The 138,810-nt window shown below is 40.1% G+C and overlaps 2 protein-coding genes across 4 annotated transcripts; one reads left to right on the top strand and one right to left on the bottom strand.

Moving 5' to 3' along the window:
* The first annotated feature begins 31,071 nt into the window (after positions 1-31,071).
* LOC131253574 (uncharacterized) lies at positions 31,072-59,453 on the top strand. 2 transcript variants are annotated; one of them, XM_058254620.1, is made up of 9 exons: positions 31,075-31,652; positions 44,480-44,665; positions 48,633-48,725; positions 49,349-49,531; positions 49,970-50,072; positions 51,692-51,877; positions 52,003-53,267; positions 53,797-54,242; positions 59,211-59,453. In XM_058254620.1, the coding sequence occupies exons 1-9, from the start codon at positions 31,404-31,406 to the stop codon at positions 59,263-59,265; spliced, it is 2,766 nt and encodes a 921-aa protein (XP_058110603.1). In that variant the 5' UTR covers positions 31,075-31,403; the 3' UTR covers positions 59,266-59,453. The 2 variants fall into 2 exon arrangements, with proteins under 2 accessions (XP_058110604.1, XP_058110603.1); XM_058254621.1 differs by lacking the exons at positions 53,797-54,242; positions 59,211-59,453 and adding an exon at positions 53,638-53,790 and having other exon boundaries at positions 31,072-31,652.
* A 2,306-nt stretch (positions 59,454-61,759) lies between these two features.
* On the bottom strand, positions 61,760-95,363 carry LOC131253576 (alpha-galactosidase 3). 2 transcript variants are annotated; one of them, XM_058254622.1, is made up of 15 exons: positions 95,122-95,363; positions 93,914-93,972; positions 79,479-79,535; positions 79,356-79,390; positions 71,111-71,214; positions 70,122-70,194; positions 69,464-69,522; positions 69,277-69,342; positions 69,097-69,180; positions 68,423-68,487; positions 68,257-68,339; positions 64,873-64,963; positions 63,671-63,729; positions 62,680-62,820; positions 61,760-62,013 (listed from the first exon to the last, which is right to left on the bottom strand). In XM_058254622.1, the coding sequence occupies exons 1-15, from the start codon at positions 95,313-95,315 to the stop codon at positions 61,903-61,905; spliced, it is 1,281 nt and encodes a 426-aa protein (XP_058110605.1). In that variant the 5' UTR covers positions 95,316-95,363; the 3' UTR covers positions 61,760-61,902. The 2 variants fall into 2 exon arrangements, with proteins under 2 accessions (XP_058110605.1, XP_058110606.1); XM_058254623.1 differs by lacking the exon at positions 93,914-93,972 and having other exon boundaries at positions 95,122-95,309.
* Between the last annotated feature and the right edge of the window lie 43,447 nt (positions 95,364-138,810).

The raw sequence follows: 138,810 nt of genomic DNA, 5'->3' as shown, positions 1-138,810 counted from the left end.
AGATAAGATAGGATTAAAAGATCAACAATGTTCTGTGAATCCTACCCTCCATTGTCTTTCGGGTTGGTGAGAGAGGTGTTGAGATAAGATAGTATAAAAAGGTTACAATATCAGTAACATCCAAATAACAACTCACATGTTTAATCGGATTTTGGCTCATAAAAGTGTGATATGTTATTGAATTCTATTCAACGAAGGAAAAAAAAAAGAGGAAAAGAGATAGATATCTGGTAATATTTTTCAAAGTAAATATTTTTATTTTATACAAAATATAATATTAATTTGTTATATTTATTATTGTATGACATGACTATTTATTTGTTTGTGATTGAACAGTGTAAAACTACTCAATCAAGATGAGATATTGGAGAAAATTGAACATGCAAGGTAACTCGGGAGGGTTCAACGGACCGCATTGAAGAAATCATAATTCGCATTTAGTTTTGTTTAAGAAAAATTTTACAGCTTCACGCTTTGTTGACAATGAGTTTATTAATGATGTCTTAGATACTTATCTTCACTTTGGTTATGCAGATAGAGTTATGCATAATGCTCTTCAAGTGCTGCGGCCATAGATCTTTGATATTATGGTGTCTTAGTGGTATCTTAGCACAATGGTTTTGCATGATGAGGAATTATCGGAGCTTATGGGCATACTCTTGTTAGATGAACGGCTGAGTGAAACAATGCAAGACACGTTTTAGTCTATATTTCCGAACGATAATCCGAAAAACACTCAGTATCCATCACAGAGAGCTTGTGTGGAAGTTCTAGTGCGTCATCAACTTTAGTTAGCTCTAATTCTAAGTCAGGATTGGAGCAAGAGTCTGGTTCTGATGAAATTGAGAAGAAAGGGAGACATCACAAGAGGAAGAAATCCAATTAAGGTCCTTGGCAGAAATAGGTGGACGGGATTTCAGCATGGTTTTGTGATTTCTTGTTACATTGAATATATTTTTATGTTGTATGAATGCTCACATACAACTAGTTGGGCTGTCCATTAAATGATAAAAATGTATTGCCCATTCATCAAATTAGACCCATTAATTAGATATTATTTACTAAAATTTATTTAAATATACTAGTTCTTTAAGTCACATATGAAAGTTAAATTTAAATTAATGTAATGCATTTCTAATCACTCCAAATTTCTCCTAAAAAAGTTGTACTATTAAGAGGAGTATTTTTTGGTCCATCTTATTCTTACAAGGTAACCTACTTGATTATCTCTGACACATGTGGTGCTTCGTGCAAATGCATCACATGTGTAAAACTCCTAAAATATATCCGATGACATTTAAAAACAAGCCTCCACCCTCGCTCTCTCGCCCTTCATTTGTTACTTTCTCTAATCATTTAAAACTCTCCACTCATTTACAAGGAAACAAAAGTTTAAAAAATTATCTCCAAACCGCACCGAGGAGACGAAGTGGGGGCTTGGCATGCCACCGTGATATGCATGTGAAAACTACTCCAACCATTATGTGAATGGTAGAAATTTTACTTCAAGTAGGCCAAACTAAGTGAAACAATGGAAGAATTGGATGCCAACCCTTGATTTTTGTGAGGCCCATAGTGATGTTTATGGACAATCCACTACATCAATCAATTTAGTCAGATATAGTCCTATCTAGATCCAAAAAATCAAGTTGTCATGCAATTTAGGTATGCCACAAGAAAATTAAACAACTTTGATAGGATCATTAAAATTTTTTTTTTACTAGGCTTATCATAATGTTTATGTGAAATCCACTCCAACCATTAGCTTCCTCACGACAAGTTACCAAATATTAGACTCATATGTATGTGTGCTATAGCTAGTAAAATAGTTTGGATGGTGACCGTCTCCCCACATACTATTTTCACCCATGCAGCCTACCTGGACCATGAATGTGGCTGATTTTTTTACCTCATGGTGAGAGATTTCATGCACATATCAAAGAGAGACGCCATTTGCTAGAGACCATATCCTTATTTGCTTGACATGGAGACTAGTGGCTGGATAGCCTGGATTCGTGTCTCAGATTGCATGCCCATTGCAGAGGCCCCAGGCCAGGCATGTGAATAAGAAGGGGTAGGCTAGGGTGGGCCCACAATGACTTGTATGTAAAATCATATGGTGTGATGGAGATTTACCAATAAAAATAAAAACTCAGCCACATTCATGATTCATGTGGCCCACATGAGTGGAAACATTGTGTATGGGGATGCCCACCATTCAAACTATTTAACTTGGTATGGATCATATAAATCATGTACAGGCCTAATTGATTTTGCCGAAAAGCATAAAATTTCATGATAAAGATAATGGTTGGAATAGATTTCATATAAACATAACAATGGACAGATAAAAATCAATGATAGAAGTCCATCACAATGGTTAGTGTGGCCCTACCTAAATAGTGTGTCAGCATAATTTTTAGGCCCTCAACATAACGATGGATGATGTAAGGGATGACTTGCATATATTTTACATAAACATTATAAACATTACGGAGTGCCTTATAAAAATCATGGATTAGAGCCCCTTTACAATTGTTTCTCATGGTTTGGCTCAACTAATTAATCCATGAAATACGCCTGGCTTTTAGTATCATGGCTAAATTTCTATCACATACATAAGGACTGGATTGGATTTTAAGTACACATCATGGTGGGACCCTCCTAGAGTCCACCTGTCATGTTCCCATCAAAAGTTCTCCGCATGGCACTGTTATTATGGGAGAGAATCTCCTTGAGATCAATAAATGAAAAAGGAGAGAGAGGCTAACTTTCTAATAAGAGAGATTATAGTTCGGAGTTGTACAAGTATGATGTATTCATATAATGGATCAAATACGTAAGGGATCCAGTCCATTGATCAAATATAGTACCTTGCAATCATGTTGTGTACCAAAAAAAATATAGTTTCTAATTAGTAGTTAAAATAGCTTTAGGAGAAATTTGGACCGTTTAAAATGCATTACAACAGTCCAGATTTTACTTGCATCCATAGCTAAAGTAATAAGTATATTTTGATAATTCTTTTATAATAATATCCAATAAGCAGAACCCATTTGATAAACGGTCTGTAGCTTTAACATGCATGCATACCCATCTTTATTAAATAAGACATGGTATTCATAATTTCTCAAAGAGATCGTTACAAATTCACAACAAGAATATTTTAACCAATTTAATGACTTAAAAGGTCCAACAATATATATATATATATATATATATATATAGAGAGAGAGAGAGAGAGAGAGAGAGAGAGAGAGAGAGAGAGAGAGAGAGAGATTTTGTCTGCAATTCAGTGAGTGGTAGGGCGGTCAACAGGGCAGGCCGGGGGTTGGCTTCACACGCATGCTGCATATAGCAGTTGTTAGTGGTTGTACATGTAGCGTGCATGTAAATAAACTAAACTGTTGAAACCTGGGGTGTAGTGTAGATAGACCATGACATGGTAATTAAATCGGTTTAAGTCACACTATCTTATGTTGGCATGTCTCCACATGCATGTGCACGCACGTGCATATAGCCCTTTTAGCCTTTGATTTTGAAAAACTCAAAATTATAGTTTTTAAGCTTGGCCTGTTTGATAAAACTTACTTTCAGTATTTATTGCAGAATTTTAATATTTTTAGTTTTTTATTTAGGCATTTGATAAATTTATATAATTAAGTGCTTAATTTTAATTTTTCCTGAAAATTGAGATTTTTTTTTTTTTTTCCTTATCACTTAACATATAATGTGATAAGTGATTTTGCTCGGAATTAATAATTTCAAATAATAATAATACCCTTTATCTTCTTAAAAGATGACAATACTTTTGGACCAACCTTATGAAGTCCGTTCATAAATATAAGCCGTTATTTTTGAAGTACTTGTCAAACCCTTCTGAAATGAGTGGTTATTCGCCTAAAACGACAATCAAAGTGTGGAGACCTTAGACGTTGAAATTGGTGTGTTGTTGCACATTAAGGTTTAGGTGTAGTAATATCAATTTTACATTATAGTATATTTTTCAATGTGTTTTTAGGCTCCTTTTACAAAGTGGTTAGCACATCTTTTAATACTCATTGATAGTTACAAAATAAGTAGTCCTACATTGTAAATGGAGATTAGAGCTCTCGGATCTTTTATGTCAAAGTCAGTGTGTCGTTGCACATCTGAGTCACATGTGAGCAATAACGATTTGACTTTGTGGCTCAATTTTGAAGGTATTTCTAAATTTATTTTGCTGAGTAGACTGCATGTCTTGTAGTATTCATGAATAACTTTGAAATAAGTAAACGTATATCTCTATGGAGATTGGAGTGCACAGCTTTTGTAGATTGAAATTGGTGTTGCTACACATTGGGCCATATGTGATGATAATGTTTGACTTTATGACCCAGTTTCTAAGTTGTTTCTAGTATTTTTTTTCAAGATTTGGACTACACATCTTTTAATACTTACTTATAATTTAAAAAAAGTATTCACATGTTTTAAACAAAGATCTCAGTGTTAAGATCTTGAACGTACAAAATTGTGTGTCATCACATATGTTGGGAAAAAAAAAAAATGAAATTCAAGTTCAGTTGTTTGTGTTCAATTTTTGACATTTTTTTTTTCCTTCGGGAGATTTGAACATTCCATGATGTCCAATGCTTCGAGCTCTATGAAATCAAGAGCTTGCTTGTCCAAATTGGAGCATGGATGGCGACATAAATGGATGTTTACGATGGCCGATTCCTTAAGTGGACCACATCTCCTCATTCATTAATTGGATTTGAATAAAGTTTTATCTAAGTGGGTTTCTTGATGTGTTCTTCGAGATGGTATCGTTGGATTAGACCATTCCCAACTAGATCTATCCAAATGAGATCGTATCCATTCGATCTTGCTTTTGATGGATCTGATTCAATTCAAGTTAGATTGGACCAAAAATCATTTCCTAGTTTAACATATACCCATTGAACACATCTAACATTTAAAAAATGAACGGGTGTGATTCAATTAAGAAAACATTGGCTGCGAACTTGTAGACTTGTATGATGAGATCCAATGATGACCTATAACAATCGACCCATATATAGGCCAAATATTCGAGGAATCTTTTTTTTCTTTTTTTTTTTTACACACACACACGCACCCGCAACACACCCACGCACACCGTAGTGGGATTTCACCACCTATGGGTTTCGAACCCAAGACCTCGTGTTGAAACTCCTCAGGGTCTATCATTCAGGCAAGGACTGGAACCCAAATATTCGAGGAATCTTAATTAGTATGGAACACTTACTGGACATCTGAACCATTAATTAGATATTTGACGCAGATCTTGCATTGTGTGTTAATTGACTTTCAATTTCTCCTTACTTTCATTTTAATATTAAACTTTCTTAAGTAATAAGGATTAAAACTTATAAATTGAGTGACATTCTCTTAATGGAATGCACAAGACGAAGGTATTAAAATTTTATTAGATTGGGCATGTGTGTGACAAATTTAATAGCACGGCAACAACAAGTTTTGTCTCATACTCTACAAAAGTTAGAAATTGAAATGATATGAGCAATTATGATAAATTAACAATTTTAAGACATTTATGGTTTTTGTTTACCAAACAAGTTATTGTGAAAAAAGTGTGTATTTTCAGAGATCAGTTCTTTTTTTAGACATTATCAAACAAAATTTTCAATACTTATAAGTACTAAAATTCATCACTTTAAATTTTTAATAGTGAAGTTAAAATTTCAGACTTTATTTTTTAGTTTGCCAAGTGACACCCTAGTCATAAATGAAAATTTCGCACTAGGTTAAGCTAATATGTGCAAAGAGAGAAATTTCATATATTAATTGATTTCTATGATGGAAAAAGGGTTCAAGCTTTTAAATAAAAAAGACTATTTTGTTGGGGGCCTTGCACAAAACCTTAGGATCTAGCCTCCCGAAACAAACCAGAATTATGAAATAATAATGCAATGAACTAAATTAAAACATAAACCACACCACGCCAGAAAATTTTACGTGGAAAACCCTCAAAGAGGTAAAAACTATGGGACCTCATCCATATCAACAATCCACTATAAAGCAGAACGTTACAACCGATCACAAGCACACACCGCTTGGATCAAACCTTCTTCACTCACGCAGGAGTGGATAAACAATAAGAGAAACAAAGAAGACGGAGAGATTCACTGATTACGAGGACGTGGAAGCGTTGAGATATGGTAGATCACCTCTACGAGTATAGCCTTCCTTCCACAAGCTTCCTCTCTCTCTTTCTCTCTCTCTCTCTCTCTCACACCTTTGATAACCCTAAGCCCTTTAGCAAATCCTTACAAAGCTTTACGAAACCCTAGAATACCCTGAAATATACCACAATCCCACATACACTCCTTTATATAAGAATAGAAAGAGGTGGAATCAAAATAGGAAACAAAATCTGCAAAATCTACGTTTTCGTAATCGCATCTGCGGAACTCTTCGATGATATCGATGGTCTTTCGATGACAGCCTTCGATATCATTGACGGTCCTTCGATGATATCGAAACAGGACCAAAAATTGTCCAGCGACCAGGGGTGAAAAATCAACAATTATCGATGTCATCGAAAGTCTCTCAATGACAGCCTTCGATATCATCTAAAGTCCATAGATGATATCGACAGGACAAAAAAACTATCCAGCGACCAGCGGTGAAAAATTCGACAATTATCGATGATATCGAAACTGGTTCGATTTCATCGAACCCAGCAATAAGGAGAAAATTCTCATCAAATCTCTCCCTTTTCGACTCAGGAGGAATCCACCTTCTTCAAGCCAGCCCGATTTCTACAAACCTTAAACTTGCCATTAAGCAAAGCCTTGGTCATCATATCTGACCCATTATCGTCCATATGGACCTTCTCAAGTTGTAACAGTTTTTGTTCCAAAGTATCCCTGATCCAGTGATACCGAATCTCTATGTGCGACTTGGAGTGCTGACTTGGATTTTTGCTCAAGTGTATAGTACTTTGACTATCGCAATAGACCATGTGCTACTCCTACTTCAGGCTAAGTTCTTGTAGGAACCTCTTCATCCAAAGTATCTCTTTACATGCCTCTGCGACTGCAATGTACTCGGCCTCTGTCGTCGACAATGCTACGGCATTTTGTACCTTACTCTGCCAAGAAACCGCTCCCCCTGCAAATGTGAACATGAACCCTGATGTAGACTTCCTGGAGTCTATGCCACCTGCCATATCTACATCTGTGTAGCCCTCTAACACAGGTTTTCCGTCACCATAGTATAGGCTCAACTTAGATGAGCCTCTTAGATACCGCAGTATCCACTTCACCGCTGCCCAATGCTCTTTGCCAGGATTGAAAAGATACCAGCTAACAACATCAACCGCATATGCTATGTATGGGCGTGTACATACTATAACATATATTAAACTTCTTACAGCTGACGCGTAGGGTATCTTCTGCATCTCTTCCACCTCTGCCTTCGTTTTAGGACACTATCTGTCGCTCAATCTAAAGTGACCATCCAGTGAGTACTGACCGGCTTCGCTACATTCATATTAAACCGCTCTAGGACTTTTTCAATATACTGCTCTTGTGACAGCCAAAGCTTCCTACTGCTTCTGTCACGGGTTATCTCTATTCCTAAGATCTGTTTAGCCGGGCCCAAGTCTTTCATTGTAAACGACTTGCCCAACTCCTGTTTCAGCTTGTCGATCTTCTTGATGTCTTTTCCCATAATGAGCATGTCATCAACGTATAATAGCAGAACTAAGAAATCACAATCTGAGAACTTGCGTGTGAACACACAATGGTCTGACTTCATTTTGTCATACCCATACTCCAACATAAACAAGTCAAACTTCTTGTACCATTGTCGTGGAGCTTGTTTCAACCCATATAAGCTCTTTCTCAGCCTACACACCATATGCTCCTTACCTTTGACTTCGAACCCCTCTGGTTGGTGCATGTAGATCTCTTCTTCTAGGTCACCATGGAGAAAGGCAGTTTTAACATCTAACTTGTCACGCCCCAAACTCGAAAAACGGGCTCACAAAATTTTCGATCGCCGAATCCGGCGCCGACAGCCTCCGTAGTACCCCATTCTCGGATTCCGACACTTACATGCCAGATTCCGATCCTGGGATCCTACAAGGAGGATTTTCAGTATGAATTTTTTTTTGTAATGGAGCATAACCACAAGCATAACCAAGTCACAAAACAACATCACCACATATCCACTATATCAAAAACTTTTAAGTACAATGGGGAAAGGAAAATACAAGGTGATAAAAAAATCCAAAATGATCAGATGCGCGCTCCTGCCTCAACGCTGCTATTGTCTAACGACACCTGCACGCAACGGTCGTGCATAAGCTTACAAAAGCTTAGAGGGTGGTGTAAGTGTGTGCGCAAGGCAAGCGCCAAGTGTGCAATATCAGAGTAATGAAAAAAATATGCGGTAAGTCCATGAATGCTATCAGCTGTACCAAAGCTATGTAATGCAAGGCATGAATGCTATCGACCATACTAAGGCCATGCGATGCGAGGCCTATGTAGCCAAATGTCATATGCGAGATGCAAAGCAAGCGTGCCAGTACTCATCAAGTACACATATCAGTACAGTTCCTCTCTGGATATCACCGGGGTCTAATACACCTCACACTGACTGCCTCCTCCCTAGCTGAACAGTCAAGCAAGTGGAAGAGACCACACTATCCGTCTGACCAGCAGTCTGCCAATACCTACCTGGCTCCTCGATAACGGACTCATTTGCGAGCTGGTCAAACTCAGCCTAGCTTATAGCCCCCTCACTCGGGTGGATAAGGCCACACCCCCTTCCAACTGACCATGATACAGTAGGAGACGCGACCTACTTGTATTTGACACTCGGGCGCTCGTGTATCCACTCGGTCTAGACGTTGGAGCATCTCCTGGTACCAAAAGGTTCTGAGATTTTCACCCAAGGACATCCTAAGTGTCCATAATGCTAAAGCCAATATTTTTGGTATCCGATACGACCATCCACGATGTGCCTATAAAGGCTATGGCCCTGATGTCGCTAGGGCGTGCAGTGAATCACGACACACAATGCGAAATGCATGAGTCACTTCGTCAGTCATGCAGCAATCTCGCGCGTACCACGCACTCATGTGGTGCACTCCATCTCATAAGGAGTCCCGTAAATGTCTCAGCCCAACGGCTTGTGCAATGATCAAACATTCCTCATATCAAGCATACATATGATGCGTATGGGCATGAATCATGGAGATATACTAAGCATGTTACAAAGTGATGAACCATCAACAAGTATGGGCCCACCAATGGATCCTAGGGAGAGTTATAATGCGGATATTTAACCAACATTATTCTTACAACGTGGATGTCAAACCAACATTGCTCCCAAGGCATGACCCACCATAAAATATCATTACCCAAACTATAAGGAATCACACATTGCAATGGACCTATATACATCTTATTGGGCCTCGACCCATATGCCTTAGATACATCAAATGGGCCGCCTCATATGGGCCTTATATAAATCAAGTGGGCTGCATCAATGGGCCTTGTGCACATTGCAATGGGCCATAACTCATGGGCCTTGAATACAACACAATGGGCCTTATAACATAGGCCTTATATTCATATCAATGTGGGCCTCAACAACGGTCACAAATACATTGAATGAGCCTAATCACATGGGCCTTATGTACATCAGATGGGCCACACCAATTGGGCCCCAACAACGCGCCATAATACATCAAGATGGGCCTAATCCTATGGCCTTATATTTATACCAAACTGGGGTCCACTTGGATTATAGATCTGTCTTATTTTTAGTCTCAAGCCTTTAAAAAGAGCTTTCAAAATGGTTGGACAGTTGCATGCGACACAAGCATCATGGTGAGGGGTCCACATGAAGGCCCACCATCATATATATATTATGTATAATATAATATATAATTTATATAAAGTATATATGTACAATATTATATATAATATAATTATATATATATATATGGATATATATATATATACATACATACACACACGCACACACACACACACCGTCCCCTGGATAGAACACATAAGGGGGGGGTCCACCGTCAGTGGATGGTGAGAATGAAACATGTACATCACTGTGGGTCCCACGTGGGGCCCACCACCATGTCTATATGCCATCTAATCCGTTAATAAGGTCACACGTACCTGACTGAAAGGTAAAAACAAATTTCATCTTGATCCAAAACTTCTGTGGACCCAAAAATGAGTTTCAATGGTAAACAGTTCAACCCCATTGTTTCCTCTGATGTGGGCCACCTGAGTCTTGGATGTGGCTGAAATTTGGAGGGGGCCCACTGATGGAGGTGGCCCACCATATGAACGGGTTGGATGGTAAATATACATCAGGGTGGGGCCCACGGCTAGGGCCGTGGGTCTGCTCTCGTCCGCCCGCTCGCCAGCAGCAGGCGCTGCCTGCGTCTCTGACAGCAGCAGCGTCTGCTGCATGTAATTTTTTTTTTTTTGAAACCGAGTTTTTCTGCGATTTTTCGTGTATGGGACCAGCATCAACTGAATCCAGCCCGTCCATTGCTCTCTATGGCTCAAGACCGTTCCAATGGGTCCAATATCCAATGTTTTTCGGTGCATAAAAAACGACAGGGTGACTTTCAACGGTAGAAACCACTATTTTACATGCTATGGCCCACCCAAAGATTGGATGGATTTCATTTTTCGGCTCAACGCCTAAAATGAGTTGGTAAATAAGATGGATGGCATGGATTGAACTCATACATCAATGTGGAGCCTACACAAGTGGACCACCCCAAAATCTTGTGAACCAAGCTAATATTTGTGTTTTTCCCAAACCACGTCGGTTGGACGGAACACATACATTCGAGATGGGCCCAGCTTAGGTGGGCCACCACATGGAGGATGGTGTGGGTGCAATACATATAAGGTGGGCCCCACTTATAAATGGCTTGGGTAAAACTCATGCCTCATGGTGGGGTCCATCCGGGTGGGACACACATGTGATGGAGGGACCCCGACACTATGGGCTACATCAAGTGGGTCCTAATACATGTGGGGCCTACTAAAACAAAAATCAATGGTGGAGATCCTTTCTCCACCAAATGTAAGGTCTAGATGACCTCTTTTCATGTAAGGAAAATAAACATCATGATGGGGTCCATGGAGAATGGCCCCATCATGGAATGATCATGAGCATCAAGGTGGGCCATCGACCACACCTAGGGTTTAAAGTGAGATTCATACCATCAATCGGTAGGCCTCACTTGGCCCATCATCAAAAACATAAAAAAATCTACCTAACAAGCACCCACCGTCGATCTTCTTGGTCCGTTGGAAAGCCGATCTCCTTGTGCTTCACTTTGATGGAGGGAGATGAGAAGTGGATGGCTTAGATGAAGGATTTTTGGGATGGAAAGTGGGCCACCAAATCACATTTTTCTCTCCATGGGAAGGCTTGGATGTGGGATTTTTCTTGCTTGGGAAAAGTGATGAGAAATGGGAGAGAGAGAGAGAGAGGGGGGGTTGTAAGGAGAGAGGGAGTAGCTTAGGTAGGCCATGAGTACTTATAAGGGAGGGTGGCTAGCAATAAATGTTTGTAAGAAGGCTAGGGGGTAGGGTGGCTATAGCTAGGGTAGAGTGGCTATAGCTAAGGTAGAGTGGCTATAGCTAAGGTAGGGTGGCTATAGCTAGGGTGATGTCATCCATCACCCTCATGATTACCTAGATATTAGTGTCACATGGGATGGGTGGGTCCTGCAATATGCGGTTCACGGCTATTATAATGCACGGTTCACATCTTATGATCTAAGCGTCAGGTTGGCGCACGAGACGCGGCGTTGGAACAGCGGTGATGGTGCGGTCGCAATGGTACATGACTCGGATTAAGCTGACTCAAATCTGCAGGATATGGCTTGGGATCATGCGCAAACGTCAATTATAGGTCGCAGGTTGCCGGAATTCGATGGGAAGGATCGCGGCAGTTGACGGAACAGTACGGACTAGGATACGGGTCTTACATAACTGTTCTATCTACAGATCCATGCTAGCCGTCAATCCAATCAACACCCGTATGGATGTCATCTTCACTACTTGTGAGAATATCTCTTCGAAGTCTATACCTTTCCTCTGACCAAAACCTTTCACCACAAGTCTGGCCTTGAACCTTGTCTGTGAATTCTTCTGCTCAATCTTCTTTCTGAACACCCATTTGTTGCTCAAAGTTTTCTTGCCCTTAAGCAATTTCACTATATCATAAGTGTGGTTCTTATGTAAGGATTACATCTCCTCTTACATAGTTTTCAACCACTCTCCCTTATGCTCGTCGGCTAGGGCCTCAGAATAATCTTCTGGTTCTCCCCCATCAGTGAGCATAATGTATCATGCGGTGAGTACCTCTTGGACGGCTGTCTATCCCTAGATGACCTCCTCACCCATAGCTCAACAGGTGGATCAAGTGGGGGCTGCTCCCCTGCTCCATCTTCTGAAGGAACTCCCTCGTCCTCTGTACAGGAGGAAAAATCGGATTCATGTCCTCTAGTTCACCTGAATTAGACTGGTTCTTCTCTGGCTTACCAATGTCTTCTATATATTGATCTTCAAAGAAAACCACATCTCTGCTCCTAACGAGCTTCTTCTCGGTCAGATCCCACAATCTATAATCGAACTTTTCATCACCGTACCCCAAGAACACACACTGCCTGATCTTCATATCGAGCTTGGACCTCTCGTCCTTCGGTACGTGAACGGATGCCCTACATCCAAACACCCTGAGATGACTGTATAATGGATCATGTCCAGTCCACACCTTCTCAGGTACTTCTCCATTCAATGGGGCTGATGGAGACCTGTTTATCAAATACACGGCCGTGTGTATTGCTTCTCTCCAGAACGTCTTGGGCAACTTCGCATGGGATAACATGCATCTGATTCTTTCAATAATGGTGCGATTCATTCGCTCAGCTACATCATTATGCTGGGAGGTCTTAGGAACTGCCTGTTCATGCTGTATATCGAGGGACTTGCAGTAATCATGAAAGTCGTCAATGTATTCACCACCATTGTCAATGCGGATGCACTTCAATGATCTACTTGTCTCTCTCTCGACCATAACATGAAACAATTTAAACACAACAAAGACCTCGTCCTTAGATTTTAAAGCATAAATTCAAATCCTCTTAGATGCATCATCTATAAAAGTGGCAAAATACAATGCCCCACCCAAGGTTTTTGTCATCATAGGACCACGAACATCAGAATAAACTAAATCTAATGCATGCACTTTATTAACATGAGAGACAGATTTAATAAATGAAACTCTATGATGTTTCCCTGATAAACAATCAATACAGGTTTTAAGAGGTGTACCTGTTACATCTGGAAGAAGCCGCTTCTTTGTTAGTACCTGAAGTCATTTTCCACTCATATGGCCTAAACGCCTGTGCCACATGTCAATAGCTGAATCTTCCGCTGCGTTCAACCCACCCTTGCACATACTGACACTTGCTTTGTAAATGATGCAACACTTCTTTCCTCTGGTTGCGATCTACAAACCCTTGATGAGCTTCCAGTGCCCACCAGCAAACTAGCTTTCATAGCCATCATCATCTAGCCTTCCCGTCGACATCAAGTTGAGGCAAAGGTCTGGATGTACCTCACATCCCTGAGAACCAATGTGCAGCCCACATTGGTCTTCACACAAATATCACCGACCCTTACGATCTTCGATACGCCAGAATTTTCTATCTTCACGGTCCCAGAGTCACCTGACTTGTATATTGTGAAGAAGTTCCTATGTGGAGTCACATGAAAAGAGGTTCCCGAGTCAATCACCAAGTCGGTGTCCTGACTCGTAGCCGTGAGACAAATATCGTGATCTGCTAAAAGAATAATAACAACGTCGCCCTCTGTAGTGACCACAGTGGAATCTGATTCATCTTTCTTCTCCTTTCCTTTTCCTTTTTTATCGTGCTTCTTACCACGACATTTATGCTTGTAATAGCCCTTCTTGCCATAATTCCAGCAATTAACATCATTCCTGGTACTCAACTTGCCTCTTGATTTATCTCGGGCCTTCCCGCCCTTCCTCTTCTTCTCTCTCCCCCAATCCTATATCACAAGGGCCTCTTGCTGAGTAGACCCCTGAGACTTCCTCCTTGTCTCCTCATTGAAGAGACAACTGGTTACCTGTTCCATGGATATCTTTCTGTATGGAGAAGAGTTACTTAGAGACACCACCAATGTCTCCCAATTGTCAGGCAATGAACTAAGCAATCGCAAAGCTTGCAATTCATCATCCAGGACCATCTTTATAGAGGAGAGTTGGTTCACTATATTGCTGACCTCATTCATGTGCTCGACTACAAAACCACCATCTTTGAACTTGAGATTCACAAGTCGCCTTATCAGGAAGATTTTATTACCGGCTGTCTTCCTCTCATATAGCCCTTCTAATTTCAGCCATAGGCTAGCGACTGAGGTTTCCGTATACACATGGTGGAATACGGAATCGTCCAATCATTGTCTAATAAACTCCACCGTCTTTCGGTCCATCTTCTTACAATCATCATCAGGCATATCCTTGAATTTTGCTAATATGCCTAAAATTGGAGAATATAGGTCCTTACAATAAAACAAGTCCTCCATCTTAGTATTCCATATGGTCCAGTTAGAACCATTGAGGCTAATCATCCTTGATGAGCCACCTTCCATAATTTAAAATTGATCCTACCCGTTCAATGAACTTAGCTCTAATACCACTTTGTTGGGGGCCTTATACAAAACCTTAGGATCTAGCCTCCCGAAACAAACCAGAATTATGGAATAATAATACAATGAACTAAATCAAAACATAAACCACACACACCAGCGAATTTTACGTGGAAAACCCTCAAAGAGGTAAAAACCACAGGACCTCGTCCAGATCAACAATCTGCTATAAAGCAGAACGTTATAACCGATCATAAGCACACACCGCTTGGATCAAACCTTCTTCACTCGCGCAGGAGTGGATAAACAATAAGAGAAACAAAGAAGAGAGAGAGATCTCACCGATTAGGAGGACGTAGAAGCGCTGAGATATGGTAGATCACCTCTACGAGCATAGCCTCCTTTCCACAAGCTTCCTCTCTTTCTTTCTTTCTCTCTCTCACACCTTTGATAACCCTAAACCCTTTAGCAAACTCTTGGAAAGCTTTAGAAAATCCTAGAATACCCTGAAATACACCCCAATCCCGCATACACCCCTTTATATAAGAATAGAAATAGGTAGAATTAAAATAGGAAACAAAATCTGCAAAATCTGTGTTTCCGCAATCGCATCCGCGGAACTCTTCGATGATATCGACGGTCTTTCGGTGACAGCCTTTGATATCATCGACTGTCCTTGGATGATATTGAAACAGGACCAAAAACTGTCCAACAACTAGGGGTGAAAAATTCAACAATTATCGATGTCATCGAAGGTCTCTCGATAACAGCCTTCGATATCATCTAAAGTCCATCGATGATATCGATAGGACCAAAAAACTGTCTAGCGACCAGCGATGAAAAATTCAGCAATTATCAATGATATCGAAACTGGTTTGATTTCATCGAACCCAGCAATGAGGAGAAAATCCTCATCATTTTTCTCTCTACCCAAGTTCTAAACGTGTGGGGTTACTCGTCTCTAAGCACATGCACATTTTACAAAATTAAGAAGGTGAGCTGTCATTCAGGGATGTGTGGAGCCTTAATATTAGTTATTTATCATCAAGATCGATTGACAAGAGGAGTGTCGTCGAGCCTTGTATAGGCAACTCTGAAGGTATATATAGCCATTAATCTCACTTGTATTTCATAGTTTTCTAGTTAATATTATTGCTTATGTATAAGTTTCACAATCAAAGTTCATAATTGTTCATCTGATCCATGAAAAATGAAAATCTTAACTTTAATTGATGGGGATCTTTTTATTCAATTTAGAAATTGTTTCTCATTCTAATAATTTATTGGATGTCCACCAATCAGTCGTTTGAGATATCTTTCAATCAGAATTTTGGTTTAGGGCCCATCTAATAAGAGACCCACTTATCATATCTCTGTTAAATTTGCAATTTATGAGTTCATGTATATGAACCATGACACTTGACATAGTCAAGTTTCAATTTTTCTTTGGAGGAGTTATTTGATATTTTAGTGTAGTGCAGTGTTATACTTATGTTTATACCTATCTTGGCGCATTCCATGTAACCCAGTGAGTTGCCACGGTGTGTTGGTACTATGTATGAATGACGGACGAAAGTCACTCGCATCCCAAGAAAATCTCCTAATCATCTTCTTTAGGTATTACATTGGTTGGGATCTTGTAGTCCCTGTACCTGGGCTGACCGAGTTTGGGTCTTGCCGGGTCTGGGTATAGTTCTTGAGGAACCAACCTCAATCCCATCTGACTCAGGTGCCATTGGGTTTAGGTTTTGAGTTTAGTTTGGGACAGATAAGAATATTCATATGGTTGGGCCCACCTGATGGATGGATTATATTGCACACGCATGGATTACTTTGATATGTGCATGGCGTGTAAGCAGGCTCTCTTAAATCTATGTCAGTTAGTAAACCTCATTTTGTTGTTAGAATTGTCTATATATCAATATATTGTAAATATATAAAATTGTAGTGATGAAGCTATTTGGACTCAACCTGACTTTGACCCAACCCAACTCTACCCGACTTTAACTGGTTCGATTACATCGGTCTGACCTGAACCCAATTAGACCCAATATTAACTGGGTCCAAAAAGGTGAGGCCTGAACCTGACCCAATGGGATCTGGACCTGTTCAAATTGGGTTGGGTCCATTGGGTACCCACCACCCTGGGTACACATTGACAGCCCTAGCCACATTTTGTCATTATTTCTTAGAGGGTGTTGTGAATTTAACTTTGTATGATTTGTAATGGGCAGGAATTATCGAAGCATCTGGGCATTCGGTTGTTAAATGAACGGATGAATGATCCGACAATGCATGACTCGTCTGAGTCTATATTTCCTAAGGATAATCCGAAAAAAACACAGTTCTCTATCAATTTCTTTACATCCATTGGGCTCGAGGGCATCATAGAGAGCTTGTGTGAGTACTTGAAAAATATGTCCCGGCTTATAATGCAACAACAAAAGAGTCTTAGTCTGGTTCTGATGAAAGTGAGAAGGGAGATGTCATAAGAGGAGGAAGAGAGGGTAATGACAATCCAAGGTCCCTTGGCAGAAACAGGTGCACTGGGGATTTCGACATTTCCCCTTTTATCTGATGATTTCAGTTTTGTGATTTCATGGCCTTGTTATATTGAATATGTTTTTATGTTGTAAAAATGCTCACACACAATTAGTTGGACTGTCAATTAAATGATAAAAATGTCTTGACCGTTCATCGAATAGTACCCATTAATTAGATATTATTTACTATAATTTATTTAAATATACTAGATATTTAAGCCCACATGGATGATAAATTTAAAATGTAATGCATTTCTAATCACTACAAATTTCTCCTTTAAAAATTGTACCATTGATTAGAATTGAAATTTTTTTTGTTTCTTCTTATTCTTACAAGGTGCCTCAATTGACTAATAGATCAGGTCTCTTAAACATGTTGTGCTTCGTCCAAATGCATCATGTACAACTCCTAAAATATAGTAAAAAACGTTTAAAAACAAGACTACTCTCTCTCTCTCTCTCTCTCTCTCTCTCTATCTCTCTCTCTCTCTCTTTTCATTTGTTAGTTTCTTTAATCATTTAAAACTCTACTCTTTTTTCTCATTTTAAAGGAAACCAAAGTTTAAAAAATTCTCTCCAAACCACACCGAGTAGACGGAGGAGCTTGGCGTAAAGTTGTCATGCAATTTAGGTAGGCCACAATAAAATAAAATAACTTTGATAGGATCATTAATTTTTTTACCAGGCCAAACATAATGTTTATGTGAAATCCACTCCAAATTAGCTTTTTTATGACAAGTTATATGTTTGGACTAAATATTAAGCTCATTAGTGATTTATGTGTGCTATAGCTAGTAAAAAAGTTTGGATGGTGACCCTCTTCTTGCATACTATTTTCACTCATATAGCCAACTTGAATCATGAATGTGGCTGATTTTTTTACCTTAACCATAAAGGTTAAGGTTCCATGGCACACCTAACCGTGAGAGTGGACACATCAAAGAGAGACCATTTGCCTGAGACCACATCCGGTCCTTTTTAGCTTGACATGGAGACTAGCGGTTGGATTTGCATCTCAGTTTGCATGCCCATTGTGGAGGCCGCACGTGAGCCATGTGAATAAGAAGGGTGGGCCCACATTGACTTGTATGTAAAATCCACTCTGATCACATGGTGTGATGGAGATTTACTAATAAAAACAAAAACTCAGCACATTCATGATTCATGTGGCCCACGTGAGTAGAAACATTGTGTATGAGGATGCCCACCATTCAAACTATTTAACTTGGTATGGATCATATAAATCATGCATGGGGCCTAACTTTTTGCCAAAAAGAATAAATTTTCATGAGTAAGATAATGGCTGGAATAGATTTCTTATAAAGATAACAATTTTTTTTGGAAAAAAAAAAAAAAAAACAATGATAGATGTCCCTCACAATTGTTGCCTTAAATGAGCCCTACATAAATAAGTGTAGCATAATTTTTGGGTCCTCAACGTAATAAATGGATGATGTAAGGAATAATTTAAGTAGATTTTACATAAACATCAAGGTGTGCCTAATAAACATCAAGGGTTAGAACTCCTCTACAATTGTTTCTCATGATTTGGGTCAAGTGATTCATGAAATACACCTTGTTTTTAGTATCATGGCTAAATTTCTATCACATAAATAATTACCGGATTGGATTTTAAGTACACATTATGGTGGGACTCACCTAGAGTCCGCCTGTTATGTTCCCATCAGAAGTTCTCCGCATGGCACTGTTTTTACGGGAGAATAGCTTTAGTAGAAATTTGGACAGCTAAAAATGCATTACAACCGTTCAGATTTTATTTGCATCCACGGCTAAAGTAATAAATATATTTTGATAAGTCTTTTATAGATAATATACGGTTAGCAGAACCCATTTGATTAAACGGTAGGTAGCTTTAACATGCGTACCTAAAGATATGGTATTCATAATTTCTCAAAGGGTTCACGCATTTAATGCTTTGAAAGGTCCGATTATATACATATATATATTTTCAGACCTCATGGGAACTTCCCATTAGTTGAGTTGTGTGGGCCCTACCGTGATGTGTGTTAAACATCAACACCATGCATTTGATGGGTCCCACTTAGGTTATGTAAAATCCCAAAAACCATTGGTATACGGAACTCAGGTGGGCCATACCATCTAAACCATGTGAAGAGATTCCTAAAACAAATAAAAGTACCTGGTGGGGCCCACCTGAGTTTTGGATGCAGTTGAAACTTGGTATAACCCCTCATTCAAGTGGGACACACACAATGGATGGGCTGGATTTGTGAACCATATCTTGTTGGGCCCAATAAATAATTATAAATGTTTTAATGGGATGGTAACCCCTCTCAACTGTTGTATGTGGTGTGGCTCACCAAAGTCATGGATTGTCTTGATTTTTAAGCCCATCTCCCATCATGAAATGGTGCATCTGACTGATGAGGTGGATATTCGACACACATTATAGTGGGGCCCACACAGCTCGACCTCATGGGAAGTTCCCATGAGGTCGACCTCCTATACCATTGCCCTCAAATGAGCTGGAAGATTGGATGGATGGCGTAGATAAAACACACGTTGATTGATGTCTTCCCCAAACAATGCATGCATTATGGTGGGTCACACAGAGCCTTGACAGCAGCTAGCTATCGTGATGTTGGGGTCACCAGCCAAATCACGTCCCCAAAAACCTATATATTATCTTGTTTTGGCCCACCTAAACTTTTGAATGGCTTGAGCTTTCGTCCTTACTTCATCCCAGTGATTTTCCACTGGATGAATGGTTTAGATTGTTATATTTTGTTTTAAAATAGTATTAAAATTTGAATTTTCAAATTTTCGGTAATTTCCCTCCATTTTTAAAAAGTTGTAGTACTTTTGAGTTGTGGGTTTTATCCCACATTGGATTTGACATAGTAAACTATCTTGTATATAAGATAGTCTTTTTGCCTAGGGCTTGAGCCCCTTTCAGGGGGCATGTAAATTTGGTCCTGTGGGGGGGGGGGGGGGTATGCCAAAAGCTCTAATTTATGCCATTGACCACACGCGCGCGCGCGGGGAGCCGAGTCCGAGTCCGAGTCCAAGTGTGCGGGTGCGGTGTGTGTGTACTCGCGTGTGTGAGTGTATAAGTACTCGCAGGATTGTATGTGCGAGAGTGTACTCGCACTTGTGCTTTTTCGTTTTAAATCAGAGAGATACATCCCTTCTGGTTGGTCGCCCCTGTTGGGTTTAAATCCAACGGACCTAACCTTTTGTAAAGGGTGCTTATGCACCAGTTCGGAGTCTATATAAAGACTACCGATTTCAGTTTTAAACATACGAAAGTATTATCTCTCTTATAAAACTCTCTCTAATACAATTTTAAGAATTTTACTGAGTTCATTGCTGAGTCAACTCAGCACTTTCGGATTAAACTGCAAGTGGTTCGAGCCTGTGTACAGTGAGTGCACCGCTGGGACCGGGTCATAATCGTTGTATCCTAGAGGTCGATTGCTCTGGAAACCTGTTGCACTTGGGACGCTGTCCAAGGGGAGCAAATTCGATTTCAAGCCGAGTGACTCAGTCACGCCTCGACTCAATTCAATAAGTTCTTCTTTCTCAAAATTTATTTTCCTTTTTTGGTTCTTAATTTTTAATAATCTATTTAATTCAACCAAATATTCCAACAATCTTAAAATTGAATTGTTGAATTACATAGACTATGGCTACAGTAACAGTAAATGCTTCTGCTGAGTTAGCCAAAATCGAACCGTTCGCTGGACAATCATTGAAACGGTGGAAACAGAAACTGATGTTCGCTCTGACCACCCTGAAAGTTTCATACATTTTATCTGAATCATTTACTATAGATCCAACAAATCAAACTGAAGTAACAGATGAAAATAATTGTAAAAATTATATTCTAAACTTTTTATCCAACAAACTATATGACGTGTATACTTCTTACATGTCTGTTAAAGACATATGGACTGCTTTGGAAAAGAAATACATATTAGAAGATGCAGACGCTAAGAAACATGCAATTGCTAATTTCCTTCATTATGAAATGACATACGATATACTTGTCACAAATAAGATTCATGATTTTCAAAGTCTAGTTCACGAACTATCGACAGAAGGAATTAAGTTGGATGAAGTGTTTCTGTCAAGATCACTAGTAGAAAAGTTACCGCCCTCCTGGAAAGAATATAAGAATAGAATGAAACATAAAAAGAACAGTGTTTCTTTGGAAACCACTATCGTACACGTACGAATAGAGGAGGCCAATAAAATCAGGGACTAAAAAGAAAATAAAAATAAGATAGATTCAAAGGCGAATCTTGTGGAATCAAGTCGGGTAAATAATAAGAAAAAATGCAACTGTCATAACTGTGACAAACCTGGACATTATGCAAATGAATGAAGGCTCAAAAAGAAGAATGCAAACAGTCAATTCAAGAAAAAAGGAAACTGCTACAACTGTGGAAAGCCTGGGCATCATGTCAAAACCTGTTGGTTTAAGAAAAACAAAGATAAGCCGCAAGCTAATCTTACAGAAATAGGCAATGAGTCTGACATGATAGTAGCTGTGGTGTCAGAAGTCTTCATCGTAAACAACTTGGAGTGGGTGCTAGACACTGGTGCAACTAGACACATGTGCAAGGATCGTAGCATGTTTACCTCCTACCAAGTATCAGGAGATGATGAACAGGTGTTCATGGGTAATGCTAGAACGTCTCCAGTTGTAGGGAAAGGAAAAATACTTCTGAAACTCACTTCTGGAAAGACTCTAATGTTGAATGATGTCTTACATGTGCCTGACATTAGAAGAAACTTGGTCTCTGGTTCACTCCTCAATAAGGCTGGTGATAAGTTAGTATTTGATTCAGATAAGCTTGTAATGACTAAGAATGGAACCTTTGTTGATAATGGGTACTGTAGCGATAGTTTATTCATTATAAATGTATCCAATGATAATAATAAGAAGACATTAAGTTCTGTTTATATCGTTGAACCTTTTTATCTATAGCATAGTAGATTACGTCATGTGAATATAGCATCTTTGAAGAAAATAAAAAGATTAGGTTTATTACCTAATATATCTAATGAAGAATTTGACAAATGTGAAGAATCAAAATTCATTAGAAAACCCTTTAAACAAATAGAAAGATCATCTATTCTATTAGAGTTAATACACAGTGACTTAGGTGATTTTAGAAATCACATGTCTAGAGGTGGAAAAAGATATTACATAACTTTTGTAAATGATTACTCTAGGTTCACTAGAGTCTATCCGTTAAGGAACAAAGATGAAGCTTTAGATGCTTTTTCTAAATACAAAATTGAAGTTGAAAATCAGTTAAATATAAAAATTAAAAGACTTAGAACAGATAGAGGAAGTGAATATGAATCGTCTCAATTTAGAGAATTATGTGAAAAAAATGGAATAGTTCACGAAACTACAGCTCCTTATACACTAGAACAAAATGGAATAGCAGAACGTAAGAATAGAACTCTAAAAGAGATGATGAATGCTATGTTAAATAGTTCAGGCTTACCCTCAAATATGTGGGGAGAAGCAATTTTATCTGCTTGTTATATTCTAAATAGGATTCCTTCTAAATCTTCTGAACAAACACCATATGAACTTTGGAAGAATCATGTTCCTAGTTACAAATATATTAAAGTGTGGGGGTGTCTTGCTAAAGTAGGATTGCCTGAAACTAAGAAAAGAAAGTTAGGTCCTAAAACGACCGACTGTGTATTTATAGGTTACGCACAAAACAATGTGGCCTATAAGTTTTTAGTTTTAAAAACTAAGAATAATATTCTAGATCCTAATATAATTATAGAAGTTAGGGATGCAGAGTTCTTTGAGAACGTATTCCCTATGAAATCTAAATCTATAGGAATAGATGAAGTCAATGAATCAGATTTTGCGTCTACTAGTAAAAATGCTTACGAGAAAGTAGTAGAAGAGATACAACTAAGAAAAAATACTAGGGTTAAAAGAGAAACTAACCTAGGAGATGGTTTTTTCACTTTCTTAGTAGAAAATGATCCTACAACCTATATAGAAGCAATTAAATCTCTAAATGCAACCTTTTGGAGGGAAGCAATAAATAATGAGTTAGAATCTATTATATCTAATAACACTTGAAAAATTGTAAACCTACCACCTGGAAATAAACCAATAGGTTGTAAATGGGTGTTTAGAAAGAAACTAAAATCAGATGGGACTATTGATAAGTTTAAGGCTAGGTTGGTAGCGAAAGACTTTAGACAAAAAGAAGGAATAGATTACTTTAATACATACTCTCCTGTAACTAGAATTATAACTATTGGGGTCTTAATAGCGATAGCCTCCATATATAAACTGGTGGTACACCAGATGTACGTTAAGACAGCTTTCCTAAATGGAGACTTAGAAGAAGAAATATATATGGAACAACCTGAGGGTTATAAGATATCAGAAAAAGAAAATAAAGTATGTAGACTAATTAAATCATTATATGGTTTAAAATAGGCTCCTAAACAATGACATGAAAAATTTGATGATGTTTTAAAATCAAATGGTTATCATATAAATGATGTAGATAGATGTGTATATAGTAAAATTTCTGGAAATGAATATGTTATTATATGCCTTTATGTTGATGACATGCTTATTTTTGTAACTAATATTAAATTAGTTAATACAACTAAGAAATTCTTGTCATCTAAGTTTGACATGAAAGACTTATGAGAGGCTAGTGTAATCTTGGGTATTGAAGTAACCAGAAAAAATGGTATTATTATATTATCTCAATCTCATTACATTGAGAAGATATTGAGAAAGTTTAACCATTTTGATTGTTTACCTGTCAGTACTCTTTATGATTATAGTGTGACTCTCATGAAGAATACAGAAAATAGTGTGTCTCAATTGGAGTATTCCAGAATAATTGGTAGCCTTATGTATCTAACAAATTGCACTAAACCAGACATAACTTTTACAGTAGGAAGGCTAAGTAGATATACACATAACCCTGGAAAAGAGCATTGGAATGCTTTGTCTAGGATTTTGAGATACCTAAAAGGCAGTATAACCTATGGTTTACATTATAATGGTTTTCCTGCTGTATTAGAAGGATACAGTGATGCTAACTGGATTAGTGATTCAGATGAGACAAAATCCACGAGTGGATATGTCTTCACTTTAGGTGGAGAAGCAGTCTCTTGGAAGTCTACCAAGCAGACATATATCGCTCGGTCTTGTAACACCCTGAAAATCGGAGGTCGTGCATACGCTCGACTCCCGAGTTCCCGGGGTCACTTGTAATCGGTTTTCATTAATATGCGATTAATCTATGTTTAAATGCGCAGCCTGGAGTTCCTGGAACATGAAGTACAAATGCACCTGCCAACTGAAATGAAAGAGAACTAGCATACATATACATATATATATATACACACACACATATACATGACCAAGAAAAATATAAAGGGTCACACATGGTGTCACCCAATAAAATCACAAAAGAATAATATGTCAAAAAAGAATAAATCTGAGCCCTCTGGGCAGCGATCCAACGACCCATCTACTGATCCGACGGGGTCCTACTCATCAACTGGAAGTAAGGGAACTTGTCCTCCTCCTCGAGGTTCGCATCGCCAGGCTCCATGAAATCTGTATTACCTGCATCTATGAATGGGTCTGGTTGGTGTTTTAAAACACCGTCCCAGAGTGGGAGTGAGTGATCAACTCAGTGGGTACTATTAGCCTTAAGTTGCAACAAGCATCAATTATAATAAGAATTTAATGAAAAGTAAGCAATTATAAACATCTATCTAGTCTTGTTAATGTGCATGCATGCAGGATGATATGATGTATGCCCTCACCACAACACTCCCTCGTGCGACAACATCTAACGATCGCCAATGCCAACACTCCCTCAGTGCGACCTCGACTGCCGAGTCGCCAACCTAGCTAATGCCATGCAATGATGATGTTAACCGGGTTCTTAGTTAAGTCCATTCATCCAGCAGATTTGGGAATCTGATACACCCCACGTATCAAATGCCCTGAACTAGTTGCGAGGCCAAGACCCCCCAATGTGTGAGGCCGAGACCTCGCGATCCTTGACCTCGTCGGGTTTCCCCCATCCCCGACTTCGAGCACATGGGGGGTGCTGAATGTGGGGTCGCTCGCGGTCACTAAGGAGAGGTGCGTCACCCCAGCGTAGGCCGACAGCTCGGACATAGTGTCCCATTCCACCATGCCCGGCTCACGAGACTGTGGATCAATATTCCATCAGGTAACGATGGGCTACAACGGTGGTGGGGTGTTCCAGTTTCCATACATATGTGAGCAAAGAAGGTTAACAAACCAGATGGGTCAGCCAGTAGACTAAACCGCACGAGCCCAGGCAAGTATGTGGCGGAACGACATCGGGTACAAGCGACCCATATAGTCTAACTACTGCCGCCCACACGCACTTGCCCAAACCCATGAGTTTAGCCTCAAGGTGGTCCTACCAACGGAACCACCTTCGCTCTCCTCATGTTCCTGACCAACCCAATGGTAGGAATAATGACTCGTAGCATGCCAACTACCAATGTAACATCAAATATATTTAACACCATATTCTCATGTTACTCAACATACAACTCAAATTTCTCTAGCAAGCAACTATTAATATCATGAATAAAGTGTAGGTGTGTGGTGTGGGTTAGTGAGGAAGTTAACACTTCCTCCATGTTGAGAAATCATATGTACAAGAGCAATAAATCATACACAAGATGAAGCAACACATATGAGAGGAAGAAATCAACCATACATGAGCATGTAACCATCCATACACTAGATTATGAGAGAGGCAAGATTAACATCAAAGAGAAATAAACATGCAATTCATACAATTCCAACAATATGTCATTCCTAGGTTTTTCTAGATTCTTCCATACAACACACCAAGCAAACAAAATCATTAAACTCCAACTATAATTGGTGCTAGGCCACCTAAGGATAATAGTCCGCACCTATGGATCGTTGGAGACTTGGAAAACGACCTACGAATGAGGCTTTTGGGGTCGGACGGCCGGATTTCCTAAAACAACCATTTGCATGTTAGAAATCCATAAAATCCCTTCTCATCACAAGGGTTTCAAAAAAAATGATGAATGATCCTACCTAGACAATCATGGAATGAATGGTGTGGTTGTGGTGGAGAGTTTTTCCTTGAAGGAGAGGTAAGGAGTTGTAAGGTTGAGCTTCCTTGGGCCCCACCATCAACAACATCCTCCTTCACTCTCTTCTTCCTCTTTCTTTCTCCTCCTTTCTCCTCTTTCTCTTCTCCTTTTTCTCTCTTCTCTCTTTCCTTTGTTCCTTAGGGCAAATTCGTATGAGGGAGTGGGTGCCCCAAATAAGGCCTTTTATAATGCCAAATTTGGTGACAATGGCCTCAAGTGTTGGGTTTTTACTATACTAGACCTATGAGAGGGTCTTTCTAAGCTCTAGGGCCCACTATGGGGTGTACAAGTCAATATACATCGTAGGATAGCTGGCCCTAATGATGATCTACGTATGGATATGATCGGGCCGCCATTTGGATGCGCCGATCGACAGATATGATAAGAAGTCTTTTCAACGGTCACCGATAGTCGATCAGGGCCGCGGCTATACGGATATGAGCAGAGAAATATCCTTAATCCATGGGTAAAGTTTGGTCGTAAACCGACGGTCCGAAATCCTCAACTTTGCATAAGAGTGGACGACTCAATTCACTTAAGTTTCAACTCATTCCTTTAGGGTATTTGCACTTCTCATGCACTCATCCTTCAGCTCAAGTTGACCGGTTCTGGACCGTTCCCAGGTTCGATTCCCGTGATGGACGTCAAGCCCAATGAGACGGATATTATTCTATAGTTCTGGAACTAGTGGTCCACCAACGAGCGGTCTAGAGCTTGTTTGGATAACCGGGGCAGTTTCAGTGGCCCTCTGACCATGAAACTTATAGGATAGGTGCTCCATGGCCCGATGAAGGGTCATGCAAAATTTGGGGATGATCAGATATGGGGTTTGGTCGCACGGGTCTGATTCGCGATCAACGGTCACCGTGTCACGATCGGGACCCAGATTTTGTGGGCGGGTGTAAAAAAATACATTACACCCTCATCGTAAATTATGAAGAAATCTGACGGCTGAAATGTCTTACATTTTAGTTTTATTTACACGTGCCAGATTCCAATTTTGGCATTGGTGGGGCGCATCTGGCAAGTGCCAGATTACACTTCTGGGTGTCCACTGGGTCCGTGGTCCGTGATGGTCCCCAAGCCCAGTGAGATCTATACTCCCTTGAATTTTTATAATTTTCTGACCTTCCCATGTCGCGGTATAGCCCGCACGGACTGTCGCTAAGTGTAAACGGCCATCTGGCTTGGAGGCCCGCACCAGGTTTTATCAGGACCCGCCTGGTCTATTCAATTGAGTTAATATTGGTCTAATTTATTTGTGATACCTCACTATGAGTGGCTTAAATGAACGATCCTGTGGCAAATCCTACGAGGACGCCTCAGTACACTGTTCTGGTTGGACAGGACGTTACATGATTAACCGGACTTGTGCGGTTCTTCACTGGTACACCCTATATAAACTGACATTGAGTGCTAATAGTCATTAAGTAATATTTAGGTTAATTAAATAAAATAAAAATAAAAATAAAAATTGATGGATTTTTGGAAATCCAAAACAGTGAAAATCAAGGATGTTACAGGTCTACTATGGAATCCTAGTTTATTGCCTTAGAAAAGGGTGGATCAGAAGCCGAGTGGCTTAGAAATCTCTTAGCTGATATACCATTGTGGCCAAAGCCTGTATCGGCCATATCTATTCATTGTGACTGTCAAGCAGCTATAGCGAAAGTAAAGAGTAAAATATATAATGGAAAGAGCAGACATATTAGACTCAGACACAACATAGTGAAACATATGTTGTGTGATGGAGTCATATCTATTGGCTTTGTGAGGTCAGAAAAGAATTTAACAGATCCTGTAACTAAAGGACTATTTAAAAGGTCAGTCAATGATACATCGAAGGAAATGGGGCTGAGCCTAATATATGAGCTGCCAGTGTCGGTAACCCAACCTATACAAGTGGAGATCCCAGATAGGTTCAATAAGTAAACAACAAGACACGAGGTAGACGATTGCACTGAGTTGTATGAGCCCCTTCTATGGTGTACAGTGCAAGAAACAACACAGAAGGATGAGTTGTTAGAACTCTTAATGAATCCATAGTCATATATTTGGTGGTGTATACAGTTGCTGCATACACTTGATGGAATTCACCTATATAGGTGTGGAGGTGGAGGCCGCTTCCTATGAGAATATAGGCGAAATCTCTAGAGCACTCATGAAATTCAGGTAATGGTGTATGGCCGAAACGCACCGAACCGTAGAATCACTTGCAGAGGAAGAGTTGTGTGAGTGGCATGTACTTGTAATCTACATTAAAAGGATTCAGGTTCAAGACTATGGTGTCACCTGATTCCTGTAGACCTGTCTTGCTTACTCTAATGTCGGTTCAAGTCTATAGTGACACCGGTACTATTGCACAACTATTACGCTTTAATCCGAAAGGGTTTTATTTTAAAACATGTGGAGGATTGTTATATTTTGTTTTAAAATAGTATTAAAATTTGAATTTTCAAATTTTCGGTAATTTTCCTCTATTTTTGAAAAGTTGTAGTACTTTTAAGTTGTTGGTTTTATCCCACATCGGATTTGACATAGTAAACTATCTTGTATATAAGATAGTCTTTTTGCCTAGAGCTTGAGCCCCTTTCAGGGGGCATGTGAATTTGGTCCTATGGGGGGGCTATGCCAATAGCTCTAATCTATACCATTGACTACACGCGCGCGCGCGCGTCGAGCCGAGTTGTGCCGTGCCGTGTCGTGCCGAGCCGAGCCGAGCCGAGTCCGAGTCCGTGTGCGTGTGCGTGTGCGGGTGTGGGTGCGGGTGCGGATGCGACGGGACGGGACGGGCTGGGCTGGGCTGGGCGTGGGAGCGGGTGCGGTGTGTGTGTACTCGCATGGGTGTGTGTATAAGTACTCGCAGGACTGTATGTGCGAGAGTGTACTCGCACTTGCGCTTTTTCGTTTTAAATCAGAGAGATGCATCCATTCCGGTTGGTCGCCCTTGTTGGGTTTAAACCCAATGGACTTAACTTTTTGTAAAGGGTGCTTATGCACCACTTCAGAGTCTATATAAAGACTACCGATTCCAGTTTTAAACATACGAAATTATTATCTCTCTTATAAAACTCTCTCTAATACAATTTTAAGAATTTTTCTGAGTTCATCGCTGAGTCAACTCAGCACTTTCGGATTAAACTGCAAGTGGTTCGAGCCCGTGTACAGTGAGTGCACCGCTGGGACCGGGTCATAATCGTTGTATCCTAGAGGTCGATTGCTCTGGAAACCTATTGCACTTGGGACGCTGTCCAAGGGGAGCAAATTCGATTTCAAGCCGAGTGACTCAGTCACGCCTCGACTCAATTCAATAAGTTCTTCTTTCTCAAAATTTATTTTCCTTTTTTGGTTCTCGATTTTTAATAGTCTATTTAATTCAACCAAATATTTGAACAAAGATGATATGTAAAAACGAAAAATATGGTAGATGCCACGGTTCCTTTATGGTGCCCCGTGTGGCCCACCAAAATCATGGATCTAAGATGGATTTTGAATTTAGCCAAAAAATTGGTGGCACACCTAATAGACGGACTCGATGGCACTCACACTAACTGTGGGCCCATACAGCTCGAACGTATCATATTACCTTGCGTCTGAACGCATGTGATCATTCCCACGCTCATAAAGTGTTCCACCCACCTAGTCCAGTACATTCATATGGTGGCCCCCACCTTCTGCGATGTGGATACTCTCTGAGGTCCACCGTGCCGCATGTGTTTTATTCATCTGTTTTCGAGCTTATTTTAGGAGGTGTTTGGTCGGCATTGGAAAAGATTTGTTGGGATGAATTTAAAAAACGTAATTATTACACGTGGCAGGTATTGTCCCCGTTAGCATACGATAAGCTTAATTTCATGTTATATTTGTAAAATGGTGGCACATTGAATGGATATACCTACCATCATTTGAAGCTATTGAAAATAAAACATGTGTTATATCTAAACCGTTTATCTATTTTGTAACCTCATTTTATGGTATGAACCTAAAAATAAGGCAGATCCAAAACTTACGTAGCCCCAAAGAAGTTTTTAATGATAGGTAATCAATTCCCACTGCTTTCATGGTGGGTCCACTTGAGCTTTAGATCTATCTGATTTTTTGCCCATGCCCTAAAATGATCTCAAAAAATTGGGTGGACAGTGTGGATTAGCCCACACATCATGGTGGGACCTACACAACTTACTAATATTGAGTAGAGTTGTCATGGACCTATGCAATTCCATCCCATCTAATTTCAAGCTTTTCCATTTCCATCGCACCTGTTCCATTTCCATCCCACCTAATCTCATCTAATACCAATCACCAGACGCCCTGTCAAATTGATCTCATCCCTTCTAATTCCGTCCAATTAAGCCCGGGGCATGTTTGGACGGACAGATTGAAAGGGATGGGAAATTAAAATCCCAAGATATACCAAACATGCCAAATACACCGGTGAACTTGTCTCGAGATACAGCAAACCCAAGGATCTTAATCCAATCCACTGACATCATCATCATTACCTTAAAATTGACGGCATGGATAAAACAAATACATGACGGTGGTCCCCACAGAGTATCCACACCAAAGCTCTCCCTCACTACACAATCCGCACGACTTTTTAAACGGTTTCGATCTGATCACACATGTTTCATATAGCACGTGTCAAGCGAGGCTTCTTCGAGAGGGTTTTCTCCGCAAAGGCGCTGCATTTTCATTTTCCAAACCCTTTTTTACTAGTTTTATTTTCATCAAAATCCTTCCTCAACGGCCCACCAGGATCCAAAACCCTCTCAAAATCTCAACCGTCCGATCATTTATTCCCGCCATCATCCAACGGATGATCCCCACCCACCCTCATGATCCATCTCTCTGAACCGTCCGATTCCGCAACCCCCCCGATGGCTCCCGCTCAGGCGTCTCACGTCGCCATCCCCTGGCTTCCCGGTCCCTGAGAATTCCCGAATGTCATCCAGCCGTTGATTGCATGGGCGATCTCCAATCTTGGCCGCCACAGCGGAACGGCGCCTGGATCGAAGAAAGCACATCACCATTGCCATCATCGTCACCGTCGAATCCCAATCCGTCGTCAATTAGGGGCGATAGCTGGCGGAGAGCCGAGGAGACTGCCCACGAGATAATATGCCGGATCCAGCCGACGGTCGTGTCTGAGCAGAGAAGGAAGGCTGTCATTGATTACGTGCAGAGGTTGATTAGAGGATGTGTCGGCAGTGAGGCGAGTCCCCTTTTGATTCCATTTCTCGATTTTTTTTTGCTGGAATTATGAATTATTTGAATTTTTATTAATATTTCTGTCATTTATTAATTCTGGTCCGGTAATTATCTGGGCATGCTTCTATTTTCCAATATGGGGTTTTTATGATGGTTTTCAGACGCATTTTGAAATGGGTCTGGATTTGATAAGAACCACATCAGTAGAAGAAATAAAAAAACAAGAAACCAGTTGATTCCCTTGCCCGGTGGGGAGACCTCTCTACAATTATATACCTAAAGAAGTTGCTACTTTATCCTCTTCTCCCCTCTGGATTACAATCCTTTTTATTATTTTCTAGTACACTATCAAATCCCTTAAGACTTGGCTACAAGATCGCCATCACGTAACAACACTAACTTAAATAAAGCAGTAAAATAAGGCTGTGTTTAGGGGTGTGCATCGAGTCGAACCGAGTCGAGCTGGCCTCTGCTCGACTCGGCTCAGCCAGTAGCTGACCTCAGCTCCAACTCGGCTTGGCTCGGTTTGGTCAGCGGCTTGGGCCAAGTTTGAGCCAAGATCGAGCCGAGTTCGCCATTGAGGCATTTTCACAAACACCCGGGCTGCAACTTCAAAATCCCACCATATGTAAAACAGAAGCAATGGTTTTACAGGTATTTTATCAAACACCTTCTAAGCAACATAAAAACCAAGAGAAAAAGGGTATTTGTTTCATGTACATACCTTCCTTGCCACCAGCCACATTTTGTTGAGTCATTTCATCAAACACTTGGTGAGCAACATCAATAGCAAAGTAACCGAGTCACCAAATTGGTTTGATCCGAGTTAGATTCAAGCTGGATTCGATCCGAGTCGAGTCGAGCTGGGGCCAGCTCAAACTCGGCTCGAACTCATTTTCGAGTTCAAAAAATTAGCTCAACTTGGCTCGAACTCATTTTCGAGCTCAAAAAATCAGCTCAACTCGGCTCGAACTCAGCTTCGAACCAAGCTGAATCAAGCTTTTTCGAGTCGAGTCAAGCGTGCCAACCGAGCTAGCTTGGTTCGTGTACACTCCTAGCTGTGTTTGGATGCCTGTAAGGTTTTTAAGTTTTAAGGAAGTTACAGATAATCATGTTTGGATGTAAGTTGTAACTTAGTTTTTGTTTTTGGGTAACACGTAACTTAGTTATAAGTAGGAAGCTGTATATTCACACCAACTAGATCTTCGAGTAAGAAATCATTTAAAAATCAAATTGACACATAAAAAAACTTAAATAAAAATATGTCATCTTATGAAGTCCATCTAAATAAATAATTGGGCAAATTTTTAGGCTAAACTAATCATCAGTTGGGCCATAAAAGTGGGATTATATCACCATCTTATTGAGCCCCCAGAAAGTTTTTATTGGTAAGCATTATATCACCACTGTTTCCAATGGTATAGTCCACTTGAGAGTTGAATCTTGCTCATTTTGGGATGATACCCTAAAATAATAATATGAAATAGATGGAGCTGGATGAGAGAGGAGGGAGGGAGAAGCCCATCTACCGGCTTCAATACTGGTAAACCTACCGACCGCCTCAACTTTCAAGAGCCTTCAATGGCCGCAATGCACCTGCGATTCTCCTAAGAAATTTCAAATTCAAAAATTCAAAGAGTTAGGACTATCAGTCCGTCCCAATATTACTCGAAAGGAAGTCCTATTGGACCCCTTCGGGAATTCATTCTTCTTGGTGGCTATTCGCAGTCGTTTGGGACCAGGGATACTACTGAAAAAAGGCAAAGAATTTCTATATAAATAAATATACGAGCTATTCATCCCTTCGGCCACCACATTGTTTTGACCAATCTTGGCCTAGGTCTTCTTTTTTGGATCGCCTCACGAAATCTATACCAAAAAGTGAGGAATGGAATGTGCTGATATCTTTAATGAATCCCCCCCTTTTTTTTGGGGGGGGGGGGGGAGGGCAAGTGAGCAAGCATTGTAAGAAAGTTACAAGTAACTTGAAAAACAACTTTTCTCCCTATGAGATTTTTGGATCCTTTTCCTGTAAGAAAGTTACAGGTTGAGAAAAAGTTACCTATAACTTTTCTCCCCCAAACACCATCTATAACTAGAGGTGTACACAAACCGAGCTAGCTCGGTTAGCTCACTTGACTCGAAAAAGCTCGATTCGACTCGCTTCGAAGCTGAGTTCAAGCCGAGTCAAGCTGATTTTTTGAGCTCGAAAATGAGTTCGAGCCGAGTTCGAGCTGGCCCCAGCTCGACTCGACTCGGATCGAACCAGTTCGGTGACTCGGTTACTTTGATATTGATGTTGCTCACCAAGTGTTTGATGAAATGACTCAAAAAAGTGTGGCTGGTGGCAAGGAAGGTATGTATATGAAACCAACACCCTTTTTTTCTTGATTTTTATGTTTCTTAGAAGGTGTTTGATAAAATACCTGTAAAACCATTGCTGTTGTCTCAAATATAGTGAGATGTTGAAGGTGCAGTCCAGGTGTTTGTGAAAATGCTGCAATGGCGAACTCGACTCGATCTTGGCTCGAACACCGAGCTGAGCTAGCCAGTTAGGCTCGAGGACCGAGCCGAGCTGAGGTCAGATAGTGGCCGAGCCAAGTTGAGCTGAGGCCAGCTCGACTCGGTTCGACTCGATGTACACCCCTATCTGTAACTTACTTACCTGTAACTTTGTTACATTTTACAGAAGTTACAGGCATCCAAATGGCCCCTAAGGAAATGAAATAAATACAACAACTAAATCCTATAATCTTGGCTACATGATGGCATTATTCTACTTACCAAATTAGGCACCTAGCATTGTTGCCCACTTGAGAATAACCTTGTCCTCAAGGTTGGAAGTGCAAAAACCTCTCTTTCAATGACTGCCACACCTCCCATATCAAATGAGTCAGATCCATATTTGACCATTGCACTACGACTTCAGTGACCATGAAATTCTTTTGTTTAACCATTCCACAATTTTCAAAATAGCTAGGGGTTCTAGCTTGATTGTGCCTTCATGTTCAACTTCTAGCGAAGCTCCTTGTAGTATGACATGCTCACCAAGTTTCTTCTCAAGCAAGAAATGTAGAACATGGGTGCATGCGAGACCCTGGCAGTAGCTAAAATTTATTAGCTACCTTGCCAATTCGCTAAATAACATGACTATGACATCGGGGATTTTTTTTATTTTTTTTAAAAGATGATATTTTTATTGAAATAATATTAGGGAAATAATTTCATGGCATGGTTGACAACAACGGTAGTCTATCTGTAAGAAGATGAAATATTGGCGAAAGAAGGAAGACAAGAACCCTGAGGGAGCAGGGCATCATAACTCTACAATAACGACTCAGAACGATGTTGCGAAAGATCAGACACGTTATGCTGATAAAGGTAAAGGTGTATTAGAAGAAGATAATGTAGAAGGATGGATATTAGTCTGTCGAAAGAAGTTGAAGGCGGGGAAGAAGAGGTACGCATTTCCCCCTAATCTCACAGAACTGCTGACCTTGTATGTGGCCAATTTCCTTGCTGGATGGCTCCCAATAAATTTCAAAAGAGTTTTTGGTAGAGCTGGGAGAGTTATGGAAGTCGTCATCCCTCGAGATTGTTTCTCCGAATATTGTGGTTTTGTGTTTATTTGAATGAGCTGGGAGGATGAGATTGAGAGGGTGATATAAATATTGAATGGAGAAAGTTTGAGGGAAAGAAATTGCTTGTGCGGTAAGCCCAATTTGGTCCGAAGATGAAAAATAGGGAAGCAGGTAGAATCAAAGATTGTGTACTTGAGACATATCATAACAAAGTAGCACACCTGACAGAGAAGGAATATTTTGTTCAAAACCTAATCCGGACTTGGATGCTAATGCCCAATCTTTCAGAGGCATGCTGGTGGGACCTCCTTGTGGCGATAGGAAGACAAATACTCACAACACAAATTCATCCGGCTCACCTCAGCTCCTGGAGGAGAAGGGGTTTTTGAATATCGAAACAATGGAAGGCTTGGAGATAAGAATCTCTCAGAATATGGTAGATTTTTTGCTGCAGAAGCTTCAATTCAGTTTTGCGGTGGTAGTTCAAGCCAAAACTTCAATGGAAGAATTTGTACAGTGGATGAAGCAAAGCTGCAACCTAGAAGAGTAATATATCCTAAAAAGGTTAAGGGATGATTTGTGGTGGGTATCAATTGACTCCAAAGAAGCGGCGAATAGTTTTTTTTTTTTTTTTAATGTCAAGTAATCTATTTTGGGGCAAAAAGGTTAGGGAAATAAGATGATGGGAGTCATGGTCCATGTTCGGTTGGGAAGATGTTTGGATAGAAATCGGGGAGTTTCCGCTTGAAATATAGATAGATGATGTCTTCAAAGAAATCAATTCCTGCTTCAAAGAAGTTCTGGAGGTAGATCAAGCGACGACAAACTGCGAAAATGTTTTGTTTGCCAGAATTTGTTTAAGGAAGAAGAAGCTCCGATTGATACCAGATTTCTTTCGAATCAGGATTGGTTGTGATTCCTTTATGGTTAGGCTGGTGCAAGAGGTTCAGTCACCTGTATCTGGATCAAAGGATACTTCCCTTGCTTACCCGCAGCTGAAGAAGACGGTCGGAGAAACCTCACAGGGGCCTCCCATGGTGGTTCCGAGTTCGGTTGATGGAACATGCAATCAAAACTCCTGCGAACTATTGAATCAAGATACAAGGTGTTGTTCACTTCCCATTGGCTGCCAAAAAGGTTGTATGTTCTGTCTTAAGGAGGACATGACGTGTGGTAAATTTAAGAGAGAAAAGGATGACCATCCGTCTCTTTTTCTAGGCGCGCGTCTGTCGAGGCTCATAAGGCAAGCTCCTCTTGTCTCGAGTATGCAACACGCCAATAGGCAGCAACTGTAACAATTAATGCTGACATTAGAAAATACGTCAGCTGTCCCAATGACGTCATGCAATAAGGACAACTTAATATTGACGTCTCGAACAGGCTATTCTCTCCACGTGTGGTAGGCGAGTCACTTGTGGTTTTGTTCACACAGGCGGGAGTTACGCACGTGACATACTTTTGCACAAGTGGGGGATGTTTAAGTCATGGCACATGTGTGGACTTGGTTTACAACAACTCCTTGGTCTGTCTATTCCTCTCTTTTTTCAACTTCGACCAGTTGCGAGAAGTGGATCTGACAGAAGTACGCTTGAAGGAAACTATTTCGAAGTTGGAAGAAGACCAGTTAGACTTTGAAAATGGGGTTGGAGGAGTAGCAAGGCATTTGCACTCAGGACTTATTAGAATACTTTACTGATCTGTAATGGGAAAGATCCGAAGAATCCAACATCACGATTTCAAGGGGGAATTGAGGTAGCAGCGGAGGGCACCTCGACAAAGGGAAACTCTGTACAACATTATGACCTGACAGGGATAATGCAACATCCAGAGGAAATACTGGAATGGGAAGGGGTAACGATACCATCACGTGGCGAGGCTTTGGCAGAGTCTGATGCTTTAAACCCTGATGTAGGTTCAATGTCCATGGCGCAAGGAACGAAGAAGGTAAATCGGAAGGGATGGATTGCACGAATGGTGGGAGTCACTTTTGGGGATAGACCTGAAGATCATGTCGAGTTATTTGAATTTAAGGAGGGGAGAGGCAAATTATCTTTAGAAGATCTACGCCCAAATGAGGGCAGGGAATTGTGAGTGACCTTTTCAGCCCAGTCCTCTGAGGTAAGAAAAGATAATGAGAATTCAAATAAGGGAATAACATGTAATTCAGTTCTATTATGAAGATAATAAGCTGGAATGTTCGTGGCTTGGGATGTCCTCAAAAAATGGTTCAAATTAAGGAATTGTGCAACGGGTACAAGGCACATATGGTATCTTTTCAAGAGTCAAAATTAGAGTCGTGATCAGAGGGTGGTAGATTCACTTTGGAAAGGTAAAATAAAAGACCGGGCATCATTCAATGCAGTTGGTTCAGCAGGTGGCAGGTGGCATATTAATAATTTGGAACTCTAAGGTGTGGTCAAAAGAGGATACTTTCAAGGGGCAGTTTTCTCTTTCGCTGTTGTTGAAAGAAGTCAATGCAAAATTCAGATGGGTGCTTACTTCAATGTATGGGCCGAATAGACCATCTCTTCATCAGTCATTGTGGGTTGATTTGGATGCATACAGAAATAAATGGCAATTACTGTGGGAGGTGATTTTAATGTCGTTAGATTCCCATTTGAAAAATCTGGTTCAGGCCAGACTTCGAGAAGCATGCCTAACTTCTCCAATTGGATAGACAAGAATGAGTTGGTGGATCTTCCCATGGGTGGGGTGAAGTTCACATGGTCAAACGGTTTAGTTAGTGCCGCCCAATCCAAGCTTGACGAATTCTTGTTGTCAGCAGAGTGGATAGATAAAATATCCATTTGTGTTCCAAAGAGGCTTGCCTAAGCCAGTATCTGATCACTATCTGATCAGTCTTAAAGTGGAAGAGGAAGATTAGGGGCCTCGCCCTTTCAGGTTCGAGTTGGCTTGGCTACAAGTGGAAGGTTTCACTGACAAGATCAAAGAATGGTGGTCCTCCTTTTCAATTCAAGGTGGGGTCAGCTTCTCCCTCTTTCAAAAGTTGAAATTACTAAAAGGAAATATAACATTTGGAAAAAAAAGAAAAAGAAGTGTTGAGGAAACATGATGAGGAATACTCGGCGATCTTACAAGAGATTCAGAGGCTAGATGTAAAAAAGCGGTACTTCATTGTGTTTTTATTAATAACTTGACCGTCCATACGCATACGCAATTTCCATCTTTTTCGGGGGTAAGGAGGGTTGATACAACACATGGGTATAGGCTCTCTCAGATTTATCCCCTTTTTTAGTAACTCATTAACTTGATCCTTCAACTCGGCGTGCTCAGAGGGAGTCATTTGGTATGATGGTAAATTAGGTAAGGATGTTTCGGGAACTAAATCTATAGCGTGCTGAATATCTCGCAGCAGAAGCAACTCCTCAGACAAATCATCGGAAACTAAATCTTGGAAGTCATGCAACATGGATTTGACTTCATCTGGAATAGGCTCATTTTCATCAGTAACGGGCTCTTATACCTATTTTGTGACTAGAGCAAACATTATGCCTTTCTTCTTGCTCTCTTCCTTGAACTTTCACATGGTGAGTCACAAGAGTTAGGGAGAGCAGCCGATGTCGATGATGGGGGCGTAGATGAAGGAGGCGACGTAGGCTGCATTGAGCAAAAGTGGGTCCGATGGCTTCACCATATGAATGTATGCATGTTGGCCTCATCGTCGCTTTGTACCTTCTAATAAAAAAGCCAAGGTCAACCAAGAAGGATGTGGGTGACAATCATTGGAATTATATCACACCAAATATTGTCTCCATATATGTCGATTTTAAAGGAAACCAAACACCTTCAAGTCATGGAGATGGCAATGTCGTCGACCTATTTAACCTTATATGATTTTGAATGCCTTTTAGTTGGCAACTTGAACTTATCAATTACTCCATGAGAGGCAATGTTCATCGTACTACCACCATCGATGATGTTATTACATAACCTACCATGGCATTTTACCTGCATACGGAAAACAATGGTTCGTCACTAGTCTTTCTCTTCCTCCTCGATGGTGGTAAGGAGGCGATGTATAGCAGGAGTGGGGCTTTGAACCTCATCTTCGACTGCAGTCTTAGGGGGTTCTCTACTATGATGCAAGTTCTACATAGGGTTATTCCATATTGATGTGCTCATCGTAATACTCATGGCTAGAGCTCGGCATGAGACGACTCAACTCGACTCGCCCAACTTGACTCATCCGACTCGTTCAAACCCGACTCGACCCGAACCGAATGGGTGAGTCGGTCTGAACCGAGTAGGCTTTGCCTGATCTGAACTCAAACCGAGTCAAGTTCGAGTTACCCAGTAACTCGACCTGAAACTTGATCCGGTTAGACTCGACTCGATTCGAAACCTGACTTGACTGGGATTCGGGTATATATAAAATAAAAAACCCTAATTTCTAACTATCTCTAACCCTACCCGCCGCACCCGACCCCGACCCTATCCCAAACTCTCTCCATCCCTCCCTCATCTTCCTCTTCCAAGATCGGCAGCCACCCACTACCCTCCTCCTCTCTCTCTTCTCTCTACTCCCTCCCTCCCTCCTCTTCCAAGCCCGACAACCACCCACCCTCTCTCTCCTCTCCACTCCCTCCCTCCCTCATCTCTATACGACTTAGTGCCAACTCGACTCGACTTGATACTTTTGACCGGGTCGAACTTGGTCCGGATTAGTCCAGGCCAGATCTGGACTCGGATCGGGTTAGGCATGCTGTACTCGGTACCGAGTCGGGTCGAGTTTGGGTTAGGCCTATCGAGTCGGACTCGGGTCAGTCCTAACGCGGTCCGACTCGATTCAATGCCCAACTCTACTCATGGCCATCCGGGTAGTAGGGTTCCTCATTACCACAGTGATGGAGATTTCTAGCTTGCAGACACTCATTAAAAAAGTGCCCTATTTGTTCGTAACGGTAACAGTCAACACCCAATCGTTCTCTCATAAGGGGATAATTAGGATTAGGACCTTGCCTCCTGGTGTCATGTCTCTTCGACGCTAGTTACCTTTGATATGAGTTTTGCAGCACTACAAAGGTTGTGATGGCCTCACAAGCGGAGTTTGCATCTGTGGGCATGACTGAAAAGGGTAGGGAGGTGGTCAGTAGCCCTACAGTGGAATTTGGTTAAGATGTGGATCCAGACCTTTTCTCACAGAAGGTTCTTCGACCAGAGAGCTAAAATGCTGGAGAGTGTGCTACTAGCTACTGATCTACTATTCAACTTGTCGAGCCTTTCGATGAATATCATCAACCAACTCGAAATCATACATAACTATCTCATGCTGGATCTCTCGGCGTAACCCTATCTAATAGCGGTTAGTTGTTACATGGTCTATCTTTACAAGCTAAAAACAGCCAAAAGCTCATTGAACTTCTCTTAGTGTAGTCATCCACCAATAAAGTTCCATGTTTGAACGTAATGAGCTACTGGAGAAAGAGTATCTGTGTAGTCGGAAGGCAAATACTTTCCATCTTTTCTTTCATGTTAGCTCACTTGGTGATTGCAGGACGACCCATGATGAGATTGTTGTCATCAATGCTTCGCTATGAGATTCTTGCCGAGCTCTTCAACTTGATCTTGACAAAGGCCACTTACTGGACATTATCCATGTAGTACCATGTAAAATAATCTTCAAGCTTTGTAATGAAATTGACAAAAAGCCTTTGAATCAAGACAACTCGTGAAGTCCGGAACTTCAACTTGTGCTTTCTTGGTGATATCGTCTTTCTTGGGCATCTGTATCGAGACATCATGGGCTCTCTGTGCAAAGAGTTGTTGCATGAAGTCATAAACAAACTCCCAAGGACCTATACTATTTCGATTCACCAAAGGTTCTAGTTGGAACTCTTGTTGCAGATTTGGGTCACCATAAGGATCTCTGATGGGATCGGGTTGCTCTCCATGCGATTCTCCACATAGTTGGTCAATAATAGTTTCCAAGCTAGCTACCATTGTGAATAGCTCAATGATGCAATTGTCTTGTTGTTGATTGGTAAGCTTTCCTCAATAGATGTGACCACTATGGGTCTACATCGCACCAAGGGTGACGCCAGGAAAGTAATGGATAGAATATAGGGTAGTTTCTGATTTGGAACAAAAGATTGTTAATGGACTGAGATTCCATGCTTTAATGGGTCAAAACAAGGCTGGATATGGACTGGAATATGGCTGATGTGTGAAGAATTGCAATATAACGGGATGGAACACTGCCAAATTGTTATTATAGATGGGTAGGAGGCTAGTCATTCTATAGGGTCTTTGAGTTTCTTGGAGTCGTAGATGGGAAGCATGTTTATGTTTGGTTAGAAACACGGGCCATGTTGTAAGTTTCCAATTGCCACTTGTCTCTTTTCAAACCAATGGTGGATTCTAGCTGAGGGAGTAGATTGCTGTGAGACATGGTGCTAAGCTAAGGATCTTTGATTTGGAGTAGAGGTTGGGAGTGGTGTTTGATTTGGTTAGATTCATGGCTTGTGAACTACCCCTTTCCAATTACTTACATCGTTTTAGCTTGTGATTGGCCCTCGATCTCAACAATCGATTACTGTGAAAGGTGAGGGTGGTGTTTCTTCAACACCGGAAGGTTGCTTTGCCAGCTTCTGGGGAGTTTCAAGTTAAGGTGGACAATTTGGTCCATTGAACGATGGGGTCTTGTTGACATTTTTCTTTTTCATGCATTTTAGGTGAAGCTCCAGGGCCAAGGTTCTAAACTACTATTAGGAGATCAAAACCTAAAGTTCCTGATGTGTAGAAATCTTAAAAATGCTTTCTTGGATATGACTTGAGCTAAAATAACATTGAACACTTGTGTCAAAATAATTGTCCTTGGAATGGTTCAAGCAAAGTCAACACAATATCAAGTTTATATATATATATATATATATATATATATATATATATATATATATATATATATATATATATATATATATATATATATATATATATATATATATATACACTAAACGCTCACCTACGAACCGGTTCGTACGTACTACGTACGAACTTTTTGAGAACCCATCCTACGTGATGTGGATCCAAAATATGAACCGTTCATGTGAAGCGACACCTCGTGAAACCCCCACCAAGTTTTAATTTGATCTAAAACTTTGATGGCCCATGAAAAATGAAAACATTTTTCTCCCTCGATTTGCATTTCTCTATGCTAGGGCCCACCAGAATTTTAGATCAGGGGGCACATTTGTCCCTGGGGGTTTCATGGGATTCCGCAGCACAAGGACCATTCGGATTAGACACCCATGACACGTGTGCCAAGGTGCGCACGTGCGCGGGTGAGCATGACTCTCTCTCTAACCAGTGTTTTCAGTAGCGCCCATAGCGTAGCGTAGCGATTTCGCTACGTAGCGTTACAAATAGCGTTTTTCCCCTGTAGCGGTCGTAGCGTATGCTACGGATACATAGCGTGTAGCGCAGGTAGCGTGCGCTACCTGTTTGGTTTTTTTTTTTTTTTTTTTTCAGTGCAGGAAACAGTGGTGAACTCACACCACAAGCCAAACTAAAGTTAAAAAAGCAAAAACCTAATTCGAAAGGGCTTCCACCCCAAACCGAAGCAGCCGACGCAGTTGCTGTCCCCATCCTTCCATTTGGAGACTAAAAATCCTCTCACAGGGCCAATCCGACGCTGCCGACGCTGCTCCTCTCCCCACCCTTCAATGTTGAGGTCGAAAATCTGCTGTCAGGCGCAAACTGACGCTGCTGACATTGCTCCTCTCCCCACTTTTCAATCTTGAGTTTGAAAAACTGCTTCCAGAGGCCAACATTTGCAGTTTTCACTGATTCAATCTCATCTTGAGACAAAAATAGGTACGCTCCTTCCTTTTTCTTTTTTTCTTTTTTCTTCTTCTCCTCTTCCTTCTTCTCCTTCTTCTTCTTCCTCTTCTTCTTCTTCTCGAACTGCTGCGGTTGCGGCCGCAGCTGCGGATTCTTCTTCTTCTTCTTCTCTCTCTCTCTCTCTCTCTCTCTCTCTCTCTCTCTCTCTTCTTTCCCTCTTTTCTTTCGGTTTCCCCCTCTCTCTTCTTTTTCATTTCCGGAATAGACTGCGTGGCTGTTTCACAGCCACGCACTTATTATTATTATTATTATTTTGTGTTCTGCGGTGCACGTTGAACAGTGCACTTGCACTATTTTGTTACACGGTCCGCTGTAATGTTTATTTTCCATCTAACCTGTTAATTGGGTCACACTGACATGGATGAAGGGAAAACACACATGTCAGCTTGATCTAAAACTTTTGTAGCCCCCAATAAATTTTTAATGGTGGACGTTTAATTATTACTGTTTCTTATGGTGCGGTCCACCCGAGATTTGGATTTGCCTCATTTTTGGGCTCATGCCCTAAAATTATTTGGCAAAATGGATGGACGGTGTGGATATAACACATTCATCACGGTGGGGCCCAAAAAACTTTGACACTTGTGTGCTACACTTCACAATCCGAGTCCCGCCTAATTCGGGCCCTTAAAAAATTGTACACGAGACATGTATTAACTTAAAAATAATAAGACCCTATCCATCAACTTCTTACTATTTAATATTTATCATATAATATATATATATATATATATATATATATAAATTAAAAATAAAAGTATTGTGTAGCTTACGCTACACGCTACAGAGGGTTGAACGCTACGCAACACGCTACCGCTATTTAAAACACTGATATATATATATATAAAGCAAAATCCCAAGATAGAATTAATCTTTGTTATGCACATTAATGTCAAAGTGGACAAACCTCTACAGTAATTGCATCATATAAATGTTCAACCTGCTTCTGATGGAACAAAGGTTTTGAAACTAGGTATTGGAGTGCAACTCACTGGGTATGAAACCATGAGGGTTCATTTTGTTTCAGTTGAAACCAATGCATTGCACAATGACCAGAGAAACTCTGATTTTGGTTTGAAGTGGAGAAGATGCCCCAGGGACACCTCTCCAAAGAGGGGGGTAAAAAAGAAAAAAGAAAGAAAAAAAGAATAAGAATAAGCCCTAAGGACCAGAAAGACTTTTGACTTACTCCGCATAGCACTCCAGCAGAAATTCCATTTAGGAATTTTTTTGTTTTGGTAGTGATTTTGATGAAGGTAACACATTTTTTATTGTAGTTACGCTTCTAAGTTTTCAGAAAGCAGCAAGCTATCTTGTCTTGATTTAATGTTCATTTTGAAGGGAAGTATTCGTGGACTGACATTTCATTTGTCCACACAAACTTTTACAGGTGTTCCCATTTGGATCAGTGCCACTGAGGACCTATCTCCCTGATGGAGATATTGATCTGACTGCACTTAGCTATCAAACTGCTGATGATGATTTGGCCAGTGATGTTTTTTCTGTACTTGAAGGAGAAGAGCAGAATACGGCTGCGGAGTTCGAAGTAAAGGATGTCCGATACATTCATGCAGAGGTTTTCAATTCTAATTCCTTTTCTTCTTCTTGTTCTTCTTCTTTTATTTAGTCAGAGTAAAGAAAGTTTCTAATTATTTTGAACGTCTAGATTGTGGGTTTGCATTGCGATTTGCAAGTTATTCTATGTTTTTCCTTTTAGCTTTCTTCTCCTATCCTTCTGTTAAGGGCGATCGGTGATTAGTTGGGAAAAACTACTGTTTTTGGTTATGCTGATGAAGCAACAAAAGAGAGCAATGAAACATAGTGCCTAATCCTGACTTAGTGTTAATGCTATTGTGAAGCCAGTGGAAGTGTAGTCCACTTCATATGCTTCAGAAACATATCTGGTGATTGGACAATTAATCTGGTTGGCCATGACATACTAAAATCTCAGGTACATGGCAATCCCAACCATCTGATCTTGTTGGATTTTGTAAGAGACAAACTAGCAATCCAGGCAGCCAATGATGACTGAGTGCGTGTGTTTTGTTTTATTTTGTGTGTGTGTGGGGCAAGAAGTCATGGTGGTTTTTGTTGGGTTTTCCTAGACAAAGTAACAATCTAAGCAGCCAATGATGTCAACAGACTCAACACGCACGTCCACACCTACATCCACTCGCATGTGCACACTCCATTGTGACTTCTGAACACACAAGCTTTGCCATTTATACGGTCTGATGCGGGTACAAATAAAACACTACAAAATCACAGGCACATGGCAATCCCAACCATCTGATCTTGTTGGATTTTGTAAGAGACAAACTAGCAATCTAGGCAGCCAATGATGACCGAGTGCGTGTGTTTTGTTTTATTTTGTGTGTGTGTGGGGCAAGAAGTCACGGTGGTTTTTGTTGGGTTTTCCTAGACAAAGTAACAATCTAAGCAGCCAATGATGTCAACAGATTCAACACGCACATGCACACCTACACCCACTCGCATGTGCACACTCCATTGTGACTTCTGAACACACAAGCTCTGCCATTTATACGGTCTGATGCGGGTACAAATAAAACACTACAATAATGATGCACAGTACATTCTCTTGGTAAAAATGTCACACAAGTGATATGTATGCCTGTTTGAATGTATGTATGTATCAAGGTATTCAATAATGGTAACAGTGGCCGTAACAGCCAGCCTTATGGCCGTCATGATACGGATGGTTATGGTCAGTGTTCGCATTGTCGACGAAATGTCGATAATATCACCGATAATATCGGTGTCGCTAGACTAGCGAAACCGAAACCCCCCCTTTTTCGTTTCTCTCTGGATTATCGCCAAAATATCGGCGATATCGTCGATAATTTTGGATTTTTTGCGACAAAATAGGTAAAAAGTGAAAAAAAAAAATCGAGAAAAAAAAAAACCTTTGATTTCGGTAATACCTGGTTGATGGTTGATCGGAACTCGGAAGAAAAGAATCTAGGCAGCAATCGACAGCTCTCGTCTTCAACGGAGGTAAAGAAATCTGAAATTTTCCCTTTTCTTTGTTCGGTTGGAAGATTCATGCCACAAATACATGATTTCGGCGAAAAATCAGGGATTTTGGGAGATTGAGATGGGATTTTGAAACCCTTAGTCGAAAATCCCCCCTCTCCGCCGAAAACCCAACCCCTCTTTTTTTTTTTTTTTTTATGCTTCAGAACTACAGAAGCAGACCGCGCGCATGGTGTGCTTCAGCGTACTGAGTAAACTCTCTGGGCCCACCATGAATGTATGTGATTTATCCACGCCGTCCATTCATTTTTCTAGTTCATTTTAGGGGTAAATCCCAAAATTAAAGCATATCCACATCTCCAGTGGACCACACCACAAGAAACAATGAGAATAATGATTTTCACCGTTGAAACCTTCTTAGGCCCCACAATGATGTTTATTTGTATCAAACCTTTCTATAAATATAAAAAGGCATGGATGAAGGGTTAAAATAAATATCAGCTTGATTCAAAATTTCTATGGCCACCAGGAAGTTTTTAATGATATGCGTTCAATTCACACAGTTTCCTGTGGTGTGGTCCATTGAAGATTTGAATCTGGTTCATTTTTCGGATCACGCACTAAAATAAGCCGTCATATATGATGGACGGTGCAGATGTAAGGTACATACTTCATAATGGGTCCCACAGTTAGGGATCCACGGGAAGCGGATTGGCTGGTGTACCTCACACCAGCTATATAGCTGCTGTAGGTACGTGTCGTGCGAAGACGAGCACTGACGCTCCTCGAGCTCCGAGTTGTACGAACGATTCAAAGGAGATCAAAGTTACATTGGCCCCACAGTGATGTATTTATTATATCTACACCGTTCATCTGTTTTTAGAGTTCTTTTTAGAGCATTATCCAAAAAATGAACCATATCCAAAGATTATATGGACCACACCATAGATAGCAGCGGAGATAATGATTTTCACCGTTAAACAATTTGCAGGGCCCACCATAACGTTTATTTTGCATCCAATCTGTTCATAAAAACACAAATATCTGAATGAAGAGGAAAAACAATTTTCATATTGATCCAAAACTTCTGACCCCAAAAAGGGTTTAAGGGTTTCAATGGTAGACGTTCAATCCCCCACTGGTTTTTGCAGTGTGGTCCACTTGATAGTTATATCTGTCTTATTTTTCGTCTAAAACCTTAAGACGAGCTCTTAAAATGGATGAACGATTTGGATATAAGACATACCTCATGATCAAACCCACAGAACTTGTTGACATAAATAGTTGGTGTGAGGTACACCAGCCATTTCGCTTCCCAATTGACCTACCTAGGTAAATTTTGGGATTAATAAAAACTGCGCTAGAATGGAAGTGGATTGCATACTGAGTAAACTCCGTGGGCCCATCGTAATTTACGTATTTGATCCACTCTGTCCATCCATTTTATTAAATGATTTTAAGGCAGAAGACAAAAAATGAAGCATATCCAAAGCTTAGGTGGACCACATCACATGAAACTATGTGAATTGAATATTTACCATTGAAAAATTCTCGGGGGCGACAAAAGTTTTGTATCAACCTGATATTTCTGTTTTTTATTCATCCATGTCCCTGTTCATACCTGTGATCTTATGAACAGTTTGGATGACAAATAAACATCACTGGGCCCTATGAAGATTTCAATGGTGGAAATCATTATTCCCACTGTTTCATATGGTGTGGTCCACTTGGAACTTAGATAAATTTATTTTGGTTATTATTAGAGTAATTTTTTATGGAAACATATGCTTTTTTGGCCCCATTAAATGAAAACTTATTATTTAATGTATTTTTTTTTACAAATTTTTAATTTCTAAATATACAAATATATGTATTTAGGCATGTCCTGAAATTTCATTAAAAAATTTCACCGTTATCTCCATGTTTTCGCATTTTTCTCCGCATTTCCGGTTATCGGCGATAACGATATTATATCTTTATCTCTGGCCAGCGAAATTTGTAGCGATACCGACAACTCGTACACTGGTTATGGTAAAAAAATTTCTTAAAGAAAGAAAATGGATTGGCCCCATATCAGTCCGTTAGGGGCCCATGCTTGTTCTGAAGAAAAAAAAAAGGCCTGCAACAAGCCCATTTTTTTCTGAACAGGCATTACAGTCATGTATTGCATGACAGGTCCCACGATTACCGTTACATAACGGCCATTATGTAACTGTTTTTTGAACACCAAGGTATGTATGTATGTATCCATCTCACAAATGGTATATGCACCAAATTATTGGTCATGTTTCTAGGATTCCACATCATAGAGAATATACATGTTTTATATATTGACATTTTTATATGCTTCTTTCTGAAATTAGCAGTTTTTAGAACTTATTTAAGCTGCATCCTATGCTCGTAAGTTTCTCAGGAATGACTCTGTGTCTTATTAACAGAAAGGGAAAAAAGTTCCAGGTGTTTAACATACATGAATATTTAGTACTTTACCGCTCCAGATTTGATAGAATCACACGACTGTTTTTAGATGTCTTGATTTCTGATGGCAGGTCAAGCTTGTCAAATGCCTTGTTCAGAATATTGTAGTAGACATCTCCTTCAATCAGTTGGGAGGACTCTGCACTCTATGCTTCCTTGAACAGGTATTTTGTCAACATTTCTAATGATTCAAAATTTAGTGCAATTTCCATTTCTGTCAAAATCCTCATTAACTAATGTGTTGCAGAGAGACAAGCTTTTGTACATGCAGCCCTTTCTATGATCTTAACCGCAAAAATCCTCATTAACTAATGTGTTGCAGAGACTCATGATTCCATACTTGTGGACCTTACTGTGATCTGTACTGCCATTCTGACCGGTGCCACCATGGATGGGGGATGCCTGGCCTAACAATAGAGATGCCAAGGGGGAGTTACAGAAACAGTCCACAACACAAAACATCCCAAGGATCAAAGGGTTGGGCTTTTTCGATCTGGATGTTTTTGAGGTATCCTCCACACACAATGGCCCATCAGATCAACTTCCATACCATGGGCCCCATACTTATGGGATCCTTTGCCTCAGCAAGCTGTTATTCCGTGAGCTTGCTGAGGCTCAGTAGGCTATAATTTCTCGCAACACTTTCTCTTAGCATGTGAAAGTAATACACTGGTTTTCCTCTCAAACGCATTATTCATTTGTCTCTCAGACAAATTATTCATTTGTCTCTAAATAACGGTCTGGGGATCTCGAATGTAACTGTAAATCTGTCGTGGCATTTTCACAGGTTGATCGTCTTATTGGCAAAGATCATCTCTTTAAGCGCAGCATTATACTGATTAAAGCTTGGTGTTATTATGAGAGCCGCATCCTTGGTGCCCATCACAGTCTGATTTCAACATATGCATTGGAGACATTGGTCCTGTACATCTTCCATATTTTCCATTCATCTCTACATGGCCCTCTGGGGGTGAGTGCTGATGGATAATAAGCATCATAATGTAATGCAGAACTTTGCTAAGCCCACAGACCACCTCAGCTGTCCACATACAACCACCTGGCATATGTGGGGACATATGATCTGTGCATCAGGTGGGCCCACCATGTAAATGTATGACCCAAAAATCAGACTAGTTGACTCATCAGGTGGGCCACATGGATGAAAGCAATTGAAATCTTTTTTAAAAAATAAGGTCCAAATCCTAGTACATGTGGCTTTCCTGATTAGTGGACCAGCCTGCTTTTGCAGCCAGGCTAGCTATATTGCGGGGACAGCCGATGCCCAGGTTGGCACATCTGGCTGGGTTGATAGGTGCATGTGGGCATAGCAATATTCATGCCATGATTATTCAAATTTATTCTCTTTGGCGTTGCAAGGACTTAACTAAGAGAAACTGCTGTTCTCTAGGTCCTGTATAGGTTTTTGGACTATTTCAGCAAATTCGACTGGGAGAACTACTGTGTCAGTTTAAATGGTCCAGTCGCTGTATCTTCTCTGCCAGAAGTAGTGGGTGAGCAGCATCCCTTTTGATCAGCTTTGATTATTCAAACAAGAAATGAAAAAGGCTACTCACTGAAGTAGGAGTTTGAATGAGAAGTGAGAAACCAAATCTCCCTGAATGTGCCAGTATGAAACATACGTGCCTAAGGTATTCAATAACGGTGACAGTGGCCGTAATGCTAGCCTTAGTGGCCATTAAGGTATGGGTAGTAACAGCCATTGCGGCCCCTATAAACGGCTGTTACAATCTTGTAACCATATTTGCCAACTAGGATCCAGCTTTGGACTCGGACCAGGTATGTCCTGGTCGACCCAGGACTCAGTGGGTTGACGAGGTGGATCAAAAAATGATTTTTTTTTTCTATTTTATTATAATATTAATATATTAATGAAAATATAAGAAATATACAAAATAATAAAAATAACTAAAAATAGAGAGAATTTTGAAAAAAATTGAAAGAAAAAAGATATTGTAATGGTAAATCCCTCTTCTTCTTCTTCTTCTTCTTCTTCTTCTTCTTTTATTAATGTCGTCGCTGTCGTTGTTGTTAATAATAATATTATTATTATTATGATGAGAAACATACAAAGAATAATAAAAAAATAACTTAAAAAAAGAATCCTACTTCCTCTTTCTCTTCGTATTGAACCTGTATCTGTCTGTTACAGACCTGTATTGATCTGTTACGGCCTCATATCTGCTGACATTTTTTTTTTTTTCAAATCGAGTGCTATATATATTCCTGAAAGATGTAAGGTTACCATTTTTTTAATACCATGTATGTGCTACACATGGGCCTTTCATTAGGAGGGCCCCATGGGCTGTGGTCTAAACATTAGGACAATCTAATCATCAGGTGGACAATACATGCACATGAAAATGGACGGTTTAAAAGGAATCGACAAATGCATATTCAACATTACATATCACTGCCTAAATCACAGGGCCAGCTTGATTTTGGGCCAAGGCACATGCACGATATAGTGACAAAACTCATTCTCAACAATTTCTTGGCATGGGATTTACTCAGGACACTTACAGATTTTGAAGTTTTTCTCGCGATAATATCAGGGAAATATTGCTGAAAATAAAAAATTTAAAAATATTTATGATAAATTAAAAAATCATCATCATCGTCAACATTATCTAAAGCCTTATCCCAACGAATTGGGGTCAGGCACATGAATCCTTTTCCACCTTTCTTAAAAATAATTTAAAATTTTTAAAGCATCGGTAAAAATGAATTATTTTAAAGTGTTAAGTTTTTGTATCACTAAAATCGTGAAGTTTCATGATAAAATGTGAGAACTTCAAAGCTGCCGAGATTTTGAAAATATTGCTATATTATTGCGATAAATATTGTTTGGTGAATTTCCTGTGAAAATGTCTTGAGATTTTTAAATTTTCAGCGATATTTGTCGCAAGGATGCAAGATGGCATCCACCTGATGTACAGCCAGGTCCTTGGAAACGCACTTCACATGGCAGTTGTGGTGAGAGTAGGATTCATGATCCTGCTCTTTCATGTGGCCTTATCAGGGCGCTGTTCAATTACTGTCTGTGCGGTTGAGATGGATTTTATTTAATTTTCTGTTTGTCGGGGGTACTGATTTGTTTGTAATTTCACAGTTGAGACACCAGAGATCAATGGGGGTGATTTGTTGCTTACTGAGGAGTTCCTTAGAAAATGTCTAGACATGTTCTCAGTTCCGTTAAGAGGGCTCGAGAAAAACACTCATTCATTTCCTCGAAAGCATCTTAACATAGTTGATCCTCTGAAAGAAAACAATAATCTCGGACGCAGTGTTAGCAAAGGTATGAAGCTGGTTTTTTCAAGTGAGGAAATTCTGATTGTCAACTTGATGACCTCTGTGTTCCTTTCCATGCATCTGTTTATTCAGCCTCTCACTTACCGGCATCATGCTTGTTCTCTCCTATAGGTAATTTCTATCGGATACGTAGTGCATTCACTTATGGAGCCCGCAAGCTTGGGCAGATCCTTCTGTTACCAGGAGAGAGTATTTTGGAAGAAGTCAATAAGTTCTTCATGAACACATTGGATAGGCATGGAAGTGGACAGAGGCCAGATGTGCAAGATTCTCCCCCTTGTTCTCAAGATAATATGCTGTCTGGTGTTAGTGGATCTGGTTTTGCATCATTGCTGCACAATGTTCAGAAATCAATGGAGGATAAGATGATTTCAGGATCCTCATTCATTGGTTCTCGTGTCCCAATTGGGGAGACAGCTGATGATTGTAACAGAATATTATACAGGGAGTTTGATAACATCAGGATGTCAGGGTCTGCAAGGATAAATGGGATTGGAACACGATTGGAAAAGCAGCCCCCCTGCAGAAATGAACCACAAACGCCAACAGGAGATGCAACAGATCTTGCAACTGCCCAAAATTCAGGTTCAAGAATCCCGAATGGACATTGTAAGCCCTCGTCCTCAAGTAGTGAGCTGTGTACTTCACCATTCATAGGAGCACACCATGCACCACATCTCCATTTCTCTCGCCCGTTCAACTGGAAGTTCGGGAATGGAACCCATTACCATCCAAAATTGACAAACTCCACAAATGGCGAAGTTGTTTCCTGGCCAGACTGGGATGAAAGTAAGCGCGCAAGCAATAGTACCTTCCAATCTTGTAGTAATTATGAGAATCCTGCTACTGCTAGATCAACTGATGGTTTCCCATTTTCAACTTCGAATGCATGTCTGTCAGAAGATTCGAATCTTGGAAATCCATCTTTGACCGCGGGCAACTCTTCGAACTGCTTGGAATCTAATGGTCGGGGAATCTCCAATGTTGGTTTCAGGGAAGAGGACTTGAAGGGCGTTTCTGGAAGTCCTGAATCTTCCAACCACTTGTCAGACCTCAGCGGTGACTACGACAATCACCTTAGTAGTCTGCTATATGGTCAGCAGTGCCACAGTTACATCTTGTGCGATCCAGTTGTCTCTGTTCCTCCACCATTGCCTTCTCAGCTTCATAGTAAACCATCACGGAAGTCACTCCATCAATCAGCACGCTTGAAACCAAACATGTTACAGCACATGAATGGCAATGGGGCTGGCCCTGGACAGCCATTTCCTTCTGCTTCTGGATATTATTTGGGGAACCTGCCCTTGACATCTGGTGCTTTTGGTGTGGAAGAAATGCCAAAGCCACGAGGAACGGGCATGTACTTTCCCATCACGGTATGCTAATTTCAAGCTCTTGATATTTTGAGTGAATGGAATTTCTGCTTCGCTGTTAGGTAGTGATTACATGGTTCTCCTAGCATATGGGTCTTCTTGGAATTAGAGTTTTGTGTCCAAGTATACCATTGGCGAGGCACCCTTCGGTTTTCAGTTTGTACAAGTGGGATCACATGGTTTAGGGACCCAGAAGTCCATTGGATTTGTGGGTCCTCACACTAGAAGGATCATTCCCTGAGAATCCCATGCTGGAAGAATCCTGTCCATCCAATCTTTTGGCATTTTGGGTTGCATGTTGGCTGTTGCTTTCATGCATTTCTTAACCATATACAGGCCATAGATCAAATGGTTAGAATTGACCCATCTACAGTTTCTGCATGGTCCATCCACAGTGGTATCCATGACATCAAATCAATTGCCTGGATCACTGAACTGTGGCATCACTCTTATGAATTGAAACCCAAGGATACCATGCACATCCTGTGGTCTCCATTATCTCAAATGTCCTTTTACGCTTGGGAGTTTGCAGAACCATTCTTCATACAGGCCAGGGAAAGGAAGGAATGCAGTGCCACCAACCCACAGTCAGTTGCCAAGAGCCCATTGTAATGGCCAGGCAATTACACCGCTGGACACGTCAAAGTTGCCAGATAGAGGCGCTCATGAGCCTTTGCATTCTCGGGCTGTGCAAACCTCGAACTTTGGTGGGAATGGCCAGGGGAAGCCTCCTGGTCGATCAGAGTTCATCCATCCCAGCCGCCCAAGCACGAGAAGGTTCCCCCACGACAATGGCTTTGCACTGTCACCAGTGGAGAGACTCGAGTTTGGATCTTTTGGGCCTTTACATTTGGGTGCTGCCACGCCGGAAGGATGCAAGCAGACAGATTCAGGTGCTGGACAACTTTCTCAGGACTCTGGATCAATGCTCCGAACGCTGGTGATGCCAAGACCGGGGTTGATTATGAACCCAGAAAGGTATGGAATTTCTATCTGGCTGGAGTACAGTGTGCATCTACCACTGGCTGCTACTCATCCACTCCTCACATGGCTGTATGGGAATCCATTTTGTCTAAATGTTGACCTGTTGTGGATGGAGCTTAGCCAGAAATCATGCTGACATGATTCTTAACATTTTCCTGTGAAATTGGGCCCCTAAACATTTCATTTCAGAGATGCTGACCTGTGGCTTCATTTCTGAAAACTGGGAGCCCCATGCTTCAGTAATCTAGACCATAATAGGAAAACTCTGTGGCTTTGCTCAATAACTAGGCCAGTGAACTCAAATTGATGAGATTTCGAGCCAATTTTCCATGAGACTTGGTTGTGATCCTGACTCAGCAGGACTCGTCAAGTCAACTCGGTGACTTGATTTACTCGAGTCACCTTGACACGAAGCAAGTGACTCGTTTGGGGGACATTTTTTTTTATAAAAAAGTAAGGAAAGTGATTTGAATGCAAGGCCTCTGGTGAAGGAAGCAGAGTCTCTAACCAACACGAAACGTTGCACATTCGCGTTTCTTCCACTATTTTTATATTTTGCGTATATATATGACTATAGGTATTTATAAATAATATTAATTTAATTATTAAATACCAAGTCAAGTGCAGACTTGTCCGAGTGTTCAAGTCAACCCTGCTCAACCGGATTTCAAGTCGAGTCGAGTTTTTGAACTATGATCCAGACCTCTGGTCTGTTCTGTCCTACTGTGGATAGACAATTCCTTTAAAAAAAATCTTCTCTGGGTCCTAGCATAACCTTTCAATTTGCAGCCTACAACTGGAATCTTCCAATCAGAGAGATTTTTGGGGCTTGGTCCATCTGCAGTGGCATGGAACAGAACAACGGCGTCTTGATTATGGGTTCTACTTGTCAGAAATGGAAAACCTTTGCATAGCTTTGGAACCTGATAATGAGGTTTGCTCGAATGCATCCCGACATCTTACAGAAGATACAACAGGACTCTAGCCGTTGGATTTGGATATTTTTTAATGACCCAAACCATTGGTTTGATAGGGCTTCCACTGAATGGGGCATGCCTGAGAAGAACTCTCAGATTGAGTATTCGAACCCTTTGATTATACAAAGGTTATGGTCACCATTCATTTTCAAAGCAAAAGAGCCAAATTATCTAAGGGTTAAATAATCTAATTGAGAGCTTTTATTTGTTGTCTTTTCACCGTATGTAGTGAGACTTGTCATATACAGTTTGGATCATTGGAAAATAACCCAGATTCAAAGGCTAAAGTATTCGATCAGACCTCCCGGATAATTCCTCTTTATTTCAACAGTTGATGATGTGATCATTGTTATGTTATTTTATGCTCCATCCACAATGGGCCTCATGATTTGGAGATATTGATTGGCATGCACGGATGCCAGGTGGATGAGTGTCTTTTGTTTTTGTTCCCCCTCTCCCCTGTTCTTGTTATGGATGACTATCAAAGATTTATTAGGGCCTTTTGGATTCATGTAAAGGAAACTTAGTTTCACATGAAACTAACTTTCCACTGTTTGGCAAGCCTTTCTTTGTGGAATTTGTGGGAAACATCTTTTCCAACTTTGTATCTTTGTTGGAAAATAAACAAATTTATTTTCCTGCCTCCATCTGTAATAAAGGCATTTCCTATGATGGAAGGAAAATGGGTTTCTCAACAGTTAAACCCAAATGTGCACCTATCCATCTTCAATCTCTTCATGTGCCAAATGAGCCATTGTCCATCTTTCAGCGTACACGTGCCACTATGCCATATGCACCACCATCCATCTTCTCTTGCACCCCACTTGTGCTAATGCCCCACATGTGCAACCATCCATCTTCTCTTGTGCACAACATGTGGTAATGTGCCACATGTATCACCATTCATCTTCTCTAGCGCCCCACATGCACCAATGTACATATGATATGCTAGATTTCAGGCTTAGATCACACCAATTTAGAAACAATCACACAAATTCCACATCCCACATGAAAATCCAAACATTCAATTAAAGGGGAATCTATGCGGGTCCAAGCCGACACAGGCTAGGACTGGACTAATAAAAATTATAAACCAAACGATGTCAAAGGGAAATAAAATCAACTACTCATGCATAAAAATTAGTCCCTAATCCAAGGGATTCCCTAATTTCAATTCAAGGAACCCTAAGGTGATAAAAAGAGGCAAATCAATTAGGGATCATGTAATCTAGGGTTAGGATTCATGAAAAATGGCTATGAGAGGATAAAAGAGGATAAAAACCTGAGCCAAAAGATGATCCCGCGTGTGGACAGCAACAATGGACCAGACGGACGTGCGTGTGATCCCGGCCGCATGTGTGTGGGGCCCACTATTCAGAAAAAGGCCACCTTAGCCCTGGTCGGCCAGGGATGGACTCCAAAACTCCCAAATCTCAGCTCGATCCGATGTACGGTTTGTGAAGTTTCAGCTCGCCTGCGGGCCGAAATCTGGAAACTTGCTGTAATGAAGAAATCTGATGCAACAAAAGGACAAATTCGAAGTACGGATGGTGAGGGAAGATGGAAAAAAAGGTGATGGAAGATGGGGATGAATGGGGATCGATGTAGCTTCGCACCACGGTAGTTAGCCCTTCGAAAAGAGAGGGCTTCGCACCCACTTTTGAATTCTTCCACAACTCACGAAGAGAGCAGAAAAATAAAGCGGAATTTTTTATTAACTTCTATGAATGATAAGAACTACAAGGGGTGCTTCTTTATAGGAAAAACCTTATACACAAAAACTCACACTATGTGCGACTCCTATTACTTAGCGATTAAGTAAACTAAAATAAAAATTAAATGAGTAAATCTAAATCGTTCAAGATGTTCTAAATAATAACAATAATCAAACCCTAAAATATAAAACCAATCTGCTGAGTGGGCCACGATCATGAGATCCCATGGTGGGCTTTTCTTGACTATCGGGCCACTTTTACGAACCAAAACTTGTCTTCTAGTTAGGAGGCCCTCTGCTAATGCCCCACATGTGCAACCATCCATCTTCTCTTGCGCACAACATGTGGTAATGTGCCACATGTATCACCATTCATCTTCTCTAGCGCCCCACATGCACCAATGTACCATGTGCCATCATCCATCTTCAATCACTCCAAATATGCCACATATGCCAATGGTGCCAATCTGCGCAAGTTCTGCCATCTTGCTTCAAGTGCTCAAATGTGTCAAATGTGCCAATGCACTCCTTGTGCCTCATGTGCAACTGTACCACTTCAAGAACCTCACATGTGCCATGTGTGCCACAATTCAGCTTCAAGCACCCACTTGTCTGGCATATATCACATGCTCATTGTCAATCTTCAAGCGTCCTACATGCAGTGTTTTAAATATCGACGATAGTGGCCGATATATCCCACAATATATCTTGTATCCCACCTGTGTGATACAAAATGCACAGATAGTGCCGATATATCCCAACTATTTGATCCGGTGAACATTTTTGATCCATTTTTTTAACTATAAATCACATTAATTCAGTGTTAAACGGTTACAAATTTATGATTCTTCATGTTTTCCATGAAAAATCATAGATTTGGAGCTTCATTTTTGAGATTTGGGAGAGATAGGGCAAGTTGCAGAAAATTGAGAAAAATTGAAATTTCTCAATTTCTCGCAAAGCAGTTGCAATCTTTTTATCCAAACACAAAATCAAACATGTATGTAACTTGATCTAATGATTCTTCTTTTGCTTTTGAATGTATTGCTTTTGTTTCCATACATGTCTTCTTATGTTTATAAATTATATGAATAGACTTTAAATATACTTGAATCAGTTCAGTTGGACAATGCATGTATTAGGACCCATACAAAGGAAACCCCTAGTATGTGCACTTTTTTTTTTCTATAAATGTTTTGATTTCTAAGTTTGTATTGATGTCTTTTTGAACAATCCTTGAAGTTTCCATGAAAAATTCGATCAATTTACCAATGTTCCCATGTTTCCCAACAACAACAATACATTACGTGATACAACCTATATATCCCATGCGATAACCAATATGTATCTATATCCCAAGGGTGCGATACACTACGCGATAACGATATTTAAAACATTGCCTACATGTGCCACGTATGCTAATCTAGAACATGCTAGTGACTATCTAGACATTTTCCCCAAAAAATTTTGTTTTGCCAAACAAAAAAATTGAAAATAGATCCCAAATTCTTAAGAAAATCTCGTTGAAAAACAAACAAAGAAAACAAGTTACCTTTCCCGCAAATTCCTGGAAATAAGATTTCCTGATAAACATTATTGCCTTTCCAATGCTTACCATGAATCCAAACAGTCCCTTAGCAGAAAATGAGAAATCACATCACATTTCCAAGTAGGAAGATTTACAACTGCAGGCTTACGGTGGTACTGGGAAGACATGGCACCCAAGTGATGTATACAAAACATCCAAACCGTCCTTCAGATGTGTGATCACATTTTAGAAAAAGAAATTGAGCCCAATCCAAAACTCATGTGGGCTACAGAACAGGGGACGAGATGAGAGGAAATGCTTACTCTTAACTTGAACCGGCACCCATCTGAGTTGAAAAGGCCTTATTATGGGCCATTTCCTTCATCCAGGTTCCCCCTCGAAATAAATAAATAAATGGTAATGGTAGGTGCCCACTTTCAACTCTTTCCCTGTGGTGTGGCCCACCTGAGCTTTGTGTACCGGGTGTACCTTGAGATCAAGCTTCTGATGTACAGGTTTAATGTCATGAATACATCACTTGGAACATCCTTCTGTTGGGTGCGACCGTAGTCTATGGTGGTAGCAGTACCACTGAAGCACGCCCCGTAAAAAGAAAATGGCAGAAATGCACGCCATGGTCCAGCCTATGAGAATTTCTTCGTTGTTGTTTGCTCGGAATTACTCTGTGCTATTTAAGTTTTTTTTTGAGTTTTTTTAAAATTTTTTTTAATTTGAATATGCAGGGCTCCAGAATCATTTCATCTGAAGGATGAAGACTTCCCTCCTTTATCTCTCTGAGTGGAGTGGAAAGGGTGGTCAAAATGTATAGAGATAAAATGGATGAGTAAACAAGAGAACAGTAACAATGCTAACAAGGTCCTACCTTTGAATCGAATGGCCTCGATTTGAAGCTGTAAAGGGCCTTTCTTTGGTTGTGGTGCTCAAGTTTTCTTTACATTTTCCTGATTCCTTTTTTTTTTTCTTTTCTAATCATCAGCCCCTTTTGATCAAGTGGACCACATACAGTATTCATTGCAAATATTTTGTGTCTTTTTTTTTGCCCCAGCTCAGCTTTACCCCCATTTGGGTGATAATTGACAAAAACTAGCCTTTACCCCCATTTGGGTGATAATTGACAAAAAACTAGCCTTTACCCCCATTTGGGTGATAATTGACAAAATACTAGCCTTGGTTTTAGTTGATATTACATGTTCTTTTGTTGTTTCATGTTATTTTTCTTTAAGAACTGCTCCAGTGCTCTCTGCACCCAATTCCATTGGGACACTTAGACATCCCAAACCATGGCTCTAGACTGTTCATCAGGTCCAATGCACATTTCATGGGTTACCATGCAAATATCACACTGATCTGACAAAACATTCACCATTCCATCAATGCTTTTTAGGATGAATTATTGAAACCATTGACATGTAGTAGGTGCAATCAGCAATTTGATCCATCTGTTTGTTAGGGCCCATCACAGGTTGCTTATAATTCTAAAGAATCACTTTTGTGAGGGAATTGTAACCATCTTATCCATGGGTGAAGTATGGCTGTAGAAGTAACGCCAAATCAAGGATAGATTGGATCATCCGTTTAGCTCGATTTTTGCATGGTGGCCTATTAAATGTGTTTTGATTTAGTGAACAGTCCAGATTGATTTATTGGAACGCTGAAGTGAGCCAATGCTAGTGCTCTGAGAGCACTGGATCATTTCTCTTCTTTGGATGAAGATGCATTTTTGGCAATTTCTGGAAGCCCATGTATCTAGTCTTTTGAAGGCTATGTTTGGATGTACTATCTGATTGAATTGCAATACTTAGTTCCACGAAATTGTGAATAAAAAGAAGGGGGCTAGACTTTTATGATAGCTGACAACCATTTTGAAAATGGTGGTGACCCATCTCACATGTGGAACCCAAGCACCACATCCAAAACGTAAGGCTCATTGTGGATGGGGCACGTCTCTAAAATTACATAGATCAAGCAATCCCAACCATCCCAAGTGTTGTCTATCAAATGGATGGTCTAGAGTAAAATAGCCATGAGTACATATCCAAGGGCAAAATCAGATGGTTGCTATCATCTCTGCCAGATTAATTTCTGGGTCATGGTCCATCCAAAATCAGGTCAGTGTTTTGGATGCTCCGGATTGGCACACAAATACACTAGATTTTAAATAGAGGTGATCTATGATTGAAGTCTTAAACAAATTGAAAAGGCTCGTTACAGTTCCCTAGTTTGTTCTTTAACTGCTCAGATCCGGCCGTTTTGACGTTGAGGTGGCTTGTTTTGCTGATGTTGCAGTGCCTGATTGGTTCCTTTTTCCAGGCCCAGGGAGTAATAGTTACTAATGATATTCATTTGTTGGTGAAATAGCTAATCCGAATCTGTTGCCAAAGGGATGATAGGCTGAGAGTGATTATGGGATCAAGATATCAGTGTCCAGATAATGTTCTATAATGAGCTTGTGGGCCCATGTAGTTGAACTGGAGGCTGGCCACTCTATTCCGTTTGCGCCAGTTTGGAACAAAGCTTAACTTTCAGTTAGGCAGATTTAGATAGTTATGAGCAAATGTACCAAATGCTACGAAATTTGGCAATGTGAAAATGTACAGAAAATATGTAGACGTGTGCCAAAACTGAAGCCCGAGCTCGAGCAATGGTCGAAGCATAGTCCAAAGCAGTACCAATTTGCATGAATTATGCCACGGAATTGACCCAAATTGGTCCGACAGAGCCCAATACAGGAGCTATATGAGCCATATTGGTGATGCATAGCATGATGAAATAGGCAATATGGACTACATTGATTTAAGACCTTAGGCTCAAGGCTTGTATTATTGTAGAGTGGGGCTTGAGCTTACCTTGACATGGCCCGTGCTTGGCCAATTCAAGATCTCTATCCAAAAAAGGGAGAAAAGGTTCCCTTACTAGCTAACAACTTGAATCTCATTTACCCAGGTAAACACTACCTCCAAACAGGTTAACCAACTCTCTCTAGACCAGGATTCCTTCCACATGCAAACAGTGCAGCATCGATGGTCGGAGCCCAACAGAACGAAATGTCAGGATGCTGATTTGGGATGCATCCAAGCATACCATAAAACACATTCCTGGCAAGGTCTGAAGTATCAGCCAGGACTGTTGAGTATCAGGCATTGGTCATTACCAGTGTCGTCCATGGAACAATACAGCTGTATTGGCCCTAAACATCTCGATACAGGGTTATATGGCCCCATATTGATGATGAATGATACGATAGGCCAAATCGAGTTTTGAACCATTAATCTTGCCAAGTCCCGAAAACACATGCAAGGATTGATTTTCACAACGTAAGCAATACACAAATGCCAAATCAATCTCCATGTGATTGATATTCATGCAAAGGTTAACAACAGCTAAAATACATCTAGAGACTGAGCGCATGCACGTCTACATTGCAGAGTAGGAGGCCTTGTGGGGAGTAAGGACAAACATTTCACAGGCATGGGACTCCACTTTCCTTCCAAAAGATCTCACCATATTTCCCGATATATCTTCATGCTAGAAATTGGAAAGAAAAAGACATCGGTGTTGGTATTTTCATCAAGAAAAATAAAGGGAAAAGAAGAAAATGCGACAGGAAACATGTATGCTATATGCAGAGGACAGATCCACTACAAACGTTTACAAATCAACATGTGGGACCCATCATAAAGTTTTAATTACGTTCAACCCATCTATGATTTGCACTCCATAATTTTCCGAGTGGTGCCCAAAAATCAGGCAACTCCAAAACTCAGGCGGCCCACATGAGAGGGAACAGTTGGGATGATGATGTACCCCATTAAAAAAGTAACAGATTGTGTTTGGGGCCGACTATGTTTTGTATATTCTTTCCAAACCATTCAGAAGATGCACCTGACCAGGATGGATCGACACCCAAATAGCCGGGCCATTCAAGAAAGCAGGTGGGCCACAACACATGATTTAATGAGTTTAGGCATGATTTTACATATGGTGTGGACCACCTGAGTTTTGAGATACAAGGAGACTAGGAAGGACCTCATATGATGGACGGATTCAATGTCTTTAAACACCATGTTGGAACCCATAGTGACTTCTACGTTAAGCTTAATCCAGAAACATTTGTATTAGATCCAGCTTCTCTTATATGCATGCATGCAAGTAAATGTAACCTTGCATATCTGCTTGTGTATGCATTCTCACCTTCCACAGATCTCGTACAGAGACACGGATGGTAGGGTCAAGGCCGAGCATCTCCCATTTGGCTGTGACAGTGGTGGCTTTTGCACATCGATTCCAAAGGACAATCACCAAGCGTTGTCCCGATAGAGGACCTGCCCACACCTGAAACCACAAGGCGAAATAATCTATGAATGCCGTGTCTACAAGAAAATGAGTTTGGCCTGACTATGGTTCAAAGAGGCCTGCAAAGGCTACTTGGGAATATCCTACTTGCGAGCATACATCCAAGCTTGGTGTTGTCCAGGCCATTCATCAAGTAGATCCCACCATGTATGTGTCCCCCTCCATTAATTCATGCTGATCCAGTCATTAGGTGGGCCATGCGCGTTGGAAAAATGGATGGTTTAAAGGATTGACCAACTGACACATGGGCCCCACCTGATGAATGAACCTAAATTTTAGTCAAGCACGAGTGGCCTACATATTTCTTTAGTTCGGAATAATATAACCTAGCAGTTTACAATGAAAATTTAATCTCATGCACTTGTGCACATGTAGGAATCTCTGCATTGTGGGGGGATACAAAATGAGAACTGGCACTGCAGTTTTTCCAAGACCATGCCCAACAGCTGAGGAAAACAAAATGCCTGGGCTGTGGTACTAAAAATAATAGTACAAGATAGTTTGCAAACCCAGACTCAGATCATGACTGGGTCGCTCATTGGGTAAAGTCAACCTAGCAAGTCCCGAGCCAGCCGGGTGGGCCATAAATGATAATAATAATAATAATAATAAATGATTATATTGTCTGATCTTCTTCTTCCTTTCCTCATATTTGCCTGACTTGGCTGACTTGTTGAAATCAGACGGAGTTAGCCGAATTTTGAGTTGACCCAGGAAAACAAAGCTCGAGTTACCTGCAAGCCAGGGTCCATGACCTTGCCAGGTTGACTCAGGCAAGTCCTGAAATTGACCAGCCTAGTTTGCAAATTATGAGTAGAAGAAGGAGAACCTGGAGGCAATCACCAACTCCTTCAACTGCAACTTTTCTTCCTTGAACACCAAGAGGGTCTGCAGGAATACCAAAATACATGCCATGATCAGTTGGTCCCAACACTCCACTGAAACAATTAGAAAACATAGGATTGCAGGAAATATATATATATACAGCTCACAAAAGGGATGTAGATGCTATTAGACTCCTGCCAGACCAGTGTCTCCCTGAGCCTAGGCCCATTTATTTTTTGGGACCTGAAAATCAGGTTTGGACCTGCCTGGTCGGGAACAGAACTATCTCAATAGGAAAAAAATGAACTGCTATTTCTAAACCTGTCCCACTAATTTATCAGGCCTGAATATACTAGGTCCAGACCTGGTCTACTGGCCTAAAAAGGAGTTGCTGGCCAGCTCTATGCAGGATTGGACTGGAATCTCAACAGGCCAACTCGGCCAATTGAAAGCCGTAGTTACTGATCTTGGTGTTTTCTAAGCTAGATGATACACAGTGTTAGGAACCTAACCAACATGCCAAAAGCCTGAGAACCGATGAACATGCCAAGCTAGGCCCTTTAAACCATTGGGGTAACTCATGTGGCTTCTTTTTACAGGTAGACAAAACCAACAGCCCTTTACTGCTCAGGGAGGGCATGGCTGCTGCACTCTGGTTGTCTACGCAGTCCTTTCCACACCATGGCAGCATTTACTCTGGTCCAGGTTGCCCTTTTATACGCCGTCCCTTCTGTGATTCATACACGGGAAGTGGTGTTGGCTCTTACACCAATTTTTAAGAATCTAACCAATATGCCAAAAGCCCAGGACTGATGGAGGGCGTCGAGCTAGGCCCTTCAAAATAATCATAACACCACCGGGAAAAAGAAAAAAAAAAGGAAGAAGAAGAAGAAGAAGAAGAAGAAGAGTTCAAAGCATGGAATGCTACCAAATCGATTTGATTTGAGGCTAGTCTTAATGGAATCACAATTTCAAAATGGCATTAAGCAGGAGCAAGGGCAGGCTCAGGAGCAGGAGCACGGGCAAGATTTTGAAATGGGGCCGACACCTTGGATAGAAGATTCCTAGTCCTCTGCTGGGGTCCATTGATCAATCACACACCAGAGACCTCAAAATCCATCGGTCACATTTCAATCAAATATATAATGAACATAACAAAGAAAATCCATAGTAAGCTGTAATAAGTGAACAATGAAAGGGAGTCACCTTGGTTAACGGCAATCACCTCCTTGTTGGTTAGAATCTCCATTGTTTCTGCAGTCATGTTTCTTATATCACAACCAACCAAAAGAGGAGCCTGCACAAGCATTAAGTTTGTAATAAGATCATTATAATAGATGGAATTAATCTTGAACTATCTATTTGCGCCGAGCATTGGGGTATGAGCATCCTGCACCACCAAATCCACAATGGATGATATTGTAGAATGAAGCTATCTAGCTGAACCATAATATAGAAGACTTCTTGATTAAAGCCTGACACATGGAAGGTAGGGAAGTGGACCCAGACAAGTCCGACTAGTGGGTTGCGTCCTTGGATGGTCCATGGTTGAAAACCACGAGGCTGAAATGATCCTAACCATCTAATAGGTGGACTCCAAATGGACTTAAGAATAAAAATGGTGGGTAGGCTACTGCAAGAGTATGGAACTCTAGTTCATTCCAGAATCTAGAGTCAGTTTTAAGTTGGGTAACTACAACAAACAAGATTCTTTGGATAATGTGAAGACTGAAGATGTAGAATGCCTTTTCCCTATATGTGTGTCATATGCAGAAAGGAGGAATCCATTAACCACTAGTTCATTCATTGCTTGGTGGCGGAAGATTTGGGCCTATGTTCTAAGCAATGAGAGGGTTTTAAACAAAAAGGTTAGCAGGCAAATTTTAACAGGAAAAGCAATAGCAAAGAACGTCCGATCCATGTGTTTTTCAACCATGGGCCATCCATCGATAAGACCCTTAGATGGAAAGTCTGGAATTTGGATCCACAACCCCATCTACATTTAGGGGTGGCAATGGGCCGGGCTACCTGGCCTTGAAGGGCTAGGGCTTGGGCCACTAAACTTGGCCCGAGGGTTGGGCTAGGGCTTGAAATCTAGACCTAATGTTTAGGCTGGGCTGGGTCGGGGCCAATGATAAATAGCTCGGCCCACCCAACCCGGCTCATCTTGTTTCCTTAGTGTATACTATATAGTACATTAGTAACGTAGATTATAGAGTTTATTTGCTAGGGCATATGGCAATATGAAGAACTGTGGTACTCTAGCAAAGTGTGATGGATGATACATAGGCACTTATAAACTGTACAATTGGTCAGTGTTTTAAATAGCTATGCTATGTAGTGTGTAACTTACACTACGTAGTGTAGCTTAGCCTTAATGTTGCGTAGCTCATGAAAATAGCTTAAGTTACATGTAGCCTGCGCTAGATGATAATCTGCATACACTACACGTTACATAGACTACGCTACACGCTATGTAGCTCACATTAAAATTTATTTTTCACTACAACATTAAAATCAATTATTGTTTTCAATGATTTATTACATTTTTCTATTTTCAATCAAATTAGTTAATTTTTCAATGCTTTTAGTAAATCTAATATTAAATCAGTTTCATTGCTTTCTTAACGTTTACACTTAATCATTACCCTATATTATTTTAGGTTGAGTTTAGTTGCACCAAATATCATGAAATATTGTTAAATTTTATTATTAATTAATCTAATTTGGTCCAAAATATCATGAAATTGGTGCGCAACCTTGATTAAAAATCTAGAAGTAGCATGTAGCTTACAGTACACACAATGTAGCTTACGCCTCATGCTTCAGAGGAGTGAACACTACGCTACACGCTATTCGCTATTTAAAACATTGCAATTGGTTAACCCCACTCCAGGGCGAGGGCCAAGGCTGGGGCCTCTTTAGTCCATTAGGGCTTGGGCCAAGGCTTAGAGCTCTAGAGCTGGGCCACGGCCAACCTCAGCCCGTTCTCTCCTTTATCTGCATGTATAAGGTAATTAACTACTAATGCACAAGTGCACTCAACACAAAACAAGCTCAAAAGGCTTAACAAGGACTTCCATGTTTCAGAGGCCAGTTAGGTGAACTAGGGCTTTTCTTTTTAATATATAACTCTCAAAACGACTATAGTGTTGCTCTCTTTTCTTTCTCACAAACTGTGTACATGTGGAAGAACGGAAACGAACTGTAATTTAGCAGCTACCTATATTACACCACCTGGTGTACCAACTAATTGGTTTGCTTGGTTCGATGCATTTTAGCAAATTGGTACAAGAACATACCACATTGTTGTACAGGCATACATGGAATGTTGGTCTTTCCAAATCACGAGATCCATGATCAGGACTAGGGATGGCAATGGGCCGAGATGTCGGGCCCAGCCTGGCAGCCTAGCCCAAGGTCCAGTGATTGGGCCTCTAAACTTGGCCAGAGGGCGGGCCTGGGTTTGAAATCTAGGCCAACAGTCCGGGCTAGGCCAAGGCCAATGATGAATGGCCCAGCCCGGCCGGGTCCAATCATCAAGGGCATATTTGATTTTCCAAACATTTGGTAATTACACTGCAAGTGAGTAATAATTATTTCACTGGGTAATTACAGTGTTGTTATCAATGTTTGATTTGACACTTACTTTTTTGAGCTCTAAACCCAAGGAGACTGAAATATATGTGGGGCCCATCATGATGTCTGTCTTATCCACACCGTCCATCTATTATGCCAGCTAAATTTAGGGCTTGACCGAAAAAATGAGGCTGATACAAAGCTCAAGTAGGCCACACCACGAGATTTAGGGAATCGAACATCTACCGTTAAAAACGTATCAGTGCCAATGTTTCCTTTAATGTGGGCCACCTGAGTGTTGGATCAGCTTCATTTTTTGGCTCATGCCTTAAAATGTTACGCTAAAACTGATGGACGGCTCAGATATATCATATATATCATGGTGGGGCCCAGAAATTTAAACCAGTCTTTTTTACTCGGTTTTCAAGACAGAATTGCAAGTGCATTTTCAAACACGTGAAGTAGTAATAATTACTATTTCCCATTGCATTTACATGCGATTTGGAAAATCAAATAGGCCCCAAGTGTATCACTATTATAGAAAAGAGTGGACAGTTTGAAGGCACCTACCTGTCAGCAGTCGCATTCAACATACATGCGTGAGTTAAAAGCTTTTGTGGACTCAGGGTCATGTTTCTACCATCAGCAACCATTTATATGATGCGAAGGGATAATGTGAAGAAAAAAAATCCTTAGATTTGGACTATTTCAAACCATTGATCATGAAACTCCTTGCCTTACTGGGCCGACCCTGACCCAGCACCACCACGTAGAGCTAGGGCCAGGGTCAAGGCCTTTTCAGCCTGATTAGGGCCAGGGCAGCCCATTGCAACCCTAGTCAAGATACTTTAATTCCTCTAAGCTGAAAAGTGCAATAATCTTCATATATGCTCAACCAAACCCACAAACACATTACTTGTTAAAAGGGGATATTGCTCCAAGAAATAGAAAGCTTCAACCACATCAGTTTCAGTGCAAGAAATGCATGTATGCAAATTTGAAGCAAATCACCTTCATCAAAGCCCAAATGCTAAAATGCGCACGATATTCCTGGTAAGTCATTCCTCCATTACCAACCTCTAACATATCCGGATCTACAAATGAAGTTCAACAGGATATATTAGCATGTAACATTAACAATAGGCAATAGCATTTACTGAAAGTACTGCATTATTACCATTCCATCCGCCAGGACCAGCATATGCTGCCCATTTGTCATTCAGATCGGCAAGTGTGGTCATGCTAAAAGAAACAAGAAAGGCTGATGAATACAAGACATCCAAAGCCACTGAAATCAACCAATATGATCTTTGCTAACCCAAATGAGGCCAGATGTGACAAACCATGCATTGTAGGTGGCACATGTTTGGAACATCCACCCGTGCATCAAGTGGGCCCCGCCATGTGGATGACCTGACCAGGAAATCAGGCCCATCAACCATGGTTTAAATACTCGGCCCAACTCGTTTGGCCCTGAGTGTCTAGTTGCAACTTGTCTGAGTCAAGGCTGAATTGGAGGGTGACTCGTGGTATCAAACCAGATCAAATCCAACCAAGTCCCAAATCGAATCAAACTCGGCCATGTCTTAAAACGACGTGGTGAACTCATCAGGCCAGCTATACATGTACGGAAAGAATCAACGGTATAAAAAGCAGCCAACAGCGCACTTTCACATGCATCGGTGACCCACCTGATGAATGGACAACAGCTTGATTCTTGGGCCAAGACATTTACATGATGGGGAAACAAGATGCACAGCTCGGATTTCCACATGTGCCAGGTTCACATGTGTGTGTGGAGAGGCTGCTTGCAGGCTTAGCTGTGAATGCATGTGGAGATGAATTTCTCACCTTGCCCACGAATCATTGATGTCATTCGTTGTCCTCCAACTATTTCCAACCTTCCCCGCCCATAATGCCGGGTCATCCTCACCCCTACAAATAAGTAAATCACACAACATAAATCTTTTGATGGATTTACATCTGGAAAACATCGTTGGAAAGTCTGAATAAAGCAAGAATCGCAATTACCATTCACAAATCGAGTAAAAGATGGTCCGGCCAGTTGCATTTAGTGCATCCTGCATTGGAGGGTACCTGGAAAATAATGAAATTGCACTGAATTGACTTGCAAAATAGACGAAACCATTCCCAAACAGTATGTTGTAAGAAAACTGGGATATGACTGGAAAAGTAAGGATTGAAGAAGAGGTATAACCGCTTCTGTGGTTTGATCCCCAAGTTGAAACAGTTGTCATACTTCAAATAATCGACACCCTGAATGACATGACAGCAGAAAAAAATTGAAATAACAGAAGATGGTCATGATTGTAATAATGGTATGCAACTTTCTAATCTAACTTCTCATTCAAACTTTCCATCTACAGTCCAAAATAAATCACTGCATAAAGAAACAAAAAATTATATGATCCACAATCTGTGGAGGATGATCGTTTTTCAATTTGTATGTGGGGCCCACAGTTTGGAGATCCAGATTGTTGATCTGACACCCATGGTAGATGAACTATGGCCAAAAATTCTCAAAGGAATGACCTTAACTTCTTTGTTGGCAACCCGTATATAATTACAGCAACAGTCCATATTCAACTGTAAAAATGCTAAACACTGGATGGCTACGATCTTCCGGTCTCAAACATTTTTCAGGCATTGCCATTCCAAGGTGTTGGGTCTATCATATCAATGGTTTGGATCACTGAATCATGGGTCCCACCTGTACAAACTGTAGTCCCAAGGATACTAAAAGCATGTCCTTGGGCGATGATCAGACAGTCATTCAAACAAAACCCTTTGCACATCCGAAGAAAGGCAGGCATTTTTGTTTTGCATATTTCTTATGGAAAAATCAGCATCCATACCCACGAAGCAAACATTTTGGCATCATCGCTTTCATGGAAGATAGATCCGGGTCGAACTTGACATGTGAAAGCCCTGAAAGTTTCATATCATTTAAAAATGAACAAACGGAAACAAGATAATAGATTGATTTTAATATTAGTAGACTGAATAACGATGATCATTTTTCAATTGGGTATGACTAGGGTGATATCTGACTCATCGACTGTACACATAGCATACATGTATTATAATCTGGGCTGTTGGATGGAGCAATAGCTGAAATCAAAATGTTAGGACAATCTTAATCATCTAAATCTAATTTCACCCACTGAAACTTCCAACCATTTTACATTTAATCATCCATTCAATAGATCCACCAGCTGGATTGTTAAGCCGTTCAATCCATGTGCTTCCCCGCAATTTGGATGTCTGGTTGTCATGTATGTATGCCACGTCTGAGATGGATAAATCACCACCATCTTGAGAACAGTGGTGAACTATCACCAGAGTCTTGTCATTTTCAATTACATCAGAAAAGCACTTGTAGTATACCATTATCTAAATAGCTTAGCTAAGTGCACATGCATGTGCAGTAAAGCTCATCTTCATGCTAACATGTGTCGGCATGGCACAATAGGTCTAAGATCCAATCCACCCATTAGAGCAGCACCACTATAATGATGCCCTGGCCCAAATCAGGTTGATCCACCATCCGGTGGACCACAGTTTGCAAAATAAATGTATGGCTCTGAAAAACTTGGATGAAGTTTTCTAACCTATCCACCTGTTTCCTATATTGGGGCCCACATGCTCATTGGACCAGATTTTTTATTTGGGAAAACATGTATGAGATTGGACCAACCTAATGGTTGGATTAGATCTCGTGCATATGTGCCGTGCCAGCATGCCTATAGTGTGTAAACAAGCTTTATTGCACACGTGTGTGCACTTAACAAAGCTTCTAACTAAAAATTCAAACTTCTTTACCAGATTGAAGAAACTATCCTACCCGGCATCAGAATAAATACCAAGCTTGAGGCCCTTTTCATGCACATAGTCAGCGAGAGCTTTAATGCCAGACGGAAAAGTCTCAGGGTTTGGTTCCAATTGCCCCTGCAACATAAATCTAAGAATAATGAAAATGGAGAATTTTTATTTTTTTTACAGAGAGACCAAAAGAAACTCTATTAAAGAACAGATAAGACAGTACAAGTCAGAGATCTTTTTTTTAAAGGATAATGTCTGTTTTACCAAAAAGCTGCATGATAAATATCAAAACAGCAAATAGTACAACTGAATTTACAGCCCAAATTGCAACCCCCATTTACATCCCAAACAAGGATGAAATTTTATTTGATGGAGTTGCAACGTTTGTAGCGGATTCCACGTCTGCACGTTTGTGGCATGCGCACCTAGGCCACATGAGTGAGCGGGGTATGAAGGTACTTCTCGATCGTAAGTTAATTCTTAACTTTAAAAGCTTTAATTTGGATGTATGTGAGCATTGCATATATAGAAAACATTTGAGGTTGTGTTTTAAAACAGGAAAACATGTCAATAAAGGGCAACTTGATTGCGTGCATTATGATGTGTAGGGGCCATCGCCCGTTGTTTCTGGACGAGGATTGTCTTACTATGTCACATTTATAGACGGCATCTCTAGGAACATTTGGGTTTATATTTTGAAACATAAATCCGATGTATTTGCCATTTTCAAGATATGGAACAAGATGCTTGAAAAACAGACGGTGAAAAGTAAAAGTTCTGAGGACAGATAACGATGAGAAATTTACTTCAAGAGAATTTAATCGGTATTGCAAGAATGAAGGAATAGTTAGGAACAACACAGTGAGGCATACGCTAAAGTAGAATGGTGTAGCAAAACGTATGAACCAAACTCTTTTGGAAAAGGTTCAGAGTATGTTAAGCAATTCTAGGTTGGGAAAGAGCTTTGGCTTAAAGCTATTTCTACAACTTGTTATCTGGTGAATAGGCATCCCTCTACAGTTATTGATTGTAAAATTCCTGAAGTATGAAGTGGTCAGGCAGTTGATTACTGGGGTTTGAGGTTTTTTGTTGTGATGCTTATTCTCATGTACCGTCTGTTAAGAGAGATAAGTTGGGCCAAAGAGTTTAAAAAAAAAAAAAAAAAAAGTGCACCGTTCTTGGCCATAGTGATGGGGTGAACGGTTACAGATTGTTAGACCTTTCTTCAAAAAAGATTATTATTAACCGGGACATCAAATTTGACAAGGGTTTCTTGTTTCAGAAAGATGAGCAAAAGAAAATTGAAAAGTCAATTGTTGATGTGGAATTAGACAAGGGTGAGACACTTGAGAAACTTAAGCTGCAAGTTGAGGTACAAAACAGGTGGAGCCTCCTCCTGTCAGGAGAAATCCACCGAGGGATCGCAGGTTACAGTTGAGATACAGGGATAACTCTAATGTTGCATTTTCTCTCATTACAGATGAGGGGCATCTATCTACTTTCCAAGAAGCTTTAAAAGATAAAGATGCAGAAAAACAGATGGTAACTATGCATGAAGAGATGGATTCTCTGTATAAAAATCAAACGCGGGAGGTAGTTGAGCTACCCGTTGAGATGAAGGCGATCATGTGCAAATAAATATTCTGGAAGAAACTGGTTAGGTACAAGGCTAGATTGGTAGTGAAGGGATATGCTCGGAAGGAAGGTGTTAGCTTTAGTGAGATTTTTGCGCCAATGGTAAAGCATGCATATATCAGATTTAATTTGGCACAGGTTGCCCAATACGATATGGAATTAGAACAATTGGATGCTAAAACTACATTTCTACATGAGAAATTAGAAGAACAAATTTACATGAAATAACCAAAAGGATCTGAGGTATAGGGAAAGAAGGATCTTGTTTACAGTTTAAAGAGATCGTTGTACAGCCTAAAACAATCGCCTAAGTAGTGGTATAAGAAGTTTAATTCTTTCATATTGAGCCAAAGTTTTACTATAAGTGAATTTAATCATTGTGTTTATTTTAGAACACTAAGTGGCAGTGAATTTATCATTCCAGTGTTATACGTTAATGATATGTTTATTGTCAACCAAAGCATGTCTGAAATCAACATGTTGAAGGCTTAGTTATCAAAGTCGTTTGAAGTGAAAGATTTAGTGGCATTGACATACACAGGACAGGGAGAGGAGCAGGTTATGGTTGTTTCAGGAGGAGTATCTTGAGAAGGTTCTAGTCAAGTTCGAACTGAAAAAGGCAAAACCGATTAGCACTCCCCGTGCTACTCACTTTCGGCTTTCTTCATAACTGTCCTACGTCAGATGAAAAAAAGTGGTATATGTCTCGTGTGCCCTATTAGAGCGTAGTTGGCAGTCTTGTGTATGCCATGGCCTGTACGAGACATGATATTTCACATGCAATTTGTGTTGTGAGTAGATACATGTCAAACTCTGGCAAGCAACATTAGAAAGCGGTGAAATGGTTACTTCGTTATATATGAGGTACGATAGACTACGTCTTGTATTTTGGAGATTCAGATAAGAGACTCGTGGGCTATGTTGATTTGGATTATGCAGGAAATGTGGACAATAGAAGGTCTACTTCCGGTTAGTCGTTTATGCTAGCGGGTGGAGCTATCAATTGGATGTCTAAGCTTCAGTTTGTGGTTGTACTTTCCACTACCGAAGCTGAATACATGGTAGTAACGGAGGCATTCAAGGAAGTTGTTTAGTTGAAGGGGATGATGAATGAGTTGGGGCTTCACTAAGAAGTCGTGCCTGTGCATTGTGACAATGAGAGCACGATTAATTTGGCGAAAAACTCGGGATATCACTCCCGTACTAAGCACATTAATGTTCGTTATCACTTTATCCGGCAGATGCAAGAAGAAGGAGATGTTACTCTTGAGAAGATTCACACCAGTGAGAATCTGACGGACATGCTTACGAAGGTCGTACCTGCAGAAAAATTCAAGTTTTGCTCGACTTCTCTGGTCTTAGCAAGAAACGAATAGAGACGGTGTGTACACGAAGCAATGTTGGTGATGCTTAGAAGAAAATTGGCGTGACAAGGAAGTGATTTTGCTATCAAGGTGGAGATTGTTAAAATTATAACACCAAAATCACCATGGGTTTATTCACTTTTATGAGCCCATATGACCTGTGTTTCACATGCTAACAAGGCCCAAGTGTTAGTGGACCCTTGGAGGGGTATTTTTGACAATTCCCCCTTGAAATGGTGGCTTCTAGATTACGTTATGTTAGGGTTAAGGGAGAGTTGCGAATTTTGATTATTTTGGGTGTTTTAAGAGCCTCCAAGGGGAGAGAGCTAGGGCTTTTTGCTGTAAGTTTTCTCCATTCCTGTAATCTTCTCTGAATAATAGATTGATCGTCGTTTTGTGCTGTAGTTTTTTTCTCGCAAGGGTTTTCCACGTATAAATTGTGTGTTCTGTGTGACGTTGCTTGGATTTTTAGTTTTCTCTTGTTTGTTTCAATCCAGATAAAGGTGCTTCCGCAGGGCCGGTTCTCCAACAATATACTCCAATCCTCTTAAAGTGTTATAAGTTATAGACAGCTCCAGGCTACATTCGTTCACTTGAACAATCCATTCGGTCTATTTGAACTGTCCGTCAAGTCTAGAACACATTTGGCAGGTATCATACAAAATTATTTCTGATTGAATAATACAACCCATCTTTGATTTAGCCTTATTTCCCACAACCATCCATTTTCAAAGCCATGGTTCGGATGGTTCCAATTGCCTAACAAAAGTGATTATTTAGAATCATAAGCAATCCATGACAGGCCCTAATAAATAGATGGATCACATTGTTGATTGAAACTACTTCTGTGTGGATTATCTTTGAACATCCATCTTAAAGAGCATTGATCAAATGATTCATATTTGTCAAATCAGTGTGATGTTTGCATGATAGCACATGAAATATGCATTGAACCCAACAAACAGTCTAAATTGATCGATTGGACTAAGTTTTGCAATGCAATAGGAGCAATAGAACTTATTGTGCTCTGAGAGAAATTGAGCATCTCTCTCAATAAAAAGTGAATGGAAAAAGGAAAAAAAAAAAAAAGGCTACAAAAGAGAAAGGAATCCCCCATCTTTTAAAATAAATAATAATAATAATAAAGACAAGGAAAGATTCCCTTCTAGCCAAATCATCAGCAACATAATGAATATCCCTACACACATGAGACTGAGATAGTTCACTTCATCTCCCTAATTTTTGCTACCCAACATGCAAAAGCCAAAAAGGAAAAGTGCTTGCGGATGAAGCCCATCTAATGACATTAGCCCAAATTACATTCAATAATAGGAGCATGCAAGCGTTTGAACTATTTTGTTCCTTACAAAAAGCCCTCACTCAGCCACGTTCGAACACGAAACCCCAATGGGACCAAAAAAAATGAGGTGCGTACCACCAAGGTCATCTCCGCCAATTCTTGATCCCAGCTGGCACAAGATTTCCTAGAGCTCCCATTAAAATTGAGCTTCCACATTCCCCTGGGAGGAGACCACATGTGGCGAAACACAGTTGTGGCAACCATCCTCTATGACCTCAATCCAACCTATTTGTAGAGAGCATGAAGCCCAGCCAGTGATCTTCTCTATGACACTCTCAGCCACCAAAGACATGCCATCATTCCTGTTCCTGAAGGCACAATTATTTCTCTCCCTCCATAGCGACTGCCAGATTCCTCCTCTCATGAGCACATAAAACATCCATTGGCAATTACTCTTTCTCAAGTTTGGACATGGTCCAACATGAGGGTTTTATCAATCCCAGAAACCCACAGGGGACAATTTCACAAGTAAGGTAATAGGAGCTCTGAGGTCTGAGCCAATCCTATCCCATTACCATAATGTAGAAGGAGATTCCTGTGAATGAGCAGAATCCATGCCCAATTCTTCTTTCCGTCCCCTCCATGGGATGAAGACCCAATCAAGGAGTTGAGGTAATGAGCATAGGATTTAATCTCATCATCAAAAATATTTCTTCTAAGATGAACGTTCCACACGGAGCACACCACCAACACTACTATCCTCAAGGAAAAAAATAAAAATGATCAACAATATTATCCTATTCCATGGATAGGTAATAAATGTTCTGAAACTGATGATAAATGGAGTCATCCAAGCACTACCTACCTCCCAAAATATAACTATCGATCCATCCATGATTTTATAACTTATGCCTTACTTGAACAAAAGTTCCACCTTTTGGATTTATCTCCAAATACCCAAAGATTAAATTTGTCGACCTTTGATGAGGATCCCAGCCACTCACCCATATCTTGCATTGATTACCTATCCCCATCATGAATTTAACACAATTTTGGAGTAGGACTCACTTAAGGACTGCAACTTGACGTTTCACCACAACTACATCTGTTCCGACTGGTTTTGGTCCCACTTCGGTGTGGTTACTCTCACAATGATTTTCATACTCATGGACTATTCCCTATACTCAGCACTAAGGTGTGCACGTCATCCACACATACCACCAAAGTCAAACTCGACAAAAGGTTGTCAAAAGGCACTTCGATAAGTTTTGAACACTAGACTTACGGGTGAAAAGCCACCTTACCATTAAGGCAAGTACACCACTTAATATAAAAAGTGACATGCAAAAACTTGTTGTATAAAATGTTTTAAAAACTGATTTATTTGAAAAAGGAAAAAAAAAAAAAAAAACTTTCAAAATACAAAGATCCTGCTATATTTAATCTCATCCCTTTGATGTTCTCAAAGCAATATCTCTTACAAAGCCTCTAATGAAAGGATTGGTGACCTAATATAATTGACAATTGTTACTCCATCTGTTATAAGTTGTCTCACACATTGCTTGAAACTAATATGCCTGTATTTTCCTCCACTTGCCTTATAAAAGGCCCTTAGTAGTGTTGCCTCACTATCACAATGGATACGAATAGCAGGCATTGGCTAATCACATAATAGTATTTCCATTAAATTTCTTAGCCATTATGCTTCCTTTGTTGAGGCCACTAATGCCACAAACCAAGATATCATAATGAATGCTATAGTAAGTGCCACTTGGCTACCGTGGTTAGAGCTATACACGAGTAGAACCAAGTCAAGCTTGACACAGTTCGGCCAGCAGCCAACCCCAGCTCGAACTCGGCTCGGCCCGGTCCTTGAGTCTGACTGGCCAACTCGGCTCGGTTCGGTCAGCAGCTTAGGACAACTCGAGCCAAGTTCGAGCCTGTGCAACATTTTCTCAAACATATAGATTGCATCCTCTATCTTCCCACACTTCGAATGCAAATCAACAAGAGCACTTTATACAAACAAAACCCCACAAAATCGACTCTTTTCAATACACCTTTGAATCTGTTTCCCACTTTTAATACACAGTAAACCCGTACATACCTGCAAAACACTCCCATAACTAAACTAATTAGCCTTAAAACCTGACCAACACATCACCAAGAAAAGTTCCAAAGCTTCCCTCGAATACCCATTTCGAGAATACCCTGATATGAGAGCAGTCCAAGAAACAACACTTTGTTGAGCCATTCCATCAAATACTTGGTGAGCAGCATCAAGATCACCGATTTTAGCATAGAAAATGATGAATTTGGCGTTTAGATGTAGATCTGAGACAACGATTTTGCAGAAGATGGTGATGGAGGACTATGCCTTCTTTTTCTGTGTTTGAATCAATGCAGATCTGCAAAAGGGAAGAATAGAGAGGGGGAGAGAGAGTGGAGATAAGAGAGCATTTGAAAGTATAAGTGACCAAGTCACCGAGCCAAATCGAGTCAAGGTTCGAGCCAAGTCAAGTCAAGCTCGGACTCACCTCGAAATTTTTTCGAGATCCAAAGACCAACTGGACCCAACCTAAACCCAGTTTCGAGCCAAGGCAAGCTTTTCTGAGTCAAGTCGAGCAAGCTGACCGAGCTAACTCGATTCGTGTCCAACTCTAACTGTGGTTGGGTATGGAAGCTTTTGTGATAGTTATCTTTGAACTAAGTTTTGCCATAGTGAATTTGAATGGAAAGAGTTGTAAATTCAAAACGTATGAAAATGTGTGAATCCATAAAACATGGTGCCTTCCACCAATCAAAAGACAATTTAAGTTGTCTCTTAAAACAAAAAGGTGTCACCAAAGAAAAACAAGTCCCTATAATTAAGGGGCAAGAAAGAGATTCATAGCGCTCTTCTCGAGAGTAGAAAAAGCATTCTGTATGGGAGTGTTTGAGAGTAGCTTTATCTTCGGGAGTAGGACAATCATTGTGAGTAACAAAATAAGTGCAGAAAGTTTATGCATCATTTTGGCAGCGTTCAAAATATGGCAATATCAATCGATATCTCGGTTTTCCCACATGTGATCTTCCTGGAATACACTCTTTACTAGATATTGACGGTAATATCATCTACATCGGCCAATATATGCGATATCTACAATATTCCAATATTTCATGCATTGTGGTCTCTTTGAGTGAAGAAATTATCCTATACCTTCTTTGGAAATTTGAATGCAAAAAAAAAAAAAAAGAAGAACATGTTCATAATCTCGCTCAAGGAGACGGCTGTACATGCACAGTAAGACATCATGATGCCTAAAGGAAACTTTCTTTAGATAAACTATGTCATTGACGATGAATTAAAGATTGGCGCTACCCAGTCTAGTTAGATACCGCGATCCCCCCCTCATGACTCGACTCGAGACTTAACGAGTCGATCTGAATCGCCTAGTCTAAAAACCATGCCCCTCAATGCACCCCTCAACATGATGCTCAAGAAGGTTACTATAATTCCGTTCTTTCCATTTTATCATACCACCGAATGTAATTCAGCTCAGTTGTCCATCCAAATGTACCCTAAGTTGAACATATGGCCATATGAGTTGAGACTGGGAAGGACATAGGACGAGTCACTTAGGGCCAATTTGGAAGTTCACCCAAATCAGTTTAGTTTTGCTCCAATTCACCTTAAATCTAGGTAGGAGAAATGAGGACTGGATTAATTGGGCTGCCGTATCCCCACTTTCTCCTATCCAAACTGCAAGTGAGACAAGAACAACATGGCTCGTCCCACTTGTGATTTGCATGGGTGCTTCCAGCCAGCCACAATCCAAGGAACTTCCAAACAGGTGCTTGTGTTCCTTGAAATTCACCTAATCTGCCGTCATTGATGCCTCAAAAAATAAAATAAAGAGAGAGAGAGAGAGAGAGAGAGAGAGAGTAAAGAATTGCAAGCTCATCAAACTAATGGAGTTAGAACAGACCTTTAGATTCCGTGTCAGAGAAGACCAACAATCATCTGCCATCAAAGACGAATAAGCCAAAACAAAAGATCAAGAGATGGACCCATCGACCTAACTGAACAAACGGGTGTTGTTGTAGGTTACCGATATTAACATAAACATAGCCCAAATCAGCCAACCCGGTTGAGATGAGTGCATCCGCTGTCCACAGAAAGTGAAGGCTTAGCAACTTGAGTGAGCTACGTAAATAACAAGAAGAAGCATCTATGACATCATTGAGAAGAAGTGGCTGAAAATTAGATTGGATGTAATGATACTAACAAGCCAACATGACATCAACAAAGTGAATATGTTGGCTTGCTTCCCTAGAAATATAGACTCATATCCAAGTTGTGCTTGCATTGGTGATACAGCTACTTTGAGTAAGCGAGAAGAATAAATATCCGGATATTTTTATGTCCAGTTTCAGCGGTGGCCCCAATTTGACAGCTGAACAGGAGGCAGTTGTCTTGTGGGTCATGCTGAGTTGTCAACCTAGGACCCACCATAACAACAAGATGAAAAGACATTCAGGTGACTTTCCTGCTCCTCACTGAACAGAGCCTGCATGAAGAAAACATCATTATACAGCGTAGCCATCACCAACTGCTCGAGCCTAGAAATATCATCTTTTCCTTGAGTATTTGCTTCCGGACTCACTTTTCTGTGCACAATTAAACTGGTGGTGTTGGGAAAGAAAGAAGCTTCAAGAGGATATATTAACATGATTAATGATACGCATGATAGGCAGTACGTCGGTAGCAAATGTGAGGACCACCAGCTGTAGGCTTGCATGAAGGGTCAGCATTCAACCCATACTTTTCACATTGGTCATGGATGAGTTAGCGAGGCATTTCAAGGAAGATATCCCATGGTGTGTGTTGTTTGCAGATGACATAGTTTTGATTGACAAAACGATGAGCGCATAAACACAAAGCTAGATGTATAAAGGAGAGTTTAGAATCTAAAGGATTTAAATTAGCCGGATGAAAACAAAATATATGAAATGCAATTTTAATAACAATTAGAGTGGAAACAAGGAATTAGTTAAGATTGTTGACCAAGAAATTCCCCAACTAACCACTTTCGATATCTTGGGTTGATAGTTCATGGGAGTGGAAGGATTGAGAAGGATGATGCCCATAGAATTCAAGTTGGGTGGAAGAAATGGCAATGTGCTTCTAGAGTTTTATTTGATCATCATGTACCACTCAAACTGAAAGGGAAATTTTATAGGATAGCTACAAGACCAGCCATGATGGGACAAAATGTTGGGCAATTAAGCAATAACATGTTCATAGGGTAAGTGTAGCTGAAATGAGGATGCTGAGATGGATGAGTGGCAAGATGATGAAGGATAAAATTAGAAATGGATGCATTCGAGGAATTTAGGGGCGACACCAATGGGTAATAACATGAGGAAAAGAAGATTTAGATGATTTGGTCACGTGCAATGGAGACCAAGGATGCACTAGTTAGGAGTGAGTTGGTACAAGTTGAAGGCTCTAAAAGAGCAACAGAAACACCCAAAGGACATGGGTGGAGATGATATTATTTGTTGTTCCTAACATTCTTTTTTTGGGGCTTTTGAATTTATTGGTTGTGTTCCATACATATCTTCTATAATCTATAAATTATATAGGAGCTGATTTTTAATATAATTGCATCACTTATATCAAACAGTGCATAGTTTAGGTGCTTATACATAGGAAACTTATTATGTGTACTTGTTTTTTGTGATCTTTTGAATTATAAGTGTGTAAACATTTGTTTTTTAACATCTCCTAAAGTTACATTGAAAATTTTGACCAATTTCTCAATGTTTCCCAAAAACAATGATACATGATACAAGCAATATTTCCCGTGCGATAGCTGTGAGAATATTGTGTATATGAGTTGTCATGGGTTATCATTAGTTGTAATATACTATGCATGGATAAGCTCCAAATAGGCTTCCTTGTATAGACTTGTAGAGTGGTTATTTAAACCCAACTTTGGGTTGAAGCAATACAGAAAAACTCAAGGAGAATTCTCCAAATTCTTGAGTTATCAATAGCCAATATGTAACGGCCCGATCGACATTGTACGATATTGTCCGCTCTGGGGGACTCCCCCGCACGGTTTTGTTCTTGGGGGACTCCCCCAAAAGGCCTCATACAAGGAATGTCCGAACCACACATATAACCACCATTACTTCAGACAGCGCTTCCGATGTGGGCAAAGTTCAACCTCCCACTGCATACACAGTACCCTGCCAGCACAGTAGCCTGCCAACCACTGGTAGCTCGCCCAAGCCCTTAAGCCCCGCCCACATCAGCGTTTATCTCCTTAGAGTTGGCCTAGTGGTCCACCAAGTGAGACTCTGTAACGGCCCGACCAACATTGTACGATATTGTCCGTTTTAAGCACAGCCTGCACGGTTTTGTTATCGGGGTCGCCCCCAAAAGGCCTCGTACAATGAAGGTCTGAACCACACATATAACCACCATTACTTCGGAAAGCGCTCCCAATGTGGGACAAGTTCAACCTCCCACTGCATACACAGTAGCTTGCCAGCACAGTAGCCTGCCAACCACTGGTAGCTCGCCCAGGCCCTTAAGCCCCGCCCACATCAGCATCCGCCTACGTGTGCCCGCCCACATGTGCAACAGTGATGGGGCGTCACACAATATATATACGTCGATGTCAATACTGAAAACACTAGGCGGAGGTAGTAAAAAAGGATTTGTTGACCTATAGTCAAACTAGAGTTATGGTCTTGATAGAGTGGAATGGCATAATAGGATTTATGTAGCCGGCCCAATTAGTATGGATAATACTTGGATGATGGTGTGCATGATTATAATAAGAAAAAAGACAAAGCCAAACAAGTTGGACTTCACTAAAGTCTTGCAAACTCATCCACTGTACACACGGCTCACCGGCATGCTAATACGAATAATCTAGATCATGTAATCTAATGTGTATGGACCCTGGCCCTTAATATGAACTATCCTTTTGAATTTGGGAGAGATGGCTAATCCGTTGTACGAGTCATTTGTACCGATGGTTCAAATCCCTCTGTCTCCATTCCCTTTGATCACTTGAGATTTATCTTTCAAATTCGAAAAATCTTGAGACCTTGTTATCTTAGTTAAATGTATGGAATAGAAATCAAACAAATTGGAAGATCCTAATTGTCAAACTAGCAACCACATCAACAGCTAAATAAAAAGGTCAGTGGTCTGATTTTTTTGGGTGAAATCAAATGGTTAAGATTGTCTAATCATTGTGATTTCCAGTCTATGTCCCATCCACAGCAAGGCCCAGTATTTGGATGGACCAAAATTGTAATGATCATGTGTAGAGTGGATATGTTGCTTGATACAAATAATATCCAGCTTGCCAGTATCACCTGTCCTTGAAGAGAAACAACCAAACAGCTACAAATATAAAGGACTTCCTCTATCATATATGCTAATCTCTAAGGCCCTGTTTGGGATCAAGTAAATGTGAACCTAAATTTGGCAAATCTATGAACTTGCTTTATGGATTTGCACTGGATTTGGATTTAACAAATTCCAAAGTCCACTACTTGGGAATCTAACTACAAATTCATGGATTTGGGGAGCTTTTATTGCAATGGTAGATCATTTATTGCATAGGAATTACTCCTTTTGCTTTTAAAAGAGGCCCATTTTCAGGATTTGGTAGTTTTGGGGGGGATTTGGATTTGCCCAAAATCCATGGAATTATGGGGGTGTGAATTTGGGAAACCCAATGATATGGCAAATCCCCAAAAAAGACAGAGGGGAGATTTGAAGTCCATAAATTGCACAAATCTTGACACCAAATCCCTCACCCAAAGAGCCCCTAAGGGAAAATGTTCAATTAGGTAATGTATACATATGCATAATTGATGGGAACATCATGCACACGCCCCCTCTACGCACGTATTCGAGGAGGCGGGGGGTCCCGCTTTCGATTTGGATCGACGACGACATCTTTGGAGGGCCTCATAATTAGGGGGCTGCGTTATGGAGCATTGGAGTGGACCCAATCATCACATAGATTCTTCCATCGGATCTCATGATCGTGGCTCACTACTTTAGATGATCTAAGATTTTGAGTTTTGACTATTTTTATTATTAGAAACATCATGAACGGCTTTGATTGCTTAGATTAGTTATTTTATTTGCTTTTGCTTTGGTATTAGTGCGCACACATGGCGCAAGGGTAATTTTGTCTTCTTTTGGGTTTAGGGTTTTCTTATAAGTATAACAATCCCATATAGGTATGACAATGATATTTTATAAATAAAAATTCTTGTGTTTCTTCCTCTCTCTCTCTTTGGGTCAAAGAATCGAATTGGGCGCGAAACTCTCCCTTCCACGAAGAGCTAACTACCGTGGTGCGAAGCCACATCCGCTCCAAATCATCCCCATCTTCTTACGCACCACATCCATCACCCTCTACACCCCTTCCACCTTCAGATTAACCCACTTTCGCATTCAAGTTTTCTCCTGCAACAGTGCACAAACAGATTTTCAGATTCTGGCCCATCTGAGGGACTGAAACTTCTACGAAGTACCACACACACACATTGCGATGGATTGAAGTGAAACTTGGTATGGAGGCAGCCCATCCCTGGCCAATCCCAGCCTAGAAGTCGGTTTCCGACTTTGTGGGCCCCACACGCGTGCGGACGACCTGTCACGCATGTGCGTCCAGGCCCATCTATTGTCCGGCGTGCGTGGCTCATCCGAAGTTCTCTTTTTCCTCTATTTCCTTCTCTTTTGACTTGAAAAAAAAAAAAAACCTTAATCCAAATCCCTAACCCTAAAGAGTCCCAAACCCCAATTATCCCCAATTTTCAAGCCCTAGATTTTCCCCCAAATTGAAACTTAGTGAATCTCTTGAGTTGGGAACAATCCTTTGTAAGAATGGATGATTCTTACATTCATTTGGGCTTGTTTGGCTTATAATTTTATTTAATCCATCCCTAAAGTTGTGTAGGCTTGGACCCCCATAGATTCCCCTTTTTGAATGTTTGATAGTATGTAAGATGTGGAATTTTGTGATTGTTTAAAATTGGTATAATCTCAAGCTTGATCTCTTGCATTCCATATTTAATTTCGTGTTCTGCATGAATAATGCATGTATATATGCATCAATGTGCTAATGTAGAAATGTTAATTTAGTTAGATACAACACGAAGCATTAAATTATAGAGCTTTGCAAAGTGCACGCATGTGTGTAATAACACTCATGTATATACTGCTGAGAAAAAGATCCATTCTTGACCACACACATGGCAATATCAGAATCAAAAGAAAGTAGGAAAAAAGGCAAACCACAACACAGAGATTCACGTGATTCCCTTTCGCTACGTCCACGGATTCACACCAATTCACTATGCTCAAAAGCAAAAAACGAAGAAGCAACTCTCAATACAATGACGGCTCTCTCTCTCTCTCACGAAAGAATATATATTACCCCAAACAAACTAGAGTTTACATAAAATTCCATGTGAAATTATAAAATTGCCTTACAAAAGTGATGGCTATATGAGCAGTACACCTTTGATGATCAGGCTCCACAGATCCTAACATTACACCATACGTGTGCCAGCATGGCACGTAGGTGCAAGATACAATCCAAACATGAACATAGTTGGTCCGACCATGTTCATGTTTTCCGAAAAATAAATCTAGGTCAGCTAAGCATGTAAGCCTTAGTACCGGAAGTAGGTGGATGGATTAGAGAAGTTCAGCCAAGTTTTTCAGAGTCATAAATTTTTCTGCAAACTGTGGCCCACCTAACCAGCGGATCAACCTAATTCTTGGACTAGGGCATCAATATAGTGGTGCCGTTCTGATAGGTGAATTGGATCTCAGACCTATTGTACCATGCTGGCATTTGCATGTGGGCTTAGCCGGCTCTACATTTATATCCTTGTATGGACATGTGTCTGAAAATTAGAATGAATAACTTTTAGAATGCATTTTACATCCTTTTCTTAAAATGATTGCACGGGATTTAACTAAACATCTATAAGAACACACTTTCTAATAAAAACAGCCACGACACAAAATAAATAAATTTGTTAACCACCTACATGAACGCACATAAGTTATGTTTAAAATTCTCATGCGCGCAGAAGATAATTATTCGACTAGCTATGTTATACGGGTGGGACTGTCTGAAAGTAAAGAGAAAATGATTCTCCTTTGGTTTTCTATGTATTTGATACAACCCTAAAGGGTTGAATATATAGAGTTTTACAACATCTATACAAGGTAAAATGATAAATACAGAATCCTCTATCTATGGAAATTAGCTATACATTTTCTATCTATAAAAATTAGCTATACAAGGCATGTGGCTTGTCTAACATCCCCCCTCAAACTAATGCTGGTCATTGACAAGTAATAGTTCGCCAACTAGAAATGAGTGACGTGTAGAAGTGAGAGACTTCGTGATAATGTCTGCAATCTGATCATGGGATCAACATGTGGAAGAGAAATAAGCCGAGACTGAAACTTCTCTCGGATGAAGTGACAGTCAACTTCAATATGCTTTGTCCGTTCATGGAAAACCGGGTTAGAGGCAATCTGAATGGCACTCAGATTATCTACATGGAGTGGAGTAGGATTTTGTAGATGAACGCCCAAGTCGGAAAGAAGTCCACGTAACCAGATAAGCTCACTACAAGCAGCTGACATCGCTCGATACTTGGCTTTCGTGCTTGATTTGGAAACAGTGGCCTGCTTCTTACACTTCCAAGAGATGAAAGAAGTGCCGACAAAAACACAGTAGCCAGTGGTAGATCTGCGTGTGAGAGTACAACCAGCCCAGTCAGCATCCGAATAAGCACGAAGGTTCAGAGTGGCCGTGGAGGAGAAGAATAGTGATCGATTCAAAGCTCCACGTAGGTACCATAGAATGCGCAACACTGCAGTCATATGAAGAGTCCGAGGAGCAGAAACAAACTGGCTGACAACTTGGACTGCGTAGGCAATATCAAGGCGAGTCATTGTTAAGTAAACCAGATTCCCAACCAAACGGCGGTACAATGTGGGTTCCGCAAGGAGATCACCATCGTCAAACGGCGGTAAAATGTGAGTTCCGCAAGGAGATCACCATCGTCACAACCATATTGAATGTTAAGTTCTAAGGGAGTCTGAACTATCTTCTGATCCGTCAATGAGGCCAAGTGGAGAAGATCCTTAGTATATTTACGCTGGCTGACTAGGATTCCACATATAAAACGTGAAAATTCAAGTCCAAGAGAGTATATCAGATGTCCAAGGTCTTTCATCTTGAAGGATGATTTCAGAACTTCCTTTAATGCCGAGATGTCAGTAGCATCGCTACCAGTCAGAAGTAGGTCATCAACATATACGAGAACAATGACGATTTCACGATCAATGGTGCGCAAGAATAAAGATGGATCGTGCCCACTTTGAGTAAAGCCAGCACCTGTAACAACATCATGAAAGCGTTGGAACCATGCCCGAGGAGCCTGTTTGAGGCCGTATAGAGCTTTCTTTAGGCGACAGACCTTAGCGGCAGGGATTAAAGATCCAGGAGGAAGTTTTAAATATGCTGTTTCTTGAAGGTCTCCATGAAGAAAAGCATTTTTCACATCCTCCGAATGAGTGGCCAAGCACGAACAGATGATATTGCCAGAAGAGTGCGAATAGTTTTCATCTTGGCCACAGGAGCGAATGTCTCATCATAATAAATTTTGTGTTCCTGTTTATATCCCTGCGCGACAAGCAGAGCTTTATATCGATCCAATGATCCGTCAGACTTGAGCTTTACAGAATAAATCCATTTACTACCAATTAATTGTTGGTCAGTAGGTCGAGTGACAATGTCCCACGTATGGTTATCATCCAATGCTTTAAGTTCTTCTGCCATAGCCTTCTTCCAACAATCATGACTGGCTGCCTGATGGTATGAAGTAGGAAGAGATATAGTATCCAAGGTAGCATTCATGGCAGACATAGAGTATATCAAGCGATCAGACTGTCGACGTACATGAGTGGAACGACGTACCAAGGTAGGATCTGGATCGATAACAGGTAGTCAGGTACAGCAAGGAAAGTAGTAGGTGGTGAATCTGTACATGGTCGTCATGAGTAAACCTGCAATGGACAAGGAAGTGTACTCAAGGCAACAGGAATGTCAAGAAAAACAATAAGACCAGGAGAGTTTGGTGTGGACGAAGGAGGAACAGATGAATGGAAGGCAATATACTCAAGAAAAACAACATGTCGTGATACCTGAATATGATAAGAGACCGAATCATAGCAACGAAAACCCTTCTGAGTTTCTCCAAATCCCAAGTACATACATTTGACTGATTTTGAAGAAAGTTTGTTACGTTCAAGTGATGCCAGATGAACATAACATACACAACCAAAAATACGAAATGTGGAATATGTAGGAAGTGAACTAGTGAGAATAAAGTAGGGAGATTTACTGTTCAGAACTGTGGTGGGTATCCGGTTAATCAAGTAGACTGAATGCATCATATCTTCCGCCCAGAAGGAACGAGGAACACTCATAGCTGTCATCAAGGTATTGGCAGTTTCAACAATATGGCGATTTTTCCGTTCAGCCACCCATTCTGTTGTGGAGTATCAGAACAGGTGGTCTAATAAATAATCCCATGACCCTAAAGATATGTACGAAATTTTGTGGAGAAATACTCTCCCCCTGAGTCAGAGCGGAGAGTTTGAATTTTTACTCGAAATTTAGTGTCCACCATAGAGTGAAATATCTTGAATTTTTCAAAAACCTATAACTTAGAGTGCAGAAAGTAAATCCAGGTGTAACGAATGAAATCATCAATGAATATAACATAATATCGTAGTCTAAAGAGTGACATAATTGGTGAAGAGCCCTAAACATCTGTATGCACTAGCTCAAACATATATGATGATTTTGTAGTGAGGAAAAGGAATACACTTACTTTTTGAAAGGCAACAGGAAGAACAAGAATAATCCAAATTACTTTTATTAAGAGAAATATTCTCTAACACGCCAGATGAAAAAAACTGAATCAAACAATCAAAATGTACGTGACCCAAGCGAAAGTGCCAGAGTTTCCATATTTTATTTGCCGAACAAATATCCAAGGAAGATGGAGGGAAGAAACAACGAGCTGGAGTGACGGATGGGTCAAAGTCCAGCACGTACAGACATCTATGCCGCCTACCCTTCCCAAGTACCTTCCCCATTGCCAGATCCTGCACAATACAACAATTTAAAAGGAATATGACTAAGCAATTATTAGATGTAAGTTGACCAACAGAAATGAAATTTGAGGAGAGTTTAGGGACATGAAACACATCACGAAGGGTAAACTGGGGATGGGCAGAAGGAGAGAAAGTTACTAAACCAACGGACTGAATGGGTAATCTAGTGTCATCCGCAGTAGAAATAGTCTGATTTCCAGTATAGGGATGAATGTCGCGGAGATGTGATATAACACCAGTCATATGATTGGAAGCACCCGAATCGAAGAACCATGGAGAAGATGAGGATATACCTGACATGTCGGCCGCAGAAAGGGCCTACACGATCTGCTGGAGCATCGTAGGAGTCAAAGGTGAAGAAAGACCTTCAACAGAAACAGTAGATGCAGTATCACTAACAGAAGGCTCGGAAGAACTAGTCTTAGAAAGTAGCAGAAAGAGCACGACCACCGCCACTACCTCGACCACCATGTCCACGGCTAAATGAGAATGCATAGGCACGTGAACGACGGTCCAGAATACCATGATCAGTCCGTCAACAATAAGCTCACCAATCTTTACAGTGAGCGACGACATGTCCCACTTTGTTACAACTGCGACAAGTTAAAGGAGTGGAACCACGGTTTGGTGCAGAGGTGGATACAGCAAGGGCAAGGTCAGATGGTCCCTGAGAGAAGACTTGCAGTCGTTGTTCCTTGGCTAATAAATCATTAATAACCGAATTCATCGAAGGAGTTGGGCTACGGTTCAGGAGAACAGCCTTGCAATGCTCAAATTTTGGACGCTGCTTCATAAGAAACTGTCTAACTCACGCACTATCGTGCATTGTTTGGAATATCTTAAAGTCATTAGGGAATTCCGGATCCATCATAGCCATCTCTGTCCAAATTGTAACCATTGTAGAGTAGAATGTTTGAATACTTTTGTCACCTTGAGTAAGGTGAACCAGATCTTGTTCCAGACGGTATAACCTAGCCGCATTACTCTGTTGATAAATAGTCTAGAGATGCTCCCACATTGCCTTAGCAGTGCGATGTGGCGTGAGCCCAACAGCAATTGACCGATCTACCGAATTGAGAATCCAGGTAATAATCCATCCATTTTTCATTTCTCATTCAGCCAATATGTCGGCATCTGTGGAAGCAGGGACAGTAACGGATCTATCAATTAGTCCCCACAAACCACAACCCTTGAGAAAACTTTGAAAGTGGATGGCCCATAGATTGAAGTTGGTACCATCGAAACTACATGGTGGGGCCTCTGTACGAGAGTTTGTCCATAGTTAGGGAGTGATATAAACCACACCAAAGAAGAAGGTACCTTGCAGTAGGAGGTAGCAGGGGCGTGCACGTGCAGAGCATACAGCAGGGCCGGACACAGCAGACAGCAGGGCCAGACGCAGCAGATAGCAGGGCCGAACAGGGCTATTGACACAGCAGACAGCAGCAGGGCGTGCGTAGCAAGGACGTGCGCAGCCTGGGGATGATCGGACGGGCCTAGGGTGCGATCGGACCGGCCAAGGGATGGTCGAACGGGGCTATTGACGCAGCAGGAGCGTAGAAAGGGCCCAGGGGTGGTCCAGAACAGGGTTTTCTGACGCAGGAAGGGTCGGATCTGACAGGAGGTGGTGCCGGTGATGAAGTAGGTGTCGAATCAAGATCGGTATGTCTCTGATACCATGAAAGCAAAGAGAAAACGATGAAGGCTAAGAGAAAATAATTCTCCTTTGGTTTTCTGTATATTTGAGACAACCCTAAAGGGTTGAATATATAGAGCTTTACAACGTCTATACAAAATGATAAATATAGAATCCTCTATCTATGGAAATTAGCTATACATCTTCTATCTATAGAAATTAGCTATACAAGGCATGTGGCCTGTCTAACACTGTCAACAGGCTGGGCTTAGGCCTAGCAAACACAATTTTTTTTGAATATGTCCAGCCCGGGCAGTTAAAATCCAAGCCTAAGACAACCTTAGGCCTGGCCCATTGACAGCCCTAATATGGGGCAAAGAGTCGGGCAATTAGAAAGCAGCATGAGTAGAGGCTAAGCAGATTGAGATGAGGATGGTGAGACGGATGTATGGGTATACTAGGAAGGATAGAATTACGAATGAGGTTGTTTAAAGCAACCCACAAGTAGTTCGAGAAATAATGGGGAGTAGATTGAGAACTAGAGATGGCTCTAGTAAGGAGGGAAATATGCTAGTATACCCAAAAGCTACTACTTTAGTTTGGCCAATTATTGTTGTGTTATCTTGATGCTTTTTTAATCAAATTTGTTTGTTGCCTTTCGGGGAAGGCAAAAAAAAAAAATCCCAAATTGTTGGAACCATAGTTCACAAAATTCCATTTTGAACTCTGTATTTTTTAAGGGAAGAAAGATTTTATATAATTGATTCAACATTCAAACTCGGTATAATTCGAGAGATAGGCCAAAAAAACTTGCTTTTGGGGAAATCAAATTAACATGCTTTTTTCCTTTTTCAAAAATGTGTTCTATGAAAAAAAACGAAAGAAACTTTTGGGGGTGATTTCTAAAGTAGAGATGGGTGGTTGCTGCCCATTGATATAATTATGTGGGATGTAGAAATTTTTAGTAGAGACGAATAGATATATATGGGAATTGCTTAACAAGAAATGATTTGAGAGAGGCAAAGATTGATATTAACCCACTACTCAATTATGCATATGTGTTATTGCTCATGTATATAAAGATTTGAATCATTTTAATTAAAGTGTATATTTCAACCGTATTTATGTATAATATATACACAGTTATATGCACATAAATTGTTGTTCTTTTCACTCTAATTCTTTAAGTCAGAACCATATTAAAACCGAAATTTTATTTGCTGAATTTGGCATTTCCGTTTTTCTTTTATCAGCAATATGTAATTTATTAACAGAAAAGAAGAGGGCCAAAAGGCCATTACAAGAGAAGCACAGTAGAGATGATGTCTGACCAAGAACAGGATGAAAATCCGTGACTGAAGGGGGGCATTAGACTTGCAGCAAATGAAATCAAAACTCCAACACCGTCAAAGGTGCCATTATTCCTCTCCCACAAATGGCCCAAAGGACAGCTAGAAAACAAAAGCCCCCCAATGGAAGAACACTTATGCAAAGAGCATCTAAATCTTCAAGCATCCACTAGCTAGATGCCACTAGAAATTGCTGGAGGCACCACTCCTAAACCGCACCAACATTGGAACAGTGGATGAGGTGATGATTAACATTTTCATCATCTTTAAGACACATTAGACACTCATTCACCGACATCATATTCTCCACTATAGGCGAACTATCTATTAGGATCTACGAAGCGTAATCATCAGAGATGTATTATTCATCCAACTAGCACTTTTGCAGATTGAGCTCTGTGTTGAGCTCGTTGGGGTTGCAGGGGGACATCGCCCCCCTTGCTTGGAGGTCTGAGGGCATGCCCCCGGTCCAAAGGGCAATTTCATAATTTTACATGGAGTTTTATGCAAACCCTAGTTCGTTTGGGGTAATATATATCTTGTCGTGAGAGACAAAGAGAACCGTCATTGTATTAAGAGTTACTTCTTCGATTATTTTTTTTGCCTTTGAGCATAGTGGATTGGCGTGAATCCATGAACGTACCGAAAGGGAACCACATAAATCTATGTATTGTGTTTGCATCTTTTTCCTACTTTCTTTTGATTCCAATATTGTTGTGCGTGTGGTCAAGAAGGGATCTTTCTCCCAACACTATCATCAAAATGCGATCGCATCCCACTAGCCATTCAAATCAATGGGTCTAAGGGGAGCTTTATATTTCCATAACCAGCCCCTAGGTGCAGCAGGCCCATCACCCCCCTTCAGACACTTACAAAATGGTTTAATTCAGAATGTAAAGGAAGGATCCACTGCCAATGCAATCTTTCTTCCCTACATTCACCTCATAAACTGTTGCAGCCTGCAGCAAATTTAAGAGCGCACCCCCCCCCCCCCAGGTAGTTGCAAATTTTAGCTTCCCAATTGGATGCTATTGAGAATAGCAGCCCGAATCGATCACACGGCAAACAGTCACCACACCATTGATCATTCCAGAAACAAATCAAACACTCATTACCAACCTCAAAGGATAGCCCTTGAAGCACTGGCGGCTCCAAAGCCAAGATGCCCTTCCAACAGTAGGAAAATCTGTACTGAGTCCCTAATGAGGTACCTCTGCCGTCCACACAAATACCATATTTGTCCACTACAACACTTCTACACGGGGCTGTACTTTCCAAATCAAATCTCCATATTCATTTCCCCATTAAAGCTTCATTCACCACTTTCACTTATCTTATGCCAGCTCCACCTTGAATGTTAGGTTACGTTTGCATACCTCTTTCCAATCCAAGACTTCAGCCGATGCTTTGAATTCGAACATTGCCAAAGGAAATCCCATTGGGTTTCTTCGATTCTGGATATAATGCTTGGGCATCGAAACAGTGACAGGTAGTAAGTTGCATTGCTGCCAACGCTAATTTAACTAACATAACACGGCCTCCCAATGACAGGCATTTCTGTTTCTTGGACCGACTTTTTTACAATATTTTCTTCCTTTAAAAAACAGTCTTTTAAATGGTTGAGGGTGAATTAAACATGAACATTTCCCACACCAATTTTTTAGCCATATGGCATTTAACTAAGGTCGGAACAAGGCTATGATGATGATGAGCCGACGACAAGTAGGGATGCATGCATAAATGTCGGTATGTACACATGCATGCTTGCCTACAACTGCATCAATCATCGTCATCATCTAAGCCTTATCCCCATCTAATTGGGGTCGGCTAATGTTGGAAGTTATGGCGTAAGTTTGACGTTGTCAACTTGACGCAACCAAGGTATTCCAACATAGTTACAAAACGATGGGAACCATTATGCGTTACAGGGTCTAACACCAGCTAGGGAAAAATGACCTATAAAAGCCATTACAGCCTCGTAACAGCCCGTTATAGGAGCGATACAGTTTTTTTTTTTTTTTTTTAATAGTCATAACAACCTTTACAGCCCATATCATAACAGTAATTTTGTTGGCCATCACGGCTAACGTTACCGTTATTGAATACCTTGGACGCAACCCTCCTCCGTTATCCAGTCTCGGGACCAGCAATGGGAGCATAGAACTCCAATGGGCTCAACGCACTAGACTATTACATAGGTTGATTATAGCATAGTCCATTACATAGGTCTATTACAATCAATGAGTTCCTACAAGTACATTGATGCAGATGAAAAATCAATGAATGCCGTGAGACTCAAATCCAGACCTGTTTCCTTAATAACTGTTTCATTAATATCACAAGCAAAGAAATTCCAGCTATTCCATCTGCACACATATTCAAAAAATAACAAAATTAGAATTTTTAATTAAACAGAATTTTCCTTTTTTTTTAAAGCACAATTAAAAAAAAAAAAAAAGGTGTAACTAGCTGGGTACTCCAGCAGAGAAGGATGGGCCCTCAGCTGAATATAGGAGGCAAAAGGTGTAACTAGTTCAGTATTCCAGAAGAGCACCAAAACCCAATAACAGGATCAATCAACACCATGAAATCTACAAAACCAACCGCCCAAAATCTAAAAATTCAAACATTTTCAAATTCTCACGACAATTAACAGAGATTGATTGAAAACCAGTTTTCTCGAAAGATGTCTTTCCTTCTCTCAATTTCACCTCTAAAATCTCTCAAACATTTCTATAAATCAAGCGCGAGGTCACCAGGATGGCGGCCGGGAATCCCGACGCGCTCGAAAATGGGATTTGGGATTTGGAATTCCCGTTCTGTAGCGCGTGGCTTCCCGCCCACCTAGAAATTCCAAGTTAATAGTCCAAAATATATTTTTTAAAAGGAGAAATAAGAGCACGAAAAGTAGTAGTCCTCCTAGTTGCATTCGGACACTTGGACAATCCAATCGATCGATCTGAGCCGTCCATCAGGTCCAGCACCCGTTTTGTAGGCTTCCATGTAAAAATCATAGCGATCGTACGATTCTAACCATCGCCTATAAAATGACCGATGGAGATCTTTTACGAAGAAATGTCCTAACCAACCGAATTTAGCCATCATGGATTGCTTGTAATTCTAAAGAACCACATTTTTAGAGAATCCGAACCATCCATAAATAGCTTCAAAACGGATGGCTAAGGAAGGCCAACTTATGTACGGATCCAATCATCCGATCAAAGAAATTTTCAGGTTGTCACCCATGCAATCTATGCTGAGCCTAATGAACCGTCTGGATCAATCGAATGAACTATCCAACTGTCCTGATGACACTCGAAGCACTATACAAGAAAAACACCTTAAAATCCGAAAAATATTGCAATTTTCTATTTTTCTTAACTCTATTTAAAAAATTAAAAGAAACCCATTTCATATTTTCCGGCAATTTCTCGATAAAATCAAATTTAAAATAAAATAAAATAAAATAAAAAGGGGGGAGGTTCGGTGTATGCATGTATAGGAATGCAGAGTACCCCATCTGAGGCGTGAGAGCCAATCCGTTGTTGAGCTGCAAAATTCCATACTTGGAAGTGTCGAATGGCCCGAATCCCGAGATGGGTCTTTCGGGATTTGGATTTTTCTCGATTCGAGGTGGGATTCGAGTTGCGATCGTTGGTGAAATGATACAGAGAGAGAGTAGAAGAAGATGAAGAAGAGAGATAGACATTTTTCTTATTTTCTCTCGAAGAGGATGAGAGAAAGCTGTGGAAGTATACAGGCCATATCACCTTTGCGTTTTTATCCGTAATGAGGAAGAGATCTCAGGACGTGAATACTGTCCTGACGCACCAGTTTTGTGCTTCTAGGACCCATTGTTCTGGGATCTTGACCTTTGATCTGAAGTAACCGACAATAGATCGGTGAGCCTAAAAAAGTTCAAAGATCAGAGATTCTTAACCCTTGGAAGAAAAAAGGATGAAACTAAAAGCGATAAGAAATAACAGTTGTAGATGGTATGGATAGAATACTTCAATCTTGAGATTTTGGGTGGGAAATTCACATCTATGGTGGGTTGTTTCATATGGACGGTTCTGATCTCCGAAAATTTGGTCCCATTTAGAGAAAATGGATTCAGGGTATTGTAATTCTTCGTACTCGCGCGAGTAGCTATCTTAATCCTACTCGTTCAACACGTGCGAATATTAGAAATCCTCATCATCACTCATCAGGGCCGCATACGAAAGAATGGGATGTTGAAGAAGGCCGGAGGTGTAAGACCCACTTAAGGAGGTGGGCCCCACAACGGGGTAATCTCTTTTTATGTAAAAATGATCCTGATCGTTCAACAGATGGAATTAACGTAAGCATTGGGCATTCTTTGATTTTATCTGTCCGTGGATGGAACGGGTAGGATCCTTCGAGGCATCTAGTACGTTGATTTCAACCCGATCAAAAGGCTATGGACGACTTATCTTGAATAAAATTATTGGAATATCCCATCTATTATAAGAACTGTCGGATGAACGGTCCAGATTACGGAAATAGGGCGCGTCTTCTGCGTATTAGTATTCTTTCTCCTTTTGACCGGCAGAGGAAGAACTGGCGGGTTCCCTTTGCCTCCGTCGCGACTAAGAATAGCTAGTATGTGTCGCCCTGATGGAGGCCATGATGAGATGATATAATGATTTAACCGTCCATTTTCCTCATATTACCATGTATATTCTTCGTATTACCATGCATAAGCTCTGAAGCCATAATCAACTTCAGATTAAAAGCTATTGGCCTTGATTTTTAAAGTTAAATGTGAGCCCTTGAAGGTTTTCCTTTTGATGCTCTAAAATTCATCTACACATACTGATGGGTATAATAACCAGTTTACCTTCATCTTCTTATAATGGTTCTTGAGGCATAATAATAGGAAAATATACGGTTCTGATTATCAGATCAAATAAGCATGTGGGCCCAATTGGACGTCATATGATGCAATCTTGAGTTGCGATGGAGGCAAAACGAAGTCAGAAGCATCTGGAATGTAATTTATCAAGGGAAAGTAAGGTAGACAGATGACTACAGTAAAATGGTGCACTCGCTCTATTTATGAGCACCTAGGGGACATGGCTAGCGTATGGTGGTCCACACCCAACGATGCAATCTTCGTATTAACCAATCTGACGGTCAAGATTGCTATGTGGCCCATCTAAGTAGGGTCAATTGGCTCAGAGGATTGCGGGACACTGTAAGACAGGAATATTGTACTCAGTGTGTACAAGTGGGCCCATGGTTGAGTGATCCAGACCATTGGTCTGTTGGGCCTCACCATGGATGGCAATGTTGCCGGATATCCTTGATAAGACAATCCTAACCTTTCAATCTGTGTCTTGCAAATGGACGGTCAAGAAGAGAAATGAAGCGATTGTTCACATTCAACTGAGAAAAGAACCCAAAATTGTGGCCAGGATCTTCCATTCCATGAGATTTCAGTGCATGGTCTATCCACCATGTGGCCCTAACCAATGGTCAGGATCACTGAACCACGGGTCCCTCTCAACGTAAACAGGCCACGGTGAAGTGGCGACCAGGCAATTACATGATCCGCAGGACGATAGGGACTAATGGTCATCACATGAAGACCCTCGATCGAATGGGCCCCACTGAAGATGGACCATGCTATACAAATCTCCTCCACAGGACGACCTCGGACCCCGACCAAAGTGGTGCCCCTCAGATCATCAGTCTAGATCCTCTTACCATGGGCCCCACTTTACAAAACCAGAAATGGTGACGCTACGGTTGGGCCAGATATGTGTGGGGCCCACCTTGATGTATCTGTTTATCGGAGGTAATATTTCATTTAATGCTTCGTATATTTAACGCAGCGCCCTACGTTTGGGATGCGGATTAGCTACTTGCAGGTTGAGTAGCGAGACTCACCACCGAAGTGACGCCACCAAGTTCTGTAGGCCCATTGTATTCACATTGTCCATTTATTTGGGGAAATCATTTTTAGGCATGAGCCAAAGAGTGAGGCAGATTCAAAGGGATACAAAACATACATCACGGTGGAGCCCACATAACTTAGTAACGTCACTTAAGTAGCGAGTCTCAACTGCTCTAGCGAATCAGCGTCTTTCTTTTTCTTTTTTACGCGCACACACATACCCCCGCACTCACGCCAAGTTGGAACACCTGTAGATACGCGAACCATTGACCGGGTGTTGAAACTCCCGAGAGTCTACCACCCGAGCAAGAGCAAGGATCCGCGTGCCTGACTTGAGCTCTTAGTTTCACATGACATGAAAAAATGAGATGGACGGCATGGATGTACAGATACATCACGGTGGGCCCCCAAACAGATCTGATGGGACAGCTTATTGTCATAAGGGAGTCAGACGCAATCGGCTTTCGCTGAGTAGATGGCCCACTGAGATGCTTGTGTGGCATCCGATCTATTCATCAGGTGGCCCGCTACGAATGTGTGACGGCTCAAAAATCATGCAGATCCGATGATAGTCAGCACCACGTGAATTTGAAAGTCGTTGGATGGTCGTCCATCCTTCTGCAGTGGGCTATCATATCTTTTCATCTAAAATTCAACCCGTGACAGGCCATACCATAGAAAACAATGTAAAATTATTTAAAAACTTTCAAACTCACATAAGAACTCTCATGTGGCCACGTGTACCAACTGAAACTTATTAAGATGAGAAATTTGCGACTGTGGACCCCACCTTTTATCCAAACTTAAGTTGCAAACTTAGGCCCCTACGTACTGACAGCGAAATTCGGGATGAAAATACCCCTCTCACGAAAACGGATTGGGTACTCCCCCTGCCACCATCGGATGGCGGATGGTCGGTGGTCTATGGGCCCCACCATGATGTATGCTTTTCATCCATGCTGTCCATATATTTTTCAAGATCATTTTATGGTATGAGACCAAAAATGAGGTATATCCAAATCTCAAGTGTACTAGATTACAGGAAACAATGTTGAATGAGTCGTCAACCATTAGAAACCTTTAGGGGGCCCACTGTGATGTTTGTGAGAAATCCTCCCCATCTAAGCTCGTTCATAGGGTCACAAAGACCTAGATGAAGAGGAAAAACAAATTTCATAATGATCCAAAACTTCTGTAACCCTTAAAAGGGTTTCAATGGTAGACGTTCAGTTCCCCACTGCCTTTTACAGTGTGGTCCGCTTGATAGTTATATCTATCTTATTTTTCGTTTCAAGCCTTAATATGAGCTCACCAAATAGATGGACGGTTTGGATATAACAGAGACCTCATAATGGGACCCACAAAAGCATGTGACAACCAAACCACATAGAGATCTCATGTAATGACCCTGAAAATTTTGTGCCAAGACCCGAGTACTACCTCTATTCTTTCCTTAGTAGCTTTTTGGGGTAATAGCGCTATACTCGATTGCTTGTGAAATTTGCATCAATCACTTTAAATTTGATCTGCATGACTAAAAACCTGTAGAATAGTTAGCGCTATGTTACTCTCAAAATCCGGGATCCATCGCTAAATCCAGTTGTTTTTGAAAATTTTTGGAAGATCTGGATCGGACTGGACCGCTCGTCGAAAGTCCGATAGCGATGATCTTAAGTATGCGTCACCATGTTGGACTTGGTCATCACCTCAAAATCAAGTCCGGATGATGTTTTAGGTCGATTTGATTGAGTCAGGAGTGAAGAGTGTGAGAACGGTTGGAAATTTATTAAGCTTTTATGAAATCGAGTCGTGTCGCTTGCGTGACGATTTTAAGCTATCGACCATTGGATTCTGACCCATTTCACCTACTGATCAGGGAAGGTGGCCGAGGCATGTCCTTGTGCTTGTGGACTGATCGAGATTCCGTGACCATTGAATTAAGTGTGGTGCCACGACTGATCTGAAGATCCGGTCGATCAAAAACTCCTTGACCTAGATCCATGGTCGGTGAGCTTAAGTCCGACCTTTCGTAGTAATAGGCTCACTAGAAGTGCTTCGTTGGATCGCGAGAGGTGATTTTGGTTATACCCTAAGTATACCTTGGCCCCGGGGTTATTTTCATCAATGTTAGGCCTATTTATAGACCTTAAAACCCTAGCTCTCTTTTCCATACGAATTTCCTAACCCTAGCTAAGAGAGAGTGGAAAAGAGAGAGAAAATGAGAGAGAAGTTGGTGAATCATCTTAGATTCTTTCTGTTCTTCTTCATCCTTGAACCTTCACTTTTGAATCGTTATTACGGGATTTAGAGTTCATCTTTGGGTAAGTTAACCTAACCTAATCTGTTAGAGCTTAGAATAATCTTTGTGTTGTTGTAGCTCATTTCTATTCTTGCCTTCGGTTATCCTGTCGCCGTTGACGAAGACAACTCGTCAGAAATAAGTTCGGTGTTCTTTCCTGGATTAAGGTGCGGACTTTAATCGTATAGGTTATGGTTTTCAAGGCTTTCAATGCCAGTGAATGATTTATTCTTGTTATGGATGAGATTTCACATGCCAAATGTTATGTTTATTTTGTGTTCCTGATATGCTTGTGTTATATTGAGATTTGTGTATTCTATGTATACGTATAAAGTACCGTATGCGTATAAAATATGAACCTGCGTTTGCCATGATTATTTGTCGTGTATGTATGCTAGATGTATATGTGACAACTCCTTGGCAAAAGGAATTGTCCAAATGCGTGTATTTCAACATACGTCATGTATGTTGTATTATGTATTCTAAGTGTTTGTAAAAATGTCTGAATGATCTAAAGTGTGGTATATCAACCTAGTATGGGCGTTGAGAAGCGATTCTCAACTCTCCCACTAGTGTGTATGATTTCCTTCATGCAAGTTACATTCCTTGTTGTTTAAGTTCAAGCATTACTTATGCTTACATTCATGTTAAGTTGATATTCTTCAAGTACTCATATGCTACATGGTTGAAGTTGTTGTTCCATTACTGTTCTACATTCAATACGAATATCTGTTGTAGTATAATGTGTTTGGGACTATGAATAGTCCAGGAAATCGGTAATCGACCTTAAGTTCTTGGCTGAGATTGCTTTCGCCACGCAGGACGTGATTAGACGAACCCAAGTGGTATTAGAGTTGTCGGAAGTGGTTTGGCCACGCGGAGTGTTTGCGCACTCTATGTCGTTCAACTCAACGTGCGCTCGTGCTAGTCGAGTTCGTCAAGTAACTCGATTGTCCGATGTATGTTCACCATGTATGGACGCTACTGTATGAATCTAGGGTACCGAACTTACCAATGAAATTCTATTAACCATGGTACCTTGATCCGCTAAGACTCATGAGCTGGACATGGTGGTATGGGACACCGTGGTCGAGCTGTCGGCCTACGCTGGGGTGACGAGCCTCCCCGTAGTGACCAGTGAGCAACTAAACTCGTGAGCCGATTATGGTGGTATGGGACACTATATTTGTGCTGTCGGCCTACATTGATTGGTGACGAGCCCTTTGTAGTGACCTCGAGCATGCCTGGATATCGCATGAGGTGGCGAGCCTTGGTGTAGTATGAAGGTATAATAGGCGTGCATTGATTGGTGACGAGCCCTTTGCTACGACTTGAAACCATATGATCGTATGAGATGTCTAGGATGACGACCCTAGAATGGATCATTGTTTGGATGGTGATATGAGAAAGGTACCTTAGTTTCTCAATCTGGTTTGTATGAAAAGGACTAATAACAACCTGGTAATCATGTTCATGCACCGCATTTACATGTGCTTTGTAGGCGTGGCGCACTTTGAGGCGATGTCATGCGTAACGTAAGATGAAGACGCGAGGGTGTACGCGTGAGGGCACGCATCATTCTGCATACATCCTTGCATTAACAAGAGTACTTAGGACTGTTTAATTGTTCTGCTTTATCATTATTGCTTGATTGAACTGATAACATGTTAACCTTTGCTTTATTGTTCCACCGAGTTGATCACTCACTCCCACGTTACGGGCGGTGTTAAACACCCACCGGACTCTGTCTTAGTTGCTGATGTTGCGGATGTTGATGCGACTTGAGGCGGTCGGAATATGGATGATGATGAAATTTGCTTTCTCTTTTATGCGGTTTTCAGACGAGTCTTGGTCTGATGCGCGGGATCTTTGGAATTTCTTTTGAGAACTAAATGATGTAATTTGATACTTGTAATTTTGATAGCAATACTTACATTACGACTGGTATGTGTATGTATTTGAGGATTCGTATATGTACATATATATTTCTTTAAGCTTCTCTTTCATGTTCTATTTTATCCGCTAGAATTGTCTTTGCACTTTGGCTTAATCTATTCCATGTTTTATGCACTAATACAGACAACATACACCCATCATCAAATATATTGCATAAGTGATGTTTTGGAACTCGGGAGCCTGAGTTATGCTCGACCCCGAATTTCGGATCTGTAATCGTCAAATATTGTTTATAAACCCTATCTGATAATTGTATCGTAAGATACTCATGTTCATGACAAGTATAAATATTAGGTTGGCATACGTATTTCAGTAAATTAAGATTTAACCGCTGATTCAAGTTTCGATTTTTTTTTTATTAAGATATACTCATTATGCATGCATAAGGTGAAATGAATAGTTATGAATGACTATGATTAAAGCTAAGGCATCTCTTGATAGAGATGATTGGACTACTTAGAAGTGTACATGCCAGTTACACCTAACATGAGATTTTTATGTTTTACACTAATGTTTTCAATATTTATGTCGTTGGAAATGCTAACATTGTGATCACACCTAGTCCCACTTTGATAAATGATGTGATGATTGTCGTGGTCTAGTGTCGATAGTTCTAATCAACCAAATAATTTAGAATACTTTATAGGATCCATTAAAATATCTAGTAGAATCTCGATCATTAATGAATTACCATATAATACATTGCATATTGAAGAATATTATGATTATATCAAGTTAGAGAATGTTGGAATCATTAGCCATGTATGGCATATTTTCATCTAGTTATGCAATGATTGGTTTAAATTAATCACATTGGGTATATACGGTTTTATAGGCATGAAGTACTATAGACAACTGAAGATAGAATTGTATTGAAGAATGACTTCTCTCATTGTATGTGAGAGATTGAGAAGACGTATGTAAGTAAAAAAGTTCTATAATGGGTGGACTCTCTCCCATAGCTACTCCCCTATATAAAATGCATTCGGTCTCTAACACAGACCTCATGTTTGCCCCACTAAATTTCTAGTTTGCTCCGCTCAATTTCTAGTTTGCCCCGCCCAATTTAATGTCTAGTGCTCAATTTCATGTTTGCCCCATTGAAATTCATGTTTGCCCCCCTGAAATTCATGTTTACCCCGCTCAATTTCTAGTTTGTCACTCGATTTCATGTTTGCCTGCTCGATTTCTAGTTTGCCGTCGATTTCATGTTTGCCTGCTTTCGATTTCTAGTTTACCGCTCGATTTCATGTTTGCCCCTCGATTTCTAGTTTGCCTTGCTTCAATTTCATGTTTGCCCATTGAAATTCATGTTTGCCATTTCGATTTCTAGTTTGCCGCAATTTCATGTTTGTCATCGATTTCTAATTTGCCCGCTCGATTTCATGTTTGCCTTACTTAATTTTTAGTTTGCCCGCTCGATTTCATGTTTGCGGTGAATTTCTAGTTTGCCATATTGAATTTAATGTTTGCCCCACTAAATTTCATATTTGCCCACTTCGATTTCATGTTTGCCACTTCGATTTCTAGTTTGATCGCGAAGTGATTGAAATTGACCATGAAGTGAATGAAAATGGATTTTCAACCATTGACCCGATGGAATCTTGGAAAAATAACTAGGTTGGTTGGTTAAATTAGCTTCTCCTACCCCAAAATCATATATAGTACGTCAAGTAACTCATTTTAGCTTAGAAGATATGCTTGTTAAATACTTAGACAAAGAAATGAATTAAAAGATAGAAATATATTTTTATATACTTATATATACATATTTACATAATTATTTATTAGAGAAAAATGTAAGGGAGAAAAAGTTCCCCTAAAAAAAACACATGTGTGTTTTTTTTCTGTATTGCTTTTGTGGGTCCCATCATGAGGTCTGTGTTATATCCAAACCGTCCATCTATTTGGGGAGCTCATATTAATGCTTGAGACGAAAAATAAGATAGATCTAACTATCAAGTGGACCACACTGTAAAAGGCAGTGGGGAATTGAACGTCTACCATTGAAACCCTTTTAGGGGTTACAAAAGTTTTAGATCATTATGAAATTTGTTTTTCCTCTTCATCCAGGTCTTTGTGACCATTATAAGGGGAGGATTTCTCACAAACATCACAGTAGACCCCACTTGAGTTCCGAGCGCAGGGACATCCGTCGGTGCTCAACTCTGCACGCCAGCTAATCCGCAAGGCAAGGGTATTTTCGTCCTAGCCGTACATGCAAGTCTAAAGACATGAGGAAAGTTTGTATTGCTTCTAAAAAACCATTGGATAAAAGGTAGGGTCCATATTCACAAATTTCTCTATTAAGATGGTGCAGCCTTCACTAATAGGGCCCACATACTCTGAATCTGTTACTTTATTCCGTTTCGTCGGGTTATTTTTAAGAGGTGTTTATGGTATTAGATGAGATTAAGTGGGATAGAATTGCATTTGGTCACGTGTAAATTTCATTTAATATTTAAAAGAGAGGAAAAGCAGGGATTAAGTGAGATAGAATTGCCTTCGGTCACATGCATGCAAGATGTTCTCATAGATTTTAAAATCTATTATACGATGGCCCTACATTGATGCATGTGTTTTATCCACGTTGTCCCGTCCATCTATATCTTGTACACATGACATGTTAGTTATATATGTGTATAAATTATTGATATCTGTTGTGAATTTAGTTTGGTAATTTTATGAATCACCACACTCTATTTTGCTTAATCCATTGTATTTCATATGGTAAGAATTTTATCCCAAACATGAAATATGATGATCGAAATATCTCATATTTATGGACATACAAACATTGTACAATAATAGTGTTAATCTCATCTAATATAATTTCATTTAACGTGTGAGTCCAAAATAAATAAGATCCAGATCTAAAGCGGACTACAAAAATAATGTTGATTGAATGTATTATCGTTAAAAAAACTTCCTGTGGCTCATTAGTTTTTTTCATAATTTTTATTTTCTATCCAAGCCGTTGATAAGGTCATATAAGCCTAGATGAAGGGCAAAAACAAATATCAGTTTGATCCAAAATTTTTGTGGCCCATTAATGGTTAATCACTGATGTTTCCTAAGGTATGGTCTATGTGAGAATTGGATCTGCTTCGTTTTTTTACCCATAGCCTGAAATTATCTTGAAAAAATGATGAACGGTGCAGATATAGAATACATAAATCAAGGTCGGCCCACTGCAAGGGCCGCACCGTCTTGGGTGAGGCGGGGCCGCACCTAATCCGCTCCCGTAAGGTGATCTGTTTTCCATCTTACCAGTTACCACGGACAACATACAAAAGAATGAAAGGAAAAGAAATCCGACTTCAATTCGCGCACGTAGAGACTGAAGAGGTGAATCTCGGCACAAGGGCGAGTGTGACACTCGTGTGAGAAATCCAAGCTATTCATTAGGTGAAACCAACCGTGAAAAATCCCTGGTTGACAATTAAGGCCAGCCTACTTATGACGTGGGACGTTCTTGATAAGGAAATGGACGGCTAGAAAGAAACCAACAACGGTATATATTCAAGTTGCAATTATGGCTCACCTGATTAATCGAACGGCCCAGATTTTGGAAAGTGTACGTTCAGGTCTAGCCCCATATGTTTCACGGTCAGGATTTCGCACACATAGGCCATGTTGCACATGTGCAGCTGTGCTCGCGTGAAATGCTTTAACAATTCGCATGTACAAATAGCTGAGTTGGTGGGATTCCTCAACACCGTCTTATCCGTGGGACTTGGACACCTGCACGCTACAGCCGGATGTATACTAAGTTATCATGCAGCCCCATATTTTCTATGAATAGGTAATTTTTGTCAAAATCAGTTCCATGAAAACGGTAGGTCCCATCATTATTACCAATATTCACAAAAATAATTCATTTATTCATAGCATTGGGCCACAATAACAAAAATTAGATCTGTCCATTCATCAGTTAGGCTACACCTGTATGTTGAGTCATATCTTGTCATTGATTCCAATGGTGTGATCCACCTGATAGGAAGAATGGACTAACCTTTTATGTGGCATGATTTTCTGTTTGGGTCTACAGCTTGCATGGTCCGGATGCCCTACAAAAGTTGCATGTTGGCTGTAGAGTTGGGGATGCATGTGAGTCATGGTACAACCCACTGTACGTGATCAATTATCCTTGTCCTCATTGACACGTCTTTGCCTGACGAATAAAGAAAATTAATAAACTATGCTGATTAAAAATTAATTAGTGTCAAAAGATAACGAATAAATAAATAACAAAAAAGCGAGGCTTGATTATCATTCAATCCCCAAATTCCAAACGGTGGGCCCTGTAATAGCTCTTTTACCTTATCTTATATGATTTCCCAACTCATCCGGCTGAGTGTGTATTCGGGGGTATTTGAAGATAAGCAGTGGCACGTGTGTTACATGAGCATTGGGCACATGGATGCAAAGGAAGCGGATCAGGTGAGACTCGAATCCACATGTGGGTGGGCCCCATAACTTTAGGGCTCACAGTGAATCCACACCGTCTAACCATTTTCAAAGCTCATCTGAGGGAATGATCGTAAAGATAAAGTATACCCAAATCGTAGGTGGACCACACCACAAGAAATAATCATGATTGAATCTCTGCCATTAAAAACTTTATGAAGTCCACCAGAATGTTTATGTGGTCACAAAGACCTATCTGAAGAGACCACACAAATGTCATCTTGATACAAAGCTTTTGTGTCCCACGAGATATTATTATTGTTTCATATACTATAGTCCATGTAAGATTTGGATATGCTTTTTTTTTTTTCAATCATTGCCCAAAAGTAAGTTTTTAATACAGATGGATGGCATGGATGTAGTCATATACATCAAGTTGGCCTAATAGTCAAGGGTCCCGGGCACTTCAGTGGATCCGGGATCTACGGAAGCGATGCCCGTATTAAAGATCAACGGTGGCACACGTGGACATGTGGGGAAATTAAAGATCAATAGAGTCACGTGCATGAGTTCTTAAAGATAGAGGTCACACATGCGGCATATGAGGCTTAAGTGGCACATGTGGCATGGGACATCGCATGTGTGGCGAAAATACCCATCATAGTCTGTGGCGTATTACAATGGGATTGAGACTGGACAACTTTATTTATTTTTTTCGGGTAGACTGTGATGCTCTCACTGAGGGCTACTTATGTGGATGAGATTGTAGGTGTTGACAAATGACTGTGATATTTTTAACATTGCATGTTACAAAGAGGCGGTAAATATGAATTATATTATTCAATGCCGTTTAAAATATTTGTATTTCTGGAAACCGGTGGGGCCTACGGTAAGGAGATTTGGTAGGAGAAGATGAAAATATTTTAAGTAGAGTTTGAAAATCCATGGCAGGTTTGAGACCATATATAAGATTGGTTATATAGGAGTTAAGATGAATAGTTTGGATTTGAATATAACTTTATATGATTTATGTCTGTAGATGATGGGGGACCGCGGAAGCACACGGAGATGAATCAAGTGAAGTAATCCAGTCACACCAAGCAAGCACAATGCAAATACAAAATTTTTAACATGCAAAAACCCTTCCGGAGAAAAATCACAGTGCAAAGCGACGGTAAATACTATGAAAGTAGAAATTACAAGAGACCAATTTGAACAAGCCTTAAATCTCCCTTATAAGCCCTTTGAAATCCTAAGAATGAATTAGAAAGCTTAAGATCCCTCCCAATCCCAATTATAATCCTATATATAGCATTTAGGAGAATCCTAATCAAAATCGGAAACAAATCGTGTAAATTCGTAACTCTTTGTAACTCTGCGATATGCTCGATAAAACATTCGATGAGACTTCGATGGCATCGAATAAACTGTCAATGGCATTGAACTCACTTTGATGGCATCAAATAATAGCAAAAATGATTCAGCGACCAAACATGAAAATCTAGAATTTATTAATGACATCGACCCTGCCTTTGATGGCATCGAAAAAGACATATAAAGTGTCCAACAACCAATTTGATTTATTCTGGATAGTTTCGATGGCATCGAAGTCTGCTCAATAGCATCGAACCTGTCATCAACTGACCATTGAATTAATAGATTTAAGACATCTACCACTGGTAGATTCCAAGTAAGTACCTTGGTTATGGAGAAGGAACATGTGAGACATCCTTCTCCGCCATACAAATGTAGGATCTCTACTGTATATGATTTGAATTTACATTAAATTTCAGCTTTAGATTATTATTTAAAAATAAATAAACAAAGTAAGAAGTAAAATAAAACAATAACAAGGGTATATATGAGAACTGTATAAACTTAATAAATAAAAAGCAATGTAAATAAAGATAATAGATGAAATGTTTAGATTAACCAAGGGCCTAGAGATGTGAGTGGTAGGGGAAGAATTTTGATACACTTCAAGAGAAGATGATGGGAGTTCTTAAGTCTTAAATTCTATTATGCAAAATCTTTATTCATAAGAGGGGAAACCTTGACTAGAGATACGAGTAAAGAAGGAAGAACTCCATCACTCCTTAATTGGAAAATATTATTAGAATTTTTGATTCGCGTCCTACTCTTAGGACTTCACACAAACTTGTGAAAGGATAGTCAGAGAGAAGGTGGAATATGTTCACTGTTTTTCTCTAGGATGTCTTCATCCAGTCTTTAAGGCTTCCTAGTGGTGTTGGCGTGTTGTTAGAAATGAGAAGAGTAGGATCCTTATTCATGTCTTAATGGTAGACTCTCAAGAGTTTCAACATGAGGACATGGGTTTGAGTACCCATTGTGGTGAAATCCCACTATATGGTGTGAGTGCGTGAGTGCGTGTGGGGTGTGAGTGCATGTGTTTAAAAAATGAGAGGAGTTAAGGGTATTTATAGTTGAAAGTGATGACATTCTGGTTATTTTGGAGTAAGTAAATAGAAAATATCAGATGGCTTCTTATAATTGGCTTTTGAAAGCCACATGGAAAGTGGTTGAGATGGTTGGCTTGATAATTTAGGTAAGGTTTATAAATAAATATGTAAAGCAATTTTTTAAGGGTTTGATAATAAGGTTTAAAAGTGGCTAAGGATAAAGTGGGGATGATAGAAAATGATACTATAAGTGGGTTACCATTACAATTAAAAATTCAATTTCCACTAGTGATCTTTAACGAAGTCCTAATATCTAGTTTGATTGTGAGAACACCTGTAACTTATTGAGGAAAAAATGAGGTATGCTTCTTTTTTTTTGCTACCAGTAAATGGTCATTTAGACGTTATTTAGGAGTTTGGATAGCTAGGATCAAGCTTTGGGTCAATTCGAATTAGATTAGGGTAATGATTTGGATGGATTTATATAGACTTGGATAGGGTGTGCAGTTCAGGGCTTCTGTGTAAAAAGAAGAAGAAGTCATCCTTCTAATTGGGTGTGGACACTGGATCTGGCGAGGTGGATCATGCTTTTCAATGAGTACCTTTTTCAAGGGCTTTTTGTGATGTACTAAATAATATTATGTTTGACTGAAGTCACCATTAGTTGATTACTCTACTTCCATAGTCGGCTAGACCCTGTAGAAATGTTAGGATAAAGAATCCAAAGATTTTCATTATTAAGATGATCCCTTGATTTACAGCTAAAGATTTAGGGTAAGGGACCACAGTTACAAAGAGGGGAGGTGTCGGGCACCCACTCTGCCCATAGAAACGTATAATCTCTACTTCACAAGATCTGACTAATTTTTTAGGGTTGGGATTAGTTCTTGTGCAATAGTGTGTGCAATGTTGTGTTAAATGCAACGCCTATGATAAGCTTTGGTTTAGACTAGATAAATCTATCATAACTTCTCCACTTGCCAAAGTGTGAACTAATCAATCAGAGTTTCTGATGGCAAGATCCGTTTATATTGACAAGCCACAGAGCATGCGTTCAAGTTAATTAGGTGCGCAATGCGATAAGATACAATGTTGATGGATGAGATGAGCAGGGGGGTTAAGAATGTAATGGGTGTTGCACAATTCTAATGTTGGGGCAGATGAAGCCGATTTTAGATTGGACGATTGGATGGATGGTAGTGTCGTAAGGATTGGGTTAGGCAGCTTGGATTGAAGCTTGGGTAGCTCATGAGGCTGAGGATTTGGCTAGATTCAGCTGGACTTGGGTTGTACTTTATCCTTCACTCTCAGTCTCCTTGGTGGAGGGATGGGATGGTCAAGATGAAGGTTTTTGGATGCTTAAAGATGTAAGGGGTGGTTTGAAATGAGAAAGGAGAGAGTTATTTATAGTGTTTTGGGCTATATTTTTAGTAATTTTAGACAAGCTCCGGGGTAGACAAGGGTTTAATGGCTGAGATTTGGAATTGACATATAGTATAATTTGGGTGATTGAATCAATTGCATGGATTGTAATTTAGGGTCAATGGGAGGGGTTAAAGGTATTTTTGAATTTCCTGCATAATTGCCTTTAGCAAAAGAGAATTTCACATGCATTGAAGACCCCCTGTTGAAGCGAGGGTGTGCATCATGTGTTGAGGGTCAAATATTGCATATTATCCCCCATTTATATATTGGTTTTATGAACACGATAATGCTTAATGTTCTATTTTACCTATGTTTGTATTGTAAGGTGAATTTAAGAACTTGGATTGAAAAGGGTGCTAAAAGTATGGATTTGATGCTTAAGAATCACCAAGGCAAAGGATTGATTTTAGGAGACCAAGAATGAAGAATTCACATGCCAAAAATCTAAGAAAACCAAGTGAAGAATGAAGAGAATTAAAGATTTGAAGTGAAGAAAAAGAATCCTAAAATCGTCCTGAAAAAACATATTTTGAAACTCTGGGTCATTTTGTGAAATTGTGCAGAGTGAGATCTATTTTGAAAAACTGCGCAGAGTGAAGTCTATTTTAGCAAAATGCATAAATTTGGGGAGGTTTGTAGAGTTTTCCAACTAGGTGCGAAAGTTGGAGTTTCACAACTATAAAGAGGACTCTCTGGGATTTTCCCAGGCATCTTCTAGGGTTTAAGGAGTGGATCAAAAGGGTGGAGAAGCCATTGCCAAGAATTTTTCTTCTTCTTCCTTGGTTGATTTCATGTTTTTCTAAAGAGACTTTAATCCAATCATGTCTATGGTTGGCTAAACCTCTTAGTTAGGGCTAAGAGGTGAAGCTTGTAGTGTGATGGGATGTTTCTCTTGCTTTAATTCATGTTTATGTTGAACCTTCTTTGATTCTAATTTGATATTTAAGGAATACTTTCAGTTTTTAATGATTTATTGTGACTCAAATTATAGTAAATTTGCAATAGCTTTGGGTATCTTATTTTTCTGATTTTGAGATTGTGGGATTGGTAAATCTCGTTATTGGCTTCCAATTATCATAATTCTCCTTTATTGAGAATTAGGTCAAGGAAAGTTCAGATTTGATCTTAATTGTTATATCTTCCAATTGGATAAGATAGGACTCTAATTCCAATTATGGTACTTCAATCAAGTAAGAGGGCTCCCTGATCACTGCAAGTGGATCCTTAGTGCTCTAGTTCACTTTTGATATTTGATAAATCCTTCATAATTACTCTCTTTTATTCCATATTTAGATTTAGATATTTTTCTACTTCTAGTTCTTTTCAGAATATGTACAAGTTTAGTCCCTGTGGATTCGACCTCGGTCTCACCGAGATTATTACTACATCGCGACCCTACACTTAGAGTTGTGAACAAGTTTTTGACGCCGTTGCCGGGGACTAACGCTTACGTTTTTTTTATTATTATTAATTAGTTTTGGAATTAGTTTAAGATTTAAGTTTTTCTACTTTCTATTTTTAGGTTATGGTTTTTTCTGAATTATTTTATAAATTAACTTAGTTTTATATTTCTAGGTTTAGAAACTTTCCTTTTCTGTTTTTAGAAACTAATTTACTTTCTAATTCTATGATAGAAATTTTACCAAATTTTTTTTACAAACTTTCTTAATCTATTTTTAAAAACTAATTTCCTTTCCTTTTTCTTTTTTAGAAACTAGTTTACTTTCCTTTTTTCTTTTTAGAAACTAACTTACTTTCTATAATTAGAAACTTTCTATTTCTCTTTTTTAGAAACTAAGTTGCTTTCTTAGTTCTTTTTTTAGAAACTAACTCACTTTCCTTTTTCTAGGTTTAGAAACTTTCCTAATTTGTTTTTAGAAACTTTCCTTTTTCATTTTAGAAACTATGTTGTTTTTTAGAAACTTTCTTGATTTGTTTTTAGAAACCAACTCATCTTTCTATTTTTATAAACTTTCTATTTCTCTTTTTAGAAACTAATTCACTTTCCTTTTTCTTTTGTAGAATCATAACATAAAAACTTCTAATTTGGTAACTTCTTCCTAATTCTCTCTCTTTCTATTTCCCTTTTTCTTTTTAGGTTTAAGTTAGATTCTGAAATTGAGGGTTGAGAGTGTTTCATGCCCAAGTGGGTCCGTGACAACACTCGACGTCTCTTAAGTGAAGAAGGATTGGTTGAGAGGTTATCTATCTATCACAGAATTAGACACCACTCGAGATCCACAGAGTTAATCAAAGTTATGGCTGCAAATCAACTGGCCAATCAACTTCCAAATCCACCCCAACCTAGGGTGGAGAAAATCCAAGATGAGAACGAGGTGCATCAAGCACCCCGCCTCGTACTTTATGAGACTATTTATAACTGGCGGGGGTGAGCACCCCTTCCTGTATGGTTTTTCAAGAAAATAAAGGAAACATAGACATCAAGCCAGGAGTGATCCAACTCCTTCAAAAGTTCCTTGGGCTTGAATATGAAAATCCATATTTACACTTGAAAAAGTGTGATAAGATCATAACCACTTTATACTTTCTTAATGTGTCTGAGGACATAATCTGGCTGAAACTCTTCCATTTCTCCCTAAAAGAAAAGGCTAAGACATGATTACATTCACTACGTCCACGATCTATTGGCAGATGGAATGACATGACAAGGGAGTTCATAAAGAAAATTTTCCCATATCATAAAAGGAACACCATCAGAAAGTCGACCATGAACTTCACCCAAAGGGAAGATGAAACATTTTTCCAATGTTAGGAGCGGTTCAAGGATCTTGTTAGTTCATGCCTATAATACGGTTTGGAAACGTGACGCATAACAAATTTCTTCCATGAAGGACTGACATCTTCCATGCGCCAATTTGTCAAGACAATGTGCAATGGGGAATTCCTGAACAAAGAAGTTGATGAAGTGTGTGATTACTTTGATAAACTTGTTAAAGCCGCACAATCATGGGACATATTCCCAAAAACGAGCATCACGTCTAAGCTTACTCAATCAAAGAAGAGAGGTGGAATATATATTTTGAAAGAGGAAGATGACATCAACGCTAAAGTGACCATTCTCACAAGGAAACTCGAGGCTATAGAACTTCGGAAGGATAAGGATAAGGAAGTTGTCTGCGGTATTTATGCTTATAATATTCATACAATTGAAAATTGCCCAACAATACCTGCGTTTTAAGAAATATTGAATGAGTAATCAAATGCCATAAACAAATACCAAAGGCCTTTCAAGGGACTCACTTCGAACACATATAACTTCAGCTGGAGAAATCATCCGAATTTCAGTTGGAGGAATGGATAATCTGTTACACCTCAAGGAATCCCTAATCAGTTCTTAAATCAAGGGAAACTTCAAGAGGAATTTGTTCAAAATCCTCAGGAGCTCATCCAGTAAAGTACTCTTCAAGCCTTACAAGAACTCACAAAGGCTATACAAAAGATAGACTCATGCGTTACAGTTATAGAGAAAGGGATGCTTCCAACCCAACTTATCCCCAATCCTAAAACGTAAAACGGAGTTATTGATCAAGCTCTTTAAATCCAATAGAACAAGCTAAGTCTATCACCACTCTTACAAATGGGAAGATAATTGACAAATCTTTCCGATAAGGGCTAAGAAGCCTAATAACCCAGATGTAGATAAGACTGATAGACCTAACAATGCTCCACATGAGGTAGAATCGGAACTTCAAAGCAAACCGATTGCTCCATTTCCTTAACGGTTGATAGCACCAAAACCTCTCTCTAGCTCTCAGGATATTCTAGAGGTGTTTAAGCAAGTGAAGGTCAACATTCCTCTACTGGATGTCGTAAAACAGATACCTTCATATGCTAAATTTATGAATGATATATGTACGACCAAAAGATGACAAAACATTTAAAAGAAAATCTTCTTAACAGAAAAAGTGGGTGCCAGTTCGTGTGCCAAGAGGGATAATTGAGGATGTATTGGTCCAGGTTGAAAAATTCTACTATCCAGTAGATTTTATTGTCCTGGATACTTAACCCATCGTGGATATGAGCTCAAATTCATGTTATCCTTGGTCGCCCATTCCTTACTACATCAAATGCAGTTATTAATTATAGGAATGAAGTCATGAATTTGTCTTTTAGGAATGTGACATTGGAGCTCAATATATTTTTTAATATGAGCAAATAAGTAGATGATGATGACGATGCCCACGATGTTAACTTAATTGATTCTTTCATGAAAGATAGAACTCTGATGACCGTATCCTCTGACCATCTAGAGACATGCTTGGCCCACTCCCATGATTTAGATGATGATATGATTAGGGAGACGGGTGTCATGCTTGATACTGTGCCGGTACTTGAAGTTAACTAGTGGAGGCCATAATTTGAAGAATTACCCCAAACGAATATAGTGCCTCTACCGTCTAACCTCAAGGCACCGAAGCCTGACCTTTACCTTTGCCCTCTGATTTGAAATATGTCTATTTAGCTTAAGATGAGACATACCCGGTGGTGATTTTTTCCCACCTTGAGCGAGAACAGGAGAGTATGCTTATTTCTACTCTCATTGAGTACAAAGGAGTCCTTAGATTATCGATTGCGGACCTCAAGGGAATTGACCATTTGATTTGTACTCACAGCATTTATTTAAATGATAATGAGAGTACCTCCCAGCAACCACAATGTAGATTAAATCCAAACATGAAGGAAGTGGTTAAGGCCGAGGTTCTTAAGCTATTGAATGTGGGTATCATGTACCCTATATCCGATAGCCAATGGGTGAGTCCAACTCAAGTGGTTCCTAGGAAGTTCGGAATCACCATCGTAGCCAATGCTAACAATAACTCATGCCAACTAGAGTTACTACTGGTTGGAGAATGTGCATTGACTATAGAAAATTGAATACTGTCACAAAAAATGGTCACTTTCCTTTGCCCTTTATTGATCAAATCTTGAAAAGGCTAGCTGGTCATTCCTATTACTATTTCCTTGACGGATATTCGGGTTACAACCAGATAGAGATAGCCCCCTGAAGATCAGAAAAAGATCACATTCATATGTCCCTTTGACACATTTGCTTACCGAAAGATGTCATTTGGACTGTGTAATGCCCTCGTCACTTTTCAGCAATGCATGATGAGTTTTTTTTGACATGGTGGGGCAATATTTATAGGTCTTTATGGATGACTTCTCTGTCTTTGGTCCATTCTTCAGCGATTGTTTGGAGAATCTTAAATGTGTACTAAAGCGATGTGAGGAAAAGAATTTGGTACTAAATTGAGAGAAGTGTCATTTCACGGTTCGTAAGGAGATTGTCCTTGGACATATCATCTCGTCCAAAGGAATTGAGGTAGATAAGGATAAGATTGATCTTATCTCTAACTTACCTCCACCCAAGAACATACAAAACGTGGGATCCTTTTTAGGACATGTCAGATTTTACAGGAGATTCATAAATGACTTTAGTAACCTTTCTCGTCCTTTATGCAATCTACTTCAGAAGGATGTACCATACGGGTGGACTGCGCAATGCCGGGAAGCTTTTTCTAAGCTCAAGGGCATGTTAATCACTGCTCCTATCATGTAGCCACCCGACTGGAGCATTCCTTTTGAAATTATGTGTGATGCGTCTGATTATGCTCTTGGGGCGGTGTTAGGCCAAAGAAACGAGAATAAGCCATATGTTATACATTATGCAAGTAGAACTCTAAATCCTGCCCAAGTGAATTACTCAACTACGGAGAAGGAAATCTTAGCTGTAGTATTCGCTTTGGACAAATTTAGGTCCTACGTGATTAAATTTCAAGATCATCATCTACACAGATCATGCGGCTCTCAAGTATCTTCTTTTTAAGAATGATGCTAAGCCCCGCTTGATAAGATGAATCCTCATACTCCAAGAATTTGATTTAGAAATAAAAGATAAGAAGGGAGTAGAGAACGTAGTGGCTGACTATCTTTCCTGCCTTGACCTCTTTGATTCCTTCAAGACGAAGAATATAAATAACATGTTCCCTGATGAACAACTGTTTAAAGTCTCTCATTCGCCTTGGTTGCGGATATTGCTAATTATCTAACCACAGGTTTCATGCTGACACATTTGACTGCGTGAGATAAGAAGAAAATTTTTGCTGAGGTAAGCAAATTCTTCTGAGATAATCCGCATTTGTTTAAATATTGCCCAGACCAAATATTAAGGAGATGTGTGCGAGATAATGAATATCAAAGTGTCATCTCCTTCTATCATTCTCAGGCATGTGGTGGTCACTTTTTTGATAAAAAGACAATGGCCAAAATTCTATAGTGCGGCTTTTACTGGCCCACTATGTTCAAGGACACTCATGAGTTTTGCAAAGCTTGTAAGCGTTGTCAAAAATTAGAAGTATTGTCCCATTGAAATATGATGCCTTTGAACCCCATTCTAATCATTGAAGCATTCGATTGTTGGGGCGTTGATTTCATAGGACCATTCTCCCAATCTTTTAAAAATTTATATATTTGCTAGTGGTAGACTATGTTACTAAATGGGTTGAAGTGATCCCGTGCCGGAACAATGATCATCAAACGATCATTAAGTTTTTAAAAGAGAACATCCTTTCCCGGTTCGGAACGCCTTGGGCCATCATTAGTGAAGGAGGTTCACATTTCTGTAATAGGCCATTTGCGAACTTAATGAAGAAATATGGTATCTCCCATAAAGTGAGCACTCCATACCACACACAAACAAGTGGGCAAGTCAAAATTTCAAATAGGAAAATTAAACATATTTTGGAAAAAAAACGGTTAACCCTAATCGTAAGGATTCAATTCGATTGACTGATGCTTTATGGGTTTACTGTATTGCATTTAAGACCCCTATTGGAATGTCTCCCTTTAGACTTATCTATGGGAAGGCTTGCCACTTGCCAGTAGAGTTCGAACATAGGGCCCACTGGGCGATTAAAAATCTGAACTTCAATTTAGACAACGCTGGCTCGCTGCGCAAATTTCAGTTGAATGAACTGAAATAAATCCGGAATGATGCATATGAGAACTCAAGAATTTATAAGGATAAGATGAAAGTGTTTCATGACCTACACATTTTTTAGAAATCATTCATACCAGGTCAGAAAGTCCTTTTGTATAATTCTCAGTTACACCTTTTTTTTGGGTAAACTCCGATCTCGTTGGACTGACCTTTCATTATTACTAAAGTTTATCCTCATGAGGCTGTCGAGATTCGGAATCCAAACAATAACAATAAATTCAAAGTAAATGGACATCGTTTAAAGCCATTTGTTGAAAATTTTGATTTAGAGGACATGTCAATACCTCTGATTGACCCTATTTACCAGGATTGACCTCCTAGTCTGACGGAGGTATATGTTGATTTATTTGCTTTCATATGATTTAGGATTAGGATAGTTTGCTTTCCGTTGTTTAGGATAATTTTCTTTCCACTGTTTAGGATAGTTTGCTTTCTATTGGTTTATTTCTTGTGTTAACCCATCTTCACACTGAGACCATTCGAAAAGCCTCAAAATTTCTTCTTCAGGTATTCCTTTCCATCACTTCCCTTCTCGTTTCATTGCCTCTTTTGCATTACATGCTTATTTATTTCACATTGAGGACAATGCAGATTTTTCGGTTGGGGATGGAGGATTAGATGAACTAATAAGTGTTTTCTCAATTTTGAGTAAAATTTTTAAAATTTTTCAATGTTTCAAGTTGAAATCTATTTGGGAAGCGATGAATTGTATACTTAAGAATGCATTGGGTATGATAAAAATAGAGATTGAATTTTGGATTGTTGGAGTTTGATCAACTAAGTAATCCATCACCTAAGTTCTTGTGCTCAATTGATAAAGAGATAGTTTGAATATTAAGTTAATATAAATCACAAGACACATTCAATTTATCTTTCATAAGACATGCTAGAAGTTCTGATTGTTAGTATGTGAATCATTGATATATGGTGAGAATCGAGTCCGGAGAATTTTATCCACCTTAAAAGAAGAAAAGAACTAGTTAAAAAAAAGAGGATCGACAAAGAGGTCATGAAAAAGAATAAAAAGAATGAAAAATATGAAAAAATGTAAAAATAAAAATAATGAATAAAAATTTGACCGTCGATATAAAATCAAAGACTGAAAAAAGAAGGAAAATGGGATAAGTTTGGAATCAGTACTTGAGTTTCAAACTGATCTTGAAGTGATGAGTATGGCTAACATGATGAACTAATAGTATTCGTACAAGAAGTAAGTTGATTTTCACTTAGCACATTGAAAAACTTGATATGCAAATTATGCTCGATTTAATGGACAAAGAATTTACTTGGTTGGTTGCTTATGTGGTTCGACTCTAAGTTTTTAAAATCTCACTTTCGTATCTTAATTCTACCCATTTATACTTAGGTGTACAAAAGATTGTTTTCTTAGAGAGGTTTTGCACATTAAGTATTGAGATTTATTTCACACATACTTTGCTCGGGACTAGCAAAATGCTGGTTGAGGATTGTGTTAAGGGTCAAATATTACATATCATCCTCCATTTATATCTTGGTTTTATAAATATAATAATGCTTAATGTTCTATTTTACTCATGTTTGTGTTGTAAGGTGAATTTAAAAGCTTGGATTAAAATGTGTGCTAAAAGCATGAATTTGATGCTCAAGAATCACCAAGGCAAGGGATGAATCTTAGGAGATCAAGATTGAAGAATTCATAAGCCAAAGATCCAAGAAAACCAAGTGAGGAATGAAAAGAATCAAAGATTTGAAGTAAAGAAAATGAATCCTAAAATCGTCTTGAAAAAACATATTTTGAAACTCTGAGTCATTTTGTGAAATTGCGCAACGCGAAATCTATTTTGGAAAATTATTCAGAGTAAAGTTTATTTTAGCAAACTATGTAAATTTGAGGCGGTTTCTAGAGTTTTCCAATTAAGTGTGAAAGTTGAAGTTCTACAACTATAAGTAGGACTCCCTAGGATGTTCCTAGGCATCTTCTAGGGTTTAAGGAGTGGAGCAAAAAGGTGGACAAGCCGTCGCCAAGAGTTTTTCTTCTTCTTCCTTTGTTGTTTTTATATTTTTCTTAAGAGACTTTGATCCAATCATGTCTATGGTTGGCTAAACCTCTTAGCTAGGGCTAAGAGGTGATGCTTGTAACATGATGAGATGTTTCTATTGCTTTGATTCATGTTTATGTTGAACTCCATGGATTCTAATTTGATATGTAAGGAATATTTTCAGTTTTTAATGGTTTATTGTGACTCAAATTACAGTAGATTTACAATAGCTTTGAATATCCTCTTTTCCTGATTTGAGATTGTAAAATTAGTAAGTCCTGTTGTTCACCATCATCCCTTGGGCATGGTAGGGTGATGGAATCTTTCTTAATCTTCACAATTCTCCTACTTTGAGATTATGGGATTGGTAAATCCCGTTGTTTGCCATTGTCTCCTCGGCATGGTTTGGTGATGGAATCCCTGCTAATTATCATAGTTCTTCTTCATTGAGAATTAGGTCAATGGAAGTTCAGATTTGGTTTTATTGATATATTTTTCAATTGAATAGGATATGACTCCAATTCTAATTGTGTTACTTGAATCAAGTAAGAGGGCTCCCTGATCACTACAAGTGGATCCTTGGCACCCTAGTTCCCACCTTTAAATTCTCAATTTTAATTACTCTATTCACAATTACTCTCTCAAATACTTCAGAATTAGTTTCACATCTTCTTATAGTTCTACTTTTAGTTAATTTCAGAAACGTACAAGTTTCAGTCCCTGTGAATTCGACCTCGGTCTTACTGAGATTATTACTACATTACTACCCTACACTTGGGGTTGTGAACACCATGTGGTAGGGGGTGTGCCATGTGCTTACTTCCTATTTTGGTTGGTGGTCTCCCACAAGCGTGTGTGAGCTCTGATTGTTTTGGAGTTTGTTTGCTGAATTCACTGATGGGTACATCGATTTGGACTTGGACTTGATTTTGAATTGGCCTAGAGTTGGTTTTGATTAGGTGGGTTGATCGGGTCTGACCCATGGAATCAACTCAACGTGATTTAGTGAGTTGACTTAGGAACTCATGTTTTGGGGTCCTATGACTTAGGCTTCCAGGGCTTAAAAGTATTGGGTGTTAGGATTAGGACTAGGATTTAGGATTTGATTAATCATCAAGATAGTTCAAAACAATTAGTTTGTTGACCCGGAGTGGGGCGTCTACATCAGTTGCAATCGATTATTTGATGATTAGGTCGAGTGATTACAGTATCATATATCTTATTTTGGGTTTCTATAAGTGGAACCCATGGTTTAGTGATTTAAATTATTGACATGATGTGTCATATAAATAAGGATGGCATATGCACCGAAATTCTTTCGAACTCGGAGAGTCATATAACATCATTTTCTGTTCTCATTATGCATAAACACTTGTATGCAGTATGTGGACATTTAGAATTGTCTAGAGTTTTCTACAGTGCAGAGAACCCTTAAATGTTTTAGAATTATCTAAGATGATGTCGTAGTTGGAGTTGTGTAGATTAATCTAATGGCTTGTTTGAATTTTCAATTTAGTGGTAAATACCCGATAAATAGGTAATAATTATTTCACTGGGTATTTATAGTAACATTCCCAATGCTTGATTTGACCGACTGCTCTTTAGATGCAAAAACCGAGAAGGCAACAAAATATTTGTGGGTCCCACCACAATGCATGTTTATTATCCACACAGTTCATCCATTAGGCTAGTTGAATTCATGGCATGAGCCAAAAAATGAGGCATATCCAAAGCTCAAGTGGACCACGCCATGGGAAAAAGAAAATCGAACACTTACCGTTAAAAACCTCTTGGGGCCACTGTTTCTTTTGGTGTAGGCCACTTGAGTGTTGATTTGCCTCATTTTTCTCATCATGCCTCAAAATATTGTGGTAAAATGGATGGACGGAATGGATATATAATACATATCACCTTGGGGTCCACAAATTTAAATTAACCCTTTTAAAACAGTTTCCTAGGCAAAAATTCACTTGATTTTCAAACAGGTAAAATGGTAATAATTACCCATTTACGGGGGTAATTATGCAAGCTCTCAGAAATCAAACATGCCCTAAAAGCTTTCTATTAGATTCCAAACCATTCCACAAATACCATTAGTCTAGAAGCTTTCTAAAATATTCCAAACCATTAGATAAATATCACATTACGCCGTTATAATCATCGACATCTACTTCCACGGATTTCCTTAGCGTACATGTAAGAGAATCCTCTCACTTGGAATTCATTCAAGTGTAACCTTCTCTCCTTTAGTGTCACAAGTTTTCCTATATTACTATTTCTGTTCTTGATATTTAGCATTTAGTGCTACAGGTTAGAGTTAGGCTGACTCAAGTACCCCTAAGGCATTCTGTAAGTACCACATAAGTGGGAGTCTAAAGAGTTAGCAAGTTGGTGTTACTGGTATCGACGGGCATTGTGTCATTCTCGAAGGTGACTACAACCAAGAAATATACAAAGGGGCATGATTTATCCTAAGAGGGAATGAATTTATTGACATGAGGACTCATTTAGACCTTAGTTAATTAGAAGATTGCATTCCCAAGTTTGGAGCTTACCATTGCCAAAGGGACCCAGTTTACGATTACGGTGCTACTCTAGCAATTCAAGGTGCTTTAGAAAGATGCATAAGGGGTTGATCCAACAATCTTATGGACCTTTTGCCAATTTAACTTCCCTCTTAGCTTAAGATCCCATTGTTTCATGCCAACGTGGTGAAGCCATATCATATAACATAGTTTGAAAATTTGAAAAATAGATTGACTCATTGTCTAGCTAGGGCCGGCCAACTTGAAAGCTCAACCAAGTCATTAATCAACCCGGCTTAATATTTTAAAAATGGTTAAAAAATGTTAAAGAAATTAAAATATCAAAATAAAATACAATCGTAGTTTGAAAATAAAACAACATTAACAAGGCTACTAACTTTAACAGCATAAATAAAGCCGGGCTTGATTTTTCTAACCAACCCTGGAGAATATATTACAGGGGCATATTTAAGATTCCTGATATTCGAACACAATACTTTTTGCTTTGATACCATATCTAACAATTACCTGCTCTAAAAGCTCAAGCCATTAAAGGACGGTGTATCCATTTGTAGTTGTACTTGTGTAAATTAGTAGAGAAACCTTCTAGAATATTTCTAACCATTTGATGAATTCCATATCAAGCTATCTCAATCAGTAATGTATGCTTTTAAAGATTTTTCAGGCCTATATATATATCAACGTTGCCTTCAAAATAGCGAACCTTACAAACCGTTAATAATAAAAATTTAGCTCAATCAAGGCGGTCCAGCTCATTCGACCATTGCTCATATGGCATGTCATGGAAATCATGATAGTTAGATGAGAAAATATCTATTGTCACCCATCCATTGAATTTAAAATTCTTTAGAAGTTAGGATTTGCATTTTTCAACATAGGCTCCATCCATCACAGATCCACCGTTTGGTAGGTGTGGATACCATGGAGACATAAATATTAAATAAATTCCCAGGGTTAGTTCATCAGGATGAGCCCCAACCATTTAAATTTTGGGCCTGGATTTACTCTCGCTGATGGCCCTTTGGGCCTAAAGTTAAGCCGAAGCCCAATCCGTGGTAGATGCAACAGGGCCAGGCTCAGCCCATGGGCTTGAACTTAAACCCAAGCTACACCCATGGTGGGCTCGGCCCAATGACCCAATGGGCCTGCAGGCTCATTGATTCCCCTGGCTATATGGCAGGCATGTGGGCCTTCGACGGTGTGGCCGGCAACATGGACAATCTAGATCACGGTCCACATGCCAGATTCACATGATTAGGTGACTCATTGATCATGAGCATGACAACCGTTGGATTGGATTACACTATCTATTTTCGTTCTATACAACACGAGCCATAGGCCCAGGGCCCATTCATGCACACACAACCCGCCACTACTCTGGCAGAGGGCTATTAATACGCGGGCTTGCCTGGGCCTTGAAAATGCAAAATTTTGAATGAGCTCACCAGATGGTGTGTCCCAAACAGTTCAATATTGGGACTATGATAACCCCAGGTGTGGCCCATTGGCACCGCTGATCTGGTGGCTCCATACGTGGTGGGCCACATGTGAATGGTGAGAATGGGCCCAATCTTGGTGGGCCAACATCTAATGATGAATGGCCTAGCTATCGCCGCTATTTGCATTTATCGATGTTTTGGGCTGTCGGGAGCATGAGATTAGGACCATCAGGTTGAGAGGAGATAATAGAGGCCTGATCTGCTACAAAGCATTGTAGGTTAAGCTTAACCCGCAACGCGATGTGTGTGGCCCACTGTGATATGTGCATGACATTCATGTAGGCCCGTTCATCTTTTCCTTGGATCATAAAAATCATGTGATCTAAAACTAAGGTGGGCCATAGAATTTAAATCCATGCGTTGAACCTGTAAGATCATGTGGCGTGGCCCACCTAAGTTTAGGCATGACCTGATTTTTGGGGTGTCAACTTATCTAAGGTCGGCCCATTTAATTAAATGGGCTTGTTTTCTGACTGAACCCAACTAGATACCCGATAAAAATCAACCGGACCCGTTTTAAAGAGGGTTGAATTGGTTGAACCGTGGGTTGACATGGTCCATGCCAAATAACGGTTTAGATCTGTTGGAGATATTTATTTATGTGAGGCCCACTCTCAGTGACCCAGGATCGTTCATTTGGTTGGCGTACTAAGGGGTGATTTGGGTGGGATCCCTAATTGTGTGGCCCACTGTAATGTATGTACCTTACATCCACACTGTCCATCCATTTTGACAGCTCATTTTAGGGTATGATCCCAAAAATGAAGTAGATCCAAATCTTAGGTGGACCATACCACAAGAAACAACCGTGATTGAATCTCCACCATTAAAAACTTCATGGGGTCCACCGGAATGTTTATTTCCCATCTAACCTTTTGATAAGGTCACAAAGATCTGGATGAAGAGACCACGCAAATATTATCTTGATCGAAGTTTTTAATGGTCGATTGCCACTGTTTCCTGTATTATGGTCTACCTAAGATTTGGATCTGCTTCATTTTTTGAATCATGTACTAAAATGAGTTTTCAAAACGGATGGACGGTGTGGATATAATACACGTACATCAAGGTGGGCCCCAAGGTCAGGGACCCCACCTACCTCCGCTGATCCGGGGGCTACGCCGGGCAGTGCGGGATATAGCTTAAAAACCCGACACTCAATCTGACTTGATATCCAGTTGGGTTGGGTCGACTGGAAGAGTCATTCAAACGGATCCTTGAAACCATGGTTTTAAGACCCGGATACTCGGGTCGAACCGTTCCATCTCAAGTCGAGTCACGACTTGCCGAGCCGGGGGGGTGTATTGGCACAACGTGCCCATGTGGTGGTGAGTTGTGGTATTGAGCTGGATTTGATATTTTTGAATCCGAGTCGACTCGTCGGAGTCCGGTGACCCGGAGAGTCTTCAAACCATGCCAACCCAAATCCTAACGGAAGTATCATGTTCTATTCGTAAAGTTGAATCAACGGACGTCAAGCTGACCGAGTATGCATCAATTTGAGTGACTCAAGCTTGCCAATGAGTTTTGTACAACTCTAGTTCATCCCATTGTCGTCAATTCCTATGAAAGGCAATAAGAGTGAATTACGTGTGATTAGGATAGATTTGCATGGTGTGCTTGAAAATCTATGGAGATATACGATTATGATTCTACAACAGTACAACTATAGCTGAGCGGTGACACATCATTCATTAAGTGGTTGATTAAATAATGATCATGTAAGATAGGCTACTGGACAAATATTAGGATTATAGATAATAAGTGTCAAAACGTGTAAAATGGTTATAACATTTATTAGAATGTGAGAAGCATTTGGATGACTTGATTAAAACTATAAATAACAAAAGACATTCAATAAGAAGAATTTGTTTCATACTAACCCAATCAAATCTAATATATATTTTAATTATCATTTTAATTACTCATCATTTATATTCCTTAATGTAATTAATCATTTACTTTTTTTGACCAATTAATTACATTTCTTAGTGTAATACTTTACTTTTCGCATGTCGTTTAAGTTTCATAGTGTAATCCGTAGCATTAATCAAGTAGATGATAATTTTAGTTATAATTTGGTTATACGCTCATACGTTTGATTCAATTCTTCATATGGGAAGGTATTCCACGGCTGCTTTTCATGATCGACTGTAAGTAAAGCTGGGCATTGGACCGAGTCGGATCGGATTGGGTCCAACTCGGCCAGATCCGAAATCTCGATAACCTGACCCGAACTCGATCCGATCCGGGGCCGAGTCCGGGTCACCTGACTCGAATAGATCCGGAATGTGTATGAGCTGATCCGATCCAAGTCCGACTAAAATCCTATCTCAAAACCCTAAAATCACAAACAGAGAGAAGAAGAAGAAGAAAATGTAGAAAAGAAGAAAAGAAAGCTCTAAATCCGTGGCCCTAAATTCTATCTCTAAACCCTAAATCTGTGGCCCTAAAATCACTATCTCAAAACCCTAAAATTACTATTGAATGATGGATTCCAAACCATAAAAACCCTAAATATGTGGCCCTAAAACTCCCAAAATTGGAAGCTCTAACTCTCCAATTTTTGCACTTGAGAGAATGAGAGATAGATATAGAATGAGAGAGAGATACCTGATGCCTGATAGTGCGTGAGAGCTTTGAACGGAGTGGATTTAAAAATACATCATGGTGGGCCAGAGAGCTTTGACGCCAGCTAGCTAGCCGGTGCGGGGTCACCTTCCAAACGGCGTTACACCTTACATGCATCGGCATAGGAGGCGGGGGTTGGTGCTTAGAGAGAGAGAGAGAGAGAGAGAGAGAGAGAGAGAGTAGGCGGGGGTTGGAGTGCGAGGGTTTGGGAGAGGGAATCGGTGGACGGCGGGGGGTTGGAGCGTTGAGAGAGAGAGAGAGAGAGAGAGCGAGAGAGAGAGAAAGTGATTTTAGGTTAGGGTATGTAACAAAATGCTTTTATATATACCCGATTCCGGATCGGATCGGGTCGTCGGTCCGGATCCAACAAGATCCAAATTCGATCCGAAATTTGTTCGGATCTGAATTACCCAATCAGATCCTGACCGATCTAGACCATCGGATTGGGGCAGATCGGGGCGGATCGAGTCGGATCCACCGGATCGGATCTATTTTACCCACCTCTAACTGTAAGGATTTTTTTCGATCTCTTATCTGAATTGAAAAGTCTATTCATACGGAAGTCAAATGTGTAACCTATCATCAGATGATGAACCATACTTTCTGAATATCGCTTGGTCCTATTTACATACTAAGCTAATGGCTGAATAGGCGATCGATCTCATTCGATCTCGGTCGTATATTACATATCTACCTATCTCAGTGCTTGGGGCCATAGTTGTTCGGTTTGGATTGGGTCACAAATTCAATTCCGACACACCCACGCTAATCACATGACCAAATTTAAAAACCAACCACAACAACTCAGGTCAATTTCTTGTCTATTCAAGTTGACTCGACACAACACAAGCCGACCAAGTTGGCGTTGAGTCAGTTGACTCAACAAGTCATCCTGAGTTTGAATCAATTTGAACTTATCACCGAGTTTCATAGTGACTCAGCTCGATTTCTCATCGAGTCGAGTTGACTCAGTAGAGTTTCGAGTGGAGTCAGTAATTTTTCAGATCAATGGAGGAGAACCTTCCTTACCAACCGAACGTGATTGCTTGACCTTCCTATTTTGACTATTTTGATTAGAATTATAGGCCATCCAAAGTGGGCCCACCTGATGAAGAGTAGGAATTGACTAAGCTGGGCCCCTTGAAAGACCCTACTTAGTCTGAAACCGCGTCGAGAAAGCTACGAACTCCCATTCCTCGTTCGAATTCTGGCATATTTTTCATGAGAGCTTCGTGTCGTAAGCACACCAACTCCTAATGCTATTTTGCTATTTGTGGTAAACGTGCCAAAATATCACACGTATGCAAAATCTGGTCCGTTCACAAAGCGGGGTGTACTGTGGGCATGACCTGGCCCAAAAATTAGGCTGCTTAGTTCATCATGTGGGCCACTCATGCACATTGAGTATATATGCTTTGGTCAGTTTTTTCAACTATTCATTTTCATATACACCTATGGCCCACATCGTGAATTGACAGCCGTCCAGATTCAATGGATTAATTGAACGGATAAGATCTCTTGATCATTATGATTCCAGATTATGCTCACCCAGATAAATAATACGTCACTTTGGACGATCTGGATTGATACGAATTCATGCCACGTGTACGGTGGAAATGTTGCATCCTACACATGTTGCAATCTTAGCGTTTTTGTTCTTTCATGGATGTATTTATGCGCTTGTCCACGCGCTCATGGCGTTGTGCTTCACTTGATAGCTTCATGAAGAAAAATAACATACAACTAATGTCTCCTACGGATAACATACTAAACAAAAATTTCCACTATTAGGTCAGGTGTGAAGGAAATCTGAACCGTCCAAAAGTTAAGCTCCATCACAAAGATAATTTCCAATAAAAATCATATGAATCTACTAATCAAGTGGGACCAAACAAGTCCACTGATTTTGACGGTGTATCCTCAATGATGAGCTGATCGGTCTGATTTTTGGGCCAGATGATCTCCGTGATTGTTCCCACCTCTTCACGGCTTGGATTTCCTACATTGATACACATAGATGGTAAATGTAGTGCTGCATGGTAGCTTTTTCATACGATGGATGTTTGTAATCATGCCACTTTGAACCTCTATCTAACAATTTGAAAATTGCACCATCCTTTTCTTATATAAAATCCACCTAAATCAACGATTTTGTTTCATCTAGGCCGCGCGACTTAGTCAAATGGACCTAATTTCCGTTAACAAAGAGGCACACGTGTACCTTTACATTCTGCACACGTGCCAACTTGGAGAGCGTGTGGAGCATCTAAGCCATAAGTTGGCCACCGCCATGAAGATGGTCATATGCAAAAATCAGGCTGGTCCGATCATTGAGTGGACCGCACGAGACTTGTATGAATTGGATGTCTATTTCTCTTTGATGTTAATCTTGCCTCTCTCATGATCTAGTGTATGGATGATTACATGCTCATGTTTGGTTGATTTCTTTTCTCATATGTGTTGCCCATTTATATTGTGGACATGATTTTTTCTTACCGATTGAGAAACCCTATGGAGTTATAAGGTGTGGTGCACGCAGAGTGCTTAACTTCCTCACCAACCCACACCACACACATACACCTCATTCATAATATTAATAGTTTGCTTGGTAGAGAACTTTGAATTATATGTTGAGCAACATGAGAACATGGTGTTGAATATGCTTGGTGTTACATTGGTAGTTGGCATGCTATGAATCACTATTCTTACCCTTGGGTTGATTAGGAAAACATGATCGGAGAGCGAAGGTGGTTCGGACAGTTGGTAGGACCACCTTGAGGCTAAATCATCCAATCAGATCGGATTTTGGAGCATCTGAGTGCGTATTGAAAGGAGATGGTGGCCCATACATTGACGGTTTCGGATGGATGTGTGCATGCTTGTAGATGGTCGCCATGTACTTGCACAGGGCTCGTAAGAGCGCTTAAGTATAATGTCCACCTTTGCATCGGATCACTGACCCACCTGGTTCAATGTTAACCTTCCATTTGCTCAGAACATATGTATGAAAAGCTGGAATACCCTACCTCCAAAAATCCACTGTGGGATGTTCTAGCCCATTTGATTTGAATTGAATATCGATTTATTTCAATCTCGTGAGCGGGCATGGTGGAATGGGACACTGTGTCCTAGGTCGCCTACACTAGGGTGACGCGCCTCCCCATATCCCATTGATGGCCCTAGATTTAGTTCTTTATACTCCACATTTAGCACCATCCATGTTAAAGCTAGTGAATGCTTCTTAAAACTGCATCTGTGATAGGATTAAGGATCGCGAGGTCTCGGCCTCATACATTGGGGGGCCTTGGCCTTGCAACTAGTTTAGGGCATTTGATATGTGGGGTGTATCAGATTCTCAAATCTGCTGGACGAATGGACTTAACTAAGAACCCGATTAATATCATCATTGCATGGCATTAGCTAGGTTGGCGAATCGGCAGTCGAGGTGGAAGGTGCACTTTAGGAGTGTTGACATATGCGATCGTTAGACGGCACTCGAAGGAGAGTTGTGGTGAGGGCATACATCATATCATGAAAACTACCATGCAAGTGCATTAATAAGATTAGTTAAGTATTTGTACTCGAATCTATCCATTGCTTTTCATTAAATTCCTATTATAAGCGATGCTTGTTGCAAAGCAGTTCCACCCCAGTTTGTGGGCATCATGTGAGTAGGCCCTTCACTGTAGAAATTGAACTCATGAAATGCAGTCAGGGTGTTACCGGTCTGGACCCATTTGTCCAACAGCAAACGGTTATTAATGGGTTGGATAGGGACATAGGGAAGCGGATTGTGTACGGAGTAAACTATGTGTTACCTGTGGATGTATGTGGCTCTTATCCATGCCGTTCCAGTTGATGAGCGGGACCCCGTCGGATCAGTAGATGGGTCGTTGGATCACCGAGCAGCGGCTCAGTTTTATTCTTTTGGACATGCCATTCTTTTTGTGAATTTATTGGGCGTCACCTTGTGCACCCGTTTGTATTCCTTTGGACATGTATATATAGGTATAGTTGATTTTCTTCCATTTCAGTAGACATGTGCGGTTGTGCTTTATGTTTCAGGAAATTTCAGAATGCGTATTTAGACTGGATGAATCGCATATTAATGAAAACCGGTTATAAGTGACCCCGGGAACTCGGGAGTCGAGCGTATGCACGACCCTCGATTTCCAGGGTGTTACAGGGTAAAAAATAAAATGCTTTTATATATACCCGATTCCGGATCGGATCGGGTCGTCGTTCCGGATCTAGCAAGATCCAAATTCGATCCGAAATTTGTTCGGATCTGAATTACCCAATCAGATCCTGACCAATCTAGACCATCGGATTGGGGCAGATCGGGGCGGATCGAGTCGGATCCACCGGATCGGATCTATTTTGCCCACCTCTAACTGTAAGGATTTTTTTCGATCTCTTATCTAAATTGAAAAATCCATTAATACGGAAGTCAAATGTGTAACCTATCATCAGATGATGAACCATACTTTCTGAATATCGCTTGGTCCTATTTACATACTAAGCTAGTGGCTGAATAGGCGATCGATCTCATTCGATCTCGGTCGTATATTACATATCTACCTATCTCGGTGCTTGGGGCCATAGTTGTTCGGTTTGAATTGGGTCACAAATTCAATTCCGACACACCCACGCTAATCACATGACCAAATTTAAAAACCAACCACAACAACTCAGGTCAATTTCTTGTCTATTCAAGTTGACTCGACACAACACAAGCTGACCAAGTTGGCGTTGAGTCGGTTGACTCAACGAGTCATCCTGAGTTTGAATCAATTTGAACTTATCACCGAGTTTCATAGTGACTCAGCTCGATTTCTCATCGAGTCGAGTTGACTCAGTAGAGTTTCGAGTCGAGTCAGTAATTTTTCAGATCAATGGAGGAGAACCTTCCTTACCAACCGAACGTGATTGCTTGACCTTCCTATTTTGACTATTTTGATTAGAATTATAGGCCATCCAAAGTAGGCCCACCTGATGAAGAGTAGGAATTGACTAAGTTGGGCCCCTTGAAAGACCCTACCTACTCTGAAACCGCGTCGAGAAAGCTACGAACTCCCATTCCTCGTCCGAATTCTGGCATATTTTTCATGAGAGCTTCGTGTCGTAAGCACACCAACTCCTAATGCTATTTTGCTATTTGTGGTAAACGTGCCAAAATATCACACGTATGCAAAATCTGGTCCGTTCACAAAGCGGGGTGTACTGTGGGCATGACCTGGCCCAAAAATTAGGCTGCTTAGTTCATCATGTGGGCCACTCATGCACATTGAGTATATATGCTTTGGTCAGTTTTTTCAACTATTCATTTTCATATACACCTATGGCCCACATCGTGAATTGACAGCCGTCCAGATTCAATGGATTAATTGAACGGATAAGATCTCTTGATCATTATGATTCCAGATTATGCTCACCCAGATAAATAATACGTCACTTTGGACGATCTGGATTGATACGAATTCATGCCACGTGTACGGTGGAAATGTTGCATCCTACACATGTTGCAATCTTAGCGTTTTTGTTCTTTCATGGATGTATTTATGCGCTTGTCCACGCGCTCATGGCGTTGTGCTTCACTTGATAGCTTCATGAAGAAAAATAACATACAACTAATGTATCCTACGGGTAACATACTAAACAAAAATTTCCACTATTAGGTCAGGTGTGAAGGAAATCTGAACCGTCCAAAAGTTAAGCTCCATCACAAAGATAATTTCCAATAAAAATCATATGAATCTACTAATCAAGTGGGACCAAACAAGTCCACTGATTTTGACGGTGTATCCTCAATGATGAGCTGATCGGTCAGATTTTTGGGCCAGATGATCTCCGTGATTGTTCCCACCTCTTCACGGCTTGGATTTCCTACATTGATACACATAGATGGTAAATGTAGTGCTGCATGGTAGCTTTTTCATACGATGGATGTTTGTAATCATGCCACTTTGGACCTCTATCTAACAATTTGAAAATTGCACCATCCTTTTCTTATATAAAATCCACCTAAATCAACGATTTTGTTTCATCTAGGCCGCGCGACTTAGTCAAATGGACCTAATTTCCGTTAACAAAGAGGCACACGTGTACCTTTACATTCTGCACACGTGCCAACTTGGAGAGCGTGTGGAGCATCTAAGCCATAAGTTGGCCACCGCCATGAAGATGGTCATATGCAAAAATCAGGCTGGTCCGATCATTGAGTGGAACCGCACGAGTACGTTGAATGTGGACCGGTTGTAATTTTCTTTTTATTTTTTTAAACCATCCATATATTTCATTTATTTGTGGCCCATTTGATGAGTGGACAGGATTATTTTGGCGGTTGGAGTCTTATACAACGGTTGGATGTACCCCACACTTGTAAGGTTGGCAGGTGTGGTGCACGCACGAGTGAAACTCTCCAAATTCATTGTGCTAATGAACTCAGTGGGGGATGTGAATGAATGTTGATCCAAACCGTCCAATTGATGGGCCACTATGGGATGTACTGTTGCCTAAAACTCACCTCGACCAGGTCCCTCAAAACCACTTGATCGGAGGGCTGATTTCGGACAGTTGTTATGGGAAGTGGTCCACATAAATGACCACTAATCAGATCGGATGGTTTGGAGCATCTGATCATTTTCATTGAAAGGAGATCATCCACCAGGTGGCCCATACATTGGACGGTTTCGGAATGGATGTGTGCATGCTTTGGTTAGATGGTAGAGATGGCACAGCAACAAGAAGCAGCTAAGAGCACTATAAGTTATAATGATCCTAGTTGCATCGGATCACTTGTACAGTTCAATCAATCAATCTGAACCGTCCATTAGGTCCAGAACATATTTCAAGGGCTACACTCCAAAAATCACACTGATGGGATGTTCTAACCCATCCTTGATTTGGTCTTACTTTTTATAGCCATATTATTTCTAATCTATGGATTGGGTGGTTAGGATTGCCTATCAAAGTGAGTCTTCATACGCATAATCAATCCATGATGGTCCGAAACTAATAGATGGGTCGAATCGTTGGTAGGACATACTTCATGTAAAGCAATATTGACCATCCATATTAAAGGCTAGTGATCAGATGGTTATGAATAGAAAGTCAGTGTAATATTTAAATGGTATCCCATGAAGTGTATGTTGAAGTTAGTGGACGGCTTAGATCAATCGATTGGACAGTCAACGTGTCCCAATACAACTAGGAGCACTACAACTTATTTGCACTGAAGAGCACTAGAGCAATCTCTCTTTAAAAGTCGCTTACGCATTAAGGATGACAAAACACGTCTGATGGTGCCGTTGGTGCATGATAATCCAAAAGTCATGGTAAAAGTCTTGTATTTCTAGTGGTACACCCACATTACATGAAAAAATTAGATTGTACTCGAATCTATCCATTGATTTTTATTTTTTTAATTGATAAATTTGTATAGGTAGGTCAAAGCAGTGGACGCCGGTCCACCTCAGACGAAGAACCTCACCTAATCAAACCCCAGTTTGTGGGCATCATGTGAGTAGGCCCTTCACTGTAGAAATTGAACTCATGAAATGCAGTCAGGGTGTTAACGGTCTGGACCCATTTGTCCAACAGCAAACGGTTATTAATGGGTTGGATAGGGACATAGGGAAGCGGATTGTGTACGGAGTAAACTATGTGTGACCTGTGGATGTATGTGGCTCTTATCCATGCCGTCCATCCGTTTTCCCAGATAATTTTAGGATATGATCCCAAAATTAAATTATATCCAAAGCTCAAGTGGACCACACCATGGGAAAATGTGGGGATAATGGCATCCACCGTTGAAACCTTCATAGGGCACACAGGGATGTTTATTCATCATCCAACCTGTTCATAAGGTCACACAGAAGTAGATAAATGGAAAACACAAATATCAGCTTGATCAAAAACTTCTGTGGAGTGTTCAATTCTCACTGTTTCCTATTGCTGTGGTGTGGTCCACTTAAGTTCTGGATGTGCTTCAATTTTGGTCTTGTTCCTTAAAATGAGGTGGTAAAATGGATGGACAGCATGGATATGACATATCACAATGGGTCTCACAAAGTTTACTCAATACAGAAGAATAATGAATTTGAAATATTTATACAATATTCTACTTTACAAATACTCAGGGCTTCTTGGATCCGTGGAAAGCATAGAAAAGGAAATATTGGTTCTTGAAAAACTTTATTTCTAAAGAATTATAAAAAAGGTTTCTTCTTTGTTTTTCAATAATATTCTTTTTCACAAATTTAGAATTTATTTTCAAACTTTTTATTTTGCATAATAAAATCTTTAAAAAAAAAAACATTTAAATAGTCATTGATATGTGATAAATTAGGGCACATGTGGATTACTCAAAGATGGATAGTAACACATGGCCCACATTGCAGATGTGGGTAATTGAAGTTGAATTGTGACACTACATATGAGGTGCTCGAAGCTGTATCGAGGCACATACAACACTATATATATATATATATATATCACTTGAAGATAGATGATTGCACTTGTGCACATCGGTACCATTCCAACCCGAGGAGTATTTGAACCAATTGAAAATGAAAGATGGCTTATATGACACATTGGTGAATGTAGGGGCATAAGAGGACATGAACGGTGGTACATGTGGTGCATTAACACGTGAGAGGCAAGAAAAAATGTATAGTGTCATATGTGACACATTGGCGTATGTTGAATACTTTACATGTGTAGGACAAAAGAGAAGATGAATGGTAACACAAGTAGCATATTGGCACATGTGGGGGCATAACAAAAGATGAACAATGGTTGTCTTGGTACATCGACACAAGTGACATACGTGAGGTAATTGAAAATGTAAAGTTGTGTATTTAGGCTTAATTTATAAGAAGCTGATTTTCATTCCATCATGAGTGTTGATTTTCCAGCAGACCCTCTGCAGTACACCTTTTTGAACCCACATAGGCGAAGGTGAGAGACACGGGAGGCCTTGGTTTGTTTAAGGGACTCTTTGATGCCTAAGTCAGGCTTGGGGTCTTTTAAAGTAGATTATGATCTCCAGAAAAGAGACCAGTCGAGTGTTAGTGTTTGTGTGAACGCACTTCAAACAATAAGGATGTTTGTATATTTATAGGAAGGAGAGGACCCGTAGTTTGAAGATTCTTTCCTAATATCTTAGAGATCTAATATGATCCAAGATCTTCCCAAGATTATATATTCCCGTGATTTTCGGGACTTAATCTTATCTCCCAAAAATCTAGGGAGAGATCTTTGAATCTCACAAGGATTCTTTGAATTTGTAGCTCGACTCTGGGTCAGATCCCAATGAAGGTTCGTGTTTCCTTCACCGGGTGTTAACACTTTTAAGTCTTGTTAGGGGTATCGCCGATCTATGACTAGTTTATGATCGAGCTGTGGCCGATCTATGATCGTTCTGTGATCGTTATATAACCGATCTATGATCGAACTATGGTCGGTCTGTGATCGATATATGATCGATTTATAACCGAGATATGATCGGTCTGTAATCGATCTGTGATCGATATAGGGTCGATCTATGATCGACAGCTTTTCAGCCACTTGTGCGAGCTCATATGCTCTTTGTGTGTTCTTACAATTGCATCACTCTCTTGAGAGATTGCTTTGTTTCTAAACGTAGAGGCCATATAGGCTCGGGTCTCCATGGGCCCATGTTGGTTCAGTAGAGTTGGTCAATTCCATAAGTCAACTAATGGACTTGTAGATTTTTCCCCAACAACAATAAGGAAATGTCATTATTAAATATAAAGGTAGGAAAATAAATTTAATAATTTTTTAAGAAAGATAGAAAGTCATGAAAAATAGTGTTTTTCATGATTTCTTAAGAAGAAAGACTTCACATATGAGGGAAAGTGTGTCTCATGAGAAACTATGTTGGATGTATGTAATCATGCCACTTTGAATCTTTATCCCGCAATTTGAAAATTGCACCATCCTATTCTTTTATAAAATCCACCTAAACCAACGGTTTTGTTTCATCTAGGCCGTAGGACTTGGTCAAATGGACCTAATTTCCTTTAACAAAGAGGCACGCGTGTACTTTACATTCTGCACGCGTGCCAACTTGGAAAGCGTGTGGAGCATTTGAGCCATAAGTTGGCCACCGCCGTGAAGATGGTCATATGCAAAAATCAGGCTGGTCCGATCATTGAGTGGGCCGCACGAGTACGTTGAATGTGGACCGGTTGTAATTTTTCTTTTTATTTTTTAAACCATTCATATATTTCATTTATTTGTGGCCCATTTGATGAGCGGACACGATTATTTTCGCGGTTGGAGTTTTATTCAACGGTCGGATGTGCCCCACACTTGTAAGGTTGGCAGGTGTGGTGCACGCACGAGTGAAACTGTCCAAATTCATTGTGCTAATGAACTTAGCGGGGGATGTGAATGAATGTTGATCCAAACCGTCCAATTGATGGGCCACCTATGGGATGTACTGTTTCCTAAAATTCACCTCGACCTGGTCCCTCAAAACCACTTGATCGGAGGGCTGATTTTGGACAGTTAGGAAAATTTTATGGGCAGTGGTCCACATAAATGACCACTGATCAGATCGGATGGTTTGGAGCATCTGATCATTTTCATTGAAAGGAGATCATCTATCTGGTGGCCCATACATTGGACGGTTTCGGAGTGGATGTGTGCATGCTTTGGTTAGATGGTAGAGATGGGCACAGAAACAAGAGGCAGCTAAGAGCACTATAAGTTATAATGGTCCTAGTTGCATCAGATCACTTGTACAGTTCAATCAATCGATCCGGACTGTCCATTATGTCCAGAGCATTTTAAAGGATCACACTGCAAAAATCACACCGACGTGATGATCTAAGACCATCCTTGATTCGGTCTTAGTTTTTTATAGCCATATTTGTTCTAATCCATGGATTGGATGGTTAGGATTTCCTACCAGACCGAGTCCTCGTACGTATCAGCAATCCATGATGGTCCGCAACTAATATATGGGTCGAATCGTTGGCTGAACCTACTTCATGTAAAGAAATATCGACCATCCAAATTAAAGTCTAGTGATCAGATGGTTATAATTAGCAGGTTAGTGTAATATTTAAATGTTATGTCATGAAATGTATGTTGAGGCTAGTGGACGGTCTAGATCAATCGATTGAACAGTCAACGTGTCCCAATGCAACTAGGAGCACTACAACTTATGTGCTCTGAAGAGTACTGGAGCATTCCTCTCAACACGTTGCTAACGCTTTCAGCAAGACAAAATCGATGTCTGATGGTGCAGTTGGTGCATGATAATCCAAAAGTCACGGTGAATATCTGGTATTTCTAGTGGTGGACCCCCCACTACATGAAAAAATTAGATTGTATTCGGATCTATTCATTGATTTTTATTTTATTTTTTTAACTTTATAAATATAGGTAGACTAGGTCAAAGCAGTAGACAGCGGTCCACCTGTGACGAAGAACCTCACCTAATCAAACCCCAGTTTGTGGGCATCATATGAGTGGGCCCTTTCACTGTATAAATTGAACTCATGAAATGCAGTCAGGGTGTTAACGGTCTGGACCCATGTATCCAACAGCAAACGGTTGTTAATTACTTGGATAGGGACAGGAAGCAAAATGCTTACTGAGTAAACTCTGTGGGGCCTATGGGAGTATATGTCTCTTACCCATGCCGTCCATCCGTTTTCCCAGATTATTTTAGGACATGATCTGAAAATTAAATTATATCCAAAGCTCAAGTCAACCACACCATGGGAAAAAGTGAGGATAATGACATCTACCCTTGAAACCTTCATAGGATATAAGGATGTTTATTTGTCATCCAACCTGTTTATAAGGTCACACAAAAGTAAAAAAATGGAAAACACTTGTCATTCAACTTGTTTATAAGGTCACACGGAGGTAAGAAAGATGGAAAACACAAATATCAACTTGATTTAAAACTACTATAGGGCCTATTTAGTTTTCAAAGGTGTTCAATTCTCATTGTTAGCCTGTGGTGTGGTGCCCCACTTGAGGTTTAGATGTGCTTCAATTTTGGTCTAATTTCTTAAAATGAGGTGATAAAATGGATGGACGGCATGGATAAGACACATCGCAATGGTCCCACAAAGTTTACTCACTATGGAAGGATAAGGAATTTGAAATATTTATACAACGTTTTACTTTATAAATATTTAGGGCCTCTTTGGATCCATGGAAAGCATAGGAAAGGAAATATTGGTTTATGAAAAACTTTATTTCAAAGGAATTGCAAAAAAGGTTTATTCTTTATTTTTCAACAAGATTTTTCTAAAAATTTAAAATTTATTTTCAAATTTTTTATTTGATAAAATAAAATCTTTTTGAAAAAAGATGTTTAAATAGTCACTAACATGTGATAAATTAGGGCACATGTGAATTGCTCATATGGATAGTAACACATGGCCCATGTGACACATGTGGGTACTTGAAGTTAAATTGTAATACTACATATGAGGTGCTCGAAGCTGTACGATGACACATACGACACAAGATATATAATGACACATTCAACATGCGGGCACTTGAAGATACTGGTATGTAGCACTGTTGCACAACAGCACCATTCCAACGGGGGGAAATATTCGAACCAATTGAAGATGAAAGATGGCTTATATGGTACATTGGTGAATGTAGGGAGCATAAGACGAGATGAACAGTGGTACATGTGGTGCATTAACATATGTGAGATGCAAGAAAAAAAAATGTATAGTGACACATTGGCACATGCAGAATACTCTACACATGTAGGACACAAGAGAAGAATGATGACACACGTAGCATATTGGCATATGTGAGGTATAACAAAAGATGAACCATGGTTGTCTTGATACATCCACATAGGTGACATATGTGAGGCAATTGAAATTGGATGGTTGTGTATTTAGGCTTAATTTCTACAAAGCCGATTTTCATCCAATTGAGAGAAAATGTCTTTATTAGATATAGAGGTAGGAAAATAAATTTAATGATTTTCCAGTAAAGATAGAAAGTCGTGAAAAATAGTGTTTTCCATGATTTCACATGAAGTAC

Source organism: Magnolia sinica, chromosome 8 (assembly GCF_029962835.1).
Source record: "Magnolia sinica isolate HGM2019 chromosome 8, MsV1, whole genome shotgun sequence".
Taxonomy (NCBI): domain Eukaryota; kingdom Viridiplantae; phylum Streptophyta; class Magnoliopsida; order Magnoliales; family Magnoliaceae; genus Magnolia; species Magnolia sinica.
Note: the sequence above shows the minus strand (reverse complement) of the source record. Positions and strands in the feature narration are given on the sequence as shown.

Bases quoted from the DNA above. Each gene is read 5' to 3' on its own strand.
- LOC131253574 (XM_058254620.1), top strand. From the start codon at position 31,404: ATGGGCGATCTCCAATCTTGGCCGCCACAGCGGAACGGCGCCTGGATC. The intron at 48,726-49,348 runs GTATTTTGTCAA...GCATTTTCACAG, and splicing joins CTCTATGCTTCCTTGAACAG to GTTGATCGTCTTATTGGCAA. The intron at 54,243-59,210 runs GTATGGAATTTC...TTGAATATGCAG, and splicing joins TTGATTATGAACCCAGAAAG to GGCTCCAGAATCATTTCATC.
- LOC131253576 (XM_058254622.1), bottom strand. From the start codon at position 95,315: ATGTCTATCTCTCTTCTTCATCTTCTTCTACTCTCTCTCTGTATCATT. The intron at 93,973-95,121 runs GTACTCTGCATT...ATATGTGTGCAG, and splicing joins GCTCTCACGCCTCAGATGGG to ATGGAATAGCTGGAATTTCT. The intron at 69,181-69,276 runs GTAATTGCGATT...ACTTATTTGTAG, and splicing joins TTTTACTCGATTTGTGAATG to GGGTGAGGATGACCCGGCAT.